The sequence below is a fragment of the Cervus elaphus genome, chromosome 30 (assembly GCF_910594005.1).
Source record: "Cervus elaphus chromosome 30, mCerEla1.1, whole genome shotgun sequence".
Classification (NCBI taxonomy): domain Eukaryota; kingdom Metazoa; phylum Chordata; class Mammalia; order Artiodactyla; family Cervidae; genus Cervus; species Cervus elaphus.
The window spans coordinates 52,738,631-52,882,809 of record NC_057844.1 but is presented as its reverse complement, the minus strand read 5'-3'; the positions used below and the strand labels follow the sequence as shown (position 1 = coordinate 52,882,809).

General features: G+C 40.6%; 2 protein-coding genes and 1 non-coding gene across 5 annotated transcripts; 2 read left to right on the top strand and 1 right to left on the bottom strand.

Annotated features, from left to right (window-relative positions):
• Positions 1–30,158: 30,158 nt before the first annotated feature.
• On the bottom strand, positions 30,159–30,265 carry LOC122687129. The gene has a single exon (XR_006339031.1). It is a non-coding gene; the product is annotated as a U6 spliceosomal RNA (small nuclear RNA).
• Positions 30,266–82,405: 52,140 nt separating this feature from the next.
• OBI1 (ORC ubiquitin ligase 1) lies at positions 82,406–122,455 on the top strand. 3 transcript variants are annotated; one of them, XM_043892095.1, is made up of 7 exons: positions 89,818–90,007; positions 94,051–94,126; positions 94,856–94,991; positions 97,082–97,173; positions 99,656–99,904; positions 103,177–103,265; positions 119,703–122,455. In XM_043892095.1, exons 1-7 carry the CDS (start codon positions 89,991–89,993, stop codon positions 121,216–121,218), a joined length of 2,175 nt encoding a protein of 724 aa, XP_043748030.1. In that variant the 5' UTR covers positions 89,818–89,990; the 3' UTR covers positions 121,219–122,455. The 3 variants fall into 3 exon arrangements, with proteins under 3 accessions (XP_043748031.1, XP_043748030.1, XP_043748032.1); XM_043892096.1 differs by lacking the exons at positions 89,818–90,007; positions 94,051–94,126 and adding an exon at positions 82,406–82,769; XM_043892097.1 differs by lacking the exons at positions 89,818–90,007; positions 94,051–94,126 and adding an exon at positions 94,195–94,213.
• A 9,265-nt stretch (positions 122,456–131,720) lies between these two features.
• Positions 131,721–136,262, top strand: POU4F1 (POU class 4 homeobox 1). Its single transcript, XM_043892469.1, has 2 exons — positions 131,721–132,077; positions 132,765–136,262. Exons 1-2 carry the CDS (start codon positions 131,955–131,957, stop codon positions 133,902–133,904), a joined length of 1,263 nt encoding a protein of 420 aa, XP_043748404.1. The 5' UTR covers positions 131,721–131,954; the 3' UTR covers positions 133,905–136,262.
• The last annotated feature ends 7,917 nt before the right edge of the window (positions 136,263–144,179 follow it).

The following is a 144,179-nucleotide window of genomic DNA, read 5'->3' as shown; positions in this document are numbered from 1 at the left end:
GGAACTTGGGAGGCTACAGTCCATCGGGTCACAAAGAGTCAGACATGACTGAGCGACTAAGCCCAGCACAGTGTATTTTTAGAACCCATTTGATTGGTGTTTCTTCTGGCAAATTTTAGGGATTGGGAAAGCGTTAATTCTTAAATAATATCATCTTGTGCTTGCCAGTGTTTCTTATGTTTATTTCAAAAGAGTCAACCTGTTTCTCTGAGTCCTGCATAAATATATGCTCCCTTAGATATGACATTCCTCATGGGAGAAAGGTTCAAGAGAAGAGTCTTATGTCTATTTTTCCAGTTTCCAACATATGGTCTGACATGTGGCCAAAGAAAAGCTGTGGGTGTCTGGTTGCCCGACTGGGGTCTGCTGCTAAAAGTGGGGGAAATGCTGATCTATGTCCCCAGTGGCCCAAACCTTTAGAACCTTTTAACTCTTATTCCAAGAGGCTCTGACACAAGGGTCCAGGCTTGCCCTAAATGGGGTGGGTTTGAAAAGGGCCACCTCCATGATCTCGCTGGCTTTCCCTGAGGCAGGCATGTGGTCTGTTCACCAAGAGTCAGGGGGCTAAGTGCATCTGCCAGAGTTCCTCCTTCTTCTAGCAAGTGGAAGTGGTGTTATAATATTGATATGATCAAGACTAATGAGCCATTAATTCTAATTCAAAAAAAATGAGGTAACTGAACATGATCTTTTACGGCGCATTGATCTGATGTGCCAGATGAAGACAAGGTTACATTTCCTCTTGGAAGGAAGCCGGCTCTTCACAAGCAATTTTAAAATGGTCCCCCTATGGATAAGCTCTTCTGTGTGCCAAAAATAAATCTCATGGAAGGAGACAAATAGACTGTCTGAGGAGAAAGCACGTCCACCTTTTAGCTTTTCTTTGTCCTTCTCCTCCTCCCTCCAAGGGTCAGACATGGTGCCAAGTCACTCTGCAGGTCACCAAGATGTGCCTGGGAGAAGGCGCTGATTTCTTCATGAATGCCAGTATATGCCAAAGTCAAAAATGTGTCCACCTGTCATCTCTTCCCACATCCACTCAGTAGTGAAGTTCAAGAGAACTGAGTTCCAAGTAGGGGCCATAAGTACTATCCAGGGGGCTACCTTCCCAGGCATGTGACTTAGGGTAGAACTGACAACAAAGACCTTTGATTCTGTCACTTTTCAGAGGTAACTGACTATGCCAACTTGAGGCTGCAAAAAAAAAACTTGGGGTATGTTTTCAGAAAACTTGGGGTATATTTTTTCATAAAACACATTTTCCCTCCTTTGAAGGAACTACGAGTTTTTCAAAGCCAATCCTGGTTTCTTACATAAACAATGAAATATGGGGTCTAAATTTGGAAATGTTGGTTTTGGTGACTAAGACAAGTAGGATGCTGAATGCTAATCTCGTAAACTTTATTTCAAATGACAGTCGCATTCTGGTTTCCCAGGTGCTTTGATCAAACTACCTTTGCACATATTTGAATAGCAACTTGAATGTATACACTGTTTTGAACTGACTTGTGTCTGCCCCAATTCTTAGGTTGAAGTCTCAACCTGCAGTACCTCAGAATATGGCCGTAATTGGAGATAAAGTCTTTAAAGAGGTAATTAGCTTCCCTGGTGGCTCAGATGGTAAAGGGTCTCCCTGCAATGCAGAAGGCCTGAGTTCAACCACTGGGTTGAGGAGGCGCCAAGGAGAAAGACATGGCAACCCATCTACTATTCTTGCCTGGAGAGTTCCATGAACAAAGGAGCCTGGCAGGCTACAGTCCATGGGGTTGAAAAGAGTTGGACACAACTGAGTGACTGAACAACAAACAACAACAAAGAGGTAATAATAAGTTAAAATGAAGTCATTAATGTGGGACCTCATCCAATCTGACGGGTGTCTTTGTAGGAAGAGGATATTAGGACACAGGCACAGAGGGAAGGCCCCAGGAGGACACAGAGGAAACGCAGCCATCTGCAAGCCAAGAGAGGCCTCAGAAGACACCAACTCTGTAGACATCTGTATGTGGACTTCTAGCCTGAAGAACTGTGAGAAAATAAACTTCTGCTTTTTAAACCACTCAGTACTTTTTTATGGCAGCCTTATGGTTGAACTTATACTTATGGTTGAATCACTCAGTTGTGTCTGACTCTTTGCAACCCCATGGATTGCAGCACGCCAGGGCTCCCTGTCCATCACCATCCAATCATCACATCCTCTGTCATCTTCTCCTCCTGCCTTTCCATCTTTCCCAGCATCAGGGTCTTTTCCAGTGAGTCAGCTCTTCTCATCAGGTGGCCAAAGTATTGGAGTTTCAGCTTCAGCGTCAGTCCTTCCAATGAATATTCGGGACTGATTTCCTTTAGGATGGACAGGTTGGATCTCCCTGCAGTCCAAGGGACCCTCAAGAGTCTTCTCCAACACCACAGTTCAAAAGCATCAATTCTTCAGCCCTCAGCTTTCTTTATAGTCCAACTCTCACATCCATACACAACTACCAGAAAAACCATAGCCTTGACTAGACAAACCTTTGTTGGCAAAGTAATGTCTCTGTGTTTTAATATGCTGTCTAGGTTGGTCATAACTTTCCTTCCAAGGAGTAAGCGTCTTTTATTTTCATGGCTGCAGTCACCATCTGATTTTGGAATCCCCCCCAAAAAAAGTCTGAATGAAGGAAGTGATGGGACCAGATGCTATGATCTTAGTTTTCTGAATGTTGAGCTTTAAGCCAACTTTTTCACTCTCCTCTTTCACTTTCATCAAGAGGCTCTTTAGTTCCTCTTCACCTCCTGCCATAAGAGTGGTGTCATCTGCATATCTGAGGTTATAAATATTTCTCCCGGCAATCTTGATTCCAGCTTGTGCTTCTTCCAGCCCAGCATTTCTCATGATGTACTCTGCCTATAAGTTAAATAAGCAGGGTGACAATATACAGCCTTGATGCACTCCTTTCCCTATTTGGAACCAGTCTGCTGTTCCATGTCCAGTTCTAACTGTTGCTTCCTGACCTGCATACAGATTTCTCAAGAGGCAGGTCAGGTGGTCTGGTATTCCCATCTCTTTCAGAATTTTCCACAGTTTATTGTGATCCACACAGTCAAATGCTTTGGCATAGTCAATAAAGCAGAAATAGATGTTTTTCTGGAACTCTCTTGACTTTTTGATGATCCAGCGGATGTTGGCAATTTGATCTCTGGTTCCTGTGCCTTTTCTAAAACCACCCTGAACATCTGGTAGTTCACGGTTCATGTTTTGTTGAAGCCTAGCTTGGAGAATTTTGAGTATTACTTTACTAGCGTGTGAGATGAGTGCAATTGTGTGGTAGTTTGAGCATTCTTTGGCATTCTTTGTATGGCAGCCTTAGCAAACTAATACCTACACCAACAGAATTTTAATAACATCCTAAATCTTTCAGTGATTATCCTTAGTTCATTAGTATAACATTTTAAAATAACAAAATATTATTACAAAAGTGCAGTGTTTAGAATTATCCTTAAGAGTGGGGATAATCTAGTCTTCAACTATTAACTCTATTTTTAAGAGCAAAACGTCATTTAGAATAGTCAACAGAAGTGGATCACTCATGAATGTTTGAAAGGCGATTTTAGAAACCAAAACATGTTATTAATTTGGTTATTTACTAGAAAATTATGTTGGAGGAGTGAAAATAAAAACAAAATATTCTCCTGACTTAGAAATCCTCTCTATGAACATAGTAGAGAAAAAAAAAAAAAGAAAGCAAACACTTTTCTTATTGAGATAGCATTAAACCAGAATGTGCTGTCCATCATAGGATATCTACTAAGATATGAAAAGACAAAAGGAGATTTTACCCTTTTATCTAGCCAGGCAGTTATAACCCATTGCACAAGTGTTCTCAAGTTAAGCCATAACTAGTCCTCAAGTCAGAGGACTTTACCTGGTCCAAACCATCCAGACTTCACCTGGTAATTGGGATGACAATCTGTGTTAACTAAGTAGTTTTATCCAGAGGAAAATAACTTCTCATCTTTTTTGAATGGAAGGTACTGATTTAAGTTCAAGTTCAAGCAAAGTGCCCACTGGAAGCAAGGCTCTACCCTCCTACAGTAACCGGGAGACTGGGGCTCTAAGCTCTCTTGATGTTTACATTTCAAAGAGATGGCTCTCCAGTCCTCAACAAAGACATTCCCAGGTCATAAAGCTGACAAAATGCCAATCTAGTCTTCAAAAGCATTTATATCCATTTCAAAGAGAGGAGAAAGTCCATAAAATTACAAGTTTTCTCAAAGAGAAGAGAAAGTCTATAGAATTACAAGTTTTCTCAAGTAAAGGTTCAAAGAGGGAAATCTTTTCCCTTATTATCAACAGGGAGAACTGAACATCTCATTTTTAATTCATATTTGTCTTTACACTATCATTTGAGAGTTAAAAACAAAAGAACTCCCAGAAAGCACAATTTTTATTGCAAGAAACACTCAAACCCTTATCATCTTCTGAGCCTAAATAAAGCTTGGATTTAAGGATTCCACAATTGAAAGGGCCAAGAGACCAACTTCAAAGCTGAAGAAGACATGCTAAGGCAGAATCATTGTTCCTCCAAGATTCTGATTCAAAATATGACATGAACAACATAGTACAAGAGACACTCTGACTCTGTTAAACACTATGTGTATGTTTTCTTCAGTAAGGTGATTCCTCCAAATTCAATTCTTCCATCACTTAAGATCATATTTTTTTTTTATCCCAATGTTAACTGTTCATGCAGTTTCAGAAATCAGTGAATACTGCCATCTGATAGTAGACCCAGAGATTGCTTCAAGAAAGATAGTTGAAATCCAACTAAATCAGCCTGAAGGAAAGCACAGGATCACAAGACAGAAACCCTAGGAGTCTTCCTCAACACAGTCTGGAAAGCACGCTTCATCAGGACCAGCTCATGACTGAGTAACTAAGTCAGCTTTTGTGTGTGAATGTTCATTCATGTCCATCTCTTTGTGAGTCCATGATCGTGTGCTCCTCCAGGGATCTTCCTGACCCAGGGATCCAGCCTGTGTCTCTTATGTCCACCTGCACTGGCAGGCAGGTTCATTACCATTAGCGCCCCCTAGGAAGCCCTACATTAAGTGCTTAACACATACTGTTTCATGAAAGTTTCTCTCTTTCTCTCTCTCTCTCTCTCTCTCTCTCTCTCACACACACACACACACACACACACACGTTATGAAGTAGTATCCCCACATCACAAATGAGGAAACACTTCTAAGAACAGTGGTTCACCACTCTGGCTGCACATTACAATCACCAGAGCTTCTCACTAACAATTCCCTCTCTGGCTACACCTCAATCCACTGAAATCAGAAGCTCTGGGGGAGAGATCTACCACCTATATTTTTAAAAACTCTGCAGGTGACTCCAAAGCACAAAGTTGATCACCACTGTTTTCATCATTCACTCACTCACTCACCCAGGGTCGTTCATGTTGAAAGTGGCAGAGGAGGTCTTTCCATGATCTATCTGTATGGCTATACTGGAGGCTCTTGAAACCCTGGAAGGAAAGTTAGAATCTGTTGGAGAGATTTGTGAAATTACTAGCGCAGACCTCACCTGCAAAGATTCTGAGTTTCTATTGGTACAGACTGGGGCTCAGCCATGGGTATTTTTAATACACTTTTTCAATACGTAACCAGGTTTGAAAATCATTACTTTTATGTTATTCTTACAGATTTAATTTTTCAAAGCTCTAATATTTATTTTCCTGCATATCTTGAAAGCTTTCACAAACCAATTTATATTTCTACATGCTCTGTCATTGGTCTTTTCTTCCCCTAAGGGAATGTATTTAGAGTTCCTGACCTCCATCTGCTAATTAATATGATCAAATACTTTAATAATGAGTATATATTGAATGCACTCAATATTAACACATATACCCAAACATCAGACAGTGCCTCAAAAAACAGAGGCTTATAATTAAATATTTCCCTGGTGTTTATTTTGTTGATTTTTATGATATACAAATCTAAAAAAAAAAAAGAGGAAGGAAATGTCCTAGGCCAAGTCTAAATAATTTCTAGAAATGAGAGGGGTAATGACAACCATCAGTGAGAACCCCAAAAGCAGAAACCTTAAAAAAAGTAAAATGTCACATATCTGGAGGGTCTCACATTGTCATTAAGTCATCTTACAAATGGAAAACATACCAAAAAGTAATTCTATTTCTAACACCATACACAAAAATAAACTCAAAATGGATTAAAGATCTAAATGTAAGACCAGAAACTATAAAACTCCTAGAGGAGAACATAGGCAAAACACTCTCTGACATAAATCACAGCAGGATCCTCTATGACCCACCTCCCAGAATATTGGAAATAAAAGCAAAAATAAACAAATGGAACCTAATGAAACTTAAAAGCTTTTGCACAACAAAAGAAACTATAAGCAAGGTGAAAAGACAGCCCTCAGATTGGGAGAAAATGATAGCAAACGAAGCAACAGACAAAGGATTGATCTCAAAAATATACAAGCAACTCCTGCAGCTCAATTCCAGAAAAATAAATGACCCAATCAATGGGCCAAAGAACTAAACAGACATTTCCCCAAAGAAGACATACAGATGGCTAACAAACACATGAAAAGATGTTCAACATCACTCATTATCAGAGAAATGAAAATCAAAACCACAACGAGGTACCATTACACGCCAGTCAGGATGGCTGCTATCCAAAAGTCTACAAGCAATAAATGCTGGAGAGGGTGTGGAGAAAAGGGAACCCTCTTACACTGTTGGTGGGAATGCAAACTAGTACAGCCACTATGGAGAACAGTGTGGAGATTTCTTAAAAAGCTGGAAATAGAACTGCCATATGACCCAGCAATCCCACTCCTGGGCATACACACTGAGGAAACCAGATCTGAAAGAGACACATGCACCCCAATGTTCATCGCAGCACTGTTTACAATAGCCAGGACATGGAAGCAACCTAGATGCCCATCAGCAGACGAATGGATAAGGAAGCTATGGTACATATACACCATGGAATATTACTCAGGCATTAAAAAGAATTCATTTGAATCAGTTCTAATGAGATGGATGAAACTGGAGCCCCTTATACAGAGTGAAGTAAGCCAGAAAAATAAAGACCAATACAGTATACTAACACATGTATATGGAATTTAGAAAGATGGTAACGATAACCCTATATGTAAAACAGAAAAAGAGACACAGATGTACAGAACAGACTTTTGGACTCTGTGGGAGAAGGTGAGGGTGGGATGTTTCGAGAGAACAGCATCAAAACATGTATATTATCAAGGGTGAAACAGATCACCAGCCCAGGTTGTATGCATGAGACAAGTGCTCGGGGCTGGTGCACTGGGAAGACCCAGAGGGATCGGGTGGAGAGAGAGGTGGGAGGGGGGATCGGGATGGGAAATACATGTAAATCCATGGCTGATTCATGTCAATGTATGGCAAAAACCACTACAATATTGTAAAGTAATTAGCCTCCAACTAATAAAAATAAATGGAAAAAAAGAAAAAGAAAGTAATTCTAAGAAGGGACAAGATCCTCATGTACAAAGGTGCACATGAGTTTATAAAATGCTAAACAGCTGAAAATAATGATTTTTTAAAAATATTCTTTTATTATTTTTCTTGTTTGTTTATACTTTTTGGTTCTTGGAGTTTTTAAATGGCTTCACTGAGGTATAATTGACATATAGTAAAGTGTACATAATTAAAATTTATAACTGATGTGTTAATATATCTATACACCCATGAAAACATGACCATACTCCAGTTAGAGATCCCCCAAATTTCCTCATGCCTGCTATAATCCTTCCCCACTGCTGTCCTATGTGCTTAGTCACCAAGTCATATCCAACTCTTTGTGACCCCATGGACAATTCTCTGCCCATGGGGATTCTCTAAGCAAGAATACTAGAGTAGGTTGCCAGGCCCTCCTCCATGAGATCTTCCCAACCCAGGAGTCGAACCCAGGTCTCCCACATTGCAGGCAGATTCTTTACCATCTGAACCACCAAGGAAGCCCAAGAATACTGGAGTGGGTAGCCTGTCCCTTCTCCAGAGGAACTTCCTGACCCAGGAATCGAATTGGGATCTCCTGCATTGCAAATGGATTCTTTACCAGCTGAGCTACCTGGGAAGCTCCCCCACTCCTAGGCAACTACTTATCTGATTTCTGTCATTATAGATCAGTTTTCAATTTCTGAGTTTTAAATAAATGAGATCATACAGTATGAGGTACTATATGAAGTCATACAATATGTACCCATTTTTTGGCCTCTTTTACCCTGCACAATTATTTTGAGAGACATCCATTTTTGTTGCATATATCGATAGCTAATTCTTATTCTTTGCTGAGTAGTACTCCATTACATGGACATACCAAAAATTGTTTATCCATTCATCTGTTGATGGGCATTTAGATTTTTCCCAGGGTTTTGCTCTTACAGATTAAGGTACTATTAACATTTGCATATAAATCATTGCATAGACATAAGCTTGTTTTCTCTTGGGTAAATATATGGTAAATATATATGCTAGATTACAAGCAAAGTGTAGGTTTAACATTTTAAGAAACTACCAAGCTCTTCCAAAATGGTTATACCACATTAAATTCTCACCAACAGTGTATGAAACATTTTGTTCCTCTACATATATGACAATAATTGATACAGCTAATTAACTTGACCTTTTAAACATGAAGTGCAGCCATAAAAATTTATTTTACTTTCCTGTCTGTTATTCTAACATTTATGTGAGTTCTGGGTGGGTTTTGAGTCATTGAGTTTTCTCCTCATGAATGGTCATATTTTCCTGATTCTTTGTGTGCCTGGTGATCTCAAGACGCCAGACATTGTGAATTTTCCCTTGTTAGATGCTGGATATTTTGTGTTAATATAAATAGTAAATGTTCTTGAGCTTCGCTCTGGGGCAAAGTTAAGTCACATGAAAATAACCTGATTTTTTCAGGCCTTGCTTTTGGTATTTTTGAGATCAGAGTTCTAATTAGTATAGGGCTAATTTTTCCACACCACTGAGAAAAATCTCATCTGAATAATCTACTGATACCTCATGAATTAGTATGTTTTCTGGTCTGGCTTGTGGGAACAGGCATTTTCCTAGCCCTGTGGGTCTCCAGGCGTTTTTCTCTCCAATTCTTCCAGGTGGTCCTTTGCCCAGTTGTGGGAAGTTTCTTCACAAGCATGGATCCTCCAGGAGGACTCTCTGCAGATCTCTGAAATTCTTTCTCAAATTCTCTCTCCTTTGAATCCCAGCCTCCTTGGTCTCCCCAGACTCACAGATCTGTCTCTTCAATTCAGGGAGTCTGCCAGTTAAAGCTTGGGTTCCTCTCATTTTTTTTTAACCACTTAAATTTTTATTCATTTTTTTTCCCAAATTTTAAACTTTTCATTTTGTATTGGGGCATAGCCAATTAAAAATGTTGTGGTAGTTTCACGTGAATAGCGAAGAGACTAAACCATATGCATGCATGTATCTATTCTCCCCAAACACCCCTCCCATCCAGGCTGGCACATATATAACATTGAGCAGAGTTCATTGAGCAGAGTTCCTTGTTGGTCATCTGTTTTATAGACAGCAGCGTGCACATGACCTGCCCAAACTCCCTAACTATCCCTTCTCCCCAGGCAACTATAAGTTTTTTTTTCTAAGTCTGTGACAGCTCCTCTCATCTGATTCAGAGTCTAGAGACTCTCTGTACAGTTAGCTGAAACAATCATAGAACCCACTTCATTACTTTGCTGTCTCTTAGGGATTATTGTCCTTTGTTATTTTAAGTATTTTGTCTGGTTTAGTTGGTTTGAGGTGGGAAGATATATCTGATCCTTATTATTCTATTTTGGCTGGAAGCAAAAATATTCCCTGATGATTTAAAATTCCCTAATTATAGATATTTAATACACTTATAGAACTAGGATTGCATCAAGGAGATGGAAAATATAAAATGCCCCAATAAGAGCAAGATTCCTCTTGTGGTATACAGCACACAGTGAAGCCACATGGAGATTCAGTCTGCTCTGCTGTATTACAGTGCTGTAATAATAAAGATTTCATCTCTCATTCTCAGTGTACGCTTCCATTGTCCCTCATCTGTACCCCGCAGGAGCAGGATAAATGGTGGTCATTATTAGTTTACATTCTCCTTTCACAGCTGAAGTCTGTTTCCTTTGCTTTAACTGAGGCAATGCACCATCACAAATAATCACTAATATGTCTTACTACATAGATCTGAAAAGAACTTCTTCTTGAGCATTTTTTAATAGACAAAAAGAAACTATAATAAAAGATCCCAAGTCTGGTTCCTTTTTAACCCACATGAAGGGACAGGGGCTAACTCACATGCCTTTAATAATTCTAACTGTGGGTCTGAAGAATGTTGATCTATAATAGCTGATTAGAAGAATTACACATGGATAATACGTGGTGAGGTTTCTCTTGGAAGCCAGTGGAAAGGACACAGAGGCAGTGTGGAGTTTCAATGCAGCCTTAGGTGTGTCTCAGTTCTGATCCAGTATCAGGAAGTGTGCTGTGTTGGGCATGGCTCTTGACCTCACTAATCTTTGATCTGATCATCTTAAAATGAACACAGTGACACCATCTTGGAGAACTGGTGTTGAGACAGGCTGGGACCTGGGACCCTTTGCTGCAGTGCTGCGATGCTTGCACCTGGACACACCTCTAAAGCAACAAAATACAAACTGTGGAGGACTAAAAAATAACTGCATGCTTGTGCAGTTGGGGCAAATTCTGGACCAAAGATACAAAGAGACCAAAAAAAGAAGAAGAAGGAAAAAAAATCGCCAAAGAACCCAACTGCCACATTTGAAGAGTCTGGAGCAAAATCAGGGTATTGTACATGTCCCCTGCACACAGCACCACCTAAGGGTTGGACAAACCACCCAAGACCCAATAAAGCCTGAATTTCCTGTCTGATCTCTAGTCAATTTCTATTGATTGGGGAAGGTCGAGAACCCTGGTTATTAACAGTGTGAGAATTGTATAGAAAATTCATAAAGCACTTAGCATAGGCCCTGCCACCTGGAGTCCTTTGGACTGCAAGGAGATCAAACCAGTCAATACTAAAGGAAATCAACCATGAATATTCATTGGAAGGACTGATGCTGAAGCTGAAGCTCCAATACTTTGGTCACCTGATGCAGAGTCAACTCATTGGAAAAGCCTCTGATGCTGGGAAAGATTGAAGGCAGGAGGAGAGGAGGGTAACAGAGGATGAGATGGTTGGATGGCATCGCCAACTCAATAGACACGAGTTTGAGCAAACTCTGGGAGATGGTGAGGGACAGGGAAGCCTGGTGTGCTGCAGTCCATGGGGTCACAGAGAATCAGATATGACCGAGCGACCGAACAACTGCCGCCTAGTAACAGCATACACGCCAGAATTTGCAGTCAGGTACTGCTATTAATTGACTGTGGGGTTAATGGTTGGTTATTCCAACATAAGGCTTAGTTTCTGCTTCTCAGAGATGGTATGAGGATGATGTTGGATAATGCAGGGGAAAAGCACTTAGGAAATGGTCTGTAATAAATACTTGTTGATTTATCTATAACAAGCACTTTGACAACCCATAAACCCTCCGTGGGATTCTTGTAGGAAATTAAAACACTTGGGGGTGAGAGGTGACAGTTGATATTTTAATCTCCCTCCAACCAAGTCTTCATTTCTTCCAAGTCAACAATGCATTCTCCCCAGAACTGAAACACAGTTATTCAGGAACTGTCAAGATAAACACCCCAGTGTTCATCAGACCTAATTAATTTTTGCATTATTATTTTTTAAATATTTTATGTATTTTCAATACAAATTGATACAATAAAAACCAAGCAAGCATACGACATTCCACATTATTATTTTATCAGGTCTCACATTTTGGCATTAAATAATGATATAAATCAACTAGAAAACAGCATGAAAACACCAATAAGGACAAACATTATCTTAACTTTCTCATATTGTTCTCTCACAATGGTCTTGTGATAGAAGTGGTTAGGAGGAAAAGAAAAAATATCTCTTAAAATGATCCCTACCATAAATATTTAAATTTTGATGCTGTTTCTGCTAGATAAAAAAAAAAAAATCTAGGCTAGGGAAAATGCAATACTGTCTTCAGTAGTGATGTAGAGATAAACAAGAATAATAGCAGTAATGCACCACATAATACATAGAGAAATAAAATTGATAAAGAATCAGAAAATAAAAGTCCCTCAAGAAACCTTTTCATAAAGTACATATAAACAGGAATTCTGGAGCAGTTAGAAATCTTCTTTTATTTAATCCCATGCCGACTATACTCAGAGCTGTCATGAATACAAAAGAACAAACACTTTTTTTCTATTACAATCGCAGTCACAAAATAAAATAGTCCAAAATACTAAATATTGCAGATATGAATTTTGAAATATAACTTTAAGTTATTAAGAGAGTCTGCTACTAGTTCTTGCAAAAAACAAAAACCCTCTGACACAACAAAACCTAGTTACACAAAGCTAAATTCATTCAGAGATTGTAGAGGAAAAAAATCACTTGATCATTTTCCAATAATTTACAGAAAAATCAAAGAGATTTATGTTAAAAATACACAGGGTCACACACACCATCAGTTCTACTTCTTTCTGTTTTTAATTTTGTTATGCTTTTTGTTGTTGTTTTTGTTTATTTGAGTGCACTGAATGGATAGTTGTGGATATGGACCTAGTTCCCTGACCAGGGATTGAACCCCAGGCTCCCTGCAATGGGAGTATGAAGTCTTAACCACTGGACCACCAGGGAAGTCCCCTAGTTCTACTTCTTATTCTTTTTAGTGTTGATGCTCTGCAGGGAGTGGAGGGGAGGGAGTGGCAAGACTGTTGGGGGAACGGGGTAGTCAAGGAACTGGGGTTTTGAACAGACTCCCTGTGTGGATTCTGAGAGTACGCAAACACTCAACAGCTTTGCTTGAGTTTCTACTTTTTCAAAGGGAAACTATAAAACAATTTATTGGAAAGGTCCTAATTTCTACCTATATAATTCTTGGCTGTATCTAAGTTACTGCTAATTTAATTGCTTTAGCCTAATTAGTTATTTACACTTGGGCTTTGAAAGGTTCCAAGGTAAAGTATGATCAGTTCCCTTTCCCAAAAAAAGCAGAAGGCATGAGCTGGAACGAGGTAGGAGAGGGGTGGTTGGATCAGGGTGAGTTGAAGTCCTGGGCAAGCACAACTCAAGAGAAGATGACATACCAAGTGAAGAAAGTTAAAAAAAAAAAAGACAAATATCATATGATCTCACTTATATGTGGAATCTAAAATATGATATCTTTTATGACACTTATCTATGAAACAGAAACAGACTCAGAGATATAGAGAACAGACTTATAATTACCTAAAGGTAAAGGTGGTGGAGGATGGATAAATTAGGAGCTTGGGATTAGCATATACAAACTGCTATTTATCAAATAGATAAACAGTGAGGTATATTGTATAGCACAAGGAGCTATATTCAATGTCCTGTCATAAACCATAATGGAAAAGAATATGAAAAAGAGTATCACTGAATCAATTTGCTGTAAACCAAAAATTAACACAACATTGTAAATCAACTATACTTCAGTTAAAAAAAAAAAAAAAAAGATGACAGACAGTGATCCCCAGCATCCATCTGCCTTAAAGCAGGAAGGGAATAATAGAGTGAGGGCAAAAGCAAAGGGGAAAGTGATGTGGACTAGTTTGTGCTCAGGTATGAGAATTATAACTAAAAGCATTCTCTCCTCTTCCTTTTATCCCCCAACTTACTCTCCCATCTCTAAAGCCCAGTATTTCCTAATAATAGGATAGAACTCATCTAGGTTCTAAAAAAGAATCTCTACTTAGTATAAACAACAAATATCCAGTCAGTCTTTAAACAGACAGAGAGAAAGAAAGGGGAAATATTAAAGGACACTGTGACCCTGATGGTAGGGGAATAAGAATGATGATACAGCCTAGTACTCAGAAAACATCATTAAGGGTCTACTATGTCCAGACACTGAGCTTAATATTTTTTTAACACAACTAACATTTATGGAATATGCTAACATACATCACATACTATCTTAAAAGTTCATCATGAACCATCTCATTTAATCTTTAGAAAATCCTATAAAGATGACTATGTTCCCATTTCACAGGTGGAGAAACTAAGGCTCAAGAAATAGAAGCAATCTCCCTTATGTCACATGGCTATTAGGAACAGAAGACAGATTTATACCCAGATAATCTGACTCCAGATCTCTATCTTCATTCAGTCTGCCATATTGCAAAATAAAGCTTTCCTGTAGAGTTTGATAAGGTTTGGAAGGATTGGCTGGGTAACGCTGACATTATCTATCAGGCATATTCCTTACTGTGTCCCTTACTCTGCCCTTCTGGTTTCTGCGGTCTCATACACTAAATGTAAGTTAAGTTACAATTAGGTTAAGTCAAGTCTTAAGTGTTAAATTTTCTCTTCATGTGTCTGTTGGCTCATACCCACTCAAGCTTCACATAGCTGTGCTAATGAGGGCAGAGGCAGTTCAAAAGAATGGATCTGAGTGTACTGTGTAATGTTAGCATCAGCAAAGATTTCTTCCTAATTAGGTACTCTTGACATTATTGGTAAAAAGAACTTGATTTGCTAAGTCTATAGCAGCTGATTAGCAAGAAAGCTCCATGAGGCTTCCTGTGGGAAACAGAAAGAAACCAGTGCAGGGCACTATGAAGGGGTGGGAGGTGGTGGTTTGAATCCCAAATCTGTCACTTAATTCCTGGGTGATCTCCAGACATGCATGAACCTCTTTGAGCTAATTTAGTCATCTGAACAGTGGACAAATAAGACACCAGCCCCCATAACAGTATTGTGGGAACAGAAAGGGACAACATATATAAAAGATCTAGAACCCCAGCTGACATCAAATAATGCTATGAGCATGTTACCTTGAACTTCATAGATACTAATCTGCTGTTCCTATACTTCACTGCCTATTGGCCAGTCCAGTTTCCTTTTAAATTAATTTTAAATGCTGTATAGATGGAGAAGCTCTATACAGTCAGCAAAAACAAGACTGGGAACTGAATGTGGCTCAGATTATGAACTCCTTATTGCCAAATTCAGACTTAAATTGAAGAAAGTAGGGAAAACCACTAGACCACTCAAGTATGACCTAAATCAAATCCCAAACAATTGTACAGTGGAAGTAAGAAATAGATTTAAGGGACTAGATATGATAGACAGAGTGCCTGATGAACTATGCACGGAGGTTCGTGACATTGTACAGGAGACAGGGAGCAAGACCATCCTCAAGAAAAAGAAATGCAAAAAAGCAAAATGACTGTCTTAGGAGGCCTTACAAATAGCTGTGAAAAGAAGAGAAGCGAAAAGCACAGGAGAAAAGGAAAGATATACCCATTTAAATGCTGAGTTCCAAAGAATAGCAAAGAGAGATAAGAACGCCTTCCTCAGTGTCCAGTGCAAAGAAATAGAGGAAAACAGTAGAATGGGAAAGACTAGAGATCTCTTTAAGAAAACTAGAGATACAAAGGGAATATTTCATGCAAAGATGGGCTCAATAAAGGACAGAAATGGCAGGGACCTAACAGGAGCAGAAGATATTAAGAAGAGGTGGCAAGAATACACAGAAAAACTGTACAAAAAAGATCTTCACGACCTAGATAATCACCATGGTGTGATCACTCACCTAGAGCCAGACATCCTTGAATGTGAAGTCAAATGGGCCTTAGGAAGCATCACTACAAACAAAGCTAGAGTAGATGATGGAATTCCAGTTGAGCTATTTGAAATCCTAAAAGATGATGCTGTGAAAATACTGCACTCAAGATGCCAGCAAATTTGGAAAACTCAGCAGTGGCCACAGGACTAGAAAAGGTTAGTTTTCATTCCAATCCCAAAGAAAGACAATGCCAAAGAACGCTCAAACTACTACACAATTGCACTCATCTCACACACTAGCAAAGTAATGCTCAAAATTATCCAAGCCAGGCTTCAGCAATATGTGAACCATGAACTTCCAGATGTTCAAGCTGGTTTTAGAAAAGGCAGAGGAACTAGAGATCAAATTGCCAGCATCCTCTGGAGCATCGAAAAAGCAATAGAGTTCCAGAAAAACATCTATTTCTGCCTTATTGATTATGCCAAAGCATTTGACTGTGTGGGTCACAACAAACTGTGGAAAATTCTGAAAGAGATGGGAATACAAGACCACCTGGCCTACCTCTTGAGAAATCTGTATGCAGGTCAGGAATCAACAGTTAGAACTGGACATGGAACAATAGACTGGTTCCAAATAGGAAAAGGAGTAGGTCAAGGCTGTATATTGTCACCCTGCTTATTTAACTTATAGGCAGAGTACAGCATGAGAAACGCTGGGCTGGAAGAAGCACAAGCTGGAATCAAAATTGCTGGGAGAAATATCAATAACCTCAGATACGCAGATGATACCACCCTTATGGCAGAAAGTAAGGAATAACTAAAGAGCCTCTTGATGAAAGTGAAAGAGGAGAGTGAAAAAGTTGGCTTAGAACTCAACATTCAGAAAACTAAGATCATGGCATCCAGTCCCATTACTTCATGGCAAATAGATGGGGAAACAGTGGAAACATGGCAGACTTAATTTTTCTTGGGCTCCAAAATCACTGCAGATGGTAACTGCAGCCATGAAATTAAAAGACGCTTACTCCTTGGAAAGAAAGTTATGACCAACCTAGACAACATATTAAAATGCAGAGACATTACTTTGCCAGTGAAGGTCCATCTCATCAAGGCTATGGTTTTTCCAGTGGTCATATATGGATGTGAGAGTTGGACTATAAAGAAGGCTGAGTGCCGAAGAATTGACGCTTTTGAACTGTGGTCTTGGAGAAGACTCTTGAGGGTCCCTTGGACTGCAGGGAGATCCAACCAGTCCATCTTAAAGGAAATCAGTCCTGAATATTCATTGGAAGGACTGATGCTGAAGCCGAAACTCCAATACTTTGGCCACCTGATTTGAAGAACTGACTCATTTGAAAAGACCCTGATGCTGAGAAAGGTTGAAGGCAGGAGGAGAAGGGGACAACAGCAGAAGAGATGGTTGGATGGCATCACCGACTTGATGGACATGAATTTGAGTAGGCTCCGGGAATTGGTGATGGACAGGGAGGCCTGGCATGCTGTGGTCCACGGGGTTGTGAAGAGTCAGACACGACAGAGTGACTGAACTGAACTGAACAGAAGTGCTGTTTGCATTGCAAAAGTTCAGTACTAGTAGATCTCATATTTTATTATAAGTATCAAGGAGGAATATTGTGAAAACTGCAGATCCTTTAAACTACTCATAGAAATTCCTATTCAAAAAGTCTATGATGGGGCCCAGAAATTTGCATTTTTAGCAAGTCTGCTCAGAAAACCACACATTGAACATTTATACAAATATATAAATAAATGAATAAATATTCAAATAGTATATAAATACATATATACAGAATAAATATATATATATGTGTGTATATATACATGTACATATATACATATATATATTTGACCCTTGCACAACTCAGGGTTGGGCCACCAATCATCCATTTATAATCATAATCCATAATCATTAATCCATAATCCATAATCATTATGGGCCATCCATAATCATCAATTATGATTTAGAGTCAATCCTCCATATAGACTCAGTTCCTGCATACCTGGGGTTCCATATCCTTGGATTCAACCAACTCATGAATTGTGTAGTACTGTAGTATTTATTATGGAAAAAATTGGCATGGTGGATCCACACAGTTCAAACCCAAGTGGTGTGAAGGCCAACTGTATAATGTCTTCCATAGAGTATAATTTACTCAGTGCGCACTAGGCCAAATTAACTAATGCTGCCAAAGCCTCCTATGGTTAATGTTAAGACTACTCTGCAGGGCTTCGCTCATGGTCTAGTGGATAAGAATCCGCCTGCCAATGTAAGAGACATGGGTTCAATCCCTGGTCTGGGAAGATCCCCCATGCCTCAGAGTAGCTAAGCCTATGCATCACAACTATTGAGCCTAGTTGTCCTAGAGTCTGGGAGATGCAACTACTGAGCCCATGTACCACAGCTACTGTAGCCCATGCACCCTTGAGTCTGTGCTCCAAACAAGAGAAGCCTCTTCAATGAAAGGCCCATGCATCGCAACTAGAGAGTAGCCCCCTATCACTGCAACTAGACAAAACCCCATGCAGCAATGAAGAGCCAGCACAGCCAAAAATTAATTAGTTAATGACTATTCTTTAATATCTTGATGACAGTTGAGAAGGCAGGTCAGGGGGTCCTTAAAAATGCACACTTATGGGACGACAGAGGATGAGATGGTTGGATGGCATCACCGACACAATGGACATGGGTTTGGGTAGACTCCGGGAGTTGGTGATGGACAGGGAGGCCTGGCATGCTGCAGTTCATGGGGTCACACAGAGTCGAACACGACTGAGCGACTGAACTGAACTGAACTGACAAAGAATGTTTGAAACAATTTTGAAATGGTATGTGATGAAATGAGTACAGTATACTTGAGAGTCTCTCAGTCCTACACACTGAATTACCTACATACTGAAGCTACCCAGATTATCACTATCACCATTTTTTCCCCTTGAGTGTGCTTTGGAAAAAAAGGATATAGGAGAAAATTTAACTCTGAAGGAAGCTTAAAGAAAAGGAAAGTTTTTACTCATAAAAGATATCGAAGAAATTATAAAAGCAATACCAAGGAAACAGTCGCCTGAAAGAAATTTTCAAACCTTATTTATGTTGGCAAGTCTTTAAAAATATGTAAATATAACTCTTTACTTGTGAGAAGTATCAGCAGAATTTTGTTGGCATTGCCTTTCATGTTTTTTCTGGAGTGCTTTAGCATTCTCCAGTTTTCCTTGGACTGTGAAAGGATATATCTATGTAGAAGCCACTGGTATTCATTAGGAAAACAAATTTTACTTTGATCAAAAGATTTTATATTTAATAAATGATGGAGAAAATGTCAAGTGCTACTAACTGAATCTGCCTGTATAAAGCCAGGTTTACGAACAATACTTCCAGAAGAATTTGGCCACAGATAGGAATTGTCCCAAGACTTTGAAATAATTTATAATTTAAATGGAGTCAATATAAGCGAGATGTTAATTTCCAGACCTGGGAAGTCAGCCTTTAATCCATGTATACCTATGTCAGTACTCCTACAGACAGATGTTCTGGTAGAACATCCTCACTGAAATGCATCACTAAGTCATCCCCTAAATGATAGAATGGATAGAGACTCTTCATTTGATACTGAAACACTCTCCACTTTATTCCATCACATCCTCAATTCAGTCCTTTGACTCACTTCCTTTACTCTTCCAGAAGTTGATATTCCTATCCAGCCTGCCATCTGAAATCAATGTTGATATTTTAATCCATGGTGACCATGCTAGTGTCCTATAGCCCTTGAGGTCTGTCATTCAGAATCTGGGCATTTTTCATGCATGTGTGCATGCTCAGGGGCTTTCCAGGTGGCTCAGTGGTGAAGAATCCACCTGCCAATACAGGAAACATAGGAGACTCAGGTTGGATCCCTGGGTTGGGAAGATCCCCTGGAGGAGGAAATGGCAACTCACTCCAGTATTCTTGGCTGGAAAAGCCCATGGACAGAGGAGCCTGGTGGGTTACAGTCCATGGGGTTGCAAAAGAGTTGGACTGTGTTGATATTCTACAATAATCCATGGTGATCACTCTGTCCTGAAGCCCTTAAGATCTGTCATCCAGAACCTGGCCATTTTGACCTTACCCTTTATCTTTGTCTCTCTAGCAAAACAAAAGTTCCTTGAAAGCAGAAACTCTATCTCCACTTTATTATGAATCCCCACAATGCCTAGCCCACACATTTGCACATGGTTCAGTTCAGTTCAGTTCAGTTCAGTCGCTCAGTCGTGTCTGACTCTTTGCAACCCCGTGAATCACAGCACGCCAGGCCTCCCTGTCCATCACCAACTCCCGGAGTTTACTCAAACTCATGTCCATCAAGTCGGTGATGCCATCCAGCCATCTCATCCTCTGTCGTCCCTTTCTCCTCCTGCCCCCAATCCCTCCCAGCATCAGGATCTTTTCCAATGAGTTGACTCTTTGCATATGGTAGACATTCAGAAAAGCTTGATTGATGAGAATTGAACACACTGAATATCATGAAAATCTTCAGTGGTGCCATAACTATTCCTGACGGCTACCTACTCAATTGTTAGGACTGAGAGCCACCGTGATGCCCTCCACTGCTGCCTAGCTCTGTACATTGGCTTGACAGTACAAGAATTTTGTCTTTTATATGACAGAAATCCAAACCTGGGTCTGGAACCCAATCTTCTCTAGACATTTCTCTAGGTATTATTTGAAAGACAGAAAAATATTCCTGCATCCATTATTGCTTTCAAGCTACGGTACTGAAGAAGGCTCTTGAGAATCTCTTGGACTACAAGCAGATCAACCAGTCAATACTAAAGGAAATCAACCATGAATATTCATGAGGACTGATGCTGAAGCTGAAGCTCCAATACTTTGGCCACCTGATGTGAAGAGCTTACTCACTGGAAAAATCCTGACACTGGGAAAGATTGAGGGCAGGAGAAGAAGGGGATGACAGAGGATGAGATGGTTGGATGGCATCACTGACTCAATGGACGTGAGTTTGAGCAAACTCTGGGAGATAGTGAAGGACAGGGAAGCCTGGCGTGCTGCAATCCCTGGGGTCTCAGAGTTGGACACGACTGAGTGACCAAACAGCAGTTGTGGGGTTTTTAATATTTTCTTCAGCTTGGCTCCCAACAGGTAAAGGCTAGTCATGCTGGAAAGCAGACAGACACCTGTATTTTCAATACACAAAAAATATCACCCCCAAAATCATGCTTCCATATAACCAAAACTTCAAAGTAAAAATGAGAATATATCTGATGTGAAATAACATTTCACCCACTCACTGTGAATGAAGCACACAGTATAAAAATTGTCATGACCAAAAAAAAAAAAAAATTGTCATGACCAAAGAAGTGGAGAAACACACCTCTGTTCCTTTTTCAGGGTTTTATGGTGCCCACGTTCTCTCTCCAGCAAGAACACAAGAGAGTCTTTTTACCACCATTCACAACAGCATGATATTATGTGTAGAAAAATAACATGTGTGTGTATACATGTGTCAGGCTGCCATTCATAAGAAATGGTTGCTTAACCCTTAAACAGACAATATAAAATTGTTTTGCCTACAAAGGCTCTCATCTACCAAGACAAAAATCACTGAAAAAAAAAGCCTATTTTATAAAATCAAAAGTTACTTCTGGTTTGGTATCTGGGACTTTCAAAGCAATCAACATGCTTAAGTCCATATGACAAGAAGAATTAAAAGGATGGTAAAACCGCAGTCTCCTGCATGAAGCGGTGAAGGCTTGCCACAGACAAATAAGTTCCCTGGTAGCATCAATCAAGTTTACTATTTGTGTTCTTTTTTGACTAAACCCTGAGACAGTGATTAGAAAAACGAGAAACAGCAGTAAAAAACAATAGAGAATTGCTGGCTTTTCCCTCCCTCAACTACCACTTCCAAATGATAGCTGTAATTCAGTAAAGATCATAGAGGCTGGCATTTATGTTGATCATCACTTCCTACCAGCCTTTGATTTACTCAATTCCTCCTAAATGAATTTCTAGCTGAGAGTAGTAAATTATATCTGAACACCCCTATCAATAGCAAACTAGAATATATTGGCATGATATCAAATAAAGAGGTTGGATAAATATATTAGTGTGGCACAAGATTGCACATAATGAGCTGTTTTACAGGTCTATGGCAAAGAAATAGAATACATATTACAAATAAAAATACTGTGCTTAATATTATTGTCTTCTGTGAGAGGCTCAGTCTTGCTCAACCAAATAGGAGTTTAAGGGAAAGATTTGAGCCATACTCCTAAGTTTTTTAATCAGGGGATTCTTTTCTTTTCAAAGGATGCAGAATTTGATGTCTGGATGAAGGAGTTGGGTGAAGATTTGCTGGAATAATGAAAGCTGGACCCAAAAGAATAAGTTGAGCATTCTCTATCAAGAGAGATGTGAAAATGTTTGCTGATGAATAAATTTAAATTCATTATTGAAAACTGGATCAGCAGAGCATTTGTTAAAATTAGCCTACAACTTTAAATTGAGGGGTAACTTTGTGTTCCAGAACGGAAAAAGTGCTCATTTGTGAATTATTGACATTTTAACTCTTACATGGTATGTCTTCAAAATCCGCCATAGAGAAATGACTCTTGTTTTGTTATTAATGTTTCCAGAAAGAAAGGCCAGACAGAAGGAAAACATTTCTTCCTCAATTAAGAAGGCTTTTAAGCCCTTTTGCCTGAATTTCACTAATGCCTCATTTCCCCAAATCAATCATGTTGCTCTACTATTGTATTAAAATGTACTTTAATAACAAATGCTTAAAATCAGAAGTGACATTTTTTTCTAAGATGCATTACTAATAAAGTAACACGCATTTTCCTCCTGCGTGAAACAGCTGGACCATGACGAGATCACATTAGCACTAATTAAAATGATATTTTCTGTGCAGATTTTGCTAGCCCAGCTTCATTGGACTCAAAAGGATTTCTGAAATCCATAATAAAGGCTATTATGTCATCTTACCATGTTTCTCTTGAATCAGGCTACTGTCTAATTTCTCCTCAACGATATTTTCTTAAAACTCTCACTCAGTAAAATCAATATTAAGTTTCTCCTCTCAGAGCTCTGTTTTTTCCATATATGATCCTCATTTAATTAAAAAAAATTAAAGCTTTCATTTATTTTGCTTGATGAACAAGAAAAAATATAATATTAAAGGCAACATTTTGCAATGTTTCTCTTTTTCCTCACTTTACTGGGTCCCTGTTGTTCCCAACGTATAATTTGCAAAACATATTGCTTCAATACTTACAATGAGAGAGGCGGCCCAGCTGTGGGAAGAGGACAACAGCCTCCAATATTACCATAATAATCTGCCTAGAGTCCCAGGAGCCCCCTGGTATATACAATTCTCTGTACTGCAGGCCCCAGCTGGAGAACATTCTCTTGACATGTATGCCAACCTTTGCCTGCAGGCAAAATAAAAAAAAAAAAAGCAGAGAAGTAATCATGAAAATAAAAAATCTTGTCAACTGCGTTGGGCGGCAGTTCCCATGTTTTTGCTCACGTAGGCAGGCATTGTGCTAACAAAATGATACCAGACTTTAAAAGACTGCAGCTGGTAGGTTTTTGGATTTTTTTTTAAAATGTGCTATGTTAACTCTGTGATCCTAAAATTTGAGGGGGGGAGGGGCAGCAGACAGTGATACTTTAGTTATGACTGTCAATAAATAAGACAACTTTATTTGCCAACTATTTCGCAGAAGACTGCTTCTTACAGGAATTGAACTACAAGAAGTAGCATTAGAGTCTTGAGGTTAATCGTGGATGAAATTTCAAACAAATATAAAGTAAGTTAACTTAAGAGGAACTTGAGCAGTTTCTGATTAACATCCTTCTTAAATAATCCACAAAAACCAGTGTTATTATATCTGCTCTTAAGACTTCTATCTCAAGTCAAAGAAGTGATATTAACCTTTAAAATAACAAGCTAAAACTTCAAAAGGACTTCATGAACAAAACACGCATATTTTGAAACTGAAAGTTCAGATTGGGTTGTATTTTATTTTAACAGTCAATAAAACTCAGTGGGTTAAGAATATTCCACAACTAGAGTTGAAAGATCTGATATCTTGGTTATAGCACTAAAAGTTTCCAAACTTCACTTGCTGAAACAAGAGGTTCTTCTGAAAACGAATTAACCCAGAATACAACTGCAGTCACACATATTTAAAGCACTTTCATTTGAGTGGTATCTCACTGTGTAAATATCCTAAACAGGTAAGAAAATGTCATTATATGTATAAGATATTAATTTCCTTTGTCAAATTAATTTTCCAAATACTAGACGGACTGGAAGAGGGCAGTATAGTGTTATATTAACTCTTAAACATGCCTATTTGCCAGGAAATGTTCCATTTTACTCTCTTTACCAATATGTTTGTGATAAATCTCTCTACTTTGCAGATAAAAATATTTAGAAAATTGAGGATTTATAGTGTAAAATTTGATGTTAGTATTTCTTGATCACATGAGGGAAGGATATATGGATTAGTTTTATAATTGCATATTTATGTGACTATTTAATTAATGTCAATCCTCTCACCAAATGTAAGCTACATGAGGGCAGGATCATGGAAGTTTCATTTATCATTTCCTTCCAAGTGCATGGCACACACTAGGTATTTGTTGAAAGAATAAGTAAATACACTTAATTATTCATTCAATCATTCAACACATATTTGCCAAGGCACTAGGGATTCAGCAATGAATAAAGCTAGTGAAAATCCCTGTCTTCATGGCATAGAAGACTGATAACACATAAGAAAAACAAGTAAAATATAGACAGTTAATGGACTTCCCAGGTGGCTCAATGGTAAAGAATCCAATCCCCCTGCCAGTGCAGGAGACAAGGGAGACACATTCAGTCCCAGGGTCAGGAAGACCCCCTGGAGGAGGAAATGGCAGCCCACTCCAGTATTCCTGCCTGGGCAAGTCCGTGGACAGGGGAGCCTGCTGGGCTCCATGTGCGTCCACGTGGTCGCACAGAGTCGGACAGGACTGAGTAGCTACACACACATACCATGTTAAATAATGATAAACACTAAAAAGAGACGTTTAGCAGGGAAAGGAGACAGGCTGTGTCTGGGTGGGAGGCTGCTATTTTAGAAAGGGTTACCAGGAAAGGTTTCCCCCCCACCCCACCGTGCCCAACAAAACTGTGAAATGAACTAGTTCTCTCCCCTGGTGAAATTGAATAGGTCCTCAGTAAGGACTTCACTGGTGGCTCAGACAGTAAAAGCTCTGCCTACAATGCAGGAGACCTGGGTCTGATCCCTGGGTCGGGAAGATCCCGCTGGAGAAGGAAATGGCAACCCACTCCAGTACTCCTGCCTTGGAGAAGCCTGGTAGGTTTCAGTCCATGGGGTCGCAGAGTTGGACATGACTAAGCGACTTCATTTCACTTCAAGAATCCAACAAAAAGGCAAAGAAAGAAAAGACTAAAAATGCTGACTCTTTCATCATTTATGCAAATATTTATCTTTCATGAAATTATAAGCCCCTCTAAAACAGAGATAGCAACTCTTTCTGGATATTATCTCTGGCACTTAGCACAGTGTCTTATATACAGTAGATGCTCTTCCAATTATGCTGAGTTGACTTGGAGTCCTTTTAGAATAAAAGGACAACATTAAGAAGTGGTAATGTGGCCAAGGATGGAAGAGAGCCGCCCAGCATAATCTGGAGGGCCGAAAACCAGAGGGGTGAGGCTGAGCATATACACTGTCGTCTTGATGTTGCCTGAAGCTCCATGCACTCAGCTTCTCAGCCCTGAGATGACCACCTTTGGTCCAAAGAGAAAACAAGGCACGTTTACAGAGGACTGTACATACACACCATTACAACTAGGAAAACTCATCAAAGCCCTTGCCTTCCTAATGGGGGCTCACATGGGGATCATTTTCATCTAAGAAAGAAAGCAGACGTATGTTGCTCTTGTGAAGGTAGTCTTGAAGGGGAAGTTCATGCCCCTTTGTATCCATATATTCAATTTGTGGGGCTGGGTACAAGTGAAGGGCTTCCCAGGTGGCGCTAGTTAAAGCACCTGCCTCCTAACACAGATAGACATAAGGGATGCTAGTTGGATCCCCGGGTCAGGAAGACCCCCCTGGAGGAGGGCATGACAGCCCACTCCAGTATTCTTGCCTGGAAAATCCTACAGACAGAGGAGCCTGGCAGGCTGCAGTCCATGGGGTTGCACAGAGTTGGACATGACTGAAGCGACCTAAGTCATGCAAGCCTACAAGTGAAATGCTCACGTTTTAATTAGGAGTAGAAAAAAAAAATACACATCAGAGGATGGAAATAAAATGAGAAAAATAATAATAAAAAAAAGGAAATTTTCGAAGTAAGTGTTGGTTAAGAGTGAAGGGAAGCTACCTAGTTAATCCAGTAATATTCGTACTAGATAATATAACCATGTATATTAATATAATAATATAACCAGGAAAGTACAGATCAGCTGGTCACAACATTGCAAAGAATAACACAAAGCAGAGTAAAGGAACATAGGAACGGTAAACAAGAAGAGAGTTAATTTAAATATCAGTTCAAAATTTCTTCATTATTCTCAGGGACTAAAATATTCACACTAGCTACCAGGGCTCCATTCCTAGTCAGTTATTACATATGTTATGCTATGCTTAGTTGCTCAGTTGTATCCGACTCTTTGCGACCCCATGGACTGTAGCCCGCCAGGCTCCTCTGTCCATGGGATTCTCCAGGCAAGAATACTGGAGTGGGTTGCCATGCCCTCCTCCAGGGGAACTTCCCAACCCAGGGATCGAACCCAGGTCTCCCACATTACAGGCAGATTCTTTACTATCTGAGCCACCAGGGCATTATCACATAACAGGTAACATAATGTCCACATCCATTTGTTACTAACCTTGAGTTTCCTCTACTCTTTCTGAGGGTCTCAACCACACTCAGGGCTGTGCATGAGCTCCTCTCCAAGGAGGTTCCCATCTCTATCCGTCTCACGTGACTCTTCTGAGCTCCACATACATTGCCTCCTGGATATCTCCAGTTTTACTCCACAGACATTCAAATTCAACATATTCATCACTGTACCCCCAAATCCTCTTCTTCCATAGGCGAATATTAGTAAAGATCACCACCGGTTACCCAAATCAGAAACCTAGAAATGATGCTTGACTTTAGCATCTCTCAGATTCTCTCCTCACAGTATCATCAGCCTCCAAGCATGAAGGAATCTTTCTCTTGCATAACTCTTACACCTGTCTCTTACATCTAATACAATTGACAATGCATGGTTAATGTCTGGGCTCAAAAACGGTTCCTATCTCTGCTGGCTTACTACACGTCTCCTGGCCAGTCTTCTCAAAGGAAGAGCTTCCTCTAACGCCAACCCAAACACACTCCTCCACCTTACCAGAGTGACTTTCCAAAATGCAAGTACCTCTCTGCACTCACTCACTTTAAAATGCTTCCATGTCCAATAGTTTGGGTTAAAGTCCCTCCAGTTTTTGGATTAAAGTCTTCACTCTTTTTTTTTTTTCATTCAACAAATCAACCAATGTTTATTGCATCTTTTTATTTATTTAAATTAGAGTATAAATACAACATTGTGATGGTTTTTGTCATTCATCCATATGAATTGGCCATAGTTATATATGTGTTCTGTCCATCATGAACCCCCTTCCCACATCCCTCCCCACCCTATCCCTCCAGGTTGTCACAGAGCACTGGCTTTGGTTGCCCTGCTTCATACATCAAACTCCCACTGGCTATCTGTTTTACATATGGTCATGCATATGTTTCAATGCTAGTCTCTCAAGTCATCCCACCCTCTCCTTCTCCCATTGAGTCCAAAAGTCTGTTCTTTACGTCTGTGTCTCCTTTGCTGCCCTACACATAGGATCTTCGGTACCATGTTTCTAGATTCCATATATATGCATTAATATATGGTATTTGTCTCTCTCTTTCTGACTTACTTCACTGTATAATAGGCTCTAGGTTCATCCACCTCCTTAGAACTGACTCAGATGGTCCTTTCTATAGCTGAGTAATAGTCCATTGTGTATATGTACCACAACTTCCTTATCCATTCATCTGTCGATGGCCATCTAAGTTGCTTCCATGTCCTCTCTGTTGCAAGTAGTGCTGCAATGAACATTTGACATGAAAAGCCAAGCTGATGTCTTCTTTCTGATTTTCCCCAATCCCCATGCTCTGCCAATGCTTCAGCCTTAAAAGTGACCCTCCCCCATTGCCACCATTCGTTTGCTGAAGTTCTACTATTGATCTAAAACACCTTGTCCAGTTTTCTCCACCATAACTAAATCTTCCTCATCCTTTAAAAATTCAGCTGAATCATGACCTCCTTCTTTTCTAATCCCCTCCCTCCTTCCGCTAAGTTACAGGGCTCTTTACTATGTTCATAAAGTGCCCTGTACAGGCATAGGCATATATTTACTACACTGAATTAGAATTTCCAATTTCCTGTCCATATCCCTCATTGACTATGAGTTCCACGAGAACAGAGAATTGTTCATGTATGTACCACCTAGCTCTAGAACAATGCTTACTGCATTGTAGATGTTCATTCAATGAGTGTTTAGTATGTAAATGACAGAATGAGTTTCCAGGGATAGGACTAGTTTAGTGGGAAAGAAATACACATTAGAAATGATTTACTAGAAAAGATTTAAATATGAATATTTCTTGTATAACTACTTACACCCAGCATTGGATCTATCATTTAGGAGCTAAGGTGAGAGAGAAAGAAAGATTGAAAAAGAAAAGAGAGACAGAGAAATCTCTTTGTACTTCATCATTTGTTTACACATTCCGAAAGTCTCCTGTTAAAGACAAGATGGTTAGGAACAGAGCTGGAAGACAGGAGCCTCACAGGTCTAGTGCTGCTCAGAACTCTAAAGCCAGCAGGAATTTTTTTTTTTTTTCTAACTTGGAATGGTTCATGGATTTGCATGTCATCTTTGCACAGTTCAGTTTAGCTCAGTTGCTCAGTCATGTCCAACTCTTTGCGACCCCATGAATCGCAGCACGCCAGGCCTCCCTGTCCATCACCAACTCCCGGAGTCTACCCAAACCCATGTCCATCGAGTCGGTGATGCCATCCAACCATCTCATCCTTTGTCGTCCCCTTCTTCTCCTGCCCCCAATCCTTCCCAGCATTAGGGTCTTTTCCAATGAGTCAACTCTTCGCATGAGGTTGCCAAAGTATTGGAGTTTCAGCTTCAACATCAGTCCTTCCAATGAACACCCAGGACTGATCTCCTTTAGGATGGACTGGTTGGATCTCCTCGCAGTGCAAGGGACTCTCAAGAGTCTTCTCCAACACCACAGTTCAAAAGCATCAATTCTTCAGCGTTCAGCTTTCTTTACCATCCAACTCTCACATCCATACATGACTGCTGGACAAAACATAGCCTTAACTAGGTGCACCTTTGTTGGCAAAATAATGTCTCTGCTTTTAAATATGCTATCCAGGTTGATCATAACTTTCCTTCCAAGGAGTAAGCGTCTTTTAATTTCATGGCTGCAATCACCATCTGCAGTGATTTTGGAGCCCCCCAAAATTAAGTCTGACACTGTTTCCACTGTTTCCCCATCTATTTCCCATGAAGTGATGGGACCAGATGCCATGATCTTAGTTTTCTGAATGTTGAGCTTTAAGCCAACTTTTTCACTCTCCTCCTTCATTATCTACTACTGTGGGCAAGAATCCCTTAGAAGAAATGGAGTAGCCATCATAGTCAACAAGAGAGTCAGAAATGCAGTACTTGGATGCAATCTCAAAAATGACTAATCTCTGTTTGTTTCCAAGGCAAACCATTCAATATCACAGTAACCCAAGCCTATGCCCCAACCAGTAATGCTAAAGAAGCTGAAGTTGAATGGCTCTATGAAGACCTACAAGACCTTTTAGAACTAACACCCAAAAAAGATGCCCTTTTCATTATAAGGGACTGGAATGCAAAAGTAGGAAGTCAAGAAACACCTGGAGTTACAGGCAAATTTGGCCTTGGAGTATGGAATGAAGCAGGGCAAAGGCTAATAGAGTTTTGCCAAGAGATCGCACTGGTCATAGCAAACACCTTCTTCCAACAACAAAAGAGAAGACTCTACATATGGACATCACCAGATGGTCATCACCAAAATCTGATTATATTCTTTGCAGCCAAAGATGGAGAAGCTCTATATACAGTCAGCAAAAACAAGACTGGGAACTGACTGTGGCTCAGTTCATGAACTCCTTATTGCCAAATTCAGACTTAAATTGAAGAAAGTAGGGAAAACCACTAGACCATTCAGGTAAGACGTAAATCAAATCCCTTATGATTATACAGTGGAAGTGAGAAATAGATTTGAGGGACTAGATCTGATAAACAGAGTGCCTGATGAACAATGGACGGAGGTTTGTGACATTGTACAGGAGACAAGGATTAAGACCATCCCCATGGAAAAGAAATGCAACATCTTTGCACAGGGGACATGCTAATCTTCTCTGTATCATTCCAATTTTAGTACATGTGCTGCCAAAGCGAGCACAGTCAGCAGGTCTTAAAGTGGAGAAGAAATACGTGATTAAAAAAGAAATCAATCTCGGTACCAAAACAATTTTATAAAGGTCAATATACATTTGCTAAAACCATCTGGTTATATTTTCAAGATGCTATTTAAAAAGAATAAATTGGTTTTAGCCTATGATAAAATATGAAGCCATGACAACCTTTTGTTTTATGTCTTATTTTTAAAATAAATTTAATGTATTTAAGCTAAAAACAAAACTAAAAGTAATTCACCCATATCTCCCACCCACTATCCCCCACCTCAGGCAAACACCAACCTGTTGTCTGTGTCTATGAGCATGGTTTCATATACATACAGTCTTTGCATGTGGAATATAACAATATATATTTATATAGAATATATATTTACATTTTTATCATGTATTTATATATTTAGACTCCACATTCCACATATAAGACATCATACAGATAGTATTTGCCTTTCTCTGACTTATTTCACTTAGCATACTGCCCATTAGATCTATTCATGTTATTGCAAATGGCAAGCAAATTTTTTAAAAGTATTATTGACTTACAATGTTTCAGATGTACAATAAGGTGATTCAGTTATATATATGTATATATGTATGTGTGTGTATATGTGTATACATATACACACACATACATATATGTATTTCAGATTCCTTCCCATTATTGTTTATTACAAGACATTTAATATAGTTCCCTGTCCTAAACAGTAGGTCCTTGTTATTCATCTATTTTATACATAGTAGTGTGCATCTACAATCCCAAATTCCTAGTTTATCCTCTATTCCCTTTCCTCTTTGGTAATCTCAAATTTGTTTTTCATGTCGATGAGTCTGTTTCTGTTTTGTAAATAAACTCATTTGTATTATGTTTTTAGATTCCATATATAACTGCCATCACATGATATTTGTCTGGCAACCAATTTTTTAAAGGAAAATAGAAGACAGACTAAAATGTTGCTGTTTTGTCAAAAGAGTGTATCATATATGTGTTGAACCCAGTATGAGTTCTAAAGCATTTGCAGAGTCTACAAGGCAGAATTAAACTTTCTTGTTCCAGTTAGAACTATTAAAATAAGGCAGTTCCCCCTATTGTCCCCAGAATCTCTTGCAGTGCCCCCTGTTTGTTTGGAAGCCTATCTTGACAGGCCCCTATGCTTATATGCTGCCAATTGTCTTTGGCACAGAAATACTTCGTTCAGGCCCGCCTTGTCCAATGGTACCCTCTAATTCGGATCTCAGACACAACATTAAAACTTACCAGTTCTGTATTCCAATGCCTTAGGCTGTTTCAGTAGTATAATCTGAAAGAAGTTCCAACTAACGGCCTTAAGCAAAAATTCAGTGGACTTCAAATCACAATATATAAGTAGCAGCTCCCTTTACCCCTTAACTTAGATTAAGCAAGCATTATTCTTTCATTTTTTTATACAGTCATTCTCGTCTAACTAAACTTGTTCTCAATTCAGCCACACAGGCATTACTGTATGAACACATTCATTCTTTGTCCACTATGTTCCTAGACATTCTACCTAGCTTGGGCTAACCATGTACTCACAAGACTATTTCTGCTTGATCAGATTTTGGTGAACCCAGCAATGATAGGCAAAGAATGAGACAGTCTTAAAGCTCAGTCAACTGAGTCTGACTAACCGTGTGTTCCCCAAACTTCATGATGGTTATATGCATCTGTACAAAGTTACTACTTTCCAACTTTTCAGTCTTTGGCTCTTTTACCTCTCAAATATATCAAATATGCCACTTGATATTAACAAGCCGTTCTTGTTAATATCAAGAATGGTAATGTCCTTTTACTTTCTCAGAATAGTGAATGTTTGTTATTCTTGTTTTGTTTTTGTCCTTAAAGTGAACAAAAGTATTTCCTATCACTTTTCTTTCTGATCACCTAACTTTCCAAGAAATTGTAAGGAAGCTACTATTCTAATACACTGGGCAAAATTGTTTTTGTTTTGTAAGTTGATTAAAAAAAACTCTGAAGATTTCTTTTTCAAATTTTTCTAGAATCATCAGTGGAAATTGGCAACACAAGAAAAATCATTTACCTAAGGAAATGGAAGATCCAAACTATGTGAAATTTTAACATTCTAGGTACTTTCCAAGTATCTCAGGTCCACAGGGTTTGCAGCTCATGTAATCAGCTGGAAAACTTTGGAAGAAAAATAGAATTACAGGCACTAAATGGGAGAATTTTTTTAAGTAAAAATAAAGGAAGATCCCATAAAAAGCTCTCCGTTTTCTACCTAGAATTTTTAAAAAAACATTGTCTACATTTTTTTGTGTTCATTTTTTCTACATATGGTTTGAACAATTGGTCTCATTTTCAGTTTTACTTAAATGCTTAGTATATTTATATGGAACATGTTTCATTACCCATAAAGAAACCCAACAAATATTTGTCAAATTGAATTAAGTGGGCTTATATTATAATATTCCTATTGAGGAATACACCGGACTTATCTTAGGCTACTGGAAGAGGAAATGGCAACGCACTCCAGTACTCTTGACTGGAAAATCCTGTGGACAGAGGAATTGGCTGCTGTCCATGGGGTTGCAAAGAGTCCAACAGTATTGAGCAACTGAGCACGCAGGCATCTTAGACTAACTCATCTATGTCAATCTTTTACTATAAGTAGATAGATACTTCATATTATTTCAGAGAAAAAATTTTAAAATTAACAAAATTTTCTGTTTTCTGCGGTTTTTTTTCCTTTTCAATCAAAAAAAAAAAAAAGGAGAGAGAGACTTGAAATAAAGGTGGAAATATATGAAAGGAAAGTTAAATAAAAACAGATTAAGATGGATTTCTAAGAATCTACATTGTCTTCAGGATGACTTGTATTTTTCTAATTTAAAAAAGAGTAGTAGGTTTATCCTTTATATTGGTTGGCCCCTTCTCTTAAACTTGTGTCTTTCTGAAGTTGTGAGCAGCATCTAGAGTCCAATGTAAAATCTGTATAAATTCTAGCTGTACTGCAGCCAAAGTCAGCACTGCCCCTCAGTCTTCCATGGGCAACAGCTTCTCAGCAAACTTAGTGACTGCACAATTTTGGATACTTCCAGGGTCCCCATGGACAAGCAGCTGCAGGGGGTAGTCCAAGCAGAAGAATCAATCTCCCTGAAACCATAGAGGGAAAAGGGTGCTGATAACTGCATTCATGAGAACACCTTTCCTGTCCAATTTCTTAGCTTATCTTAGTCTTTTTATATATTCTTCACAAAATGTATTTACGTATCAAATTCTTGTATTGCAAGAAAAAGACACCACTATTCAAAATAATCTGGTTGAATACTGAGGGGAAAGTATTAGTGATCGAGTTAAAAAAAAAAAAAAGAAAATCAATCACTCAATTAACACAACGATAAAGAATCTGCCTGCAATGCAGGAGACTCAGGTTCAATCCCTGGGTCAGGAAGATCCCCTGGAGAAGGAAACTGCAACCCACTCGAGTATTCTTGCCTGGAGAATTCTATGGACAGCAGAGACTAGCGGGTTATCCTCCATGCAGTGGCAAAAGAGTTGGACATGACTGAGCAACTAACACTTTAACTTTCAGCTGATAGATGTTGATGTGTGGCAGAAATCAATACAACATTGTAAAGCAATTATCCTCCAATTAAAAATAATTTTAAAAAATGCACTTATTCTACAAATAGTTCATGAGTGTCAAGTGCTTGACTGTGCTAAGCATGCAGTTTTCAACAAGACAGAGAGAGCTTATGATCTAAGGGGGCATGGGTGATCAAATAAGCAATTTAACAATCACGTGTGGCAAGATATCACAAAATAAGCTTTAAAAAAGTGGAAAGGAAAGGAAAGAGACAAACAATATTATCATGAAAGATGATGCAAAGGAAAGAACTTTTCTTGATATTTTCAAAATTGGTTTACTTGAGAGAGGGGACAAGAATTTTAGAAGCAAGTCTTCTAACTTTGATCTAGTTTTCTGTCTACTATAAATAGCTCCTGTCATCGGGCAACCATAAACTTCCTCCTGTACTTTAATATCTGTTCTCTGCAACACTCACAGGTGAAACAGCAACAATATGTAAATTAGCCAAGAGAAATGGAGTACAAAGGCTACATTTGAAATTCTACGTGCAGAGCTAGTCTCCCAGTGACCTTACTGTAGAAAAGCAAACATTTCTGCCTCAGAGAAGGAGCAATGCACGTACCAAAATCATCCATGCTATGCCAGCTTATCGTTTTTGATCTGAAAGAAAACCCTCAAAGGGAGACAGACTCTACAGTAAATGTTGCATCAGAAAGTCAAAATGGCACAGTGAACAGGAACATCAAAGGCTGTAATGTTGTGTAAAGATAACCTCCCTCACATATTTTGGATTACGCAAAACGATGACTGTGAAATGTGTTTATTCTTTAATAAACTCACTTCATGGGCTGTTGTATGCAGCAGGCCAGTGCTGTCTCTTTTCATTAATTTGCTTTTCAGGGGCCCAAACCTAGATTATTTTTGTGTTTTATGTTTCATATCACTTCTATATTTGGAGGGACTTCCCTAGTAGTCCAGTGGTTAATACTCTGGGCTCAACACAGGGGGCGCGGGTTCCAGTGCTGGTTGGAGAACTAAGATCCCACATACCTCCAGGCATAGCCAAAAAGTAAAAAAAAAAACAAACAAAAAAGGCCACCATAATGGTCAAAGAATCAAGTAGGCATAGAAGAATAAAACAGGCTTTGTGATTAGAAAGACATGACTTTAAAGCCGAGTTCTACTACTTATTTATCCTGAGCTACGAAGCTTTGGTTTCCTAATTCATAACATGGAGTCGAAAAAAAATGGCATTTGCCATCTGCCTCCACGTGTATGCTGCTGCAGCTACTGACTTTCAACACTGCCTGGGGGGAATTCAGGTTGGACAGTGAGGCACTCTGTGCTCCAGGGAAGCTGGTGGGACAGGTCTTTAGACAGTTAAATATGTTCAGGAACTGATGTCATGATCCCAATCTTTGCATCTCTTCAAATTTTAGAAAAGCATTAAATCCCTTCAGGGTGACATCAGCTCCTTGTGACGAGTAGAAAATCTTTTGCAAAGTAAGCACTTGACTGCACTGAACTCCCCCTTCACCAAAATCTTACGTATTGACCTTCCCCAACTGTCTCTTTGGAGCAGTCTCTCAGAGCCATCTGAGGTGCTGTCTCCAAGGGTGCAAATAAAATTTGCCCCAAATAAAACTTAAAAACTCGCAACTCTCACGTTGTGTATCTTTTTAGTCCACAGTTATCACTGGATAACTGGATTTCATAATCTAAGTGCCCAGATTGCTTTTTGCTTTCAGCTGAGCTGAGTAAACCCTTTAATGTTTTCTTCAAGTCACTTTAAAAGGTCTCTCTGAGACAAGTGCTCGGGCCTGCTGCACTGGGAAGACCCAGAGGAATCGGGTGGAGAGGGAGGTGGGAGGGGGGATCGGGATGGGGAATACGTGTAAATCTATGGCAGATTCATATCAATGTATGACCAAAAAAATAAATAAATAAATACATAAATAAAAAGGTCTCTCTAAGTTCTTTATAGAAATCACCTAAGATAGTAAATGTAAATTTGGGTTTTATCAAACTATGACAAAGCAAGAAATAAAATGGCTACAATTTTCCAGAAAAAGAAAACCACTAAAATGGCCAAAGTGAAAGTTGCTCAGTCATGTCCAGCTCTTTGTGACCCCATGGACTATATAGTTCACAGAATTCTCCAGGCCAGAATACTGGAGTGGGTAGTCTTTCCCTTCTCCAGGGGATCTTCCCAACCCAGGGATCGAACCCAGGTCTCCTACATTGGCATTGCAGGCAGATTGTTTGCCAGCTGAGCCACCAGGAGAGCCCAAAAATGGCCGAGGGGGCTCAACAAGTAAGCAATCAATCATTCTAATACTCAGAAATTGTCTCTTTCATCAGGGACTGAGTTAGACCATGATATGAATGGGTTTTATCAGGCCCCTGGACAGGAAACAAACTAAATGAGAAGCAGTCTGAATTTGGCAGCAGAAGGAGGCTCTGGTTAATCCCACAATTTCCTAACAAGACATGAAAGAGGTATACAGATAATATGGCTGGCATTTAACTAGGCAACCTATAATGTATTCCTACAGATGAGTTTTCACCTTAAAAAAGAAAGCAACTTAAGGAATGATAACCTATAAATATTTGTAAACCAATGAAGCTGCCATTATGGTTAACTCCATGGTCATTAAGACCAGTTCAAAATTAAAATAAAAAAAATGTTTTGTCCCATCAGGGTCACATTTCAATCATCATCAAAAATCCAGGTTATTTATTCTGTTTATTCAAGGAGATCCAACCAGTCGATGCTAAAGGAAATCAGCCCTGAATATTCATTGGAAGGACTGATGCTGAAGCTGAAACTCCAATACTTTGGCCACCTGATGCGAAGAGTTGACTCACTGGAAAAGACCCTGATGCTGGAAAAGATTGAAGTCAGGAGGAGAAGGGGATGACAGAGGATGAGATGGTTAGATGGCATCATTGACTCAATGGACAAGAGTTTGAGTAAGCTCTGGGAGTTGGTGACGGGCAGGGTAGCCTGGCGTGCTGTAGTCCATGGGGTCACAAAGAGTCAGATGTGACTGAGCAATTGAACTGTATTCTATTTACCGATTTTGCCCAGTAGGTTTAATTTCCAGTGAATTTTGGCTATTTCGAGAAATCAAAGTCACCATAAAAAGGAATAAGATGAGATTTCACTGGAAATATGTGAGATACAGTGTTCTGAAAGAAATCTCTTAAGAAAAGTTAGAAACTCATTCAATACTAATGAGATGATTGAATATCTTTGAGAGAACAACTCTTGTTTATATAAGCTCTAGGGTATTTGCATTTTTTTTTTTTTAGTTCTACATCTATTTATTGCTACTAACCCATCTCTACTAACCCTTCATGAGTGCATGCTCAGTCGTGTGACCCCCATGGACTACATCCCGCCAGGCTCTTCTGTCCATATAATTTTCCAGGCAGGAGTATTGGAGTGTTGTATTTTTTTCAAATAACAAAGCTGTCAGATGAACTTTGCTCCTGATGTTAACCCCCACCTCCTTCCTATACCTATAGATGAAAAGACATTTTAATCTGTCATAAATGATTCCCTGTCCACCCTCTTCCAGGCTGACTCTTCAGCAGCATCCTGGTTATCCTGGAGTTTTCCATGGCTGTCGAGCCAAGGCAGCTTTCTGAGGGAGCAGCAGGCAGCTGAGGAGCAGAGGTAGCCATCTGCGAAAGCTTTTCTGTCTGGGGGAATGTCTGTTTACTGTCAGTCGAGTTGGGAGTGAGGCACAACATGCATCAGAGCAGTGACAATGTTATTCATATAATATTCAATAAGTTTATGTAATTGGACCACGTTTCACTAGGACTTGTTGCAATAAAACCACAGACATTTCTCCAAAAGCAATGCAACCAGCTGGAGGATACAGACAGTTCATTTAACATTGGTGAATACACAGCCACAGGCGTTAGAAGCCAGAACAAAAATAAGCACAAGCAGTGAAAAGCGCAGCAACCAAAATTGGGGCTGAGTGGGCAACAACAAAACAGGAAATCTAGTAAAAGCTCACGTTGCTTTTCAGGCATTCAATTCACAGAGGTCCACTGAGCCATCACTATTGCAAAACAAATGCACTGCTCCCTTTCATTGCTTTTAAATTAATTGCATGTATCTTCCAGTACGTTTTTGTTTTTCAAAAAATGTGTCTTGAATGAAAAGGCCAGTTCTCACAATCTTTTTCTCCACCACAGTACTCGACTCAATGTTTTATACTCTAGCTCTTCTCAGTATTTTTTAGGTCTTTGCCAAATGTCAGAATATGATAGAATGGAAAGAGAACTGTACCTTAAATAAAAAGACGTGGGTACTAATCTTGCTCTCCCACCCCACTGTATAATTTGGGTATGGTAACTAACAATTCCAAACTAAGTTCCTCAAATCCAGTGTGAGGATATATAGGCAAAAGTACACCAGAAATAACCAATCTGAAGATACGATAGGGGAAAAAAGATATCAAAACTTTAAATAATCATTAATTACCAGAAATAATCCAGTTCAAAATATGTGAAATTCAAAGAGTCTATTGAGAAATATGAAAGATGATATAAAAAAATAAGAGAATATGCTTTTCTTCAGGTTGAAAATGAAAAAGTGAAAGTGTTAGTGGCTCAGTTGTGTCCAGCTCTTTGTGATCCCATGAACCATATCCCATCAGGCTCCTCCATCCATGGAATTCTCCAGGCAAGAACACTGGAGTGGGTTGCCACTTCCTTCTCCAGTACGTCTCCCCAACTCAGGGATCCAACCTGGGTCTCCCACGTTGCAGGCAGGCTCTTTACCATCTGAGCCACCAGGGAAGCCCTCTTTCTTCTGTTTGGGAATATCAATTCTTTGTAAATCATTTTATGATTCAGCAAAATTCTAGAAAAAACTCTCAATGAATTTTTAAGAGAATAAAATGATTTTAAAGTTCATCTAAAGAATAAATAAGAAAAATAGGTAAGAAACTTTTGGGGAAAAAGAGTTGATGTGAAATTTACCCTACCAGTTCTGATAAAATATTAAAAAGTCAAAAATGTTTTTTAAAAAGCTAAAATCACTAAAATAATACTGTATCAATGCAAACATGAAAAATGTTAAGCAATAATGCTGGGTAGTGAGAATCTGAATGACTTTCATATTATTCTTTTGCTCTTATACATTAAAATTTTTTTTTCAAATATAACTTAAAAGAGCCAATTGATGAGGTGGCTGAGTGGTTAAGACAACTGACTGCCAAAGGAGCTAATAAAAATAATGTTACAACTTAAAGAAGAAATGGATGAATTAACATAAATAATTCATATAAACCTTTGTATGTGTAAAAATTTAATACGTGATGGAGCAAGCAAGAATAATGGAAAGCTAACGAAATATTCAAATTACGTCACTGAGAAAGCTATGTATATAGAAACAACTATTTAGATTCCTCACACCATACACTGAAATACATTTTCAGTTGCTTTCAGAAATCTACAAACCATAAAGTGACTTAAAAATACAAGAAAATGTGAAAGAATATCTTATTTCTGAAGGAAGAAGTGCTTCCCATGAAACTAATGGGACTTAGAAATGAATGAGAACTTAGAAAATGTCAACAAATTTTAAATACAGGCAAACCTTGTTTTATTGCCCTTCATTTTTATTGCATTTCACAGATATTGCATCTTTTATAAACTGAAGGTTTGAGGCAACCCTGCATCAGGCAAGTCTATCAGTGTCATTTTTCAAACAGCACTTGTTCACTTCAAGTTCCTGTATCATAGTTTGGTAATTTTCCCAATATTTCAAACTTTTTCATCATTATTATATTTGTTATGATGATTTTTGATGATCTGGGATGCCATACCCACATAAGACAGCAAACTTAATCTATAAATGTACATATTCTGACTGTTCCACCAACCAGCCATTCCCCAATCTCCCTCCTTCTCCCAGGGCTTCCCTATTCCCTAAGACACAACAATATTGAAACTAGGATAATTATAACCCTACAATGACTTCCTAGTGTTCAAGTGAAAGGAAGACTCACTTATCTCTCACCTCAAATCAAAAGCTAGAAAATACTTAAAGTTAATGAGGAAGGCATATCAAAAGCTGAAATAGGCCAAAGCTGGGTCTCATGTGCCAAACAGTTAGCCAAGTTGAAAATGCAAAGGAAAAGTTCTCAAAAGAAATTAAAAGTGCTACTCCAGTGAACACATGAATGAAACAGTCTTATTGCTGATATGGAGAAAATATTAGTGGTCTTGATAGAAGATCACACCAACCACAGGAGATTGGAAGAAACTGACTCCAAACCTCATGGGTAACTTTAATGGATTCAGGACTTCATTGGAGGAGGTAATTGCAGATGTCGTAGAAATAGCAAGAGAACTAGAATTAGAAGTAGAGCCTGAAGACGTGACTGAACTGCTGCAATTCCCATGATGATAATTCCCATGATAAAACTTTCACAGATGAGAAGTTGCTTCTTAGGAAGGGGCAAATAAAGTGGCTTCTTGAGATGAAAAGTACTGGTAAAGATGCTGTCAAGACTGTTAAAATGACAGCAGAAAATTTAGAGTATTACAGAAAATTAATCGATAAAGCAACAGCCCTGACTGCAATTTTGAATGAAGTCCTATTGTGGGTAAATACCCTCAAACAGCATTGCGTGCTCGAGAAATCATTCATGAAAGGAAGAGTCAATCAACATGGCAAATGTCATTGTCATCTTATTTTAAGAAATTGCCACAGCCATCCCAACCTTCAGCAACCATCACCTTGATCAGTCAGCAGCTGTCAACATCAAGGCAGACCCTCCACTAGCAAAAAAGTTACAACTTGCTGAAGTTTCAGATGATAGTTTGCATTTTTAGTAATAACGTACTTTTTATTTAAGGTTCAGTTCAGTTCAGTTGCTCAGTCATGTCCGACTCTTTGCGACCCCATGGACCTTGTGGACTTTATTTAAGGTATATACATTGCATTTTGAGACATAATGTTACTGAACATTTAATAAACTACAGTATAGTGTAAACATAACTTTTACTTGTACTGGGAAGCCAAAAAATTCATGTGACTCACTTCATTGTGGTATTTGCTTCATTGCCATGGTCTGAAAATAAACCCACAATATCTCTGAGGTATGTCTTTACTTTTTTGTTTGAAATTTTAATTTCTCGAAAGTAAGGTTAAAAGACATAGAACAAATTAGGAAAACATATGCCATAAAGTTATACAGGAGAATTCTCAATGTGTGAAGTCTTCATGGAAACTGAATAATGAAAACATTATCTCAGAATCAACAGTAATATGAGAAATATTGTTGAAGTAATTAAACAAGGAAGCCATTAACTGAGGTAGCTCTAACACCTTGGCAGTCTAGTAAAACAAAGTGAAACTAATCTAAGCCAGGGCTGATTCCTGTAAATGCCTCAAGGTTAAGAAATTGAAAATCAAGCACAACCAATCACAAACAGCCAAGGAGGTTTTCCCAGAAAAGTAACTGCTTAAGCTATGGCCAATCAAACGGTCCCTTCGCTTGTCTTCACATCCTTAGCTGCTGCTGGTGAGGCACTTCAAACCATATCCGGTTTGACACTGCCCTATTCAAGTTGATGTTTGCTCAAATAAACTCTTTACAGGCACAATGTGCCTCAGTTTATCTTTTAATAATACAAATGGCCAATTTATGGAAAAGAAATGAGAAAAATGATTCCACATCATTAGTCATTTTAAAAGTCCAAGTTGAAATAAAAATAAGATTTATTTTCACATATCTGAATACCAAAACCATTTTTTAATGTGAATTATCTTGGCAAGGCGACAGGAAAACATACATTCTCCTACAAGTTTACAGGCAAATAAATTAGTACAACTTTCTGGAAACAACTTATCAATTTTAAGAGGCTTATTCTCTTGCTCAAGTAAGAGCTAGTTCTAATGATCCTTTCAAGAGAAATAGGCAGAAATGTGGTCAAATACTTACATAAAATGTTGCTTATTGTAGTACTAGCTATCATAGCAAAAGTTGTCCAAAATTGAGAAAATGACTAATTAAATGATAGTAGACGCGTACTGGAATACTAGTCATTATTTAAAACTATAATCATAGATGTGCATCTTTTGACAAATAATGATAGTCACAACATATTATTTAGAAAAAGTAAGCAAATACGAATAAAAATAGAGTATATAATCTCAGCCATATAATGATACTGACACAGAGAATTGACTGCTCAGTGCCACCCTAAAATATTAACCGTGCTTATCTCTTGGTCGACAGAGTATAGGTTAGAAGGCAAATTTCTTTCCTGTATGAAGACCCCAAACTGATGATAAACAGTTTCGTCTGATACAGTAGCTTCACAGTTCAGGGATGTGAGCTCCTTCTATTTTCTTTGTTTAATATCCCTACAATCATTTACATCTTAATGTGAATAAAGAATGTTGCCTTCATTCACATCAAAAAAATGCTCAGCCATACACTATTTTCTTTGTTTAATATCCCTACAATCGTTTACATCTTCTTAATGTGAATAAAGAGTATTGTCTTCATTCACATCAAAAAAATGCTCAGCCATACATTCACAATCCAGATAGCAGGAAGGAAGGAAGACAAATCATAATAGCTACACTTCTTCTCTTTAAGGGTACAGCTCAAAATAACTCCATAATAACATCCACTCATATCCCCTTGTCCAGAGCCTAAACACATGACCACATGCGGGTATAAGTGAGGCTGAAAAATGAAGTCATAAATTGGATGGTTTTATGATTAACCAAACGGAGAAGGCAATGGCACCCCACTCCACTACTCTTGCCTGGAAAATCCCATGGACGGAGGAGCCTGGTAGGCTACAGTCTGTGGGGTCGCACAGAGTCGGACACGACTGAAGCGACTTAGCAGCAGCCCCAGCATGATTAACCAAAAAGTCTATTACTGTGTAAAGAGGAATAACAGAATATTAGGAGACAATTTCTACCACAGTCCACTTTTTGGCCACCTCAAGACCATGTGCTCTTTTCTTCACATACATAGAACACATTCATCCACTTCTCAAAAATAACAACCCCAAAATTTTATCTAGTTGTGAAATGCAGCATAAAATCTAGGAATTCTGGGAGACTCAGTATTCTCCATCAGGTTGGGATTCCACAAAATAAAAGACAAGCTATCTTCCTCCTCCACTTAACACACATTTATATACAATGGTTGGATAGAAACAAGGCAACTTCATTAAAAATTCCCATTCATACAGTTGCTCCAAGTAAAATAAAACTTAATAAAACAATCTGTATGCTGAAAATTAAAATGCTCATGACAAATATCAAAGGAGACATTTAAATGGACCGATGGACTATATTCATTGATTGAAAGATTCAACATAATAGATGTCCATTCACTCCAAACTGATTTGTGAGCTTGCCACGCCTATCAAAATCTCAGCATGAGAATTTTGTCTTTGTTTTTGTAGACAACAAGTAAGCAAACTTACTTGTTCTAAAATTTGTGTTAGACATGGAAAGCACAGATGCTAGAATAGCTAATAAGTCTTGAAAAATAAGAATAAAATAAGAGGACTCACTCTATCCACATAGCTTACAGTATAAGCTTATAATATAGCTATACAGTCAAGGCAGTTTGGTATTGGCAGAGAGAGAGACACATAGACCAAAATAAAATAATAGAGAAATTATAAATAGACCCATGGAGATATTCTCAACTTACTTTTGTCAAAGATGCATAAGCAATGCAATGGAAGAAGGGTAGCCTTTTAACAAATGGTGCTAGCACAGTTGGACATCCATAGGTGAAGGAAAAGAAAGAACTCCACCTAAATCTTACACATTATGCAGAAATTAACTCAAAAGGGCCCCCAGATTAAATGTATAATATAAAATAATAAAACTTTAGGGAAAAAAAAAACATAGGCTAAACTCTTCAGGATCTAGGTCTAAGGCAAAGTATTCTTAAACTTAACACCAAGGCATGATCCCTGAAAGGAAAAATTTATGTTAGACTTCATCAATATTGAAACCTTTTCTCTGGGGAAGTCCCTGTTAACAGGATAAAAAGACAAGCTGAAAACTGCAAAAAAAAAAAAAAAAAGATTTGCAAAACACAAATCCTATGAATAACTGGTATCTAGAATATACAAGGAACCCTCAAAACTCAACATTAAAAAAGAAAAAAACAAATAATCCAATCAAAAAATGAGCAAAAGACAAGAACAAACTGTTCACAGAAGAGAAAATATTTTGGGGAAAGAAACACATGAAAAGAAGTTCAACATCATTAGCCATTAAGGAAGTGCAAGTTAAAACCCCAATGAGGTTTCATTACTATGATATTGTGATTTATAGGAAAAATACATATTTAATCTTCACTCACAGTTCCTGGCTCACAACTTAGAAAACCTTTGAAATCTCCCCAGTGATCAGAACAGAACAATGGGATAATAGCTGGTCTCTTGTCCTTAGTTCCCCATCCAAAGGTGGAGGTCTGGTTGCAGGGGAATGAATCAACCTTGTGAAAAATCACAAGATGGCACTTTCAGTCCCACCCATGATTCCCTGAAGGGCTGGAGGATGAATGAATTGCATTGATTTACGATTTGTTCACTCATGACTACATAACAAAGCCTCCATAAAAACCCAAAAGGACAGTTTTTTGGCCCTTTTTTGGAGAATTTCCATACTGGGGAACAGAACTCTTTTGAATACCACCTGCTCCATGAGGACAGATTCTCCTTAGTTTGAGACCTCACCCTGTGAATCTCTTCATCTGGTTACTGGTTCCTATCCTTTAATATCTTTTAATAAAAACTCAGTAATCTAGAGAGTAAATAGGTTTTCCAGAGTTCTATGAGCCATTCTAGCAAATTAACTGAACCTGAAAAGAAGGTTGTGGGAACCTCTGATTTATATCAAGAAACAGGTGATAACCTGGACCTGCGGCTGATGTCTGAAGAGGAGGATGACCTTGTGGGGAGGGGGGCTGTGTATGTGTGTGTGTGTGGGTGTGTGTGTGTACTCAGTCTTGTCTGACTCTTTGCAATCCCATGGACTGTGGCTTTCCAGGCTCCTCTGTCCAGAGAATTTTCCAGGCAAGAATACTAGAGTGGGTAGCCATTCCCTTCTCCAGTGGATCATCCTGACCCAGAGATCAAACCTATGTCTCCTGCATTGGCAGGCAGATTCTTTATCACTGAGCCACTCAGAAGGAGGCCTTTTTCTGTGGAATCTGATTCTATCTCTGGTAGACAGCTTCAGAATTGAGCTGAATTCTTGGACACCAGCAGGGTTATGGAGTGGAGAAGCCTCCACATACTTTTAGATTGGGTTTGGGAACACTTTTCCAGTTTTACATGCCTAAAATAAAAAATAATGACAACACCACATGCTGGAGAAGAGGTGGAGAAACTGGACTATTCACGTATTGCTAGCGGGAACATAAAATGACATGGCTGTTCTGAAAAATGGTCTGGCAGGTTTTTACAAAACAACACTTGCAACACAACTATCGTATGACCCAGCAATTGCACTCCTGGGTATCTATTCCAGAGAAATGAAAACCGAAGCTCATGCATATTTATAGAAACTTTACTAACAAGACCAGAAACTGGAATCAGCCCAGGTCCTTCAGCTGGTGAATGGCTAAACAAAGTGTGGCACTTCCAAACCATGGAATACTACTCAGCAATAAAAGGGAACATCACTGATACATTCATCCACCTGACTGAATCTTCAGAGCATCATGCTGAGTGAATAAAGCCGATCCCAAAGGGTCACATACTGTATGATTTTACTCATGCTGCTGCTTAGTTGCTCAGTCATGTCTGCCTCTTTGTGACCCCATGGACTGTAGCCCACCAGGCTCCTCTGTACGTGGAATTTTCCAGGCAAGAATACTGGAGTGGGTTGCCATTTCCTACTCCAGGGGATCTTCCTGATCCAGGGATGGAACCTGCATCTCCTGTGCATCTCCTGTATTGCAGATGAATTTATCACCACTAGCACCACCTGGGAAGCCTGGTTTTACTCATACAATATTCTTAATATGACAAAAGGATCAAAATGAAGAACTGATTGGTGGTTGTCAGGGTTTAGGGATGGTGTTTTCAGTGTTTATGGCAACTCTAATCACAATAGCCCAAATCTGAAAACAACCCAAATGTCTATCAACAGGAGAATGAATGAAAAAAACTGAGGTATATCCATGCAATAGACTACTACTTCACAATTTAAAAAAGACTACTAGTCACAAAACAACATAGGTGGACTTCAAAAACATTGTTAAGTTCCTGAAGTCACACATCTCTTTCTATGAAATGGAAACCAGATTCCATTTACACAAAATCCAGATAGAGAGAAAATTAATCTACAGAAGTGGATGCAGAGTTGGGAGCAGAAAGGGACATGTGGGAATTTTCTGGAATGATTACAATTATATATTTTTTTCAGTAGTGCTTACCAAATTCTATGCAATTGTTAGAACTTATTGAACCAGACATTTACAATCTATATATGTGCTATTTATACCACATTAATCATAAATCCATTGGCTTAAGTGTAACTGATGGTGAGGTTAGATTGAGAGCCAATCTCTGTATGACTTCACTCTGGCATCTCCATGGTCTAGCACTGTGCCTTTCTCAGCCTCCAGCTAGATTCAGACAACTCCTTATTCATCTCACAGTCCTTGAGTTATTCATTCACTCAGTGGACATTTCTTAAATCCCTACCATGTGCCAGGCACATTCTGTAGGCACGCTCTTCTCTCTTCCAACATCTCAAAATTGGTGGAATCTGGAAAGAGGTTGTTCCCTTTCATTGTAACCAGTAACTAACTAGATACATGCCATTAAATATACTACCATCTTCTGTAGCATATGCAATGGCCAAACATACTCATGAGCCCAATGGGCTGCTTAAAAAAATGGAAATTCCCCCACAGGACTCCAGAGCAGAAGAGTGTCACAGATACCAGGTCTTGCCCTAGAAAGACAGAGGAAGTTTCCAAAGCTTCTTTGTGTCTTCTCACTCTCTCCTCCTTCTGTTTTCCTTTGTTTTCTCTTGCTTTTTCATCCTTTCCAAAACAACTCTGCTTGGGCCTCTCATTTCCTGCCTTGTATTTAAAATAATTTGAACATCATAAAATAAAGTCATATTTAAAGTTGTAAATGTCCTTTACAGGGTCTTACTCCTCTAAAATGAGGCACTGATAGATGAAAACATTTTCATAATAAATAGAACCACATAGGGAGGACCCCAACATGAACAGAAAGCAAGTGTGTTAGTCACTCAGTCATGTCCAACTCTTTGTGATCCCATGGACTGTATGTAGCCTGCCAGGCTCCTGTGTCCATGGGATTCTCCAGGCAAGAATATTGGAGTGGGTTGCCATTCCCTTCTCCAGGGGATCTTCTCGACCCAGGGATCAAATCCTCATCAACTGCATTGCCGGCAGATTCTTTACCATCTGAGCCACAGGGAAGCCCATAAAGAAAGCATAAAATACAATTTTTTTTTCAAAAGAAGACCAAAAATGTTTTTTTAAAGAAGAAAAATCAGGGTAAGTATCGATGAGGAGAAATGTTGAGCTTCTATCAAAGCTTAAAATCGTGAAGCAGAAAAGAGTAAAACTTTTAATATCATCATAAACAATAAGCCATAGGTTGGAACTGTAGCAAGAATAATCCATTCCCCATGTATAGAATAATTACGCATTTTAAAAGCAGAGGTAATATTTAACAACAAAAAACTGCTAATGAAAAATATGAGCATATTACTATCAGTAATTTCAAAGGGCAGATTTGAAATCACATATAATTAAAGTTTCAGGAAACACAACTTGCCAAGAGATGATTATAAGCAGTAGGTTCTTAATACTTGGCTTATTCACATAGTCAGGAGGTAAGCATTCCTACAGGACAGGGCACAGGGTCTTAATGACTTGCTCTGATAATTAGACAGTAATGAATCATGAACAGAACCTAGATTTTCGAGCTCTTGGTGTCATGGCCTGGCTTCAAACCATAGAAATAGAGCTTGTCCTTTTAAGAGTTAACTTTGCATCTAAAAGTTCTCTAAGTGATTTCATGATCACCTCTAGCCAACAGCAGCTTCAATAGCACTTCCAGCAGTATCAAACTAGTGGCTTTTCTAAGCAATATCTTTGCTACTCATTTCTCACTGGACTCAAAGAAGATCATTTAATATTAAATTTTAAAAATAATTTTATGCTATTAGGATCCACACCATGATTCAAAAAAGATAGATCAGCATATTATTTTTTAAAGAAAAAATCAGGAGCTTATGTTTTAATATGTAAAATACAATAAAGTTATTTTTAGATCATAATATCAGTATTGATTTATGGATTAGTTGTGGATAGTCATGCAAAGAGCTCTGAGACCCCCAAATCATTCTATAGGAGGCAAACAATCAGTTTCTTTAGAATCCTCTAGTTCATGCTCAGCTGGAGACCATCCCCTAAATAGGGACAGAAAGCTTGCCTTAATAAACTCAATATTTCATAGCAGCCAAAGATGGGGTTATTTAATTTAATAGGAAACAAACATTACAACAATATAGGGAACTAACACAACCTGCGATATTGATTGTGTTACCACTCATTTTACTAAATAGAATTCTGGTCCAATCCTGCCAGCCTGAAACAACAGTGGCATAATTTGAAACTGATTCCTTGGAAGACACCACTGCATAGGAAATCTCACTCAGGAGTAATTTAACCTCTCCCTAAATTTTCTTATTTTTCTCTCTTATCTGTAAACACAGTAAGCAGTAAGAATTATCATCCAGAAGTTGGTTTACTAGCATTTGTAAGAAATCACATAAGGTACACAACTTATATAAATCTATCGAAGTTGTTGATGTGGCTAATTTTGTAAGAAAGGAAGGAGCTCTAATAATACCAAGGAATGACTAGTATAGATGCAAGTCAATTCAGCACTTTTCCAGTCTGCTTTAAGAGTGAATAATCTATTTCCTACTGACTATCGGGAGATAATTTGCTTTAAAGTCCACACTTTATAAAGTTGTAATATAAATTGAAAAATATGGTTACACAGAAATGGCCAGAAATAGGAGAGCTATTTCAAATCAATAATTTCAGGAAGATGGGCATACTTCTTAATGCTAGTAAATTATCACCAAGATTCTATAAGGCAGAAGATAGCAACAGATTAATAACATTACCAGGTAGAGGAGGACCATGGTAATACTTATATACAAGATGCTCTCTGAAAAGAACAATACCCTCTCCAGGAAGTCTTCCGGGATTAACTCTAGGTCTTGATTTTTCTAGCATCCCATTAACATTGATATATTGGTCTAGAAAAGCTGTTATCATGGCAAAATGCCTCCATGTATGCTTTATTTATTTCTAATAGAAAAGGCAAAGTTTTGATATAATAGAGACCAGACTTTGAACCCTGGTTTAACACTAATAATCTGTATGATATTGAATGACTGACTTTTTCCATCTGTTGACAGGGATAATAACTGTTTCAGGAGCTTGTTGTGTGCTTTTCTTTTTTTTTTTAATAACATGAAAATAAGCCTGTGGTTGGTGAAGAATGGGTGCATGTGTGTGCTCAGTTGCTCAGCCATGTCCTACTCTTTGCAATCCCATGGACTGTAGCCCACCAGGCTCCTCTGTCCAAGCAAGAATACTGGAGTGGGTTGCCATGCCCTTCTCCAGGGGATCTTTCTGACCCCGGGATCAAAACCATCATCCCCTGTGTCTCCTGCCTTGGCAGACAGATTCTTTACCACTGAGCCACCTGGAAAGCCCAAAGAGTGGATACCTAAATATAGACAGTAGTTCCCTCTCATGCTAGGAATCAAGGTTTCTATAGCTTTTATGATTCCTCCAACTTAAAGAATTCTGCATACCATGGATGCTCAATAATCGCTGAGTGGTGACATCAAAATTTCTCAGCAAGACTGTGAATGTCCAGGTTTTAACCATGGCTACCACCCTGTAAATCAGAATTCTACAATGTGATTACAACTATAGATACCCAAAAAGGACTAATGATCAAATGAAGAAGCAGTAGATATCTATGGCTTATATTGAAATACATTTTAATGGCTCTATGAAAAAAACTCTTTGAATTGGCTATATAAGACCAAGAACTCTCCCTCCTCACCTTATATCTAAGTTAAGTAGTGCCAAGTATACAAACATAGAGTAGGCTAACAGTAGAATTCAATATTGATTTGTTTAAAACACATAAAGTAAACATTACTGAGAACTTTGTTGTTCAGTTGCTAAGTCGTGTCTGACTCTTTGCAATCCCATGAACATGCCAGGCTTCCCTGTCCTTCACTATCTCCCTGAGTTTGCTCAAACTCAGGTCCGTTGAGTCAGTGATGCCATTCAACCATCTCGTCCTCTGTCGTCCCCTTCTTTTGCCATCAATCTTGCCCAGCACCAGGGTCTTTTCCAATGAGTTGGTTCTTCACATCAGGTGGTTTAAAAGGAGAGCTTTATAATGTTAATAGTTTGCCTAATCACATCATTTGACATACAACACTTTATTTTAAAGTGAGTGTAAAAAAATCAATATTCTCTCCCAGCCCTATCTGTATGCTGCCCCTACAATGCACTCATAATATTCTAACAGTAATTTCAAATCGAAATTGCATCAAAGATCCACCTACGTTGACTTCATTTGGACTTGCCATGAGATTATTGTCATAATACAAACTACATTTGCATACATTAAAATACAGTAGAAAAGGTAGCCACTCTGCAGGCTAAATAGCTGTTTTTCCTAAACTTAAATATCTCAGGTGGTTTGTTTTTATTCCCCAAGCCCCTAAGGGCATTTTTCTACATTAAAAATTGCCTGCATCCCAGGCAATTATTTGCAACAACTCGAATCAACAATACCTTAGCTGATTCATGATATTGTCTCTATTTTTCTATGTCTGTTTTCCAGCTATAAGACTACCAAGGAAGTTGAATCTTTTCTCATATTCTCCTGCTGTTTTCCTCTCACCTTAAGTCAGCCTCCTCTGTTGGGAAGGGCATGTGCTAATGATCCAAGTCATGAGTGAATATATAAAAGAAAAAAATGAAAAGGCTATAATCACATTAATGAAATGAACAAGAGAGGTTTTAGGTCGAAAGTCTCCGAGGTTTTGAGTGGTGCCCTATTATCACTCATACAACCTCTTCTATGAATACTTGGTCCTACCCGAAGGCAGTCTCCTCCCTACTGCCTGGTTGAGCCAGGGCCACAAGCTTGTAGACACTGCTCGCATGATATAGCACCAAGAGCCTCCATGGAAATTGCTATTCATTAAATACACAGTTCTATTTTAAGCCACACCTCTGACTGCAGGCAGGTGCTTGCCTGAAGGTAGGTCGTTGAGAGTCAATGCAAATGAAGGCAGTTCCCCAGCAGGAAAAAAAATTAACTTAGGGAACTTTGTGGGCATAGGTCTTTCTCAAAGCAGCACCAGTGGTGCTCTTTAGGATGTAGCCCCATCACCCAAGTATTGAGCCAAAGCCTCCAGATTGTTTACTGAGAGTGAAGTTCCCCCTGGTAGATGGCATGGCGCCTTTCACTGACTCTGGGCTGCCGTCACTATAAATGAAAATAACAAGAGTTACAGTGAGAGACACAGGTTACCCTGTACACTATGGTAATTACCTTGCTAGTCACTCTTCTACCCCAAGTAACACTCACTAGAGACTGTCAAACACAAATCACATTAGAGAAGACACTACCCCTAACTAACAGTATCTACGAGCTCTTGAAAGTCGTGGAGAATATAGAGTTGAAGGCTTGAGTCTCTGGGGAACCCATAGAGAATGCAAACTCCTTTCTCTAGTCTCAGAGGCTTCTAGCTCAGATGAAGACATTACTCTTGTTCCCAAACTCCAATTTGAAATTGGAGGCTTATATAAAGCCACAGAGGTGGGGAGGGGGTTCTCTCTGAAGATTTCTCTGTTGGCTCTGGACCACTGGATCTCAAACTTGGCTGCACGTTTGGAACCACATGGGGAGTTTTCAAAATTGCTGAGACCTTGGGTGTGACCTTCACAGATTCTGGTTTACTTGGTATGGATCCCCGGGCAGACTTGCTAGACAACTCAGTTCCATAGAAAAGTTCAAGAGCTACTGTGCTAGACCAGTGGTTCTTAAAGGGAAATGTGCATGTGAGTCATCTAGGGGGTCTTGTTAATCCGATTTGATTCAGAAAGTCTTGGTTGGGGTCTGAGATAATCACTTTTCTGGCCAGTCCCTAATAACTGCCAAGACTTCTGACCTGCAAACCAAGCTTTAAGTAGCAAGGCTTTAGACTAAATTGGTAATGCAGACAATGAGATAATAAATCCCCTCTATCAACAACCTGAATCCTTACCTTTAATCATACTAGTAACCCATTCTGGCGAATGTACCATGACATGTGCAAGTGATACGTATTTACACTTGCATGTAGTTGAAAAGATCCTGGATCAAAATGGCCAACCATTAAATCTATCATTGGGGTATTATCTGACCTTCAATATCATTCTATTCTACATCCAATTTAACATAAAATTATTTATCTTGGTATCAGGCAGGTGTTTTGGTCTACTATGCCACAAATTTAGTCTGAACCCTAAAAAAAAAAAAAGAAGTGCTATTAAGAGTAGTCATACATGCAAAGGTATTAACTAGATGGTGATAGATCCATTATAGTATCTTTTAAATTCCTAATGTTGTGTTTATATGAATGACAAATTAATAGAATTACCAAGTCCATCTTATCTTTTATCCTCATTACTTTATCCCCACATCCCAAGATTGGAAGCAGGTTTTTAAATGACATCTGCCTACCAGATTCTAATAGTCTCTCCTATTTTAATACTAAAGTACATCTAGAGTATTTTATATCCATTAAAAACAATAAAGTACTTTTAAAAACATAAAAACTCACACCACTACTGAGATCTAAAAGTGACAGTTTATGCTAATAATTGGGGCTATTTTTCTCCTAAAAGGTCAAAGGAGTTGGATTAAGAATGATAAGAGGACTGGGAAATCCCATGGATGGAGGAGCCTGGTGGGCTACAGTCCACGGGGTCATGAAGAGTCGGGCACGACTGAGCGACTTCACTTTCACCACGATTCACCTCAATAATGATAGCTTACTATGTGCCATATGCTTGTTCTAAACACTGTATATCTATATATCTACCTATCTAGATAGAGACAGAGAGATAGATACAGGAGTGGGTGTGTGTATGTATTTATATTCATTTAACCCTCAAAAGAATCCTGCTGCTGCTGCTAAGTCGCTTCAGTCGTGTCCGACTCTGTGCGACCCCATAGATGGCAGCCTACCAGGCTCCTCCGTCCCTGGGATTCTCCAGGCAAGAACACTGGAGTGGGTTGCCATTTCCTTCTCCAATGCATGAAAGTGAAAAGTGAAAGTGAAGTCACTCAGTCGTGTCTGACTCTTCACAACCCCATGGACTGCAGCCTACCAGGCTCCTCCGTCCATGGGATTTTCCAGGCAAGAGTACTGGAATGGGGTGCCATTGCCTTCTCCACAAAGGAATCCTACAAAAATTTTTTAATCCCCATTTTATACCTAGAAAAATGAGATCTAGAGAAGTTAAGTAACTTAGACAAGACCGAAGGGCTTTTCTCGTAGCTCAGTTGGTAAAAGAATCTGCCGGCAATTCAGGAGACCCTGGTTCAAATCCTGGGTGGGGAAGATCCGCTAGAGAAGAGATAAGCTACCCACTCCAGTATTCTTGGGCTTCCCTGGTGGCTCAGCTGGTAAAGAATCTGCCTGCAATACGGGAGACCTGGGTTTGATCCCTGGGTTGGGAAGATCCCCTGGAGAAGGGAAAGGCTATCCACTCTAGTATTCTGGCCTAGAGAATTCCATCGACTGTATAGTCCATGGGGTCACAAGGAGTCAGACAGACTGAGCGACTTTCACCACCACCACCACAAAACCAGAGTTAAAAGTGGGAGCCGGGATTCAGATACATATTTTCAGGATCCAGATCTCTACTTTTACCCCCTCTGTTATAATACCTTTCAAGAAAGAGAGCAAACCTCTTCAGCGGAAAGGTTGAAAGCTATGCTGATCACTACTCCATGGCCACCCCTTGCTCAGCAAAGCAATTTCTGTAATTTCCATAATTCTAAGAGGCTGTTCCCCCAGGCACAAGACATGCTTATTGAGATATCAAAAGGCTTACCTGATTCCCCACCTTCAGTTTTTGCCAATTCCTGTATAAAACTTCAATTACAAGTGAATAAAAATCAGAGATTGGGGTAGAATGAATACATGTGTGGTTAAGTCCCTTCTCTGTTCACCTGAATCTGGCACAGCATTGTTCATTGGCTATACCCCAATACAAAATAAAAAGTTTACAGTTTTAAAAAAAAAAAGAACCAGAAGTTAGTTGGCCAAGGGACTTCTAAAACAATTCATGTCAGCACTTCCCAGGTAGACCAGCGAAGAGGAGAAGGGTAGTACATAGGTCCTGAAAAGTAGAAAGGCTGGACTGGGAGATTCCTAATCCTAGGATGGAGATAAAAACAAGAGTACTTGGTTCTTCCAACTGGTGGAAACCATAGGAGCCTGTGATAACTGAAGGACTTGGTTTTCTCTGGAGCCTCTGGTCACCATAGAACTTTTAACAGTTAAAGTCTAGATTGATTTTTTTGGTTTGGATGCACTGCTGAGTACAAAATTATCAGAGAGACACCAAAGCAACAGCTGCTGTCAGGAAGAATTCTAAGACATGCTTAGAAAATTAAGCTTTACAGTTTGAGGTCTCATTTTAGTGTCTAGGTACCGAAAGTTATCAGAATTGAAGATCAGTGCTATTCCCACTGAAATCAGGTATCAGTTATTGCTAATAATAACTCACTGTAACTAAGAAATAGAAAAAAAACATTCTTGTGTTAAACGTTTATTTTAGGAGCTAATGATAAAGATCATTCTAAATGGCAAACACTAGACCCTTGATAATTAAAGACAGAAATAGGAGATGCTCACTGTCATTGCTATTTTTAACAGTGTTCTGGAAATTTTGGCCAGTGCAAGAAGACTAGATTAAGAAATAAGATGTATACACATATTGCAAAGGAAAGGAATAGGAAAGAGAAAACTGTCCTTGTTTGAAGATGACAGGATGACCACATGGAATCTTTACAAATCAACAGAACGACTATTGAAACTATTAAGAGATTTCAGTAAATTAATATATTTAACGAAATAAAATTGTATTTATTTATAAGCCTTAATATACAAAAATCTTTTATAAATAAATAACATAAGAAGCATGTTAATATCATGGGCAAAGTAAATAATCATAAACAAACACAATAGAGTGCATAAGAATCACCTACATAAAAACTGAAATGTAAAATTAAAAATATGAGATAGCAATACCAATTTGATAAACATATTTTTAAAGATGTTTTTAATAAACATAAAGACATAAGATAACATTTTAAAAGATAATCTGTCCAAATTTATAGAATGTACAGAGCTAACAGTGAGCCCTAGTAGAAACCATGGACTTTGAGTAATAATGATGTGCTAATATATTGTCATAAATTTTAGCATATGTACCACTGTGGTGCAAGATGTTTATAGGAGAAGATGTATGGGGACAACTGGTATATGGGAAAACTCTGCTTTTGGTGACTTTTTAAAACTGAAATATAGTAGATGTTCAATATTATGTTAGTTATTACAGTATTATTGAGCATACTTTTATACTGTAATTATATCCTTATGGTTTATTGATTTTGTAATTGGAGTTTTGCACCTCTTGTTCCCTTTCCTTATTTATCCCCTGTCCCTCTCCTGGCATCCATCTATTTGTTCTGTATATCTAGGAGTTTGTTTTCATTTTGTTTTATTTATTTATTGTTTATATCAATTCATGCATAAAAAAGTATTTGACAAAATTCAACATCTCTTCATGTTAAAAACTCTCAGGCAACAATGAGTAGAAAAGAACTTCCTTAACTTGAAAAAGACATTTACAGAAACCTATAGCCAACATGGTACTTCATGGTGCAGGACAAAATGAATACTTTCCCCTGAATTCAAGAAGAACACAACTTAAGCCTTCCGTCTATTTGTCAACAATGGGTCTGTAATACCTTGCTACTCAAAGTGTGATCCAGGGACCAAGAGCAATTGCAAAACCTGGGAGCATGTTAGAAGAGTAGAATTTCAGGCCAGGTCTAGGCCTACTGAACCAGAATCTGCAGTTTAACAAGGTCTCCAGGTAGCCTATATACACATCACAATTAGAGAAGCTCTTGTATAGCGTACCAGAACAAGGCCTTGGTTTTCAGTCTCAACTCCACTATGGTGTGGCTTTGGGTAAGTCAGCTAAGCTTTCTGGGTCTCTTATTCTTCATTTATGAAATATATAAAATGATATCTCCCTTACCAGGTTGTCATAAAGATAAAGTGACTTCATAAAATCATGCTTCAAATTGTGCAAGAAGCCTGAGACATACCTGCCATTTCTTTACTAGTAACTATAGCTTGCTGGGATAACAAGATAAGTGCAAAGGTGTAAATAGAGAGAAAACCAACATTTCCAAAGCTGATAGGAAAAAAGCAAAAATAAGAACTGAAGTCTCCTGAGTGCCAGACTATCTTCCACACACTGTGTTTGATTTTGATGGACCCTTATCACAAAGCTCATCCTCCCCTTCCCCCACAAGTTGTGTCCTGAATCACTGAGTTATAAACTCCCGGGCACAATCATAGGTAACACCAGTCTGTGTATACAAAGACGTAGTATTGTTGTCATTTCTAAAGGCCAACTTGAGACCTAAGTAGGACATCTCCCAATTCAATCCACCTTGTTTTTCCCAGCTTTGAAAAAGAAAGTCCCTTATTTTAATCTGGAGAGCTGTTGGTTTGCAAATTGGCCCTTGTACACAAAAGGTAAAGAGAGATTGGAGAAAAGGGGAACCCACTCCAGATGGGTGGGTGGCCATTAAAATAGGGAAGGAAACTTACTTACAAGGCTCATCTTGGGGGCTACAAGATGACTAGCTCACCACACCCACCTGCCAGTATCTTAAAAGTTCATAGAGAGGCCTTAACAGGGTTCAGTCATGGGCACAGCCCAGGGGATCTCAACACCACCTTACTCTCTCAAGGCTGTGTCTCCACTATGGGAATGGCAGGCAGCATGTACATTCCAAGGACACAGGAGGGGTGAGGAGTGTCTGACTGCCTGGGTTCAGCTCAAGCGTCAGCTAGCAACTGTGCCATCTCAGTAGCCTTCTACAACAATAGCTCTAAAAGAGAAATGCAAAAATATTTTCTCAGAATGAAAAAAGCACAATGGCAAATGGAAAAGACCCATCTTAGAATTCACTTCAGCTCTAAATAGAAATGAAAGGAACAGAAAAAGGAACCCCATCGTTCATATTGGTCAACAGCAAAGAATTAATGAGGCTAAGGGTTGGAACCGAGCTTTGTACACGTAATTCCAGTATTTTAGGAAACTTCCAGCCATCATGTGCTTTTTCCATCTGATTTATTACCTTCCTGCTGCTGCTATTTTAGCCAATGTCCCCTTTTTGTCCTTAATTAGGATGTAGGACATTTGGTCCCCTGGCATCTTTGCAAAAAGTTCCCGTGTTCTTAGTCAATCATCCACACCTTTGTCCCTATCAGCCTGGCTAAATTTTGTCTTGAACACAATTTTTCCTGTTGTCTTTCTCTTAAACAAGATCCATCCCTTTCTCTTTGTAGTTGCCTTAAGTCTCTTGCATGCCTTGTCTGAGCTTCTGAAAGTGGTGTTTCTAGAAAGAGCTATACATCTACCTCTCCAGCCTCATGTCCCCTTCACCACACTGGGGGATGCCCTCCTGCAGGGCTTGACAGCAAATCCTGAGCAGTGCCAAGGGCTACCACAGCCCCTCATCACTACTTAGTACAGCTGTGTTGCCCCACACCAATCCCAGACCCGGCCCATCAGATCCCATCCTTGGTAGCAGGAGAAAAATGAAGACACTACAGTGAATTTTCATAAAATTACACTTATTTCCATGGAAACATGTTCCTTGTATTCTGAGATTACATGTCTCTTCTATTTTTTTCTTTTGTTGGAATAGTCTAATAACAATGCTTCGGTTTTTTTTTAATGTGTATCTATCTCTTTATTTATTTCTGTTGTTTTAAATTAATTTATTTTGAATTGGAGTATAATTGCTTTACAATACTGTGTTGGTTTCTGCCATACATCAGTATGGGCTTCCCTGTGGCTCAGATGGTAAAGAATCTGCTGGCAATGTAGGAGACCTGGGTTCCATCCCTGGGTCGGGAAGATCCCCTGGAGAAGGGAATAGCAATCCACTCCAGTATTCCTGCCTGGAGAGTCCCAGGGACACAGGAACATAGCAGGCTACAGTCCATGGGATGGCAAAGAGTCAGCTATGACTGAACGACTAACTCTTTCTTTCTTTTCTTTCATACATCAACATGAATCAGCCATAGGTATATATATGCCCCCTTCCTCTTGAGCTTCCCTCCTACCTCTCACCCCATGCCACCCCTCCAGGTTGTCACAGAGCACTGGATTTGAGCTCCCTGCACCATTCAGCAAATTCCCACTGGCCATTTCCCCCATTTTTAAATGGTCTGCTCCGCAAAACTAAATGCTGCCAAACCTCTGTCAGGCTCTTCATCTTTGTTGTCATTTCTTGTTTACTGTCCTATCAAATCTCAGAGTCTGAGTGTACAGGTTAAGGATCCAAACCTTAACCTCTGTGGTCTGAGTTGGCTAAGAAGCCCTGTTCTGCTTTATATTGATGAAGTAACTGTAGACAAGTTGCTAAGCCTCTCCAAACTTTTGGTTTATTCATATTACAACGGAGGAAACAGTACCTACATTGTTAAAAAAGAAATAAACAATAAATGCCAAGTGCATAACATAGGACCTGGCACAGAGTAACAGATCAATAGGTAGTAATTATGATTATTATTATGCTTTCTTGAGGGTTATTTAGCCAAACATTTAAAATAAGCTCCCATCTGTTGTCATGGCTCTACTTCCCCTCTGGAGAGGAAGACCAACATCCTGTCAACCTCAAGATCTCACCTTTGATTGCAGGTTAGTCCTACGGGATGGGGGCTTTAGGACTGATGTAGAGTCAATGAAGTAGAATTAATAAATCATGCTTTTTTGTACAGTTTGTGATGCTTTGGCATCTTGGGGACCCTGTAGACTAGAGGAGGGCCTGCTCCTCTCAAGGTTAGCTAATTCCTAGAGATAGCAAGCAGTTTGCCTGGGAGTGAGCCTCTGATATGCAAGCCGACAGATCCAAAACCCATAACCTCAAACACTTCTTTTAACTAACTCTCAAACACCAAGTCAGTATTTCCTCTGTCCTAAATATATCATGCCAGAAAACTTGGCATCATCCCTATAGCCCAGGGATAGCCCCCTGACATTATTCAAACTAGCCAGTCCTAAGGCGTTTATGCTGCCCTGGCTCAGCTTTCCCACAGTAACCAAAATACAGGCTTGTGGTCATGCTTTCCCCTCCCCTCTCTGCCTCTTGACTGACCCCGGCGCTTCCCCCTGTGGCCCCGTGTGCCATGCCTCCTGTTTCTAGGGAACTGGAAGTAAGAGCTTCTTCCTTCATGGCAGTTGTCTCCTGATCTGCTGGCCTCATCACATCTGATTAAATCAAATCCAAGGGACATTTCACTGTAGTCAGCAAATCTCACCTGCCTCAGATGATTTTTTTGGCTGAATATCCCCTTAAACTTAAATATGCCAAAATGTCACCATCAGTGTAAATATATTCCTTAATGATAAACACCTCCCCCCTCCCCATTCCAAATCCACGTGGTACTAAATGTGAATATCCAGGATGATTAGAGAATACTTGGTTTCCTAAAGGTAACTTCCAAGATGTAGTATCATCCAAGTGGAAAACTGGGGCAGGTGCAGACCCACCTCTGAACTGCCGTGACAATTGCAATGACTGGGTAGCTATCCACTTCAGAGAATCTTTTGTTTGTTTTTTGGCTTCACCGTGTGGCTTGTGGAATCTTAGTTCCCCGACCAGGGATCAAACCCGTGTCCCCTACAATGGAAGCACAGAGTCCTAACCACTAGACCACCAGGGAATTCCCCACTTCAGAGAATTTTTGAAGCCTGGGTTTCAATTATCTAACAACTGTTCTTTATTTTCCTGGTGTCAATAGCAATGCAGAACAAACCTACAAAGAATTAAGAAGCAGCATAGCCACTGTTTTAAATAGAAGCTAGAATGGAGCAAAAACTGTATTTTGCTTGTTTCCTGGGAAGAAACTTGTTTCTAATTGCCTTTTGTACTTTGATGACGTTAAAGGTCCCTTTCAGTTCTTCAGTTATATGATTTTATGACTGTCACCGTCATTTTATTTTCTCACCATTTTGGATCCAGTTCACTGAGAGATCACCAAGAGGTATCAACTGTTTTTGTTAACAGATAAAACTGAATACAATATGTATATTTGTCCCATACTAGAAATAACTTAGTGAAAAGTTCAAAAACTTAGGGCTTCGTTTATTCCTGTAGCATAGACTCTCCTAGAAAAAGTCTTAGCCAAAAGAAACATTCTTCCTGATCACCCAATAAATTGCTCACTTCCTGAGTTTCTAATCCCCCATCCTCCACAGTCATTGAGGGTGGTAAATGGAGCTCAGGATTTTAGTGGCTCTGAATACCTGCATTCTTGATCCATTCTGGACATTGACCAGAATCACGTGCTGGGAGACCCCAGTTAAAAAAAAAAAAAACTGCCTTCACAAACACTCTGCCTTTCCCTTCATTTACAACTGAGGTTGAACTTGTCAATAAAGCTTTTCCAAAGCCATTCACCCCAACATTCTCAGACAAGGATTTGCATTCTTTCCTCCTCCCCTATCGAAAGCAAGATCATTTTTGTTACCTGAAAGAAATGAATAGGAGTAGAAGGCCATTGAAAGCAGACCTTAGCTTTTCTCTCCTGGTATGAGTTTTAAAGATGCCCGCTCTCATAGAAATACATCATGGACAATGCAGACATGCCCCACGTTTCCCTCCTGCTGTGGCTCTTGTGATGTAGGCTAAAGGAATTTCTAAAATGGGTCCTGAAATCCTTTTGCTCTTTCCTTCTGCTGTGGCTATTCTGCTGGGCTTTCCATACCTTTTTTCTTTCTTTCTTTCGTTTTTTTGGTAACAAATGAAATGAGAAACTATTGTACTTGGGCCCAATTTTTTTCCCCAAACATCCATTGTTATTATTGCGTTCCTATGCTTATGCTGATGGAGAAGGCAATGGCACCCCACTCCAGTACTCTTGCCTGAAAAATCCCACGGACAGAGGAGCCTGGTAGGCTGCAGTCCATGGGGTCACTAAGAGTCGGACACGACTGAGCGACTTCTCTTTCACTTTTCACTTTCATGCATTGGAGAAGGAAATGGCAACCCACTCCAGTGTTCTTGCCTGGAGAATCCCAGGGACAGGGGAGCCTGGTGGGCTTCCATCTATGGGGTCGCATAGAGTTGGACACGACTGAAGTGACTTAACAGCAGCAGCAGCAGCAGGCTTATGCTGACATTTATGAGGATGAGCCTTTGTAGACTCCATTCTAAAAAGTTAAGTAAAATAACTGTACTAAGCAGTGCTTCTCTTGTCTCTATCCCATCAATGGCACTCACCGTTTCCCACTGCACAATCACCAAATACTCTAGTAGCTCTCTTTTTCTCCTTGTAATATTTACTTTATTTTACCTCAAAACATATGCAAATAAAGATTAATTGTACCCAGACTACGTAGATCATTTTTTAATTAGCAGAGTTCACTGTACTTAGAGAATATGGTGATTAAATAGGACAGCGAAATGACTAATCCATCATAAAATTTATGAGTTCCTCACCCTCCCAAAATTTCAACTTAAGATGCTTTCATTCATCTGAACAATTCAGCCTGACAGTAAGAGACAAGAAGGCAAGTAATGTGAGCTAAATCCCCATATTTGCATTAGCATCCATCAATAGGAGAAAACATAACCTATTTTTAATTACATTCAAGGTGTTCATCCTATTAATCTGAAAATTAAACATGCAACAATGAATTCCACTGGTGAAATACTACTTTCTGGCACATTAGGAAAAGAAATAAAATCACCATAGATATAAAGCAATGTGTGGTGAACCCTTCTTACAAAGTCGTGCGTGGTGGTTTCCTAGGAAACCAAAACTCTGTAGATGTACAAACTAAAATACAGACGTGTGCCTTTCAAAGAACTAATTCCAGTTTGTATACCTAAAGAAGCCAATTCGTTTTCTGAGTTTTCCACAAAATACCATGTCCCTCAAAATTGGAATAAAAATCTGATCTCTTATGCATGCACAATAATGTTGGAAAATTAACATGTATTCCATCAAATTTGATTTTTAAACCCATATAATATATGATCTCCATAGACTGGCAGCTAGTAAACCACTAGGTAACCTTGTTCTTTGGTTTCTCACCAGGGGCTCTGCTGAATCATCGCCTTCCAGGTTGTGTGCCAACTCTGGAACAAACACAAATGTATATTTCCTTTCCAAATGCCCCACTTCTGCCAGGAACCTAGCAGATGCACCAACAAATGGTGCAAGTCTGCCTATTAAACGGGGAGCTCATTGAATTTCTATTGCATTTCTCCAGCACAAGTGCATTTGGGGCAAAGAAAGAAATTAAAATGAAGTCAGGTGTCATTCAAGAAAATTACAGTCCCACGGAGGATAGTTCTGAGTTGCAGCTTTGAGTTGCCATGCTGTGCCTTTCACAGCTGCCTACGGTTCTTGTCATTAATAATCAGTAAATAAGGTCTGCAGGTGGGCCTGGAAGGCACCCTGAGCCAAGAAGATGGTAGTTAGGGCTTCTGTCTCGAAGATGGGTGGCCAGGCTCATTTGCACAACCCAGCTTATGTTTCTACACAAAAGTGCAACCCTACTTAGCATAGCTTCGGGGAAGCTGCCACAATATAGGGAATGCTAATTACTGTAACCAACTGGCAACGATGCATCCAAAATTAAATGGCCTGTGACTGAGCAGATGAACAATTTTTATGGCCCAAAGATCAGGGAACAGGGATAGTTTGTTAAATTAACTGACAGCCTCTTTGGTCTAAGTAGGTGAGTGGAAGTCATTTGAAAGCCGTGTGTGCATGCAGCTACATACCACAGTCTCTCCTGCGTAAGTACAGTTCCCCCTGCAGTTTTATGTGGGAGTATGGCTACAGTTAGTACATAAAATTCAAAAAGTTCCCCAGTTCAGTTCATAAATGACCAGGAGAAGCTATTCTGAATCCCTATGGGATTGATTTTTCATGCATGAAGCTTTGATCATCTTTAAATTCACCTGAAACTAATTCAAATATTTGCATAGAGAGGTTTTCAGGAAACCTCTAGAACCCTGCATGAACAAAAGCTTTTAACTTCTAATTTCCAGCATGGATCATACTTAGAAACCAAGCCGTTCCACTCTCATATCACTAGTTGCTGTGATTATAAGTTCATTCCCAACTGTTCACGAAAATCTGAAAGTCTCCCAGAAAAAAGAAATAATACAAAGATGAGGGCATAGTGTCTAGCATTGCTTTTAGCAAACACTGTTCACATCACAATTGAAGCCATTATTTCTGCCTCTTCTGCTACAGGATTTCTCAGCTTCATCACCCCTGACGTTTTGAACTAGGTAATCATTTGGACAAACTCTGAGAGATGGTGAGGGACAAGGAGGCCTGGCATGCCGGAGCCCATGGGGTTGCAAAGAGCTGGACGAAACTCAGCAACTGAACAACAATAATCACTTGGGAGAGTAGAGGGTGGCATTAGAAGGACTGGTCCATGCGTTGTAAGTTGTTATCAGCGTCCCCAACCTCTGCCACTAGATACCAGTTAGCAACACCTCCCCCCCGAAAGATGTGACAATCAAAAATACCTTCAGGCACTGCTATTAAATTCTGGAGAATAAAATCCTCCCCCCAGTTGAGCATCACTGGCCATCAGTTCACCAAATATTTATTGAATTATTGTACTAGACTCTGTGTGAGGTGAAGGATGGGGTTCCGGTTAGGCTGAGAAAGAACCTGTGTCAAATCATTACACAGTGGTGACCTGGAGGAGGGTGTAGTTCAACAAAGAGATGGGCATGTGAACAGGCCATTTCAAAAATATATTATGAGGCTTGACATAGAGTGTGGATAGGGTGTTCCGGAAATAGAGAAGTGAAGCCCTTCTGCAGGTTCCAATGAGATTTCCTACAGAAGAGTCTGTCCTGGAGCTTGAAGAATGCATTAAGGTTGACCAAGTGAAGAAAGATGGAAGGAGCATTCCAGAGGGCACTGCAGGGGCAAAGACACAGAGGTGTGAGCCAGCACGGTATGTGTGAGGCACTTCATCCATTTCTAAGCAATTCTATTCATGGATACTGCAGTTTTTAAAAGCACATTTTTAAAAAAGGAAAGAACAGTGGGACATAGGAGTGGGGTATGGTCTGTTTTTTTGACATCACAAGGAAGTTCTTTCTAATTATTAATTCAATAAATATTCATTTACTATCAACTGGGAATTCAAAAATACACATGAGACTCTTTGCCATTTAGATAACCACCATTTGGTGAGTTAGGAGAAGTACAGGTACAATTCAGATATGCTTTCAATTGCAGATTAAGTTACAATTCTGTGTTACTCCAGCCTCTAGAATCTCTTCTTCGTATATTGAATTTCTCCAGGAAGTACTAAAATTGCCAGATTTCTGAGAATGGGAGAATGTGAAGAAGGTGAGGGCAGACATACAGTCTAAAGGAAACTTGCAATTTGGTTAAGAAGATAAAACTCATGAAAAGATAGTGGTTCATATAAATTGTGAAAAATGCCAAAGAGGTACAGATTTTTAGAGTAGCAGAAGAGGCAGAAATAATGGTAGACTTCTACAGCAGGTAAGAACTTGAGAAAGACATGGAATTTATTCTGATCTTAAATTTCCAGTGGTATTAAAATTGTAGAAAGGGGAAAACATTTTAGGCAAAGGGAAAACATTGCAAGTACAGTGAAACAGATGTTGATACATGTCTGGCACTGTGATGATAGTGAGGAAACATACCTAGATGAGCAAAGCAACGAGTTCCTACCGAGAAGAAAAACTGAAAGGAGACAGTAGCCAGAAGTGGAGAACCTTCAAGCTAAAGAATAGGGGTAAAGGGTAGGCATGAGTTTAACAGTGCTTGGTATTTATGCCTATCATTAAAAGATGGATGGAATGATGATAATACTTAGGGGGAAATACACAGACAGGAGGAAGGAGGAGGTGGGGGTGGGGAACAGTGTATACCCAATATGGGCAAAGTTCCATTGGCTTTGGATGGTCTCATGTGGTGAATGAAGGGATGTCTTATTTGCCCACAGTTTTTTTTGGTTTTGTTTTGTTTTGTTTGTATTTCATGAATACCATTTCTGTTTCAGCATTGTGTTAACATACCGATTACCATAAATAATTACAAGAAAGTTTGAGTTTTGTTGGAAAAAAAAATTTTTAAATCATGCTTTTTAATATGTATCATACCTCTGCAAACAAATGCCAAACCTCTAGGAAATGACTTCTGCCATTTTTCTCCACTCCTGACTTCAATAAAATGACATCCACTTTTCTCAGCCCCACAGAACAGGCAGCAAATAATGCCTCCCAACCACAGAAGCCTCTGCCCCACACCCCTTAGGGACTCTGTTGCCTGCAGCCAGTAGACTTAGGTACATTCCTGCCTAGAGCAGGTAATAATCAGTTAGCATCCTGCAAGTTAACTCCTTTTCTCCCAGAAGCAGGTATGGGAATCTCTTCCTATTTTCCTTACACTTTCTTTGGAAGCACGTAATTTTGATCATAAAAGACATGGATTGGATAAAAATTCTGCCTTCCTAGGGTCATTTTGCCCCAACACAAAGCCTGGTATTCATATAACTGACTGATCAAATATAAAAGAAAAGACATTTCTGCCCATGTTCTCAAATTGGGGTGTAAATGAAAATCACATGAAGACAAGCAGCCTAGAAACTTTGATTCAGTAAGCACAGGGATGGAAACGAATATCTGCTATGACTTAGCTGGTTCTGATATTTAGTAAGTTTTTAGAGGAACACGAAATACTCTTTTTACGGGATATTCCAGATGTCTTTCAGGAAGTAAGGTCATTATTCTTAGTCTTGACTTTCTATCCTCTTCAAAGAAAACAAATGTATTAGACAAAAAAGCAATCTTGTCACCCCTGAAGTGTCTGGGTGATGATAAAAGTATACAGGAATAGTCAATACTGTAGTCACTCAAGGTGTCCTTCAAGGATATCTACCAGCACAAGTCACAGGCTCAGAATCAAACCTTTCCTTCTCACAGAAGTCATATTTATCAAGGGATGCAAGGAGCTCTGAGAAGCCACGTGTCAAGGAATCTGCTTTCACTGAATAGAAGAGAATCTCCCTTGAAATCCTTGAGTATATTGAATGCCAGTCTTGGATGGACTTAAGACCTGTTGATAGTTCCCAGAAAACCTCCACCTCACCTGATCCTCTACTCTCTCTCTCTACTATTTGCCACAAAAACCATGGGATCAGAATCAAATAGAAAGAGGAATTTCTGTACTAAAGTTGGGAACCATTTGCTACAGCCTGTATCAAACAGCAGCTAAGGTCTGCCTCTTTCCTAGACTTGAAAGAATCAAAGAGATGGGGGAAAGAGAAAGCAAGCCTTTATCAAAATTAGCAACTTTTGCTATTAAAAGATACAATTAAGGAAATAAAAAGACAAGCCACCAACTGGGAAAAAATTATTTGCAAAGCATATATCTGACCACAAACTTGTATCTAGAATATGTAAGGGACTCTTTCAACCAGAAAAGAAAAAAAGCATCCAGATTTAAGCAGATCTTTTTACCAAAGAAGACACGGGATGGCAAATAAGCACATGAAAAGATCCTTTAGGGAAATGCAAATTAATACCATAACAGACAACACTGCACACCTATTAGAATGGCTAAACTTATAAAACCCGTTGGAGAGGTTGTGGAGCAACTGGACTTCCCATGCACTGCTGGAAGGAGTGTACAATGATGAATGGCCTTGGACTACACTGCCAATTTCTGAAACACACACAATCTGAAGTCTAACAATTGCAGGAAGGTTGTAATGTAGATAGTAATGGCGTATAAGACCTAAGACTCTCAAAATGGAGCCTCCTGATCTCCATCTGAAGCAAAGATAATGGGCTGGCATTTTTCCTGGGCAAGAGAAATAGGGTAAGTCAACCAGCAGAAAGAGGCCTGCCTTCGAATATTGTTTCAGGCCTGGCCTATGAGTCCTCTTGCCACAGCGCTTAGCCTTGCAGATTTCATGTCACTTCTGGCGCTGAGCATGCCTGTCGCTAGCAGCAGCATGTCAGCAGGGGCTGTCAGTGGCAGCTGTTTCCCAGCTGTTTACAGCAGAGCTACATCGCTTCAGGCTGAGCCTCTGTGCTTTGTCCAGCCACCTGGTCTGATTTCTTCTGTCTCACCTCTATAAATCTAATGATGATTGCTTAAGTTCTGATGCTATTGGAAATATCATAAAGGTTGAAATTCTCTCTAAGAGTCAAACTTACAGTTTTGTGACCCCAGAGAGGTGCTAGGGATTCCTCTTGGCCTAAGCTTGTCATAAGATCAGGTCACGCAGCCCAGGAGGCATTTCTGGCCCCTAACTCTGCATTTCTGAATCGATTTCAGAGCTTCCTGAACCCGTGGATTCACTCTGGAGGGCGCTCTCCTGTTTATTCACTTTGTTGCTCAAAGAGCATGTCTTTTATTCCCCGAAGGACTAGCAAGTGTCCTGATGACGGTGAACGCTATAATCTTACACCAAGTTATCTACCAAGACTTCCCTTAGCAAATTCGGCCATTCCTCTTAAATCCAGACCAAGTCGTTCCTGCTCCAGAAACTCTTTCAATATTCTAGCCTGTGGAGCTTCATCTCTCTCATTCCGGGCTGTATTCAGCACATATAACATTCTGCTTTTTTATTCCACAATCCAATCCATTCTGTACATTGGTTGATAGGTTGGATTCTCTGAAGAATAACTCTGATCACATACTCCCTTGCTCAGAAATTTCCATTGGCTCCCAGGAGCTTACAAAGCAAAGTCCTAAATCCTGGGACCTTCCACCACTGGTCTCAGCCCATCCAACCAGTCTATAGCTGCCCTTCGTGACTTACCTATGCTTCAGCTGAATTGAACTGTGGATTTCTCCTTAGTGCTTTTCTGTGGGGCTTCCCTGGTGGCTCAGTGGTAAAGAATCTGTCTGCAATGCAGGAGACACAGGTTTGATCCCTGGGTCAGGAAGGGAGGAAGAAATGAGAATCCACTCCAGTATTTTTGCCTGGAAAATCCCATGGACAGAGGAGCCTGGCAGAAGCCTATAGTTCCATGGAGTAGCAAAAGAGTTGGACACAACTTCGTGACTAAACAACAACAATAACAACATTCCCATAATTTAGTTTATGCTGTCACTCCCATCTTTCCCTTACTCCATATATCTGGATACAACAAACTCAAATGGCATCTTTCTAGGAAGTCTTCTCTTTAGCCAACTTAAACTAATCTTTCCCACCAATCAATTCCTATTGCTGCGTATTTGAATCTCTCTTAAGACTCTTGCCATTTTATTCCTTTTTAGGAGTTATTTATGTACAAGCATTCTTCCCAACTGCTGAACTACAGGTGCTTTAAGAATATATAGGGACCATATTCCATTTACTGTTGTTCATAGTGTCTTCAGTATAGTAAGAGGTTAAAGAAAAATTCTTTCCAAGACAAGCTCAATTTTGTCCTCCAAATGAAGACAGCTGGGCCAGAGTCTGTGCAAAGAGAGGAATTTGAGTGTTGGTCCCCATATTTTCTAGTTCTGTGCCCAAGGGTAAGCCACTTAGCCTCAGTTCCCACAAACGTAAAACTAAAGTGATAGCATCTTTCCAATCTGTTCACTGGGCCATTATGCTGAGCTAATCAGATGAAGTATTTGAAAACTGCAAAACCCTTCAAGAGGCTTACAGCCTCCAAAGTCCACATGGGGCATATGCTTTTGGAAAGTGTACATTTTTAAACATTGTATTTAAAGTTTTAGATATATAGAACCATTAAAAATTAAGTTAACTCGGTGGTATCTCATTGACTACCTATAAGGTAAGAGAAGTTTGGAACTTTGTCCCTAAATAGCGCCAGAGACACAACTCTTAGTCTTGTGCTATTTCTTTTAAGGGCTTCCCTGGTGGTTCAGCTGATAAAGAATCTGCCTGCAATGTGGGAGACCTGGGTTCAGTCCCTGGGTTGGGAAGATCCCCTGGAGAAAGGAACGGCTATCCACTCCAACATTCTGTCCTGGAGAATTCCATGGACAGAGGAGCCCATGACTGGCAGGCAGTCAGCAATATTTGCTGAACCAAATAGATTCTGCAACAATTTTGTTTTCTGTTTTAAAACATTTCTTTACCGATTTGGCTGTGTCGAGTCTTAGTTGTGACACTCTGGGTCTTAGTTGCATCACACAGGATCTTGTGGCTTGCAGACTCTAGTTGTGGTTAGTAGTTGCAATACGTGGCTTAGTTGCCCCATGGCAAGTGGGATCCTAGTTTCCTGGCCAGGAATCAAACCCACATCTCCTGCGTTGCCAGGTGGGTTCTTAACCACCAGACTCCCAGGGAAGTCTCGATTCTGTAACATGTTGACTTAAAGTCCAAAGTCACCATAGATTGAGGTTCCCTGTGAAACTTACAAAGCTGACAAAACAATGTTGAAGCAGGGGTTAGAGTACACGCCCAATGTCCTGTAGTAACTGTCCTACCTTAAACAGGGTTTCCAAATCTCTCTGAACCTCTGCCAGACTGTAATCTCTGAGAAGGTAGAGATTTTGTGTCTATTGTATTCATTGCTGTGGACCCAAACCTGGATGAGCTCCTGGTCCATGGTATGACTTCAATGTGCATTTTTTAAACAAATGAATGCACTTCAGTTTTTTCAAAAGTGAAATAGTAACAATCTTATAGGGCTGTCCCCAGAATTAAATGAATAGAAGCACTTAAAGCTCTTAACAGTGACTGGAATCCAGTAAGTGGAATCCTGTAAGCTGAGCATTACTATCATCCTAAAAATCATCCCTATCGATTGGGGCTGGGCGTGAGGAGATGGCTGCAAAAGGACCGGTGCTCTAACCTAAATACCCAATCTCGCTTACTCTGAATACAAATCTAGAGAGAATTAGGGAGCACATTCTGGTAAGTGTTGATTGCCCAGAGATGGCTCTTTCAAACCAAGCATTATCACTGAAGATCAGAACTTGGAACAAATACAGACAGACACAGTGAGAGGACAAAAACTTGGGAACTAAGCCCTAAAGGAGGGGACAAAAAGAACTCATTGTCAATTTTTTTCATAAACCAATGAAACCCTTTTTTCCAACCAAATGTCCCAAAAATTTAATGTAGAAGCAATTGTATAAATAAGGCAGTAGAAGGGCATCTAGGTTATAGTCTTTTTATATCAAAGGTATGTTTTATTGAGTACCACATTTGCAGCTACCATTGAAGACCAGTTATGAAATTAAATGTGCATGTTAGCACCTTTTTTTCACAAATATTCACACACAGCAAATTAAAACATAGTTAATTAACTATTTAGCTCAAATAAGAGCAACAATGTATAACATGGAAGGATAACCAATATTTAAATAATATAATAAAATATAATTAACAAGAATATTGACCTTGACATAATTTAATATACCCTTGAGGATCCCAGAGGCATCTCAGGATTCTTCAGAGTCATGGATTCATCATAAAGAATTTCAATTATAATTGTGTAGTATTGATACTGATTATCTGAGCTTTCTGGTTGTTTGAACTCACTATGAGAGATGTCAGTTATACAGGTATGTGAAGGGAGGTGTGTATGAGGTAGGGTGTGTATATAGCACACACACAGTATGAATTTGTATACATTTCCTTCCTGCCTTGCTTTCTTCTTCTAGAACACTGCCTCCACATTCCCCTAAAAAGCATGGAATATTCTAATAAAACATTTTCACCAGCTTAAAAAAAGGCTTTAGGCAATAATTTAAAAATTTTCCACTTAGCACGTGCTTTGACTCCCAAAGACTTGTGCTTTTGTACTTTAAAGAGTACGATGGTATTTCACCTCTTGCACCTCTATCCAAATAATGGTAGAACTGCCAAAATAGTGACATATCCCTTGAAACTTGGATAAATTTAAATTTTATTTTTAACAGTATCCTGTTATCGTTCAAAAAGACTGGATCTTCTGGTAAAGACTTGTCTACTCTCCACTCTCCACTGAATGCATTGGTCTCCCATATCTATATAAACTTTCTAAAACTGAACTGTCCTAGTTCACTAATCTGTTTTTTAATCCTTGTATAGATTTGAAACAAAGAGATAAGAGTCCTTCACGGAGAGGTTTGCATATAGAAGTGTCCCAAGTTATACTCTGCTTTTCTAAAATAAATTCCTGCAACAATTTTTTTAAAAACCTGATTTTCATTACATCAACTTTGCCCACAACTTATTTATTTATGACAACATTAGTGGTAAAGAACTTGCCTGCTAAAGCAGGAGGTGTAAGAGATGTAGGTTGGATCCCTGGATTGGGAAGATCTTCTGGAGGAGGAAATAGCAACCCACTCCAGTATTCTTGCCTGGAGAATCTCATGGACAGAAGAGCTTGGCAGGCTACAGTCCATGGGGTCACAAAGAGTCGGACATGACTGAAGTGACTTACTTAGCATGCACACAAACCTAGTAGTTTGGAAAGTGTTCATTCTTCCAGGCAGAGAGTACCGAGGACCACAATGCTGAAAATTGAGTAAATTATAAAATTCAGTCATAGTGCATATTCCACTCCTTACCTTTGTCGTGCAAGCTAGAAATTCTGGTACAATCCTTGTTACTAAAGACAAGTTCCTGAGCCTGATGAACAGTGAAGCCAAACAAATCGAGATGGTGGAGTTTGGAACAGAGAAAAGTTTATCACAGGGCCATCTGAGAAGAACGCAGGATTTATGCTCAAAAAACCCCTGAGACTCCTCCAAGGGTTTCAGGAAAGCATCTTCAAAGGCCAAATAAGGAGGGGGTGGTGTGGGGTATGTGATCAGCTCCTGGTCAATTCTCTGATTGGTTGATGGTGAGGTCACAGGCTTCCCAGGTGGCTCAGGGGTAAAGAATCAGCCAGCCAATGCAGGAGATACCAGTTGGATCCCTGGGTTGGGAAGATCCCCTGAAGGAGAAAATGGCAACCCATTCCAGTCTTCTTGCCTGGGAAATCCCATGCACAGAGAAGCCTGGCAGACTACAGTCCTTGGAGTTGCAAAGAATGAGACACGACTGACCATGCAAGCATGCATGAGGTCACAGGGCACTGTCACAGAGGTCAATAGTAATGGTAACAATGGGAAGTGCCAGAAGGTCTGAGGGCTATGTGCTCCCGATTGTCATGTAGTCGACTTCCTCCACTTGGCAGTTGTTTTTTAGCATCTGAAAAACTCATGAAATATGCATGTGATACTTTTATCTGGGTACTTCAGAGAGGAGCTACAGCAGAGGATGTGGACAGGGAAGGCCCCCTTGGGTTCTGATGGGTTGCACCCTGCTGCCCTTTTCCGCACATCCTGTTAACAAGAAGGTTCTCTCTTACCGAGAATTCCTCTGCACCCATAGTTCCCATTGTTCTGAGGGGCCTTGCTGTTCCCTACGACTGCTAGATATTCTAACTGTCCTTTCCTGGGGATGGAAAAACTTCCCTAATCCCTACGCTGAAAAGACTTTCTCCTCAAGGTCCCCACAAGGGTGTGACCTCCTACTGGGCTCAGAATAAGTGCGCCATTATTCTGGTTATTACGGCTGTCTTAACCAACTACATTTGATCAAGTTTTAAATGTATCTTTAACCCCAGGGTGATTCAAGCTCCTAGAGGGCAGATCCCATGTCTCATTCAATTTAATATCCTCCAAGCATAAGACATGTTTTCTGGAACACTGGACATCCTCGACAAATGATTGTTAAATGAACAGCCACTGAAATATGAGACAAAAACTATTTATAGCATTTAACAGCTGTGTAGTTTTGCTACCTCTCTGAACCTTGATTTTCCAGCTATAAAACAGGAAGAATGAAGGGCTGTCTATCACGGTTGTAAGGAACACATCTGACACTTTCCAGAAATGTCTGTTGGGCTAGACCACCATTCTCATTGGGTTACTCTTTGCAGCTCTGTCAGAGTTACATGTCTGTGAAGGAAATGATGGTGAAAGTCAAACCTTTTCCTTTTGCTTCTCCTCAGTTTCTGCAAAGTTAAAGCAATGCAATTGAGATGATTTCTTATTTATTTAGAGATTACTAAATTTGGAGGAGGGGTCAGAGGAGGAGGGGATGGGAACAGGAAAAGAAAGTTTCCATCAAAGCCCCTTTGGGTTGCAAATGACCTTCTTGCTTAGCAGGGCAAGGATGAGAAGCTTCATTTATCAGATGACTCAAATATTGACTTGCAGTGTTATCTCAGAATCTAAAGACTTCATCTTATACACACTGATGATATTAAAAAGAAACATCCATCATTCAGCCTAAATTTGTATATCAAGATAATAGTTCATTCTCTTAACATTTTTAGTATAAACCACAGTTAGAACTATCTACTTTGCATCACAACCCAGCACAAAATAACACCATTACCACAGGCAAAGCTTTGTGTATTTATATTCTGTTCTCCTCTGTTGAAAGTTTCTCAATGTGTTGGCTGCAACTAAGACAGATGGAGCTGAAGGTGACAGAATGGGAAAAGGGGAAAAAATCAGTATAAATTACCAAGGGCTTGTGGTCTAGAAATGGGACAAACACAAATCCCAGGTAAAAAATTTCAGCCAATTCATCCTGGTTTGGGGGGTAAGAGGGTAAAGGAGATCTTTATACTTTGGTTTCCCTGCTTTTCACTTACTGATTGATTTCATGGCCCGCTAATGGGGATGCGACCCATGGATTGAAGACAGAAACAAACCAAACTTTTACCAGTTAACACTGCCTTTAATGCCAAGAATTAAGATTATAGGATGAAACTTCTAGTTATTTTGGTCAATGAGAAAGTACTTACACTGTATTTTATTTTGCCATGAAGGATTTGGTATATTTCATTCTAAAGGATGAACAACTGATGCCATAGGATGAACAAACGATGCTTTCAAACTGTGGTGCTGGAGAAGACTTTTGAGAGCCCTTTGGACTGCAAGGAGATCAAACCAGTCAATCCTAAAGGAAATAAACCCTGAATATTCATTGGAAGGAGTGGTGCTAAAGCTGAAGCTCCAATATTTTGGCTACCTGATATGAAGAGCTGACTCATTGGAAAAGACCCTGATGTTGGGAAAGACTGAGGGCAAGAGGAGAATGGTTGACAGAGGACGTGATGTTTGGATGGCATCACTGACTCAATGGACATGAGTTAGGAGATGGCGAAGGACAGGGAAGCCTGGAATGCTGCAGTCCATGGTGTTGCAAAGAGTTGGACACAACTTAGCAATTGAACAACAACAATGCTAAAGGAAGTAATTTGTTAAATGTCAATATTCAAAATACATGACAGCATTTGTGATAACAATTTTGGAGGTTTTTTTTTTCATTTTTTAATATACTGAGGAATCTTAAATAAAAGACAAAAAGTTCAGTGGTCCAGCCTCTTGACCCCCAAAAGGTACTTCTTACACCTGTGGGTGATAAGTTATCTGTCCCAAAGACCAGGCCACCCTCTGAAAGTTCAATGTGCACCTCTGGCATATCCACTTTCAGAAGGCAGAGGGCCTCAGAGGTGACTGGAAGCAGAGATCCGCTGCAGCTAATCAGTAGTAATGGCACATCAACAGGACAAATAAGTCACTAAAGAGGGACAGCAGTGCCAAGACTCCAAGGCACAGAGACTCATCAGCAGTGTCTGTGTATCCTACCTGGTCCAGTAAGGACAGCCTCTGATTCCAAAGATCAGAGAAACTTTTTCAGGAGGAGATATATAAATGTATACTTATGGCTGATTCAAGTTGTTATAGAGCAGAAACCAATACAACATTGTAAAGCAATTCTCCTCCAATTAGATTTTTTTTTTTTTTTTAAGATAGCTTTCTGGTGACTATCTCGCCAGGATTCCATAGCTGGGAACAAGGTCCCTCCAAACTCTTCATCCTCCTGAAGCAATGATCACTACATGCAAGCTACAAGTCATCGGAAAGAGCTTTGTCTCTTTGTAGTTCCATGACTGCATTCTTCTTGTTTCAGTGTCCATGAATTTGATTAAGGTGAGTCTGGTAAGTACCGACTGAACAGATACGCGAAAAATGACAATTTCAAAATTGTTTTGTGTATGTGATAGCTCTAAAGGGATCATAAAATTTCATGCTTTCTTTGAATGGTCATCAAACTAACTACTAGGAAGGAGCCTACTGTCCCTCTGGAGGCCATGTCAAGGTTCTGGAAGTAGAGGACAGCACTCTCTAAGGGAGGGTAACAACCATGGAAGCAGTTGGTGGGGTAAGAGTGAAAGAAAGGCACTTTTATGCCATGATCCCCCAGCTGTTTGTGAGAAAATATCATCTATGACCTATTCTATGATGTGCATGCGTGCTCAGTCACTTCAATCATGTCCGACTCTTTGCGACACTGTGGACCGTAGCCCTCCAGACTCTTCTGTCCATGGGATTCTCCAGGCAAGAACACTGAAGTGGGTTGCCATTTCCTCCTCCAGGGGATCGGACTTACAGCTGTTTGCGTCTCCCGCATTGTCAGCAAATTCTTCACCCACTGAACCACCTGGGAAGCCCATTCTGTGATGTGGCTGCACCTTTTCCTCTAAATTGAATTTACATGCTGGGTAGCAGAAGAGGCCATTGCACTAGTTTACTGCACAGCTATCCTGCCCAGAGACTTGCCCTTCCAGACAGATCCCGCTGTTTCATTTGTATGACGATTTGAAAACACTCTTCTTGGGTAAGAATACATACACATACAAACACACATACAATTGTCCTTTCTAATCCTTAGAACAACAGCTCAAATAAATTAATACACATTTAAAAAATGGTGCTATATAAATATATAGAGAGACACAGAGCATAAAGGGGGATAGACAGCCAATCAGTAAACCATCATCTGCTAGACCCACTGTGTGCTGTGTCACATATGGACAATGCAGGATTCCTCATGCTCAGGGGCCTCCAGTTTAGTTATGAAGAGATTTTTCCAAACATGTAGAGCCCCACAGAGGTTTGTATGCCTCTGCATGTGGCTCAGCTGGGTGCTCTCCCTCTCACCTCCTGTAGGAATTAACTCAGTGTATAATTGACAACTTCCTGCATTAGAAAGTAACTTTCACCAGGATGGGGCTGCTCTTGTCTTTCAGCTTCTTAACTTTAGCATCTGTCACAGTGCTTGATTCACTGTGCTGTGTGCTTAGTCGCTCAGTCATGTCCAATGCTTTGCAACCCCATGGGCAGTAGCCCAGCAGGCTCTTCTGTTCATGGGGATTCTCCTGGCAAGAATACTGGAGTGGGTTGCCATGCCCCCCTCCAAGTCATCCACTATAGGTGTGAAATAATAGTTGGCAGACTAAATGCATGAGGTACAAAAACTGGTGGATATAGATCATAAGTGATCAAGCATCTGAAAGGCAAGAGGATTATAAGGAGGCTGAAACAGACAGAAGCAGTATCATGAGATACTTATGAGGTGAGACTTAAGATTTGGTCATAGAGTTGGTCAGCTACATGAATGGAGTGAGGGGGAAAAGAAAAAGAAGTTATAGATCAAAGAGTTGAGGCTGGTGATGTGGGGAAATGAAGCTATATTTTAAATAACATTTGTAATAAATGATTCAACTGCTAAAACAATGACTGGGAATGTTGAGTGTGTAAAGAGGATGTTGATGCTTTACCTAAAAGAGGTAAAGCCACTCTGCAAGACACCAGCCAGCTACTGAGGACTCTACGGCCAAGTGCAGGATGTCTTTGCTAAGAGGTACTCAGAGGTGGAATGCAGTTAATTGTAAGGCTTCAGTAAATAGGATGAACGGCATCCTAGCTTTGAGTTCCATAGGAACTTTGAGTTCCTATGAGTTCTAAGAATCTCACTTTGGAAAGACTGCTCACACCTAAACTAAGGGCAAGAAGAAAAGATTGTTATCTGTCAGGCATCTTTAACAGTTTTTTAAAAGTTTTTTTTTTTTTTAATTTCTTTTTAAAAAGTATTTATTTTTCGGCTATGCCATATGGCATGTGGGATCTTAGTTCCCTGACCAGGGATGGAATCCGCGCCCCTTGCAGTGCAAGTAAAACAGAGCAGGACCCTATAGTCCTTTCCCCACCCCCAGCTCCACCCCACCATATCCTTTGCCTGCCTTTTATCTGTGGGAAACTTTATTCAAAGAATAAATTTAATCAGAGGAATGAAAAATGCAGAAACAAAAGAAAACAGTCAAAGGAGACCAAATAATGATAATGTGGTCATTAAGCATAGTCAAGGACCTTTACGTTCCTTCTCAAGGGCTATAGGTAATATTCTGAGCCATATACTATGAGCTATCTTATAGCTACTGAAACACCAGGTAGAAGAAGTTAACTACATGATGACCAAACTATACCCATGACATAAGCTGCCACAATTCTGAGAACTAGCCTCAAAGAAATGGAAATAAACTCACCCTGGAACTGAAAATTAACTGTACATAAAACAATCAAGATGATGCTAGTCAGACCAGTGATGATCAGTCTGAAGCTGTCAGAGGTGACTACACTGTTTCTGCATTGTAGCCTCCTCCTTCCATCTATAAAAGCTGTTCCCCTCTGTCAGTGGGGGCAGTCAGCCTTTGGACAGGCGTTCATCATCCCCCAACACCAGTTGCCAGCATCTGAAATAAAGTAAACTTTCCTTTCCACCAACCTGGACTGTTTATTGGCTTTTGAGTGGCAAGCAGTTGGACTCCACATTCTTTTGGTAACAGAAGCATGGAATCTTAACCATTGGACTGCCAGGGGAGTCCCTGTGGCGCACCCTAAAGTCAAACCAGCCAGGATCTTGGAGCTGGGGTCCCTATTCTGCTACTCTGGCAAGTTCTACAACCTCTCTGTCCTGTGATTCCTGTTTTGCCTGGAGGTAATATTTCTTACATTTATTCTTCAGTATTCAACAAACATTTGTGAAGTACCTCTTAGCCTTAGGTGGAACTAAAATATTCTTTAAAAAAATTACCTGATTTAAAACAACCACCCAATTTGCAACATTTAAAAATATTAAAAATTATAACTTGTTACATCATAATGCCAGGAGCTAACCAACCATGAGAACACCCAGAAGAGAAATCACTGTCGAAACAGACATTTTTACATTAGAATAGAAGACTTGGACTCGGTACTCCCATTTATAAAGTGACTCATTAATAGTACAGGGGCTGGCATATCACTGATAATCAATAATTTGTTGAATGAATAAATACAGGCAGGGACACTGTCTGATTTACAGCTGTCTACCCAGCTCTTACTTCAGTGCCTGGCACATAAAAAGTATTTAAATGTTGGTGGAATAACAACTAATTACATTTGTTTACTTATTCTGTGATCATTTATATTGTGATTACATACAAATTTGATGAGCAAATTCAGTATTAAAACCTCAAATGCTACTCAAGAGGCCAGGATTTGGTTCTAAGCCAATGCAGTGTAACTGCAACTTTTCTACTAGAATGTAAGCTCCATGAGATGAACTTTGAGTTAGTCTTCTGTAATGTTTTAAATAAAAATACATTAGATGACTGAATGCTAACTTCCAACATCTATTCTAAAAAGAAAAATGGCAAGAAGACAGCAACAAAAAACCACTGTGGAAGAAAACCTAAGTTCCTCTGTCTGCTGTAGTAACAAGCATCTTTCATGACACCATCTTGAGACATTTTAGCTCAGAATTTCCAGTCCATGAGAAGATGGCACCATGCTTGACATCCACACAATTGGGCCAGCACCTCTGATTAATTTTTAATCCAACTTTTATGAGTTTTCTCAGTGTTAACCACAATCCAAGTGGGGGTGTATAAATTTAAAACCAAGGGGGAAAAAAAGATCTTCTTCAGGAATGAAAAATAAACGTAATCTGAAATCAATATTTATGAAGTTGTGATTAATTGACTGATGACCAAATGATTACAAAACGTCTGAAACATCTACTCAAATTTATTAGCTTTGACCAAAAAAATTAAAAAACAATCTGAACTGGGTCAATGAAAGAATAATGCATTCCTAATCAATTTTTAATAGCACTTAAGATTTTATATTTTTTTTAACTTGCTTTTAAATAATTTATCATAAAAATGAATCTGATTTAAACAAGGGGTAAAAGGTGTTCCATGGCTATTTGATGGTTTTCTTAGCAAAGAAATTCTATTATGACTGACTTTTTATTACTGAACTACTTTATTAATAATAATACATTTTGCACTTACACTAAGGCATTTAGCCAACAATCTCAAAGAGTCTAAGTGCAATCTAGGACTTAGTTTTTCTTCCACTGTTACCTGGTAATTTATTTTATCTGGGTCTTGATTTCCCCATTTGTAAAAGGAAAGGCCTGCATATAAACCCCTAAAGATCCTTCCAAGTTCTAAAAATTTATAATTCTAAGGATCTGGGGGGCTTTAGCTCATTCCAGGTATTGTATCTGATCAAACTTCTCAGGTCACAGGATGCTTCATGGGGCCATAAAGAAGTTGAGAAAGAAATTGAGCAGAAAGTTAATGAGCCATGTACTCTTGCCTATTAACATAATAGCAACACTATTTAATGATTTGGGCCATACAATGTCTGTTTAGAATATGATTTGTCAAAAAAGAGAAATGCCTTTCATGGGGCAGAGGGAAGAATGAGTTCCTGGCCTTAAAGCATTTGCATTATTTAAAGCAAAGCCTGGGGATTGACCTGGAATCAATCTGGACCTAGAGAAAGTCCTAATCAGCCTATATTGCCAACAGTATTACTCAGATATGTGTGTGTGTGTGTGTGTGTGTGTGTGTTACTTATCTACAAAGCATTAGTGAGCAGAGCAGGTATGTTATGGTATGATCCTATCTGTGCTTATACACACAGTAATATATGAAAGAAAATGTAAAGATATATTACAGAATGTTAATAGTGATTACCACACAGGATCGAGAAGTGAAGCATAAGGCTAGGGGAACTTTTGCTCATTATTTTATATATTTACAAATGGCATCATTTTCAAGATGATTCTTATTATGCTTATAATTAGCACAATGTAAAACAGTTTAGAATACTTAAGGTAGCTGGGTCTCTCATAAAGTTAGTTTGTGGCTAATGAAAATATTATGGTTTGTGGACTAGTCACTCAGTACTAGATATGAGATAAATTGAATACAATCCCAGACTTCAAGAAACTGTTGTGGGGGCAAGCACATAAACAACTATAATAAAATGCAATAAAGTTAGCACGGAAACAGCTACATGGTCAGAGCACTAGAAGGGCATTCAGAAGCTATGATGATGATGGTTAACGTGGGAAGGGCTGTTGGGAAAGGTCTAGGTTTAAACCTTCTGGGCTTCCCTGGTGGCTCACATGTAAAGAATCTGCCTGCAATGTGGGAGACCCAAGTTCAGTCCCTGGATCAGGAAGATCCCCTGGAGAAGGGAATGGCTATCCACTCCAGTGTTCTTGCCTGGAGAATTCCATGGACAGAGAAGCCTGTTGGGCTACAGTCCACGTGGTTGCAAAGAGTCAGACATGACTGAGTGACGAACATTTTCACTTTATCATTCTACTTAAAAGGCAGGTTTTTATTTTCTAAATATATTTTTGTGACAGTATTAACACCAATCATCAGGATGATTAATAAGAAGTGAACTTTCCCTAGTAGCTTTGGAAAAAAATTTTTTTTTTTAGATTATCTTCAACATATCTTCCTACTGCATAGTCTCCAGGGATCGGTGGGAAAGACAGAATAATCTCAGCCCTTCATCCCACTCAAGATTGTGGGAATGATAGGTACTAAAACACCATGATAGGTTTAAGCAAGGTGACAACAGGACAAGGAAGAATACAGTAAGATGGGGAAAAGGCAAACCTTGAATGACAATAGGTAATGACCTAGATCTTTCTCTTTCTTAAGCCTTAACCTACAGCCAGGAATATGAAAGATGCATTAGCAAAACATGTGAAGCCTAGACCCCATTGAATATGACTTCAAACAGCCAGAAAATAGCCAAACCAGATGACTTTTAGCCCAGGCTTTCTGGAAAAGTGGCCAGTTTAAACAAACAATGTGACTATTTTGCCCAGATCGCCAATTCCAAGCACACTGGGATGGTCTCCAATTCTCAGGAAATTAAGTTACTGAGCTGTTTGGAAGAATTCTGTCACTTGTGAGTCGATTTTTAACTGGAACTGCCTCCTCCAATCTCATTATGATCTGTTCTTTTTATAGAGGTGATAGTAAACATATTGACCTCATTCATCACACACACACACACACACACACACACACACACGCTACACCAATGAGGAAGCTAAGAAGCAGAGGGGTTAAACAATAGTTAAACAAATAAAAGCCCGTAGAGCCAGGAATTTGTTCAGGCTGGGATTTCTACCTTGCAGTCCAGCTGCAGAATCCCTTTCTTTTGTCCATGAGATTGCTTCTTGTAATTATACCGCTCTCCCCTGCAAAAAGAGTACTAAAAATAGTTACAGTTTTGTTTCTAAATCTCCTTGTTCACAGGTTGCACTTGTTTACATAAATTGATCACATTGGCTCTTCCTTACTTATATTGCAGTTAAACTCCAAATCTGTTATTTATACTCAAGATTTACTTAGGAACTTTTAGAGTTTTGTTTTCATTGGTAGGAAGTGCTAACTTATAGCCTCACATTCTTCTTCAGAGCTTAACAGCCTAGTGGTACATTTCATTCCCAGCCAGGCGCCTGAAATGAAGAATTAAACGCTTGTGGGACTGCTGTAGGGAGTGTGGATGGTTCACACTATTAGCAGCTTTCTCACATGTGGGTGTAAATCACAGTCCACGGCTCTGATCGTTAAGTCTCTTTCAGATAGAAACTATAGGAGAACCAACAGTGAAAGCATGTCTTCACGGAAAGCAGCGATTAATGTACCCAAAACGTTTCTGAAACAAATGAGATAATCACCCCGTGTCGTTTTTAAGATGACATTACATCATTAAAGAATGTAAAGAGAGCTGAGCGCACGAAGTTGTTTGGAAAAATTTAAACGTAGAGACAATATCTTTCCTCTTCCGTTTTTGACTGCGCCGCGTTTCCAGACTGTCAGGTTTAATCTTTAGGCGGAAAACTCTCCCCCAACTCCCCATCTTCCGGGAAAGATTCTGGGATTTCAAATCGCCTTTCCGCATCCTTCCTCTCCTCTCGCTACCATTCAAACTTTCATTTAAACTTTCAAGATCCTCGGCGCCCGTAGTAACCAGCCTTCCTTCCCGTTCTCAGGAATCCTTGCAGCTTCCCAACCGAGGAAAGTTTGTTTTCGAACTAAAAAGGAAGGAAAGGAGGAAGGGACCAGACGCCGGCGGCCGCCCGTTGGGAAAGCGCGTTTTCGTTTCCGCGGCCGGCGCGTCGTGGCCCTGCCCGGCCGCCGTAGCCGGCCTCGCGCGGCCTCAGTCGCTGAGAGAAGCCGCGGTCGGCGGGACTTCCGTGTTGGCGGGATTCTGAACGCTGCCATGGCTCAGACCGTGCAGAACGTTACATTGTCGCTCACTCTGCCCATCACATGTCACATCTGCTTGGGGAAGGTAATGGGTGATGCCTGACACGGCTCCTAATCGGGGTTGGGTGTGCAGGGGCCCTCCGGAGCCCAGGGCTGGCTGGGTGTGCGGCGGCAACGCGGCTCGAGGCGCCGGGCTGGGTGAGGACGCCGACCCCGCGTTCTCCTCTGGCCAGGGAGGCCGCGTCCCCGGGGGACAGAGGGGACGCGTCGGGACTCACGGGGTCATCTGTGCGCCTTTCGGAGGAAGATGACAGCGGCCTGGGTTGGGGAAGAAGGATGGCCTCAGCCGGGTGACTCGGCGTCGAAGGAGGCCTGGTCAGAAATGAATCCCCGCAATTGACGCCCCCCCGGTGCCACCCCATCGCGCCTGAAATCACTTTTTCTGGGAACCTCGCGACGGTTCCTTCGTCCTTTGCACGAACTAAAGTGTTTTGTTCTTGGGCCTTCGGTGCTGGCTGGGGAGGCTTTTCCATTTTCAAGATAATTTTCTTTACTTCACTCGGCCTTGAGAGTGGCCTTTGCTCTGGGTTCAAAATTTGAAAAAGTAAATAGTGAGTACCCCCGAATGACGTTTAGAATGGGAGATGTGGTCTTTAATTCCAAGAACGGATCAGCCACGAGGTAGAATACCCTCTCTCTTGTGATGCAAGAGGTGTTTGTGAAACCAGGTGGAGAAAGTTATGAGTTCTGAATTAGAAACGGAGTTTTGAAGGTTCTCATGCGTTTGTCTCCTCTCATTTCCATTTGTGCCTCCCGTTCGGTTTTTAAAAGAATATATTGTTTTACTATGTAGGTCCAAAAGAAACTTACCCCCCCCCCCCCCCGCGCCACGGTGAATTGATTATACATTTGTGGGATATGTGTGAATGTGATGTGTTTACGCCCCACCCTGAAACTGCAGCCACAGGCATAGCGTTAAGAAATACAGACTTCATGGAGCAAGCATTTGAGTGCCAGTCAGTATGATCATCTAATCGTCTGCTTTAAGTCTATGTGAATTTTCTGAGTTCAGGAAGTAGTAGGAAGTCAGGCTTGGGAGAAGCTGATAGCTCTTGATAATCCATCAGAATGAAATGCCAAGGAAATAGCAAAGATGCTGTGAGAGGATATAGAGATCGTTAGATCAGCTCTGACTGGAGAGCTTAAGAATGGCCTTTGGAGGGTTATTTGAGCTTGGCACTTTCCACTACTGCCTACCTTGGTAGCTGGGAGGAGAAGATGTTTCTGTTTGTTGCAGTCTACGTTTGGCTCCTGACCTGAAGTTCCACAAGTTAACTTCTGAGTGAATTTACTCGCAACAGTAGCCTGTTAAAAGGCTGATAAAATATCCTTGGGAAATAATTTTCACTTGGTTGTAGTTGTGTACTTTATATCTAGTTTCTATTAGTTAATAGGCAGTGTTAAAGATGTCTTCTGCCTGGTTGATTTTCCACGCCTATGCTTTCTGTGTTTTAACAAAAATGATAACTAATAGAATGTAGTGATTTGCAGATTACAGAATGCTTTTGTATGCGTTTTATTGTTTCATTTACCACTGTCACCAGTGCTATGAGAAAGGTAGGGCTGGTTTCCCCATTTTTCAGGTAAGGAAACTAAGGCATAGCGTCTCCAGCATTTGAACCTCTCTTAGCATTTGTGTCTTCAGTAAGTTACATCCAAAAACTCAGCTGATAACAGCAGACACTTTTGGTGAATTTTTCCCTCCTATACTGGTTAGCTGTATTTATCCCTAATTAGAATTAAATCTAATAACAAAAGGTTAATGATTTGTAAATAGACATTTTCTTACGTCTACTATGGAGACAAAAAGGCGCAGTTGGTTGACGCCCTGAGTACTGTATTCAGACTAAGTTCTAATCCAGGTCTTCCACTTAACTGATTCTATACAAGTTACTTAACTTATACAAGTTACTTAACGTCCCTAAGGGCAGTTTCCTTATCTGTACAGTGGGAATAATAATAGTATTAGGGCTTCCTTGGTGGCTCAGACAGTAAAGAATCCACCTACAATGCGGGAGACCTGGGTTCAGTCCCTGGGTTGAAAAGATCCGCTGGAGGATGGCATAACAACCAGTACTCTTGCCTGTAGAATCTCCGTGGACAGAGGAGCCTGGCAGGCTGCAGTCCATGGGGTCGCAAAGAGTCGGACATGGCTGAGTGACTAAACACATACATTACATAGCGTGAATCTTGACACTTATCATTTAAGAAATGTGAACCTTTGTTATGGGCACTGAGGCAGACAGACCCTCAAAAATGAGGAAACCAACCTTTTCAGTCCCTGCTCTTCCCAGTTGCTTCCTGAGGCCAGTACACTCACTTGATGAAGATTTACATTTCCAGACGAGTAGGACCTGTTTGGTCTGGAAATTGCCACAGTACATCCATTGATTTTTGTTGTCCATATTCCTGTTGCCTTTTGTGTAGTTAAAGCAAATCTGATCTCAGCCTCCCCTCCTCCACACCTGTATTTATGGGGTGCTGGAGACAGCCTTCCATCTCCCTGATACCGACATTTCTGGCTACCTCTGGAGTCTGCCTTCAAGTCCTTCCTGGCTAGGCCTCATCTTTTGCTGCTCTCGCCATTTGTTCCTTACAGAGTTAACAAGTCTTCATTTTTTATTTTTCAACAGAATTAGGGACCATTATCCCTGAAGAGTTACTGTTAAAAAAAAGAAAAAGATGCATATTACTTAAGGAAAACAGGGGTGGGAAAGACTTTGAATTTGAAGAGTTAAGATAGTTGCTGCTTGGAATGAGGGTGAAGGTGAGGAAGAATGGCAGGGAGCAGTAGTCGAGATAGCCCAAATATGTATGTGGTTAATGCTTTGCCTTTTCAATACACATGTACTTAAAATTGAAAAGTTTGAACATTTTCCATTTGCCACCCCCAGCTCTACCTTAGTCTTAAAGCTGGATTATCTCTGTTCAGTGTTTAGCAACCTTGCCAATATTGTAAGTAAGAGCTCCGTGTGACCTGGAATGGTGAAGTACACCATGTGGGACAATTCATATCTAACACTTTCTGGCCTATTCTGCTTTAATTTTTTCCCGTACCTTGGGCTAGTAGGCCAGCAAGCTGAAATGATCCAGCCCAGGATATGTTAAGTGACATTTTGGTACTGCTGCCAGAATTCTACAGACCAGTTTATCTCTAGATAATTCCAGGCTTTTATCTCTTCAATTAGGATTCAAGCTGTGAAAAGAAATTGTTGCACGTGATAGTTTTATTGACTGACTCTGCGTTTTGCCACGAGTGACAGCCAGATGTGGACTGCAGTTAGTTTTAATCAAAGGACAAAGGAGTTTCTCAAGAGAAGTGGCAAGCGACTAGACTTCTGATACCCTTTAACAGTGACATAGCATATCCAGTTATTTCTCACTTGAGTATGAATCCAGATTCGGGCACCACCCTTTAAGATAAATATACATAAACTGAAGTATTTGAAATCGGCTAGAAAGGATATGAAATTGAGGTTGGAATATAGATGGAACAGAATAGTGTTGGAGTGAACAGACATGAGAGCAAATCATTAAATAATTTCAAATATTTTTGTTTGGAAGTAAATCAAACTTTTTGTAGCTCTACTATATTAAGATTTATACTTAATATAAATGGAAACTTTCTGGCTAAAATAATCAGAAATGAAATTAGCTTTCTTAGGATGTGTCCAGTAGTAGGCTAGATTGTTTTCTACTGGGAATACTATGGGAAAGAACCCTTCTTTCAGGGAGGACTTCTTGCTTTGCTTTCTATGCATATCATTGATTTAAAAGGTTGCCAACATAGGGCTAGAGGTAACACCTTAGCAACCTAGCATTCTAACTCTTGGTGACTAAATTCATTAATCAGTGCTCATCAGGGGCGCTTGATTGGCCAGCGAGCCATTCTCCTTAGTACATTAAGTCCATGGTTGAGTCCTGATTGTCCCTCAGTTCCCAAGAGTGGATTTAAGAACCAGCCTTGTACATAATCATCCCAAGTAGTTTGCATTGAAAAAAAGCCATGTGGAGTATAAGTTCTGCTTTTTCTTCCTTATCTAGATTAAAATAAGCTTCAAGAATGCAGACACTTCCAGAAAAGTATAGCAATATTGTGTTTTCACATAGAGTATAATAAAAATTAATTCAAAAAAGTGTTGATATATTCTCGTAATTTTCAAGTTTGGCATATAATAGGTGGCATATAATTTACTTCACAAATATGATTCCAGTTTATCCTTTAAGCCTTCTGGGTAGGGATAAAGGTGGGAGAGAGGAGGTGTATTATCTTTCTTTCTAACCCAGAGCGAAGTGGAGACCCAGACCAATAGGCATTAAGTAGCTTAGTTCTCAGGATCACACAGTTTTAAAGTTCTAGTCCTAAATTCTGGCCCAGAGCCAAAGATTTCTTGCAACATAGCAAGAGCAATCCAGGAATTTTGTTTTTTAAAATTGCCAAATTTGTAAGGTTGAGAAGGTAGGCTCTTCCTACAGTCATTTATCCCTCAGCTTTGTTCTTCAGTCTTTCTGTAATAGGTCTCCTCTAGTGAAACCCATCGGAGAAGGCAATGGCACCCCACTCCAGTACTCTTGCCTGAGAAATCCCGTGGACGGAGGAGCCTGGTAGGCTACAGTCCATGGGGTCGCTAAGAGTAGGACACGACTGAGCGACTTCACTTTCACTTTTCACTTTCATGCACTGGAGAAGGAAATGGCAGCCCACTCCAGTATTCTTGCCTGGGGAATCCCAGGGACGGGAGCCTGGTAGGCTGCCATCTATGGTGTCGCAGAGAGTCGGACACGACTGACATGACTTAGCAGCAGCAGTGAAACCCATGAAGTTTTGATATTGGTGCAAGAGAAGGGAAAAGAAAGGTTAGCTCTAGTCTCTGGTAAAGGTGACTGAAGAGCAGAGAAATTGATTTTAAATGTATTTGCCAGACCAGTTGGTAAAGTTTATTTACAGCCTTTTCCCTTGCATCACCTCCATCAATACGGTATCTTTTCTGCAATCCCTGCTGATCCCAGTGTCTCGATTCTTTCAGGTGTGTTTAGTCTATTTCTTACTCCCTGATTATTATTTACTAAACTTGCTCTCAGGAAGAAAGAACTATTTCTTAATTGAAAGAGCACTCAATTTGCATGTTTAATGGTAGTCGAATGCTGGCTCTGCCACTTAGAACACGTATCATTATTTCCTTGAGTCTCAGTTTCCACTGGCTGCAAATTAATTTGATACTATCAACCCCATTAGATTGTTAGGGAAATTCATGTACATTTCCCAGACCAGCAGTTCTCAACAGGATGGGAGTGCATTTCATTCCACAGAGACCTTTAGCATTGTCCAGAGACATTTCTGATTGTCTTCAGAGCGGTGCTACTCACATCTAGTAGACAGAGCCTCAGGGTGCTGCTAGCTAAACATTCTATAATACATAGGACAGCCTTCTACAACACAAAACTTTTTGTTCCAAAATGTCAGTAGTGCCAAAATTGACAAACCCTGCCCTAGACCAATGTGTAACTCCTGTTAGGAAAGTCTAGGATAGATTTTGGCTTCCCCAGTGGCTCAGACAGTGAAGAATCTGCCTGCAGTGCCGAAGACCTGGGTTCAGTCTGTGGGTTGGGAATATCACCTGGAGGAGGGAATGGCAACCCACTTCAGTATTCTTACCTGGAGAATTACAGGGACAGGGAGCCTTGTGGACCACAGTCCATGGAGTCACAAAGAGTCAGACACAACTGAGTGACTAAGCACAGGATGGATATTAATGGACAGCACCTTTAGGCATGACTCCTTCCAGATGTTTGCTTTTTAAGAAAGGGATTTTGGTGGTAAAGTCTCTCAAAACTGAAACGTCTTCAGATAAAAGACACTACATAGTAGGATTATGTATTATTGGGCTAATATTTCTTGTACCTAGGACTGCCTCCTCAGGTCCATTCCAGTGAGAGAAGAGCCTTCTTTTCACACCTTCCTTCATCTTCTCTTTCTCCTTTTCCTCCTCCTCACCAGCTTCACCGGGCATCACCCTGGGATATCACTTCAGCATGCTTACTCCAGATGAGTTTGGAATTGTACATGCCACTTATCTTTGCCGTTGTTGTCTAGCATGTTTTTTTCAGAAGAGTGCTTACTATGTTAATGCTACAGATCTCATTTGAGAGTAAATAGGATAAAAAGTCTAATAACATAGGCAGATTGTGACTATTTTGTATCTTGAGAAGATCTTATTAAAGAAAATTATTTGTGTGTGTTTTGCTATTATATATATAATATATATATATATATATATATAATATATGCTATTATATATACTCCTCTGAGTAGAGGAGATGGGTGGACAGGAGTTGAGGGAGGGCTACATTCTTTGTATTTTGTTTTTATAGTTTATGGTCAAATAAATAACAAGTAATTTGTTCTAGTAGTTCTTTCTCATTTATTGGTTCCTGTTCTCCTAATTTAAAAATTTGTCTAGAAATCTTCATCTGATAAGTACATGATCCAAAGAAATGAACTAGTCAGCTGTTTCAAAATCCAACACAGTGGTGGCGATAATACCAGGTATTGACAGTGGAAACGACTCTCCTTTGGGTGACATTGCCAGCGGCTTTCAGCTGACAGAGCCAAGTAGTCTGCCTGTGGTTGTTCTTCTGTATCATTTTGGCAAATTAAATGGAAAGGTTAAACTTTCACTTTTTCAAAACTTGGCAGTGGCTGTTGACCTTTTGCTTCTTGAGATGCTTTTAGGAGTATTATCTCAGCCTTTCATTTTAATACATCGAAATTCACTTAAATTAATATTAGAGTGTACATTGTATAAGTTGTTGGTGGTGGACACAAAGATGAGCAGGACAGTGCCCCTGCCCCCAGAGAGCCTAAAATCTAATATGGAAAGCAGGATATAAACAATTTTTCAAGTCCAGTGAACATTAAATCAGTGCATAAGAAATGCCCTTATGAGAATTCGATAAGGATCCAATTAATTATAAAAAAAGATTAGTGAAGGCCTCACAGAGGAGATAAACTTTGATTTTCATCTCAAAAGACGGGAAGGATTTTATTTTGATTGGGTAAGTTGCAGGCCAGCAGAACATATCAAGCTAAAAAATGAGAGCCCAGTAAATAATAAATCTCTGTTCTTCATATTCTTTTTGATGAATATCAGGTGTATATCTATGTGGTTGAAGTATTGGTTTTGTCCAGTATTGAAATGGATCAAAAGAAATGGCCATTTAAGAAGCAGATTGCATTATTCTTTGGATGCTGTACTCAAAACTGTGAGTAGGGGAAAAAGTTGTTTTTCAGGAGAGCAGTGCTCTGTATTGTAGCTGGGTGGGCTCTGGCATCAGTATGAAAGGTGGACAGGAGTGAACATGTGGCAGCAAGGATGCTTGGAGGAGGTCATTGCAGTAATTGGGGTAAGAGAAGGGAAACCTGAACTCATTGAGTTGAAGATGGAAAAAGAAGGGATAGATGGTAAGTAAAAGAACATTTAGTGGTAGGTTTGCCACATTTTGACTATTTGGGGATATACTTTATTTCCCCACATTATACCGTCTCTGGAGTCTGGTTGTATTTTATAAGCCGTGGCATCTTACAGAGCTTCCTTTGTGGCTCAGCTGGTAAAGAATTCGTCTGCGATGCAGGAGACCTGGGTTTGATCCCTGTGTTGGGAAGATCTCCTGGAGAAGGGACAGGCTACCCACTCCAGTATCTTACATTTTTCATCCTTTTTTCCTGGTGATGCATAAGATATGGATATATCTTAAAATCCCTGGCTTTTTAGACTGATACATGATACCAGAATTTGGTGCCAGATTGGATGGTGAAGGTGAGTAAAAAGGGTGAGTCAGAGACAGCTCTGAGGATTCTAGACCAAGGGGTGAGGTGGAGATGCCATTAACTTAGACAAGAGGGAGTACAGGAGCGGGGTGAATGTGTGGAGGCTGGGCTTGTCTTTGGGCATACTGTGGTCGGGGAAGCTTTAAGATCCCTACATGGAGTTGGCTTCTGGGTATGTGACTATAGTCCTTGTCTCCCTCCCCCCACCCTTCTCTCTTTTCTTTTCCTTTTCTTTCTTTTCTCGAGGAATTGCTAAGTGGAAGTCTCTGTGCTTACATGTTTATATTATTAAATCTTAAACAACAGCTGAATGAAAAGTGCACTAGGTTAAACCATATATTTCAGAACAGGAAACTGATGCCATTGTTTAACGGGCTAATCCAAAGTCAAACAGCTCAATAAGTAGTAGAGCTGGAGTCGGCCCCAGGTTTCTTTTGAAGCCTAAGCTCTGCCACTTACTGAGTTCCAGCTACAGAGGCTTCTCAGGAACTATTACTGTGGAAAAGATGGTGACACTGTGTAATACATGAGATTGAGAGCAGATAGAACCTTGTCAGGTAAGATGTCCCAGGACAAGACTTTAGGGAAAGCAGCTGGACCACTTCCTGTGATTTGATTGTGAGCATCTCACTTTCCGCTCCTCTTCTCATCACACCGACTCCTCCAGTGTTACTTCAGCCTTTTCATGTCATCGTTGACACCCACAGACTCAGCAGCGTTTGACCATCCTGCTCCATGCATGACCCTAGTGAATGTACTTTCTTACCTTTCAAAATAATTGCTTTAGTCTATTTTCTCCAGTTGATATTCCTCCCTGCTTCCCACTTGCAGCTGGTAACCTCACCTCCTATTTGATGACAAAGTAAAAGTAGTTGAGTTCTCTCATCTTTCCATCAACAGATCTTCCATCCTCTTTGTGTCTGTTCTTATAGCCTTGGTCTTTCTTCCCTTTTGTTAAATTGAAAGGTAGCTTCTCACTCCATATGAGCCACAATCTCCCTGCTTGTGCTTTGGATCTCATTCCCCTCTTGACTGCTTAACAACGTTGCTGTTAACAACAACAACAACATTGATCCCTCCCTGTCTTCCTGCATCATTAACTAATACCTGCTTTTTTACTGTACCATCCGCATTATCATTCCTTTCTGCGGTCACATTTCGTCCTTTCTCCTTTACAGCAAAACATGAAAGATGACCTGCCTGTAGTCTCTGTCTTCATTTCTTCACTTTTCCTTGTCTTGCACTCTCGAATCAAGTTTTCATCCCCACTATTCACTGGAAACAGTGCTTGTCAATTACAGACCACAGTGACTTCCATGCAGTTAAATCCTGTAGTCACTTCTCTGTCCTCATCAAATTCAGTCTCTCTTCAACATTTGACATGCGTGACCACTCTTGACAAACTTCCTTGTGTGACACCAAGGAAGGACACACCTGTCCTCCCACACAGGCCCGCCCTCATTTCCCCTTTCCAGTTGCTCCTCCCCTTCCTCTGTGTGCTGGAATGTATACTGTTCTGCCCATGCAGGGGATCTTCTCCAGTGCTATGCCTTTAAATGCCGTCTTTTATGCCACTGATCCTCAGACCTTGCCTTGTCCATTTAAAAGCCAGGTTGATATCACAAACTTAACAGACCAAAGCAGAATTCTTGATTTCCACTATGGTGTGAGGCCTTTTTTGCAGTGAAAGTTGCTCAGTTGTGTCTTGACTCTTTGCGACCCATGGTATATAGCCTGCTAGGCTCCTCTGTCCATGGAATTCTCCAGGCCAGAATACTGGGTAGCTGTTCTCTTCTCCAGGGCTTCTTCCCAATCCAGGGATTGAACCCAAGTCTCCCACACTGCAGGTGGATTCTTTACCAGCTGAGCCACCAGGGAAGCCCAAGAATACTGGAGTGGGTAGCCTGTCTCTTCTCCGACAGATCTTCCCGACCCAGGAATCAAACCAGGGTCTCCTGCATTACAGATGGATTCTTTACCAGCTGAGCTACCAGGGAAGTTTTTAGTTTGGGGAGATATTTAATCTTTGTTATGAGAGCATTTACTTAGAAAATACCGATTAGAAAATGCCATCTAATATGGAGTGGAAGAGTGTTTTGAATCCCCTTAATATGCACAGTTTATGTTTTCACCTTTGACTTTCATCCATTTTCAGATGAGTTAATGACTAAAAACAGAAATAAACTCACTGCCCTAAAAGTTCAAGGAGATAACTGTTAACTAGCCATCTTAATTTGGGGGTACATATCCAGCCAGGACCCTTATAGGAATGTGGAGTATGTGTGTGTGTCTGTGTGCCTGTGTTTGGGGAAGCTACCGGATAGGCATAGTAGTATCTTCTTGGTACTTCCTTTGAGAATTTTTTGTTCTGAAAACAGTTCCTGACTTAGGGATAAGATTAAAACACCCTTGAATGTGTTACGGTCTGGACTTCAGAAACAGATGAATTTTTAGAAAAAACTAACCTTCAGAGAGAGTTCAGGTTTGTCTGCCTTTTGAGACTCTGACCAGGAGTACCTCCCAGACGAGGACTCACTCCTTGTTGTTGGTAGGAGCGCTTTGGAAGGAGTGCTGTGCTTCATGGTCTTACTTTGTTTGAAAGTCTGTCTGTCTGTGTTTTAATCAGCCCTATCAAATCAGTTGAACTCAATGAATTAGAATTGGTATTTCTCCAAGAGGAAGTCTAAATCTGTGCAGAGTTATCTGCTCTGTTTAGTTTTCTTCTGTTAGTGTTCAGAATCATGGGAGCATCTGAATGTTTGGAAAGCCAAACTAGACCCAGAGAGCTCTTTGCAGGGAGACTTAAAATGACTACCTGCCTGGCATGGATCGTTGTGCATTTGTGATTTCTTTGAGGGTTGGGACCCCTTTCAAATTAGTGGGCAAGATACTCAGTATCCTTCTGAGGCAAATAGAGCAGCATCAGTGTTTGTGAAAAGTGGTTTGCGGTGGTTCTGCCTTTCCTTCTCCTTCTCCTCATTCCACTTTCCCTTGATCTTCTAGTCCCTAATGCAGATGGACTCTACAGTGGTAGTGTTTTTATTATTAGAACAAAATATTGAAAATGGCTATAAAGTATTTTGAGTCCCACGGTAAAAATACCACATAAATAAAGTGAAACCCTAAGCGTTTCTGTGTCCTTTTCTAATTTTGTTTTATCTTGTTACATTTGTGCTGTTTGAAGAATATTCAGTCATTATTCCCTCTGGCAAGTTCCCCAATATGTGGAATTTTAAATACTGTCTTAATAGCAATTACTTTATTCAACAAACCTTTAGAGTACCTACTGTGTACTAGGCTGTCCCTAGGTACTAGAGATTCAGAAGTGAATGAGATGAAGGAAGTTATTGCTCTTCCAGAGTTTCCATTCTAAAAGGGGAGATAAGTACAGATTTATAAGAAATATGTAAACAAATGTATAAAGTCAGGTAGAAAACTAAATCAGCTTCTTTCTTCTATTTTCTCTCTGATACAACAGCTACACACAGCCAAAACGAAACACATCGTTAACCCCGAGCAAGCCACCTGATCTCTTCACCTTGGTTTCCTTATTTGTAAAGTATATTTACTGTTTATCTTTCAGGATTAGAGAGAGAGGATATGCATGGAAAACTCATTGTGAAATATGAGACACTATAAATGTAAAGTATTTGTACTTGATTACATTGAGTCAAAGATTTATTTATTTGATGTCCGTCAGTATTTCTGTCAGCATTGTTTGCTATTTAGATTGTAAACCACTTGAGTGTATGTCATGTCTTTTAGGGTTGTTTTAACTTTTGTGCCTCTGGTTTTGAGGGCATTCTTGGAAGACGTCAGTGCTAAATTGTTGATTGCTATTGTTCTGTAATATAGTGGAATGAATTGAGGGCAGGATTTCAAGCATCATATGGATGACTGGACTAAATAATCTTCAAAGAACCTTCTAGATCTGACATTTTATAATCCTTGACTAGAATAGTTGAAGAAAAATTATTGCCCCAGCCTTAATGGAACAAAATGCATTTTTTCTTTGGCAGTAAGTGTGATTTGGAACAAAATAAAACCATTTCTTAATGTATCAAAAGTTTCCATCTCTATGACCAGATATCTAAGCTAGTAACTGTTACACGTGTGTAAGAAACTGTGGTAGCAGAAGCAGTGTTTTTATGAATACTAGATATGTCCTCTTAAAGCACCTACCGCTGTACTCTAGAGAAGCGATGTTTGCCCTAAGCTAAACCTGTTGAGATTCTGATTATGACTGTTGCCCTGTACTAAAAGTAGTGTTTCTTTTTTCAAAGGTACGCCAACCTGTCATATGCATCAACAACCATGTATTTTGTTCAGTTTGTATCGACTTGTGGTTGAAGAATAATAGCCAATGTCCAGCCTGCAGAGTCCCCATCACTCCTGAAAATCCTTGCAAAGAAATTATTGGTAAGGGTCTATTGTAAAAACACATAGAAACTAATTTAAAACAGTGTTTAAATAGTGTCTGTCTGGAGGAAGACTGAAATAGACAACTTTTGGTGGTGTTATTTTGCCAGTATCATACTGGGTGGATTGATCATTTGGCATAATCTATATAAGTGGAGCAACTGAGGAGCATGAAGCACTGTGAGAAATTGCAAAGCCTTCTGGAACTTTGATTCTGGTAGAGGCTGTCCATGTGGATGAAGATTTAAAAAAAAAAAATTTTATTTATTTATTTGGGTGCACCAGTTCCTAACTTCAGCCAACAGCTTAAAAAGCAGACAAACAAAAAGGCCCACAGAGTTCAAACAAGCTAGTTCAGCTGGGAACATGGAGAAGGGATTCATGAATCAGTAGCCTCTAAGATTTAAGGATAGATAAATTTTCAGTTGGTGGAGGTGAGAGAGGCCATTTCTTGTAGAGGGAGCAGCATTCACTGCAGTTGGGAAACAGGAAAGTCTAGTTGGGTCTGACTGTTGAAATAAGACTGAAAAGGTAAATTAAGACTTTAGCACAGAGCATCTTGAGTGACAGACTAAATCAGGGAGTTGCTGTATGGGTGAGAAGGGTAAGGTGGGCATAATCCAAAGTGTGCTAGGAATGTTACTCAGGTGATGATACATAGCTTGGGCTCCAGGGGAGAAACAGGACATGAGTAGGTCAGACTCTTGCCCAGGTGAGGGAGAATGTGAATCTGGATTAAGGGTATGAAAAAGAGCATTCAGTGCTATAGTCACATAGGTAAAGTGGGGTGGGGGGAAGGTGGCAGTGATAAAACTTGAGCTGGAAGATTCTTGGAAAATGAACCATTTAAAGAGATTTTATAGTGTTATTTCTTTTAGATTGTTAAAATGATTTTTGTTTCTGTTTTAGGAAAAATTGAAAGTGAATTGATGATAGCATGAATCATAGGGGAAAAACCTTTCATCTTCGTAATAGTCCCAAGTTAGGGAAAATGGACTTAGATAAAATTTTTACAATAGAAAGGAAGATATATATGCTAGAACGAAAGAACCACCATTGGAACTTTGAAACTAAATGATCTGAAAGTGAATCAGAGGTGGCTCCAAGATTTCTCTCTTGGGTACCTGGCTGAAGTCTTATAAAGGAATATTTCTCTGCTGTGCTGCAAACTGGAGTGTTAATCTCTCGGCCTCTAATTTTTTATCTGCACTGATCTTTACCAGGAGTCAGGTCTTTCCTTGCAGACTATGAGCTTTGTTGATTAAAATAATTTAAATGTTTTTTCCCAGCTTCTTTTCACATCCCTTCTTTCTTCATTCATTTGTATCTAAGTGATATTTCATAATTTCTCTGAAGTAAAATGGCTCATCCTTCCTTGCATTTGGATGGAGTCCCCTGAAAAAGAACATTTGTAAATGCCTTTGTTATCATGATGCTAAGAAGTACAAAGAAGGTAACCACAGGATAAGTGAAGAGCTCTCAGGAAGAATACATTTTGAGTGTGTATATGTGAGTTATTGTGGGCATACAATTAATGCTGTGATTTATAATCCATCATAACTGGGTGGTTAGTCAATGAAAAGACACATTCATCTTTTCAGTTGTGTTACTAGTAACTTTATATATTTGAATACATTAGTTACAATAATATATATTATAATATATAAAGATAATATATTTGATAATTATATATAGATAATATTGATTTATACAACACATAATATTTTAATTATACAGCTTATTGGTTAGATGTAATCACTGATTTTATCATTAACAGTTGTCTGGTATTCAAAATTTGCGATAGTCCAAATGAGTTAATAAAATATAGCCTTTGCCTTCATTGAGTTTAGTAAGATACACAGGTAAGTAAACATAACATGATATTTTACTGAAGGTATTTCTGATGGTGTTACTTATTTTTTCTCAGAATTGAAGTATAGAAAAGGATGGCAGCACAAGTGGATGTAAGAAAAAGGAGAGGAATTAGGCTAGAGAACTACATAGAACAATAAGGAAAGGGTTCATTTTAATTTTCATTCTACCCAAATCAGAATGAAAGGTTAGATTTTTTTTTTTTTTGGTCCCTATAGGAGGAACAAGTGAAAGTGAGCCTATGCTAAGCCATACAGTCAGGAAGCATCTTCGGAAAACTAGACTTGAATTACTCCACAAAGAATATGAGGTAAATACTAAGTAAAATGTTAAATGATGACAGCATTGAATTCTAGGTAAAACTGAGCTATCAATCTGGACTTCTTAGAGTAAGTATCCAATGAAATCTTAAATGCCAGTTTAAAAATATCTTATTTGATGAATTCTTTTTTTCTTTCCTGTTTCAAATATGGAAACTTTTTCTTGCTTTTAATTTTAAATTTGTCCTCAACAGAAACATCATTTTTTTTCTTTTCTGTATATTTTATTTTATTTTTCTATTTATTTTTATTAGTTGGAGGCTAATTACTTTACAATATTGTAGTGGTTTTTGTCATGCATTGACATGAATCAGCCATGGATTTACATGTATTCCCCATCCCGATCCCCCCTCCCACCTCCCTCTCCACCCGATTCCTCTGGGTCTTCCCAGTGCACCAGGCCTGAGCACTTGTCTCATGCATCCAGCCTGGGCTGGTGATCTGTTTCACCCTAGATAATATACATGTTTTGATGCTGTTCTCTCGAAACATCCCACCCTCGCCTTCTCCCACAGAGTCCAAAAGTCTGTTCTGTACATCTGTGTCTCTTTTTCTGTTTTGCATATAGGGTTATCGTTACCATCTTTCTAAATTCCGTATATATGTGAGAAACATCATTTTTTAAGTTGCTCCATCAAGAAGTTGGGAGATAAAGGAAATTCTCATGTAGAAGTCAGTCTTCCAACCCCATGAGGTGTTATGAATGCAAACAAGTACTATAACCTTCATTCTGTGTTTGTTTCTACTTGTAAATTCACTGCTAATTATAAGTCTGATAAGTACTGGTAAAGAAAATATACTTATGTCAGCTTCTGACAAAGAGATTTTGGTTTGAGATATGCTATTGCTTAATTGTTTTTTTTTTTTTTGGCATGTTTTAAAAAACATTTTTTAAAAGTTTGTTGAATTTTTAAAACATGTTTTAAAAAAATTAAGGTGTATATTTAAGGTGTACAACATGTTTTGATAGACATATACATGGTGAAGTGATGACTTTGGTCAAGCTAATTAGCATAGCCATCTCACATAGTTACTGTGTATGTGTGGAGGGGGGGTCAGTGAGGGCACCTGAAATCTACTCAGCAGTGTCCAGTAGACGTACAATATTATTACGTATAGTCATCATTGCTATATAGTAGGTCTCTAGACTATCTCTAGCTGCAACTCTGTACCCCTTGAACCATCTCCCCATTTTCCCCACCTTCCATGCTTGGTAACCACTGTTTAACTCTGCTTTTATGTGTTTGACTCTCTTAGATTCCACATGTATGTGAGATCATGCAGTTGTTTTCTGTATGTGATTTGACATGCAGGTGATTTGACATGGTGATAGAATTTTTTATAAATTAGCTTCATGCTAATGGATATACATACTTTTGAATAAACATTAAGTCCAGTTGTCATTTTATATTGACTAAATGGGGGATAATATTGCTCTCTTCCTTTGACACAAAATATCTTTAAATTACACTACATAATTGGAAACCAGTTCAGCTGCTTCAAAAATTTTTTGAAATAAAACAGGGCATAGATAAATGACTGAATAAATGTTCATTCATGTGTGTTTTCTTATTTATACTTATTTATTCACTAATTTATTCAAACAAGTAAAGCCCTTTTCTCATTTTATGATGCCATTTAACTCAAAACATATTGTAATTTAAAATAATAAATAATTCTGTGTTAACTCTAAAATGTATCCTTATTTATGTAATGAATATTTATCACACTAGTTGCTAATCAAATTAATGCTTTAGGAGATTGCTGGAATGTTGAAGTTTATTTTCTGAGAACAGAATTCCTAACAATTTTAGTTTAAGGTGAAATATCCATTATAGATGAATAAATGGTATCACAGAAGAGAGTTATAGCCCCAAATGTTTTGTTGCTGGATTCAAGGTGGTTCTACATGGGAAAACTAATATTTGAAATAGTCACAGTAGTAGTTAAAGAGCTAGAATGTAGAAGAGTTCAAAATTACAGGTATTATTCTGACATGGAAAGTGAAAGGACATGGTATATAGTTTTACTTCTATATGAAGCAAAAGAGAGACATCAGCCAAAACTGCAGATTTCCTTGATCAAAATGGTATTTTTAAATGCCCCTTAGTAAAGGAATTAAACATGCCTCAGAATTTTTTTCTGAGGAATCTACTTCTTTGTTGAATTCATGTGACTTTTCATATTTTCTGAATATTTAAAATGGAATTAAAGATTTGATATTTTCATTTTTTTAATCATGAACGATCATTGAATTAAAAGCAATAGAGATGCCAATTTTTATCAGTCAAAATACATTTTGAGAATTTCAGCTGTATGTGACTTTCTGTCTACAGAGTTATTCTGATGCATAAAGAATCTATGTATCTACAGGATTCTGGATGTACATTTTACAGACACGTTGACTTCAGTCTAGCATGGGTATGTGTTCAGTGTCTGTGTCTACCTGATGGCTATGCAATGCTTTTTCAGGATGAAATAGACTGTCTGCAGAAAGAGGTAGATGAGCTTAAGAGTAAAAATCTCAGCTTGGAATCACAGATCAAGACTATCCTGGATCCTTTAACCTTGATGCAGGGCAACCAAAATGAAGATAAACTTCCAGTTGCAGATACTCCAAGTAAAATTGACCCAGAAACTGTAGCAGAGTGGAAGAAAAAGCTTAGAACAGCTAATGAAATCTATGAAAAAGTAAAAGATGATGTCGATAAGCTAAAAGAGGTAAGTTGTGGTTGTGTTTAAAATTCTGTAGTATTTTAAGTACCCTCAAAAGAATAAATAGCCATACTATTTTGAGTCATCCTTTAGATGATTTGGGGAGAAAGGACAAATCCCTGGATGAGCATTTATAAACAATAAGAAAACTTTTTCTCCTTAAATCTTAATAGCTGCCAAGAAATATCAGGTGGTCCCATTTGTAATTGGAGACTGTAATTGGAGACTTTGTAGTGCCTCTGTATGAATTTACATCTTCTTGTGGAATAACGACATCAGTTTAAAGGTTATGTTTTTGTTTCCCCTCTTTGTGATTTGGCTTCCTTTTTTTTAAAAGCTTATGTCAGTAACTGCCATGTATGCATAAAGACAGAACTGTCTGTTTCCCTACCTATAAAATGAAAGGTTTGGACCATCTTTTTTCTAGCACTCCCTTTCTCTGATGTTTTAATATTGTAAATAGTTAAAGACTTACTAATACCAAGAGAACTGTGAGTGATGGCTTTAGACTACTCCATGCGAAAGAATATTGTGGCTGAGAGGCAGTTTAATTTTTTCAGTTATTCTTCATCCAGGCAAGAAGATAGAGAAAGCATAGAGGAAAAGGGCAAACCTCTAGGATTTTCCAATCTAGGAAAGGAGATGAATTCCATGGCATCAGCGTTAGAGGTAATGAAGTGATGAAGAGCTGTGCTGGCTAGAGGGACTAGCCTTTTTGTCTTGGCTTCAGGTTTATCCACAGTGGAGGCCTGTTGTGCTGAACAGAGATGGGTTTGTGGTATCCAGGTTCACAGCCCCCTATTCAACCTATCTGCATTCTCTTAAAATACTGTTACTGTGCTGAACTACTGAATTGCACCTCCCGAAATCATTAATGCTCGACATGATATTTTAGAGATATGCTGCCACATACCGGCTCTCTGATACTCAGTGAGATTAAGTAGCAGAGAATTATCTACAACTTAGTGTGAATACTAAGTCAAATTGCATACCCACGTATAAAATAAATGCCATTTGGGCTCAGAGAAGGCCAAGATGAGAGAAAGTTGGGAACATAGTGCTTTCAGAGAAAAAAGAAACTATGGATGTAATTGCACTGAGTTTGCTACAAGTCTAGGGGAAGCATATTGTTCTCTGGTTTATAGTGGCCTCCATTTCCGTGTGTGTTTGTGAAGGGAAGAGGACATGAAAAGGAAAGCTAGCTGAGAAGTCACAGTGTTATCAATCAGCCGTGTCCTCATCAACTTTCCTTCTTGATCTATCAGTAATTTCTGTATGGTCTCTTTTATATTATTGAATTTCATTAAAATATTTGGCAATAAATGCTTCTTAGAGCATGAAGATATGTATGAAAACTCTACTCTGAGCTTATAAAAGTGGTATAAGGAAAAAAAAAGAGTGGTATAAGGGATGTATGTAAAAGAAAAGTACATAAAGTACAGTTTTTCTTTGTTCTTTTAAAGATCATGTGTTAAATTCGATACCCAAAGCCATCTTGAGACTTCACAATTATTTGGGATACTTGAAAAGCCCATTTTGGATACCTAGTGAAGGAATTAGGTAGAACTAGGCAATAAACTGGAACATAAACTAAAAAAACATGGACTACAGAGGCAAAACTTTACAAAATAACAGCATACTATAAAACAAATATAGGAATATAGGAATTCTGAAGATTCAGAATAAAGGACTACCTAGATTGAGTGAAATGGACTTTTTTCCTCATGTTTCCAAGACAGTGAGTTTTGAACCATTATGAAGCCAGTGTTGAGATTGCAAAGTATAATAGTTAGCTGAAGTCTTTATTACTCTTTTAGGTGCAACAAATAGGCAGAACTCTCCCCTTTGTAATTTTACCCATCCAGTTCTCCTGAACTTGAAAATATCTCTGATAATTGAGGGTTAGCCAGCCTATAAAGAGCATCTTAGAAAGCCTCAGGACTGGTGAGAGACCTTGTCAAGGGGGATAGGGAAAAGAAATCAAATGAGGTTCTAATTTAAGCTTGTCATTCATCATCAAAAAGCATTCACTAAGTGCCTCCTCTTACAGTGCTATGCTTGAGGGCTTAATTCATTGTGTGTGTGTGTGTGTGTGTGTGTGTGTGTGTGTATGAGGAAGTATATTACCTTTCCTATGTCTTCAGAGGGGCAGTAATGGTGTTTATCAGTCACTTAAAGAATTAACTCTCCATAGTCCTGGTTGGTTTGCATCCATGAAGATAAGCAGGTACTCAGAATCCAAATGGAACCTGTTTACATCTGAGAGAGTTAAGCTTGGTGTTCAAAAGAGTGTTGTCTGTCCTGCTTCTCTTGTCACCCTCTTGGGGCATTTGTGTGTGGATGGGCAAGTAATATAGTCAAAAATTCTAGAAATTATTGGTCAGATTTTTAAAATCTGTTTTCAGATTTTCTTAGTTTAAACCTTTTTGTTGACAGTTGTTCTGACACATTGAATGTTAATAGTGAGAGAATTAATTTCTCTTGCTAGGTTAGTGAGATTGGTTCCTAGCCTGTGGAGTCTTATTTTTTGTTGGAATTCAGAAACACAGTGACTAGCGGATTTAAAAGAAGTCACTTTTAAGAAGATTCTACAACAGACACTCTACTTTTGGGGCTGCCCTGGATCAATACTGAGCCTCTAGATTTTCTAGCAATAAATATTTTGTCAGGCAGTTTTTAGGTATCATGCAACTCAAAAAAGGAAATTATACTTGGGATTAAAAAAAAAAATCAAAAGAGAATCCATACAATTTATTAGAAAATATTGATCCAAGAAGTTGTGAGCCAGAGCATTTGGGAAAGCCATTTTGAAGAAAGTAGGCAAGTAGTTTAACAATATTAGATATGCTATCACTAAAAACTTTTTAAATAGCAACCAAAAATCAATCTCATAGTGCAAGATACTTAACCATTAGTTTTGTGAATAATTGCATGTGGTATATTGTTACCATGCTTAGAGTATTCAGTTACGTGAAAAAGGAAAAAAAAAAATGTCGTTAGTTTAGTCCCTTAACGACTCTAAGCTAACTAACATAGCTCTGTTTGTTTCCCTGGATAGAAGATTTGCAAAGTGCTTGGGGAATTTGGATTAAAAATGCGTGATCGTGTTCAGTTTCCCAAGTCATTCCCAATGGTGATTTTAAGTTTCTGAAGACATGCTCTAGTATTCAGTTTTCTCATACTGTTGCTCTAAAAAATACAGATGGCTCATGTCATAATTTTTACACATTTGTTTTTAACTTGTGCTTAATTATTTTCAACACTTTTTTTTTTTTAAGGCAAATAAAAAATTGAAATTGGAAAATAGTGGCCTGGTGAGGGAGAATTTACGACTGAAAGCTGAAGTTGATAACAGATCACCTCAGAAGTATGTATTTTGCTCATAGAGCAATGTTTCAGGTTATGTCAATGTTTTAGAATAAGCTGCTGTTACATTATGTTTTTCACTGGATTCTTTGTTGAAATATGTAAGTTTAAATAGAATGTCTTACCTGTAAATGTCAAGTGTATATTTAGGTTATTGGTAAAATCTTAGTCTCAGTTAACGCTAGTGTCGGAAGAAAGGATTTCCTTCTTATCCTTTTCCTTTACCTAATTATCAAGAGGTTTGTTTTATGTGACCTAAGACTGGTGAGCCTCCACTTGGTTTTACATATAACTGTTTAATGATCCTAACAATGAGTAGGGAGACTAACATGATGCCTTTTGGATATTTTTTGAAATAATCTTAATGATAGTTAAAATTCATCCATTGCTTTGTCTTTACCAGGTACAACAATCTGTGATATAGAACTACTACTATTCTCCATTTACAGATGATTAAATGGAGATTTAGAGGTCAAATTAATTTTTCTAAATCTTCACAGCTAGTAAGTGGTGGAAATAGGATTCAAACCCAGGTAGTCTAGCCCCAGAGCTGTGATCTGTTACATTACACTGAAAGCTGTTACACTACCCATTACCCTAAAAAACCTATCTGAAATAGAATTTAAGGCTTCATTTGTTGAATTTTGTACTGATTTGAACTGTACAATTAAATGAATTCTTTTATAATGGGGATATTTTCACTCCATTCCAAAAGATACAAGATTGCAACATTTTGAACAGTTAGTTTAAAATGCTAAGAAACAGTTGAGAAGACTTGAAGATTAAGAAAACATGAGAGAGAGCACTTGAGGTTGTTACTCTTCTAGGGGGAAAAAAAAAGACAAGTGAAAAGAAAATGTGGCCCCCATCCCTCTGAGGAGTGGCATATCAGAATTCCACACTTTCTTCCTGTCTAGCCATTTTCTCCTAGTGGAAAAAGACAAGAAAGGCATAAACAAACAATGGAAATTTATCCTACCAGAGGTAGTTCTCTGCTTGTCATTTGAAAAGGAGAAAATATTGCCCTCAGTAAAACCAACTGTGGTATCAGGAAATGGTAGAAGTAAACCATAATTACTCAAAGCAGAGATAACTAACCAATAGAGAAAGAAGCATAGCTTTTACTTTTAAATAGTTCCTTCCCCTGTGCTCTCCAACCTCATTTTTCTTTTCACTTCAGATAATGTCCTACTTTGATGAATTAGTGAAATAAGTTTAGGAAGTGTTGCCATTAATATATGGTGGTTTGAATCTCTGCTCTTCTTATTTATTGGCAGCTCGCCTTGCCAGTCATAATAATGTTTGTCCATTAGCCATTTCCCACAGCAGGCTGAATGGAACTAAAGCCATTTTGTTCGTAGCTTTTATTTCTTGAAAAGTTGCCCACCAGATTTCAGATTGAGCACTAGCCACCAGGATGTTTTGTTTTTAAATATCCTTGATTCCTACCTGATAAACAACTGAAGAATCTCACCTAAAGAAACCTCACCTCTGTCTGTTCTCACAAGCAGTCACACTTCTGAATCTCATATCAGTTTGCAATGCACTGAGGTATTAGAAGCGTGGCATTTGTTTACCTCTGCATCACCAAACCCCAGTGGGCGTCAGAGAGACACTGACCGCAGCTGAAAATATCCAGATCTGGTTCACTTGAGGAACACTCTTACTTGTATTGAAAACAATATGAAATTTTGAGAGTTTAAAAGTAAATGCAAGCAAACAGAAGCTATCCATTCCATTTCATTTCCTTGATTAGGAAGTGCCTTGACCAATTACTTTTCTCCTCTACTTGGTTAGTTGTCAAGGTGTACTTTTTACACATGTGGCCTTAGTGTCTAATGTATCTTTCAGGTTGTTCAGACATACTCTACGAATCAGGCAGAAGAGAGAGCTTTAAAATTTAGATACTAGAGAGGGAAAAAAATTAGGAAGGTGCATTTGTTAGCTGGGCTGCCATAACAAATACTATAGACAGGGTGGCTTAAACATTGGATATTTATTTGCTTATAGTTCTGGAAGCTAGAAATCCCAGGTCAAGGTTCAGCAGTTTGGGTTTCTGACAAGGGCTCTCTTTTTGACTTGCAGTCAGCCACCTTCTCACTATGTCTTTGCATGTCAGAGAGAGAGTGTGTACTCTGGTCTCTCTTCTTATGCGGACACCAGTCCTGTTGGATTAAGGCCTCCTCTTTATGGTCTCATTTAACTTTAATTACCTCCTAAAGACCCTGTCTCTAAATATAGTCATACTGAGGGTTAGGGCTGCAACAGATGAATTTGGTGGGGGAGTGGGGGAAGAATGGGAACACAATTCAGTCCATGGCAGAAGGTATTTCTTTTAAGGACTTGTGTGTGTGCTCTGTTGCTTAGTTGTGTCCAATTCTCTGCGACCCCATGAACTGTAGCCCACCAGGCTCCTCTGTCTATGGGGATTCTCAGGCAAGAATACTGGAGCAGGTTGCCATTTCCTCCTACAGGGGATCTTCCTGACCCAGGGATCGAACCTGCATCTCCATGTCTCCTGCATTGGCAGGCAAGTTCTTTATCACTATGCCACCTGAGAAGCCCCCCTTTTAGCACAGTCGAGCAAATATCATGCTGTTGCCCCAAAACTAGACTACAGTCCAGTGTGAACAAAGGGAACTTAGACATTTACATTGATTTCAAGTAAATAGTATTGTATAAAAGTAATGTATTTTATGATTTTTAAAAACAGTGGTATAATCTTTAAAATGAAATCTGGATTTAGTCTCTCTCTTCTAATTTGTTTTACCTGAAGAAAACCATCTGCCTGCCCTTTCGGTTTTCTCTAACATGGGCTTCTAAGACTTATTTGATATTCGGAACTCAAGAGGTGGTGATAGTGTCCTTTAGTTTGCAAGACTGGTATATGAAGAAAAGCCATTCTTCCAGCCAGCCCAGAAATACTGAACATGTATTTACTTGACAGTATCCTCGATACTTTGAACTGTACAGAATACTGTTTCTGACCCCTAAAGTTGGTTAGGTTCCCCTTACTATCTTGTACTTTCCCTTTTTAACACATAATCACAATTACTAATAATTAGTGTTTCGTGTATTTATTTCAATGAATATTAAAGTTTTGTGAAATTATTCCAGTGAATTCAATCCTGAATATTCATTTGAAGGACTGAAGCTGAAGCTGTAATACTTTGGCCATCTGATATTAAGAGCCGACTCATTAGAAAAGACCCTGATGCTAGGAAAGATCTGAGGGCAGGAGGAGAAGGGGGTGACAGAGGATGAGATGGTTAGATAGCATCACCAACTCAATGGACAGGAATCTGAGCAAACTCAAGGAGATAGTAAAGGATGGGGAAGCCTGGAATACTGCAGTCCATGGGGTCACAAAGAGTCAGACATGACTTAGTGACTGAACAACAACAACTATTACTTATTTCATATTTTTCTGAGTGAGGGCTATAAAACTATAGTTTTATTCACTATTATAGCCATGCATTTTATAGAGTTCTGCTCCTAGTATATATATCTGTTGAGTAAATGAATAAAAATGTAGCTCCTGAGAGAATTCCCCTTCCATTTTGCCAAAGATTTAATGAAGAAATTGAGTAATTTTTCCTGTTCCTCTTCTCCATCTCCCATTTAATGGGGGATCCCAAGAGTGTCACACCTCCACATAGTAAGAAACAAAAATAAGAAGCTGAAGGAAGGTAGAACTGCGTTTCTCCTATTCCTAAACTGTGCCTAGAAGTGTGGATATATTTGTCCTTGATAGAGTTAGGAGTTCCTTAGTGATTTTTTAGCTTCAAATATTATGAAGCTTATTAATGACTTGTAAAGCATTTGAAAGTATGATGCCCTGTCTCCAAGGCCACTCTGTTCACTTGTGCCATTCTTTTTGCTCTAGTCTCACTGGGCAGAGTTTGTGCCATGTTGCCACCTATTTTGAGGCTTAAACAGAGCAGCTGGCCTATGCCCTTAGCTTCTAACTTATGTTAATAGTGTAGGGTATGAAATATATATGTACATATACTAAATTTTGTATACATAGAATTCCATAGGTCATTTAAATCAAACTTGGTTATAATTGGATTAATAATGGCTTTCCTTTCTATAAGTATGTATTCGGTAATGTTATTGTATCTTTAGTGAGATCTGTGGGTTTGATAGTGTTTCCCTGCAAGCATCATTTTCACTGCCCAGCAACACTAAGACTTATCATTATGGATCCGTTTATACCCATGCCTCAGCAACTTCTGGAGGAAGATGAATGCTCCAGATACTCCTGGGTGGTGATCAGTATTCTATTAGGACATGAAAAGAAGTGTTCTGAGTAGGACAGAATAGACTTCATAAATCATAAGCTGTACGTTCTTCCCCTCTTGCTGTGTTTGTGTTCCTTGAGCCATCTCATCAGCTCCCATGGCTTTAATAATCATTTTCTTAATATGTCAGCGATTACAAAATAAAATCTAAATCATTGGCCTTGCCTTTTCTCCTAAACTGTAGATTCATGTTTCCTTCTGTTTATTTTATACTTTCACTCAAGATCCTATACCTTAAATTCACTGCACAGCACAAGAGTTAAATAAATGCCTAATTCTGGAGACAGACTACCTGGTTTCAAGTTTCCCTTCTTCCACTCTCTCCTTCCCCTACCCAATTCAATTTTCACTATACTCAAAATGTTTTTTTATGAAGTGTAAATCACACTATTAAATCTCTTATCTGAAACTGTCCAGTGTTTTCCTAAAATACAATCCGGACACTTTACCATCTAGTCACGATGCTTGCCTGTTCCATCTCATTCCTGTAGCTTATCCTGCTCTAGCCATACCGGCTGCCTTCTGTTTCTAAAACATGCTAGAATTTTTCCCTCTGCTAGAATGTCCACATCTTTATATGGCTGTCTCCTATTACCAGATTCAGAGAGGCTTTTCCTGATCATTCCATCTAAAGCAGTCCTCTGAAGTTGTCCCTATGACCTTTCTCTTGTGGAGTTTAGAACGGAGAAGACAGAACAAGAGGTCAAGCAACTAAACAAACACGGTAATTTCAGACAGTAATAAGGGCTAAGAAGACAGGTAATACTGTAACATTGGTTGTGCATTAACTATGGGCTCTGTTATAAGTACATCTCAAGTTTTAACTCATTTAACCTCACCCACCTATTAGATAGGTACTACTACTAGCTCCATTTCACAAGATAAACACTGAAGTACAGAAAGTTTAAATATCTTCCCCCAAGTCACAGTGCTAGAAGGTAGACAAAGACAGAGTTCAGCTCTAGAGAGTCTGACTCCAGAGTCTGTGCTAATAATCATATGCTGTATTACTTCACCATGCCATGATTTTATCACTGCAGTTAAGACTGAGGCAGGAAGTGGAAGGTGCAGAAGCAGAGGGCCGCTTCCTTCCTAGCTTCCCTCCCTCCTTCTCTCCCTTCGTTCCTTCCCTTTCTTTAACATTTAACGGTGGCTTTATGAGGTGAATGCTTGAAAATATTCAACATGAAATTTAATTTACTCCACACTAATGTTTGCAAATACATTGTTAGCAATTCTTAAATATTTCAAATCAACTAACTTGAAGTACAGAAGGCTTGTTCTCAAATAACTCTTCTGAGGTGACATGAAATCTGAATGAAGCCTATATGACTTGATTCTAGCCTTGCTGCCCATCTCCTTCACTTGCAAAACCCCAGCACCTGAAAGGCACGTGATACATACTTGTTGAATAATTAAATAAATAGATAAATAACATTCGATAAATTACTTGACCTGTTGGGGCCATTACTTTCTTTATGTAAAATGCGTATAATGTACCACTTTGAAGATGAAATAATTGTATGTCCTTGGCACACCAGGTAGCACAGAGAACTGGTAGAGGTTTGTGTCTAAATAACTGGATCTGTTATCCATCCCACACTAGAGATTGTTTATCCTCTGGCTTTGTTTCTGTCCTCGTTAATGGCTCTACAACTTACCTGGTTGCCCGAGATAAAAACCTCAGTCTTCCTTTCCTGTGTTTTCCACCACTTCTTCTCATCCCATTCCTTATTGTCCAGTATATTCTATCCTATCCATTAAATTCCTATGTAATGACTCTTCTTCTTGTTCCCACTAGTTTTGATCCACATGGTTTCGTGCTTAGCCAATTTTAATAGCCCTCTGACTCATTGCTCTTGTCCTGTCACAGCTCTGGAGCATGTGCTGAATGTTGCCTGAATTCTAGAATATAAATTTGCTCATCTCACTCTTGTTAATAACCTTGGGCGATTTCCCATTGTTCATAAGTTGAAGGCAGGATTTCTTAGGATAGTACATGAGCCTCTTTACTAATAGGACTTTAGCTTAGCCTTCTTAGCCTCTCTTTAGCCTTCTTCTTCATGTACGCTGCTGTGGCCATGATGAATTTCTCACTGGGCCTAGATTTGCATGTGGTGACATGTACCTTTGCTCATGTCTTTTCCTTTGCCCCTGGTCCTCTCCATTAGCCTTTCATTTTTTATTCAGCTTGATTAATCCCTACCCATCCTTTGAGACTGAGCCCAGTTGTCATTTTGTCTATAAGGCTCTCTTAAGATTTCCTATTGTTCTTTGTATTGTTTTAAGGATTATGCTGTATACTGATCAGTTCCTTGACTGTCATGCTCAGTTAATCTTCCAACTCCTTGGAATTAAGACTTTTTTTTTGGCCATGTCACATGGCTTGCAGGAAGTTAGTTCCCTGGCCAGGGATGGAATCCATGCCCCTGCGATGAAAGTGCAGAGGTCTAACCACTGGACTGCCAGGGAATTCCCATGACTTTTTTTGTGTGTATGATGAACTGAGTGTGTATCTATATAAAGTGTGTATGTGTATTTTCCTCTGGGACATAGCAAAAGGACAGAGCATTCTCACACTCTAATGCTTTACACTGCTGCGTGGAGGGAACGGCCCAGGGAATTAAGACTGGAGCTTTCTTGAAGCTTAAGGTATATAGGGTTTAAGAAGGCAGAGAGGGATTCCCGGCATTCTCCAAATGAGGAGAGCAGAGGGATTTCCTGAAGTCTTCCAAAATTGTCCTAGAGACTGAGAGTTTGAGAGAGGAAGAGAGGAGACAGTGTCAGGGCTTGTGTTTTGAGTCTGAGTCTCCTCAGTTGGACAGGTTTTCCTGCCCTTACCTGTCTCCATGCTGACTGTGAGCTGTGCCTCTTCCTAGTTCACAGGTCTAAACTCTTCCTCAGCCGTGTCTCGAGACATACCACCAGTACCGTGCCTGGCTTCAGCTTCCTCAGCAACATCTCTGCTCTTGCTGGCCTCGGCTGTTCTCTCTTCCTGACCTTTTCTGGCCTTTTTTGTTTCTCATGATTCTGCTCTGACAAACACAATGATTCCTGGTATTTGACCCCAGCCTGATCCGCTGACTGATTCTGCTATGCCCTTTGGTTTTCCCGGAAGGGGAACTTGTAGACTGTCAGGGGAGCCTGATGATACCCTGGGGCCAGGCTGTGACAGCTGGGTGTGCTCAGGCCCCTCAGCCGCCCGAGGGGCCCTTCTCTGGATATTCAGCTAATTGGGGGTGGACAGTTACTGCAGTTTTCTGTCACCTCGTCTTTATTGTATTGATAAGATATTTTAGGAGCCTGCAGTGCATGCTAATGACTAAGCGGTAAGGTTGTCAGAAAGATTAGGAGCTGCTTGAGAACAAGGATAATGTCCTTTTGTTTTCTTCCTCATCGCCCCTCAGCATATATTAGTCTTCAGTAACTGTCATCTGAGTAATAATTACAGAGTGGCTGGATCACAGTTTTTTGTTTTATTTTGTTTCATATTGTTCCTCATGCTGAGAGAGAGAGATTGATTTAACTGTAGTGACAAATGTATAGATCGTATTAGTCCAGAGATTTTTAAGTATGCTTTTTTCCCCCAACCACAGTTGTATTCTTTTATACTATTGAGATTTTATTGTTGTTAAGGTTAGTATACTTTGGGGAAAGGTATGAAATCCTTTATTCCTCTGAGGACTGTAAAAAGATATGAAATAGCATGTCTCAAGGTTCTCTCCTTCCATGAAAGATTAGGATTGCCATTTATGTCATGTCAGCTTCAAGGCTGCTCTTAGAGAATAGAAAATTAGGGTATTCCTGTATGGAACCGAAATATATTTATCAAATAGAATGGAATTTATTTCACAGTAACTTATTCCTTTTCAATTTACATATAGTGCCCAACACTTGAGTGTCCTCTATTAAGAATTTCTAGGTAGAATTGAAATGGCAGATGCATGATTAGTTTAATAAAATAAACATACACAAAAAAGCTTTCTTTAAAGTCGTGTTAGTAATATGAGCTATTATTTTTAAATTTGGTTCTGTGTTTGAAAACTTGCAAATCCAGACACTGCCTTTATTTTTTTGAGAGGTGGAGGAAAAAGGAATGGCTGCAACAGCTGACCTTTGTCTTTAGGGAGAAACTGTGGCTTTTTTTTTTGTTGTTGTTAAATTGCAAATATTGGAGCACATTCTGTTTTGGGATAAAACTAAGAGGCAGTATAGCATAGCTTATGTTTTTTATTATGTTAGACCTCTATGTAAGTAAGTATTATGTGATGTTTAGGTCCTAAAATTTTTGCATTTAAAAATTTCCTCATTTCATCGGTAGCTTTGTTTCTTTGTAGTTGAAAATGCCTACTGATTGTGCATGAGGTAGACAAGATCATGTATGTTTTTTATACACAGAACAATTAAAGATGGAGCTTCCAATTTATGATTCTAGTTCAGATTTAGTTTACATATGTCTGGTTAAAATAGTCACCCTTTTTGGGTTGGCATTTGCCAGGTTGATCTGTGCTACCGTTTCCAGGAAGGCCATTTTAATAAATGATCTTTGGCAGCTTGAAAATTTCTCTTGAACTTATGTCTAGAACATGACAGATGTTTGATAAATGTTTATTGGCTTTGTGCAGACATATCTGAATGTCTTCCTACATCTTATTATTTCCTCTCCATATTCCTATTAGCAAATGTATGTGTTAATAAATATTACAACGGTGCTAGACTTGGCACTCAGTAGACATGCTAGCGTTTTTCCTGCATCAGAGTATGAATAGGTGCTGATGTTACCTAAGCAGGGATCTCACGTCCAGGCACCTCATGGTTTCATACATGATATTTGGACTTGGACAGGCTTGGCTTCCTACTGCTTCCTTTCTGTATAACCTGGGACAAGAGACAAGTGCTTTAAGTGTCTTGTTTTTTTCATCCTTAGAATAAGAAACATAGGTCATGCTTCGTAAAGGTGACATGACAATATATATCAAGTATACAGCAATGTACTTGACACAAGGAAACTTCAGTAAATTGTGACTGCTGCTGTTCCTGTCACCATCATCGTCACTAGTCGTCACGTACACTACTGTAGATTTACCTGTTATACTTTTGGTAATTTCCATCCCCAGAGTTCACTTTTATTTATTTATTAGGATGTTGGGCCAGGGAATAGAAACATTGTTTTGGGTCCTCAGGAGGGAAGGTTTTTTCCAGTTCTCTCTCAGTAGGCTTCATATGGCTTAATAAATTTTTGTGGACTCAACTATTGTGACAGGACTGGCCATAGATAGTAACTTTTATGATTACCACAGTCTCAAGGAATGTAGCATTTTCATAACTGAGTGTTCCATTTTAAACTGAGAAAACTCTCTTGAAGAAACCCTGGCAAGTCATTGGGTTCAGCAGCGGCTGAAAATGTCTAGGGCACTTCCCAAAGCTTCTCTTGTAGTTAAAGACAGAACGCTTTCCCCAGTCCTGCTGTTACACACAGAGAGATGAGAATAGATACGGGTCACACACAGGCAGGTCATTGGGAGCGGGTAAGAGAAAGGCCCCCACCAGCAGATACAGTCTTGAGCTGCCTCAGTGCTGGTCCTCCCTGTATGCTCTCCCTGGAGTACGCCCCTCCCCATCCTCTGCACACATGCGCAGTGCAAAGCACACACTGGGACCTCTCCTCTCCTTCCCACTTATACCCTAACCCAGGTCCCAAGGAGCTCCTATTACACACTACTCACTTAAGTTACGTCTAATCAAAGAGAAACTCCAACACTTTGGCCACCTGATGTGAAGAACTGACTCATTGTAAAAGACCCCAATGCTGGGAACGATTGAAGGCAGGAGGAGAAGGGGACGACAGAGGATGAGATGGTTGGATGCCATCACCAACTCTATGGACATGAGTCTAAGTAAGCTCCAGGAGTTGGTGATGGACAGGGAAGCCTGGTGTGCTGCAGTTCTTGGGGTCACAAAGAGTCAGACACAGTTGAGCGACTGAACTGAACTGAACTGAATCAAAGAGAGGCATTTGCAGACTTAAGGAATCTCCAGCTCACATATCATGCATGCTTTATGAGAAAATACTGAGGGAAGGGAACAATAGAAAGTGTTTTCCCCTGAAGCTCTACCTTTCCTCCATGTTTAAAGTGAAGAAGATACTTGCTTGGTATCTCTGCAAGTCAGGGAATGAGAAGGTATGCAACTGCAGCTATGTAGCCAGGCAGTGCTTCAATAAAATTTGCTCTATGACTGGGTCATTTTTTCTTAGGTATGTGTAATAGTTCTTTAAAAAACAATTATTAAGACTCACTTAAGTTTACTTGGTTTTCCCACATACCAAGCATTACTTTAGTACAGGTAATCCTCACTTTCCATGTTGTGCAGAACCATAAAAATGACCATTCAACCTAAAACCATGCAAAGCAATCTTAATAATATCAGTGAGAAAAATCAGATTGATCTATAAACTTTAATAATTTTATCAAAACATTGAATATCTATAAATGTATATAAAGATGAAAAATAGTAAAATTGATTATCTATTTAGTACTTAATATTTATATAGTACAATGAATTATATATAGTACATTAGAAGCACTGAGAATTGGAATGTCATTTCTTTATTGAAAACTTATGGATAATTGAATTGTGCTTGCCTTCTTATCATATAGCTTGTGATAATAAAGGCAGCAGTTTTTCTTACACTTCAACAAATTGTCATATTCCTAAGTTTGCGTAAATTCGCCTTTTCCAGTTCCTCTGGCTTCCCTAGGTTTTCTTAAATAGCAACAGTTTCAGCATTCCTACGGTCAGCTATTCTCTATATTTCCGTTTGATTCTAACTTTACTACTAGCATCACCAACTCAATGGACATGAGTTTGAGCAAGTTCCAGGAGTTGGTGATGGACAGGGAAGCCTGGTGTGCTGCAGTCCTGTCGCAAAGGGGTCGCAAAGAGTCGGACACAACTGAGCAACTCAACTGACTGACTAGTAACATTAATCACTTTATGATTTCTTTGCTACATCTCATCTTTGTTGGCCAGTTTTGAGTTTCCATTTCTGTAAAAATGTCATGTCACAGCACAACTCTGTGTTTTATTGTCTGTGTGTGAAGTGGGTAATGCGTGCACAGTCACTTTCAAACTTGGAGAGAAATGACCTGATTGGTCACAGATAGGCTGGATCACAAACGCTGGCCCAGATCCAAAGATTACTTTTACTTTGTTTCACTCTTAGCTCAGGTGCCAAGTTAGGCAAAGATATAAAATCAAAGGTACATGAAGTAGAGGGGCTCACTTCCCCAGAGCCCTCTTGTTCCTCAAGAAGATGTCTCTGAAATTTAGTGGTCTTGGCAACCTACTGGGCTTGCTGCATTAATCCGTTTTGTTCGGGCTGCCATTGAGAACTAGAGAGGCAAAGTCAGTCACTCAAGTTTCACAGCTCATTAATGGCTGCAGAGCTCTAGAGGTTCATTCTTTTCACACCTGGTTCTGGCATTTATTCTTTTACCACATTTACTTCTTCTCACCCCGTCAAACACATTCTTTTCCTCTTGTGTGATAAGCTATGAGAAAATGTGGTCTTGGGACTTTTTCATTATTAGAGATGCCCTTATTCTAGTTATAATACCTCAGAGGTCAAACCAGTAGGACTTTTCATTTCTCTTACTTCCAGTAGGGACAGGAACGCTCTTGTACCTATGTCGTTTTTTGAACAGGAGAGCCCTCAGCCAGAATGTGTACATCAGTTAACACTGCAAGAGAAAAAACCCCTTAAACTTCTTAGATTCTAGCAAAACATACTTCTGATATCAGATGCAGCTCTCAAACTGCTTTCTGTTTTCTCTGACATAATGAAGCCTTTGGCCGTCACTGCCGCTTTGAAAATCAAAGCCTTTGGTCTCTAATGGAATGTTTATAAAAATACTCCATTTTGAAATTTGCTCAGGAAAAGGAAGTATGATATATGATTTTAGAAATCCCTCTAGCTTGCCTTGGTATTGATTCATTTAATGCTGTATACTCTGGAAATATCTGGAATTAGAGAATAAGGAAGTATTAAAACCCAAGGTAAATAAGCTCTTATCCTCATTGTTTTCTTCCATGGAAGTATGGCATCAGTTATGCATCTCTAATTGCTATTTCTGTATGGGCAAGTAAAGTGTCTTTTGCCAAATTTAATATCAGTATCTAGGGTAAGCCAAAAATATGTCAGAAGTCTCATGCGTTTTCATTCTCTTCCTAAGGTGAAAGTGGAAAGTTACTTTCAGTGGAGTGTAGAGCAGCACGCCTGTATAAGAAGAGGAGCTCCACTGTGTGTCTCATTCTCTGTTGCTTTCCTTGGTGTCAGTGACAAAAAGGAAATAAACAGTCAGACATATGGAACGTTTAGTTTACTAATATAGTGACTCACAATACATGTAAAAGAGGCCCAAGGACCTTTGGATTATCCTATGGTGTTGGCTCTGTCTTAATGTAAAGCATTGATGTATCTTAAAGTAAGAAAATAACATTTATTCAAGAAATATTTAATGAGAAACTACTGTGTACTAAGGATTGTTGTAGGGAGCTAACCATGATTCCTGCTTTCCTGGAGCTTATGTTCTAATGAGAAAGAGACAGAAAACAGATAAACTACATGATTCAATTAATTTAGTTGATCAATTCATTGACTTTCACTATATATATCTTTTGGTTTGCCCACCAGACCAGGGTCCTTAGTAGCATGGTAAAAAGGTGCTATTCAAAGTATTATGAAGTACTGAAGTAGAACTTCGGAGAATTGAGGGCAGTGACCTTTTAGAAAACAGCAGCTCCATCAGTGACTCCCCCTTGCTTGTCCCTCTCAGATGTGCTTTGTTGTTGGCCTCTGTTGTTAGTTCTCATGCCACTTTGGCCTTCTCTCCAAAGTAATACAAAAATTACACTTAGGCAATCATTTTGACTTCAACTCAGAACATTTGTTAACTAACTTTAAAAAAAAACATAATAATAAAAAATGAGGGGCATCATCAAATATAGCATCATAAAATGACATTATATCTGAATTTCAGGCTAAAACCTAGAATAAGAAGCTGCTAATATTTTGGGAAACATTCCTTGTTTGTCACTACTGAGTCCCCAGGGACATCCTATGGGAATAGCTGACTTAATATCTAGTAACATTATTTGATTTTAAATCAAATAATGATTTAAAATCAAATAATTTTGATTTGATTTGATTTTTTTTCCTCATCTGAGGATCAGTTCAGTTCAGTTGCTCAGATGTGTCCAATGTGACCCCATGGCCCACAGCATGTCAGGCTTCCCTGTCCATCACCAACTCCCGGAGCTTCCTCAAACTCACGTCCATTGAGTCAGTGATGCCATCCAACCATCTCATCCTCTGTCATCCCCTTCTTCTCCCACTTTCAATTTTTCCCAGCATCAAAGTCTTTTCAAATGAGTCAGTTCTTTGCATCAGGTGGCCAAAGTATTGGAGCTTCAGCTTCAGTCCTTCCAATGAATATTCAGGACTAATTTCCTTTAGGATGGACTGGTTGGATCTCCTTGCTGTCCAAGGGACTTTGAAGAGTCTTCTCCATCACCACAGGCCAAAAGCATTAATTCTTCGGCACTCAGCTTTCTTTATAGTCCAACTCTCACATCCATACATGACTACTGGAAAAACCATAGCTTTGACTAGATGGACCTTTGTTAGCAAAGTTATGTCTCTGCTTTTTAATATGCTGTCTAGGTTGGGCATAACTTTGCTTCCAAGGAGTAAGCGTCTTTTAATTTCATGACTGCAGTGATTTGGGAGCCCCCCAAAATAAAGTCTGTCACTGCTTCCATTGTTTCCCTGTCTGTTTGCCATGAAGTGATGGGACTGGATGCCATGATCTTAGTTTTCTGAATGTTGAGTTTTAAGCCAACTTTTTTACTCTCCTATTTCACTCTCATCAAGAGGTTCTTTAGTTCTTCACTTTCTGCTGTAAGTGTGGTGTCTTCTGCATATCTGAGGTTATTGATATTTCATCTGAGGATAGTTTTATTATAAAAATTGCAGAAATAAAAAAGTTTTATCTTGGTAAGCAAATTTAAAGCTGTCACTTTTGCAGTTTGCATTAACTAAACATGCTACACATTTTATCTGTTAAAAAATATGTGGGTTTGATTATGCCAGAGTAGTTAAAGTCAGGAACTCACAGTTTTGTTTTGTGTTTAACTCTTTGATTTGACTAAGCTGTGCAGGGTCTTTGGACCCTGACCAGGGATTGAACCCACACCTCCTGCATTGAAAGTACAGTCTTAACCACTGGACAACCAGGGAAGTCCCCAAACCCCACATATATTTTTGCTGAATGAACTTAAAGATCTTTATCTACCTTTTAAAATTCTCTTGCAGAAACTGCTGCTCTGTCAAATACCACCTTTACAAACCAAAATTATTTTTCTTTGGCGAAAAAGGAAAACCAGCCATCATTGATTTAACCAAGTACTCGTAATTGTAAACTTTATCTTTAAAACAAGGAGGCTAGTTATTGTAGTTGCTTTTATTTTTGTTATACTCATGGTGCCTGCTTGATTTTTAGAACTTGAAGGGAATATGCTCTTTTTTGGAGTTCAGTTAATTGCAGGGAATAGATGAATATTCAGCAACCTGTCTTTTAAGGTCCTTTCTAATCCTGAGATTTTATGAGTCTATATTTACCTTTGCCCTTATTCTTATCCCTTAGTGACAAGAGCAGGAATCATGTTAGGGGAGAGTTGGGGAGTGAATTGGGCTTTAGTTTAGGAGGAGGTGATGGGTGTTGAGTGGGAGTCATAGAACTTACAGTGGTTGACTCAAAGAGGTACAGTTACTGTTGACTCCCTCTCCTTTTTTTTTTTTTTTTAATACTTAGTACATTTTATTAATTTTAATTATTTTTGTAATTAGGGAAAAAAAGAGAAATATAAACCCATAGATTAAAACAATTTTTAAAAATCACCTTTTCTTAAGTACCTTGCTCCAAACAGACAATCCCTGAATTCTTCAAGATGGATCTCTATTTAAGTCATTGAAAAGATGACTAATAAAAAGCCTTTTAAAATACTTTTGTGGAGAGAAGTTATTTTTCATGGGATTAGAATATAAAACCCATGCTTATTGACTCCTATGAAGCAGTTTCCTGAAAGATGGAATTTTCCTTGGTGGTCAGATCAGATAGAATTTCAGGTAGATATTTTACATCCCTTGGAGCTGGACAGTCCTACCAATCATTTTATCATCAGCTCCAAATATACCAGCAGCCATACTAGGTGCTCAAAAACTGCTTTCTGAGCCAAACCCAGTACCCATTCTTAAGGGAATAGTGAACACAAGATAATCCCAAGTGAGGGGAGTGAATTATTGTTGTGTTCTTTTTCTCATACTTTTCAGAAAATCTGAAAATGTTTTTATGTGTATTACATTGGAACCTCAAGCACTGGCTTTGTATCTCAAAGTTGGAAGAAATGAGATTGATGTCCCACACGGTTGTAAAATGCCAAAAATAAGTAGACCTGAAATGAGTTAAAGCCCAGTACTCAGAAAGGCCAAGTAAAAACTTCAGATCAAGGGTAGCTGTAATTGAAAGGGTCCACATAAGTATTTAAAGCCACTCCCTGCTGGAACTGCTAAGATTTCTGAATTTCAAATTGGCATTTTATGTTTGACAAGGTGACATTGTATAAGAAATGTATTGTAAAACACTGCTGTACAATAGGAAAATGATTGAATGTAAATATTTCAAGATGTGGACCACTGTTCAAATGTTATCATAAATCTTTGCCATTGTTTTAGGGTATAACTCTTCATGCATATATGAGCTGAATTGATAGCGCCAGCTCTTGGGGAGGGAAATCATCAGCAAGTTTCTGCCTCACTGTCAGAACTAGCGTGATTTGACCACAGAAGTATCCTGTTAGGTGTTTCCTGTTATTATCATATGCTTGTAATTACATAAATGGGGAAACCCTCTTTTGAAGATACTACATCTGTCCTTGCTCTTATCCTGTTCATTGAGCAGTCTGAAATGTCACTGTTACATGAAGTTAGGACAGGTGGACACAGTTTGCACTCTTAAACTTTAGAAAGAAGAAAGCTTAAACTGTGAGGTTAACTATCCTCCCATTCCTTGCAGGTTTGGAAGGTTTACAGTGGCTGCTCTGCAGTCCAAAGTAGAGCAGTATGAACGTGAAACCAATCGTCTCAAGAAAGCACTGGAACGAAGTGATAAATATATAGAGGAACTGGAGTCTCAAATTACACAGCTGAAGAATTCAAGTGACGAGAAGGAAGCAATGAATGCCATTTGTCAGAGAGCACTTTCTACAGACGGCAAGGGGAACAAAGGCACTGAGGAGGATGTGGCATCCAAGAACCAAGGTGATAGTGCCAGGAAGCAGCTTGGCTCAGCCCCCTCCAGTTCTCATCTGGCAAAACCTTCCAGCAGTTCTGCCAGGCAGGAAGGCAGCAGCAAAACAGAAGCAAACTGTTCTAAGAACCAAGACCTGTATCAGAAGCGAGTGGAAACAATGCTCACTGTGACAGACACAAGTATGGATACCTATCTGGAAAGAGAATGGGGAAATAAGTCAAGTGATTGTGTGCCCTACAAAGATGAAGAACTCTATGATCTTCCAGCCTCCTGTACTCCTTTATCCCTTAGTTGTCTTCAGCTTAATACGCCAGATAATAGAGAGAGCTCTGTGGTCAAAGCAGGAGGGTCTAAAAAGCAGTCAAACCATCTCAGAAAATTGATGTTTGATGATTTCTGTGATTCTCCGAATGTGTGTAATAAAGATTCTTCAGAAGATGATAGAAGTGAGAGTGAAAAGAAATCAGAGTGTTTCACTTCCCCAAAGACAGGGTTTTGGGATTGTTGTTCCACAAGCTATGCCCCCAGCTTGGACTTTGAAAGCTCAGAGGAGAACACAATAGCAAATTGTGTTGGAGAAATTTCTTCAAAATTGAGTGAGAAACCAGGTTCATGTTTATCCAAGAGGTTGAATTCTCTCCGCTCTTTTGAAATGAATCGGACAAGAACATCCAGTGAAGCATCAATGGATGCAGCTTACCTTGACAAAATCTCGGAGCTGGATTCAATGATGTCAGAGTCAGACAATAGCAAGAGCCCCTGTAGTAACGGTTTTAAGTCGCTGGACTTGGATGGGTTATCAAAGTCATCTCAGTGCACTGAATTCCTTGAGGAAACAGATAAGTTGGAAGAAAGAACTAAACCAAACCTTTCTAAAGGTTCTCTAACTACTGATCAGTTAGAAAATGGAAATGAATGGAAACCCAATTCTTTTTTTCTCCTCTCTCCATCTGACCAAGAAATGAATGAAGATTTTTCACTCCATTCCAGTTCAAACCCAGGAACCAATGAAATCAAACCACCAAGTTGTTTGTTTCAGACTGAGTTTTCCCAGGGTGTTTTGTTAAGCAGTACAAACCGGCTATTTGAGGATCAAAGGTTTGGTTCATCTTTGTTTAAGATGTCCTCAGAGATGCCTGGTCTTCATAACCACCTTCAGTCTCCTTGGTCTACTTCCTTTGTGCCTGAAAAGAGGAATAAAAATGTGAATCAATCAGCAAAAAGAAAAATCCAGAGCAGCCTTTCCAATGCCAGCCCATCAAAAGCAACTAAAAGTTGACAAATTAGAAAGATGTCATTTATGTTTTTGTCCTGAGAGGAATATAAGGTTTTAAAGTTACTTTTTTTTCCCCTCATGAAAGCTCTGTACAATTTTGAATTGATAATCTTTAGTCAGGTGTCAAGTCAGAATGGTGAATTAGCCTGTACCCTGGATACTTTTGTTCATTTTGAAGAGTTTAGTCTTTTCATTTTCATTTAGGGACCTTTTTTGACCAGAGAAGTTAGGGAGAGGGTTCCTTTTGTGTCTGGTTTGGGTATATTTTGTTTTCTTGAATCTTGATTTATCTATTCGGATACAATGACCTATTAGTAAGCCTCAGTTATCTTCAGAATTTGGATTTCTTAAATAAAAGCTTTGGTGCAGTCTATATACTGTTCCTAAGACACTTTTCTTTAAAGCTTCCTAGGGTGGAAATTACTTTTCCTGCCCCTTTTTATTTATGTTTAGTGATAGTCTTAACTTTTATTCAAGGCCACGATGGAGAAACAGCACTCAAACCTTAGTCCAATATTCATTGGCTCTTTTTTTAGATTTTACATATATGTTTGCATTTTTAACAGTGTGTTTTGTCCAGTTTTTGTGAAAATGTGTTGCTGGTAAGAGAGAATACATCTTCTGTATGAAAATATTTGTTTTTTGTCCGGTAGCTTTCATTCTTTTATCTTTTTGTGTGTGTTAAAAGTCAGAAATTTGCCTACTTTAGCAAGAAGGCAGGGAACAGTTGGGTTTGGAGAAGATTAAACATGGTAGCTTTTCATTATTTCAGATAGACAGGTGCAAAAGCATTCATTGCCAAGTTCTTGATCCACTTATGTCCCAGGGGAGCTTTCTTTGGAGTGGTAAAGTCCTTGTTTGCATGTTACTGTTCTTTATGGAAACTCAGTATGCATGGTAGTGGTCTTGCTTGCACTGTTTTACTTACTTAAGAAAAAGAAGTTTCAGTTGGCTAAAAGATTATCTTTTATGTAGGACAAAAAAAAAGATTGTTTTTCATGAAGAGTGTTGAGAGGAGGGTGAAAATAGGTGAGCTAAGCACAATTTTTAATTTAGGTTCTTAAAAAGTATATTCTAAACATGTTTGGTATGCCCGTATAGGCCTTTAAAAATGGTTTGTATGTTAATGACTTGTTTATCTAATGTGCACTGAACATTTTACATTGATACTGTACTGTTTTACATTAATACTGCATGCTTTTCTATGTGAACTGAATAAAGGATGTCATAAACACTGTAATCCTTGATGTTGTCCCATGTTGAATTAGCCTACAAAGACCAGTACAACTTAGCATTTTTTATTGTATTTCTCTTATTATACAGGGGTTGGCAAACTGTGGCCAGTGGTCCCAATTCTGGCCTATGCCTGTTTTTGTGAAAGGCCTGTAAACCAAAAATGTTTTATACATTTTTAATGGTTTTTAAAAATCCAAAGAATATTTCATAACACAGGAAAATGATATGAGGTTTAAATCTCAATATTTCTAGACAAAGTCTTGTTAGAACACAGCTACACGTTTTCCATTTTATCTGATAGGACTGCTTTAGCACTGGTAGAGCAGAGCTGAATAGTTGCAGCAGAGACCATATGGCCCACAAAGCCTAAAATATTTACTATTTGGCCTTTTACAGAGAAATTGGCTGACCTTTCTTATAATTGACTCAAGATTCAGTGAAACCATAGAAGTATAAAAAATCACTTTTATGAGTTGAAAAATCATGACCTCTGCTTTTAGAAGTAATAAGAATCTCCCCCACCCCCCGCCGCCCCAACAAAAAGCTTAATGTAAAGTAGTTTTTGTTCTATCATATTTTTTCCAATAAGTATTTGTGCATGACTTTGTCTTTCTGATAATCTTTGAGTTAGTGGATAAACTTTCATAGATACTGCCATTTAAATATCTTTGACAATTGGATATGCATTTGAAGTTCTATTAAATGTAGAAATCTAAAATCTTTCTGAATAGAGTAAACTTGGGGGTAAACCTCACTCTAATTCTGTCTGTAATTTTTTTTTCACCATGAGTGTGTTAGTTTTCAATACAAACTGACACTGTGTCATGGAAATGCAGAGTGTGTAGCCTGATTGACTAATGCCTAATGGGGGTGAGGGTGTCTCTCTTGGGCTGGAGTATTTCCCAGCTGCTTCAGAAACACTGCTTCATCCTCTCCAAAACACTATCTCATGTATCATATTAAAATAACCTGACATTACTCAATTAAAGGAAATAATCTGTGCAGGATTTGATTTTAATGATCCTTCACATCTGTACTCCTAACCTCTTTACCATAATCTCAAATATCATGACAGATATGGTAGTCTCATTTTATTGTTTAGTTGCTTAGGCATGTCCAACTCTTTTACGACCCCATGGACTGTAGCCCACCAGGTTCCTCTGTCCATGGGATTTTTCAGGCAAGAATATGGGAGTGGGTAGCCATTTCTTCTCCAGGGGAACTTCCTGACCCACAGATTGAACCCGAGTCTCCCGCATTGACAAGCGGATTCTGTACCACTGAGGCACAAGGGAGGCCCAGTCCCTTTTAAAGTATCTATTGTATATACACACTCAAAACAAAAGCTACCTTTTATTGATACCAGGTACTCTGCTAGCCTCTGTATTGTGTAATCTTTTCAAACTCTGTGAGCCAAGAATTTTCTCCAGTTTACCAATCAGTGAATTGAGAATTAGTGATCACACAGCTAGAATGGGCTTAGAACCCTGTCCTGGAGCTGGGCCTCAGACTCCAGAGATTGTAGCATTCATCCCTCAAGCATCAGATGCATGGGAGCTCACATTTGCAGGCCAAAGGGTGAATGGATTTGAAATTTCCAAGGATTTTTTTTTTAAGTAGTATTTTGGAAGTATTAGCATGTTTCTTTTCAAGTAGCATTTAACTCCTGCCCGTGCCCTGGATCTAAGGCTGCTCCTAAATGGAAGCTCAGGGATGGGAATTGTGTGTGTGCCACTTTTAAGTTTATAAAGATTCACATTAACTCTGACATTTAGATGAATTTCAAAATAGCACTAAGGCTATATTTGAAAAAGATGTGCAAGTGATAAAGGGAAAAGACATCACTTCATGTCTTTATAAAAACAGTACCTTTTGACTGCTCATCTCTTTAAAATGCTATAGCTAAGCGAATGTGGCAAGATGCTAGTTATTTTTTTGACATGACCTTTAGTGTTTTAATGTTTAAAATCTCCATCTCATTCAAAATTGCATGTCTTTTTCCTGTTTTAATGGATCAACTGAAACTTAAAACGGCAGACAGTAAGATATATAGTCCCTTAATATCAAATCTGCTGTGTTTTCTTATAAACTCATATTTACACTGGTTTGAAACCTCTAAAGGTACCACTGAACAAGGGAAGAACTTTGGTCTTGATTCTTACGATGTTTCAGGAACTTGTTTCTATATACTTGAATGGTATTCAGTTATTCAAAGTGTAATTCATGCATTAGAATTTCCCTTCCTCATTTTTGTACCTGTGGATGATATTTGTAGAGAACAGTTTCATTTCATGGAGTTTGGCCTATTAGATTAGAAGGGTTTCCTGAAGCCTCATAAGAAGGTCTCTGTTCCTATTCTAGGGAGTCCTACCACAGTCTTTGCCTATCATGATGTAACTCGATCCTTTTAATAATACTTGGCAGAGAGAAAACCTTTTAAGCAATGATCTCAGAGTGCATAGTGAACATTTATTGCCTAATTCTCGGAACCCCACTCAGAGAGGAAGCATCTATTAAGTTGCAGTTTTCTTTTAAGAACCCATCTGAAGCTTAGGCTTGGTTGATGTTCAGTCTGCTGTGACAGGCAGTCTAGAATACCTTTGATTGAAGCTCCACTTCTTGAAACTAGGTACATTCCTAGGTCTGATTTGTCTTAACAGGGAGTCGATCCTCTCTAATGTTAGTTGGATTAACCAAGTGTGTAGAAGTGTGCGCCTAGTGTGACACATAATTTGAGGATGTAAAGATCCCATACCCTAGGGCAAGGATTTCACATAGACATATACCAAGGAGGACCTAGGTCTGGCCCACTTTAATTCTTCTATAAAATTGGTGAGTACAAAAGTGTCTGCACCGGGGATAGCCTGGAGCAGAGAGGAAAGCTGATGGCTTCCGAAGTGCTACTTGTATTGGGTCTTTAAGGATGGATAAGAGCTTGATGCAGAAGAGAACATCTACTTCTGCGTGTGTATCCGCTATCCTGCAAGTGGGCGCCTATTTCTCAGACGTCTCAGAAGAGGTGCTGAAGGAACCCTAATAGGGCTCCTGATGGACAAAGGCTTCCCGATTGCTTCAGCCTGCACTGTCAAGTTTGGCTTTGGTCCGCCTCCTCTCTCTGAGCGTCCCCTGAGACTCCAGGCTCGCCCTCGCCGCCAGAACCGGCGGCCTGCCGGCGAGACTGTGACTCCCTGGGCGCTGGAAGCCTCAGGAGGTGGCAGGACTGGGCCATCATCTGTCCATTAAGCCGAGGCTTGGCGCTCCGAGGGCCAGAAGGCGCGACCTCGCTTCACTCACCGGGTCATCTTTGTGCTGGGGGCGGGGAGGTGAGGTCTGGCCCGTTAGTCTGGGCTGCGATCCCGCTTGCTTTCCTCTGGTTCCGGCGAACCCCTCCTTCCCGGATTCTCGAAGCCAGTGACGCTCCCCCACCTCCCCAACGCTCCCGGGACAACAGACCTGCCCGCGCCCCTCCAGCTCGAGTTTCCCGCGCTCTTGAGGGCGCTCTCAGAGGCTCCCGTTCAGGCTCCACCCAAAGAAGGGACCCGGGCTGAGGATTCCTTTCATTTTATTACTACTCGCGAAACCTGGCGATTAAGACGCGAAACCAACAAAGAGTTTTCTTTCCACCTTAACCTTGCACACAATCCTTTAACAAATTAATTAATCCTAATGAATTAACACTTCATTTATTTAAACGCGCTACAGTCCATGAATTAAATTTTCATGCAGTGATTAAAGGCTGTTAAAATATGCATGATTTCGTTAAAATTTTATAATAAATCAGGGCAATGTGTTACATGACAAGGCAACTATTTCCCAGTCCCTCGCAAGGGGCTTTGATTTGTGCAGGCGGCGGGGAGGAGGGGCGGCTGACGACGGCGCGGGCGAGCGTTGGAGCCGGGCGGCAGGACCCAGCTCCGCACCTCGGCGAGAGCACTCGGCTTAGCGCTCTGCTCCGCGGCGTTGGGACCCTCCTGGGGATCCCGCTCCCGCAGGCAGAGCCTAGCCTGCGGAGTGCGATGGGCGCTCGTCTCTCCGTCCCCGGAACCGCACTCGCTGGGGGCTGGGGGGTCCTCTGGTATCTTTTAGCTCGCGCGAGCGCGCGTTCGGGTAGGAGCGCTGCGCCGGCGGCTCTCCGGGGACAGGAAGGCGACACAACTTCCATCTCGTCGCGTGGGGTCAGGGAAGCGGGTGTCTGCTGTAGAGTTGATGGGTTTGTTGCTGTTCTTAATTAACCAGGAGATCTCGAAGCCCCTTCTCTGACCAGCGCGATCTCCCTTTTCGGAATGGGCCGGGGCGGGGGAGCTCTGCTTCCTTTGGGACCTAAACCCCAGGGGCCCCGTGACCAAGCTTAGCGGTCCCACCCTTGTCACTCGGACAGCGAAACTGGTTCTGGCAACTAGCGGGCGGGGGAGGCCGGCCCCTGTCAGGACGGAGCCGTGGTCATGCATCATCCTTAGGGCTTTCACAAGGTAGGTGGGTTTAAGTCCACAGAGGGGTTAGGGTGGAGGTATATATCTACGAATGTAGATATCTACAAATGTAACGGCCAAGAGTAATGTGAACTTTACTGCCTCATCACCCAGGTCGCAAGTGTATCAGGGAGTGGGGTGGTCGCAAAGTTCCCAACGGACGTTGCCTTTGAATTAAAGGGCCAGATGAATGAAAGCAGTGGGTTATCCATCGGCTTCCTTGAGAACCTCCGCCGCGGGTCCTAGCTCGGAGCTTTACAGGAGCTGATCACCACTGGCCTCAATAACTCACCCACGGCCTTTTGGGACCGAGCGGGACAAGCGGCCAGGGTGCGGGTGGGAGAGGAGGTGGAAAAGGAAGGAAGAGGCCTTCGGGAAACGTACGAGAGCCTGGCGGTGGACTCGCGCCTTGAGCTGGGCTGGGCCTCGGGGATGGCACAGGACTGGGCACCCGCCCAGGACGGCCTGGCGGGCAGAACGGGCCGGGCGGGCCGGGAGCCCAGCCCTACCCCGCGGGAGGGCTGGGCCGGAATGCGCGAGGGGTGGAGAGGCCCAAGGTCAGAGCAGCCCAGCCTTGGCGCTCACACCGCCGCCCGGAGGGGAAGCGAAAGTCCGGCCGGAGTCCCTCCTCCTCCCCACCCTTCGGACAGACGGTGTCGGAGGGGAAGGGGGTCTGACGCCCAAGTGCATTCCCTCCTCCAACGACCGATCCCCACCCCCCAATTCTAGGCCTGCTACTTCCCTGCTGACCAGTTCAGCCTCATCGCTGAAGACAACCCAGGAGGCCTCGGAAGCCGGCCAACTCCCGGCTCTGGCGACTTTCCCCCGCGCAGGGCGCCGGCTGCACAGTGAATGGGCCGAGTTTCTGGGCAGGAGCCCAGAGGAAACGGGGCGCCCCGGATCTGCGAGGAGCAGAGCTCCCTCTGGGGCCGCCCAGGCTTGCAGGTTGGCCCAGCTCCCCGGGTTCGGGCAAGAACGTGGGGTCCGACCTCCTCCACTTATACACACAGAATCTCCACTCACTTCAGTGGACATCCCTCAGGACCGCCCCCACCCCCATCCCTGTCTCTGAATGTGGATTAATAAATCGGGTTCAACCCCAGCGGGGGTGGGGCGGTGGGGGTGGGTAGGGGCAGGTTGTCCCCGCGCTCCTCCGGAGAGAGAAAGGCTGCCCCGCGAGTGGCAGCTGTGGAGCGGGCGGGGTGGTCAAAGGCGGGGGCATTCACCCCCGGCTGGTCCCTCCCTCGCGCCGCTTCTCTCCCCCCGGTGTTCACTCCCACCGACCAACGTCTGCTCCCTGAGTTGGAGAAAGAGGCGCTGCCAAAGGAAACGTGAAGTGGGGCCTGCCAAAGAAGGAGGAGAAAATTAATTAATGAGGGAAAGAAATGTGTCTCTGATCCAGATGATAGACTCCCTGTCCCTGGGGGCAGAAATTCCTCGGAAATCAATAGCTGTGCATTCATTACCTCCCTCTTGATAAAATGCAAAGCTATGAGATGGGGAAGGAGGGAATCTGTGCTGGTCATTAAACAGGGGGGGGGGGGGGGAGGAAACAACCCTGCCCAGAATTCTATGCCAGGGCTCTGGTCCCATGAGGGTATCACTAGTTCAGGCATGGGCCATCCAGTCACTGCACTCGCCAAACCTGGAAAACAAAGCAGTGACATGGGTGGACTCAGCCCCAGTTGGCCACCCTTTCTTTTCACTGCTCTGGGGCACTAGGGAAAGGCTTGATAAGAGCCAAGGAACTGCCTGCAGATCCACCACCATCTCCCACTCTCTAGCCTGGAACTGAGGCCCGGCAGGGAGCTGGCAGGTTAATTTTCCCAAGCATCATCCCCCACCAACTCCCTCTTTTTGCACCTTGGTCTTGCCCTGGACCACAAAAAAACACCCCTTCACCTGTAGCTACCCCACTATCATAGACTGCCCAGAGGGCAGATACCTGACTTTTATACTTCATTTAATCTCCAGTGTCTTGCCCTGGCCAAGATGGGTGCTCAGCAAGTATTTGAGGAAGGAAGGTAGGGTAGAAAGTAAATGAGGGAGGGATGAAATAAATGATTTCGGAGAAAGAGCTGTCTGGAATCAAGATACGCAGCTCTACCTGGGGACAGCAGGCCCTTCTGTTCGAATCTGCATCCCTTTTTAGGTAGAGAGGAGACCACTTCAGTGATCTTCCCTCTGGCCCCCCTCCTCACCGCCCCCCACCCCAATGACCCTGGCTTGCTGAACTTCCTTTTGCTCCTGCCCCTCCCCATCTGCCTTCTCTTCCTTCTTACACACATGTATTGTTCTATGGGGCATTTTCCTAAGTGCCAGGGTACACACAGATGTGCTCTAAATGGGCTTCCAATCCATTACTGGGAGGGGTGGGTAGGGACTTGGTAATTGTACCCAACCCTGGAGAAAAGTGAGATACTCTGGGCAAAGATCTGCCCCCCCCTCCCCACCCCCAACTGGGCCAGTTCACTCAAGTGAACTAGGAGGAGTCTCAACAAGATGGTGAACTCTTGCCCTCAGGCCAGGGACTTACCAGTGGGTTAGTTGGTACCCTCTCAGAATTGGAAGGTAAACTGAGATGGGCTTCGGGGACTCAGGTGCCCCCCCCCCGCCCCCCGCCTAACGCAAGGTCCATGGAGCCCCAAACCGTATAGTCCACGTAGTGTAGCTATTTAAATTTCTGTTTCCCCCCTGCATTCTTTGGGGTCCCTGAAAGCCACTGTTTCCCTGGGGGGAGGGGGAGACAGGATCTAGGCGCTCCTCCTCTGCGGGGCCTTTCCTCCACCCCACCCTCCGCCACCCACCCCCTCCCTCGCGAACCGCCGCCCTAGGTGTCAGGAAGGATTAAGTTAAGCCTGGACGCCCGGTGCGACGAGTACCATAGACTCACTCGCTCCCTCCAGCGATGTCCTGCTCGCCGTCCTTTCCCCGTAGAGATAAAGTTGCATTTAGCAGTCCCAGGGGACAGCGTAATGGATGAAAACAAGGTTCCTTCTCACACTAGCAAGTGAGCATCCTTCTTACTCCCCTCTCGAGCTGCAAGGGGGTGGGGGAGAGAGAAAGGTAGCGAGAAAAGAAAAGAAAGAGAGGAAAAAAGCCCTGGTGACGCCTGTGGGCTGTTTTTGGAATGTGAGTACTGAATGGGTCCTCTAAACACGCTCGCGTTTATCCAGAGATCCACGCGAACGCAAATTAGGCTTATAGAAATGAATCTAATCTTTGGTGGAAATACAGATCTCCTTGGTGTGAGACAGACCAGAAAGATTATCTATCTGATCTCTGCCTCCCACAAGCAGCCCCTTGCCACTCTCCAGCTCTCTCGCCGCAGATGCGATAACATCTGGGCTGTTATTGTCACCCTGGGCAAGCGCTGAGCCCCTGGGGACTCGGGCACCTGAACTGGGTTCCCCCGGGAGCCCCTTGATCTGTCTGCCACATAAGAGCCATATAGCAGGTTGGCTAATTGATTTATCCCTCTTACGTTTTGATTTCATAATAATAAAAAAATAAAAATAATTAAAGGCTGGAACAGAGCTTGAGTCCGGTTCTTTTAAATTGATTTGAATTAATTTTTTAATCATGCTTTTCTATAAACTGGCTTGATTCTGTCTCCTATTGAAGAAAAAAAAAGTGTGTGTATATACATCTATCTATAGATAGATGCATAGAGAAAGAGGCAAACAGTCCAACACGATGTAAAGGAAAATAAAGTTCTCTTCAATATCTTATTCCCTTTTCTCTGAAGCGATTTCCTTTTCCTGGAGTTTCCAACATGAAGTGTGTGTGAGTGTGTGTGTGCGTGTGTGTGTGTGTGTGTGTGTGTGTGTGTACGCTGAAGCGAGGTAAGGATCCCAACTACACCCTGTAAACTATTTTTCCTTTTGATTACAAGAAGCCTCAGATCACCCGGAGCTCGTTTGAAATGTGGGTTTGTACACGGTTAAAGCAGACAAACAATAAGAGAAATTCACAATTTCATTTCAACAGCCGTTCCCTGGTAGAACGCACACGCTCCTTGTGGCTCCTAAGTGGCTGTCACTGTCGGTGCCTGATACAGTTATAGTCGCAGCAACAACAACGAAGTGTGCGGAGGAAATTAAATTATATGGAAATCAATACCAGCTGACTGCTTCAAACAAATGTCTGTCACCGCGATTATTCTCCAGGAACCTATTTATAAACCATGAAAAGAAACAGGTTCTTGCAGCAAAAGACAGCACCTTCTGCATTTCTGTGTTATTTATACTGTATACAGAGGAACGCGCGGGCATAATTTAACATACAAATGCTCAGTTGTATACATTATATAACAGCTTGTTAGACGTCCCCGAGAGAAGGTGTGCCCGAGTGATGCGCATATATTCAGGGCTAGCAGTCTGGGTCTGGGCTCGGAGGAGGGAGGGAAACCATCTAGGGGCCAGCGAGCATCTTGTCTTTCTCCCCCCTAAAAGGTGCCTACCCTCAGACAATAGCTGGCCCTTTTGATCTTCTCCAGACCCGCGATGGGAAAGGTGAGGCGTGCAGTGCGCATGTCCGGGTAGCTACAGGTGCATCACCTGCGCTGTCCTAGCTGGTGGTCACTATAAGAGCGGCTCCCACGCGCCGGTCGCGGCCCGGCGAGCGCGCGCGCGCGCGCAGACGCACGGCGCCGCCGAGAGGGAGAGCGCGCATCAGACAGACGGAGACAGCTGATGCCTGTCAGCACCGCTGGCCCGCGAGCTCTCGCGAGAGCTCCCCGGACCGGCCGCGAGAACTGGGGCTCAGGTGTAAGAGGAGTGCATCCCGTCGGCGCACGGGGCTAGAGCTCGCGGAGAAGTGGGATCGCGAGGCCGGTGCGCGGCGATCTGCGCGGTCAAAGGGAGCGCGAGGCGAGAGCGGCGGCGGCAGAAGCAGCAGCGGCCCCCGGCGCTTGCGCCGCCTCCGCGCCGCCAGACGCCGCGGCTGCAGCCTCCGAAGCGAGGCCGGGGGAGCCGGCGTGCGCACTTTCCCGCGGACTTTCGGAGTTGTGGATTTACATGCTAAACCGTCAAGATGATGTCCATGAACAGCAAGCAGCCTCACTTTGCCATGCACCCCACGCTCCCTGAGCACAAGTACCCGTCGCTGCACTCCAGCTCCGAGGCCATCCGGCGGGCCTGCCTGCCCACGCCGCCGGTAAGCGCCCCAAGCCCGCGGACCCGGCCCGCGCGCCCGCCCCCTCCCCGTCTCCGAGACGCTGCATGTCGGGTACTGATATGTGCACAGATCCCGGTGCGGGGATTCGCGGGCGGGGATTTTTAGAAGAATCCCGCTGCGAGGCAGGCTTTGTACCGTGGCGCTTAATGTCGGGTTCCCGTCGCCTCCGCCTCCGTGTCGGGCGCCGGCGATCGGAGTGGGGAGCGCTGGGGCCAGGTCTCTCGACTTCCCTCCACTTTCTCTGTTGATTTCATGCCTTGGAAAGGCGGTCTCTGTGCGTGTTCGGGTGCGTGACACGGTCCCCGGCTGCGAGTTACATCTTCATTTCTTCTTCTTTCCCCCTCCTTTTTCGTCTTTCACGCCCGTCCCCGGAATGTGTCCCCATGTCCCTCTCTCCTCTGCATCTGCCCCCCTCTCCGCACACGCCCGTCCCTTCTCGTCTGACCCCCTATCTCGTCCCCAATGTGTCCCTATTCTGTCTTTCCCGGTCTCCACTATCCCCACTCCCGTTGTTATTATTTTGGTTGCTTTGTGTGTTGCCTTTGGCTCGCTGTGCTTTCCGGCTTGTGTGGTTTTGTTCCGTGTTTTTGCTTTTTTTTTTTTTTTGGTTTTGTGTTGTTGTTGTTTTTTTGTTTTGTTTTTTGGTTTGGTTTGTGTCGCCTGCAGCTGCAGAGCAACCTCTTCGCCAGCCTAGACGAAACGCTGTTGGCGCGGGCCGAGGCGCTGGCGGCCGTGGACATCGCCGTGTCCCAGGGCAAGAGCCACCCGTTCAAGCCGGACGCCACGTACCACACGATGAACAGCGTGCCCTGCACGTCCACGTCCACCGTGCCGCTCGCGCACCACCATCACCACCACCACCACCACCAGGCGCTCGAGCCCGGCGACCTGCTGGATCACATCTCGTCGCCCTCGCTCGCGCTCATGGCCGGCGCGGGCGGCGCAAGCGCGGCGGGCGGCGGCGCCCACGACGGCCCGGGGGGCGGCGGCCCGGGGGGCGGCGGCGGCGGCCCCGGAGGCGGCGGCGGCGGCCCCGGGGGCGGCGGCGGCGGCGGCCCGGGGGGCGGCGGCGGGGGCCCGGGCGGCGGGCTGCTGGGCGGCTCGGCGCACCCGCACCCGCACATGCACGGCCTGGGCCACCTGTCGCACCCGGCAGCGGCGGCCGCCATGAACATGCCGTCGGGGCTGCCGCACCCGGGGCTGGTGGCGGCGGCGGCCCACCACGGCGCGGCGGCGGCGGCGGCGGCGGCAGCGGCCGGGCAGGTGGCGGCGGCGTCGGCGGCGGCGGCCGTGGTGGGCGCGGCGGGCCTGGCGTCCATCTGCGACTCGGACACGGACCCGCGCGAGCTCGAGGCGTTCGCCGAGCGCTTCAAGCAGCGGCGCATCAAGCTGGGCGTGACGCAGGCCGACGTGGGCTCGGCGCTGGCCAACCTCAAGATCCCGGGCGTGGGCTCACTCAGCCAGAGCACCATCTGCAGGTTCGAGTCGCTCACGCTCTCGCACAACAACATGATCGCGCTCAAGCCCATCTTGCAGGCGTGGTTGGAGGAGGCCGAGGGCGCGCAGCGCGAGAAAATGAACAAGCCCGAGCTCTTCAACGGCGGCGAGAAGAAGCGCAAGCGGACTTCCATCGCCGCGCCCGAGAAGCGCTCCCTCGAGGCCTACTTCGCCGTGCAGCCCCGGCCCTCATCCGAGAAGATCGCCGCCATCGCTGAGAAACTGGACCTCAAAAAGAACGTGGTGCGGGTGTGGTTTTGCAACCAGAGACAGAAGCAGAAGCGGATGAAATTCTCCGCCACTTACTGAGGGGGAGATGGGAGGGACCGGGCGGGGCAGAGCTGGGAGCCGAAGGGGCATTTCGCCGGGAGGGGGGGCCTTCCCCTAGCCTGCTTACCACCATCACCCCCACTCCCCCGGATTTAGAGCGGCCGTTATCCTGCTTGCATTTGAGGAGTGCCTCCTCGAGCGCTCCTTCTCCACCTCCCCTCTGCTCTCCCCGTCCTTACCCTCCCCAGCCTAAAAGACTGGGTGCCCGGTGTGTAAGCGGGAGAGTAGGGTGGAGGTGAAGGGGGAGCATTTGGGGGAGGGGGAGTGGGGGGAAGGAAAGAGGAGACTGGAGAAGGGGGTTTGAGGAGCAGGATGGTTCTGGGGGTGAGGGGCGGGGGGGAGACGGGAAGGGTAGGGAAATGGACTGTTTTTGACCAGAGACACTTATCAGAATCTCCTGGGGACCAAGGAACAATGTACAAAAAACCTACCAACCACCAAAAACTAGACAAATAAAGACAAACTAAAACAAAACAGAACAAAAGCAAAGAAAAAAATACTTTAGAAATGTAACTCCAGAGAGCCGTATTCTGCAGCTTCATTCCACCCTCCTCCCCCCACAACTCTTAAGGAAGAGGAAAAAAGAGCACCACGCACGATTATTACCACCGCCCCAACCTTAAGCACATGAACTGAGTCAAAGACCAAAAAAACCAGACGAACCCGAAGGTGAAATTCTGGGTAGCAAAGCTAGTTGTTCTGTCACTGTGTTTAATTTTCTCTCTTAGTCTTACACCCCATCCAAACCCTCTTTGATTTATTTTTTCTTTTTCGATAAGACTCCTCCGATGACTCCTCTCCATTGCCAGAAAGGCAGTGGGAGCCCAGCTGAAAGGAAGGAGGCGGGAGTGGCTGCTTGTTTAGGTGAAGTCCAAGTTTTCCAGTGACCCAGCCTATATACTCCTGTGGCCTGATTGGTCGGTGAGGGTCTTTAGGGAGAGAGCTGACTAAAAAGCAGAATTTTAGAGGCTCTGAAATAAATATTTATTTAGGAAAATAAAACAGTTTAAGCCAGGTTTTTCTCTTTCTATATGCGCTCTTATTGCTAAGATCTAGAAAACAGACCATTTCAAAATAAGCTTTTCCCTCCACTCATAGAACTTGCTTGCCCTTTCATTTATTTTCCTAAGTGGCTTATTTTAAACTACTGTTTGTTTTTTTTCCTCTCTATTGATTCAAATAGATTGATGGGGTGGCAGACAGTAGGAGAGATACTCTGACCCGTTTTCTCCACAGATCAAGACCCATCTTACTCTTCTAGGTCCCCTTTCCTTCTCTTTTGGAGAACAGGAAATCATTGAAATAGTGAGAAGTTTCTGCTTTCACTTGGAGCAGGACTTGGCTGTGAGAAAATCAGCTAAAATCCCAGATGAGAGAAAGACAGGTTTAAAGCCCTCCATTTATTTCAAAAGGGTCTGCATGTTGGGAGGGGGGGGAAGCAGAACAACTGTTTCATTATTATTACTATCCAAAAGTAATTTATTGCTGGGGATAAATGTTGGGTAGCAAGAACTTTAATTTGCACTATCAGTCTCCCAAATAGAAAATCATGTATAGTATTTCATAGTAATAATCAAGGTACTTTATGAACTGCTTATGGATTAAAAAGAGAGAAAACAATTGAAGGTGGTTAGGTTAAATGCCTGCTTGGTGCACAAGACACCCTTGATCTTGATTGGGTGGAGATGGTTTATTACCATCCTTTAGTAAGAACTAAAAAAGTGAGAACAGATAAAAAAAGAAACAAGACTGAAACCATGCATGATCTGAAAGGTGCAGGAAGAAACACAACTAGATCTCACTCTGGTTAGGCATTATTTATTTAATTATGTTGTATATCATTGTTTGCAGCGCAAACATTCTATGCATTTGAAACTGAGCACTAAACTGGGCTAGCTTTCTGATAGACCGTTTTGTGGATAGTGTGATTTCACAGTCGACTGCCTGTTTTCACCGAAAACACAACATTCTTGTCATATTCTTGTATTTAGAGGAAAAGGAAAAAAGGAAGATTACTGTAAATATTTTCTTGAACGCACACACTCACACAGTGGTTACAAACTGCCAGTGTTAATCCTGAAATGCCTCACGGATTGATCTACCTGTCCATCAATGTCTGCTGAGCCTTTTCCTTGGTTATGTCTTTGCTCTATTATCTTTCCCTCCTCCCTTATCAGAACCACTTTTGTGCACCAAAATACAACAGAGAGATATGTCCCAGTACACTTACAAATAAAACATAACTGAAAGAAGAACAGTTTTATGATTTGGGTGCGTTTTTGTGTTTCTACTGGGCCAAGTCCCAGTAGAGCCAGTCAACAAATGAGACTCAATTCAACCAAAAATACAGGGAAGGGGAGGATGTTTAAGTTGGGGGGGGGGGGGTGGGCACAAAAAGAGGGGAAAGGATGAGAATGATGTATTTTTCTGCTGAATCAGAATTCACTTTCAGATAACTCATGTGAAAGCGGTGCTCTTGAATAAAATGAATTCTATATTAGTTGTCTGTGTTTATCAAAGTTTTTTTTTTTTTTTTTTTCTCTCTCTCTTCTAACTGCAGAATCTCTTCAAGCACAGCCCTCACTTCAGAGTGGTGGAAGGTAATAGCCAGGCACCTTCAAAATATTTGAATCAGGATTCAGGGGCAGAGGCATTTGGAGGTTTACATGTATTGTTCTAGCCTAAAAAAAAAAAAAAAAACGTTTCTAAGAAGATGTTGTAACTAAATAACTTTTCTCCGGAGGTTAACATAAATAAAAACCATCCACTGATCTGTCCAGCCATGGTGTCAAATGCCTCTGTTCATTTGGAACTGTAGTGTGCCACCTACTGCTCTGGAGGGATTAGAGATTCCCTATTGGTGACCTGGGACTAGATCAGATGCCAAATGTATCAAGTTTCTTAATAGCTAGGCTTATATCTTCTGAAGTCATCCCACTTTAGCCAAATCTTTTTAATTTCACCGGCAAATCTGTGAAACAAAATGCTTGATGTTAAAAAAAAAAGAAGAGTACATTTTAAAAGCTGTGATTTTAAAGTTAATTTAAAAAAAAAAAAAGCATTAGAGGTATTTTTAAAAATAGATCTCTTCCATCAAAATTGATTTGTTATTAATTTGAAATGTCATCAAAGTTTTAAATAAAATGCATTTTTAAAAAATGTTATTTTATAGAAAAATGTGACCAGATCTCATTGTTGGAAAACCAGGAATGAACAAATAAACAGATTTACAAAGGCTGTTTTTTTTAAAAGTCAGCCCCAAACGGAAATGTTGCAAATATATTTGTATTATATAATGATGATCAATGTATGTAATAAGAACCTAAGCATTTGTTCTGTATTAAGTAAAATCTTTACCAAATAAAGAGAAGACAATATTATGTTAATAAAACAGATCATGAAAATACAGGCTTTGCAGAGTTTCCTATTTTATGTAGTAGGAAACTGTGCAAAACAAGAAATGTCTTGCTATCTGGTAAGTGAATCTGTGTACTGTCCCAAGGAATAATAAGACTATTCTAAGATACCTTTAACTGTCAAATAACTCTAAGGATACCTTTAACATGAAGAAACAAACAAGCAAACAAATGTCCTCCTGGAGAGGGTGCTAAGGCTTGCTACTCAGTGGTAGTTAACCTTTCAAAGTTTTCTGGTTCTGAAGAGCAGAACTTCAAGCGAATTCCTGCACCAGTCGTTGAGTGGAATCTTTTAAATAATGTCAAAATAAGTTGGAGAGAGTGGGGAAATCGTGCTGTGTTTGCATTTCAGCCTCTCAGGAAATCCAGGCGGAGGTGGAGTAGGAAAGGTAAAAGAAAAGCAAACATAAAATGCATCTGCTACGTTTAAGTCATCCATTCGTTTTAAATTTCCTCTTTTACCCAGTCCTAGTTCTGGGGCCCGCTCCTTCTGTCGGTCTAGGTAATGATGTCCTTAAGACGCTTCAACTAACTTTTGATTAGATTTTTGTTTAATGCGTGTTCTGAAATTGCTCTCAACTTCGATTACACTCTCATAAATAAACCGTAGGCACTCACTGCCGTGACTGTATCTATGTTTAATTTCTTGTGATACTAAGATGACTTCGGCCCCGTTCCTACACAAGGCTGCGCCAAAGGAGGACAGGGTACCCTGGGTCCAGGACTCACCTGGCCATCTAGCGCCCTCAACTCCCTGCCCCGTCGTCCTGGTCTTTCCTGCCAATCTTGTCCGCAGCATCCCACCCCGTCTTTCACTTGGATTGGCTTTCATTCTCTAATCTATGAAGTTGGAATTGTGACTTTTGACCTGGCTAGAAGCAGCGTTCCCCACCCCATTCGAATGGTCTTGGCGGCCGGCGAGGTGACAAAGGTGATGATCACAATTACTCTCTGGTGTGGGTAAGCTGATGGGTGTTCCTGCCGCTGCAGTCTTAGCCCCAGTCCTCTCGAGTTGGGTTTCAAAGGAGAACGCAAGCTTAATTGATTTTTTAAAAATAGCAGCCGAATTCTAAATCTCACGGGGGACCTCTTTCCCACCTGCGAGATAAGTCTTGTCGTAATAATTACGTTATTTAATATTTGATCAAACCTCTGTGCCACCGCTGTTGGCGGGGCTGGGCCGCCTCCCGCCCTCGCGGGGCAGCGGGCAAGCGGCGAGGCCCGAGCCGGGCCGGGAACGTGCGGCTGGGGCGCCCAGCAGTCCCGCTCGGGTCGGCTTGTCCTTTGAATAATTAATGGCCTGAGAGTTCTGGAAATTAATAAAATGAATGATAACAAGAAGCTAATTAAAAACTTTCTAGCTGTCTAGTCAGCTTGGTGGGAGACTGGCAGCCCTCCCTCCCCCAACTCCCCGAAATCCCGTGGCTCCGCAGGGCCGGGGGGCGCGGGCCCGGATGGGCCTCGAAACGCGAGCGGACAAACGCTCCTCCCGCTCTGGGAGTGATTTCAGAGGCGGCCCCGTGATGCTGCTCCCTCCCCTCTAGCCCCCCACGGCATCTCGCCCGCCTCCCCGCTGGACTTTGGAGTGGGTGGAGTGGCGGGGACCTTTTCAAACCTCGGGCAGAGCTGATTGTGTCAGAATTTGCAGCCCGGAGGGGACCCACTCTCCCCGGAACCAGGCAAGGTCCCCGTTCTCCCTAGAAACACCCATTCCACCCGGACATTCCGCGCGGGGCACCCCAGCGCCCGAGGCGTGCGAGCCGCGGCCGAGCGCCCTGGGTACGCTGGGTCTGCGCCCCTCCGCCGCCGGCCGCCACTCGGGTCCCGAGGCTTCCAGATGCCCGAGGCCGCAGCTCCTCTCGGACGGCGGGAGAGCCACCGCCCACTGGCCCCGGCCGCGACTCAGCCAGGCCGTGTGGATGACCCGAGCAGGTCAAACGAACGAGTCCCCGGCGTCCGGCGCGCGTGCGCAGGCGTGACCCGCAGGGTGCGGACCGCTGGGAGCGCCAGGCGGACCCTGCGCGCTCCGGACGTACAGCGGGCGCGCCGAGCTCGCGCATGCGCCGTGCGTGGGCAAAAATCACCTCCGAGAATAGTGCCGGAGTTCAGCAGCTGGTAATTAAGCGCTCCTGGAATATTCTTTCCCACCCTGTAAGTGCTTCTGAGGGCGTCCTGCGAGAATAGGGGAATGGACTAGTCTCTCACAAAGATTAAAAAAGACTCCCCCTCCCCACCGTTTGCTTAAAGTCAACAGACGTCTTAAACACCGCAAAACTTTCAAAACTGGTCATTTTTGTAAAAGAACGGGGAGCAATAAGGTCTCGGTCTCTGTTTTGCTGTTAGGATGCACCCGGCAACGTCCTGCTACTAATTTGACCTTATTGGGGAAGAATTTATACCGGGCGCGGAAGGAAGGCTGGCCGCTGGGCATTCGTCCCGGAGGATTCTGTGGAGTTCTGGATTGAAACACGGAGGATGAAAATTTCGGGCCCGAGAGGTGCTGGCAAAGCTCAAGTAGAGGGACCAGTGTTCAGTTCCTGAGCCCCAGGGTTGGGGCGAGGAGCGTCTGCTTCCCACCCCCTGCCCCCAACCCGAGTGCCCAGGAGGTCGCTGCTCTCCGATTTAGAAAAATAAAAGGATAGGAAAAAGAGAAGGGAAAGTAGGGAAGCCTGGAGAGAAGTGGCGAAGGAGGGATGCAGGAGAAAGAGAGGCAGATTCCTTGCATTGATTAGGTAAATCGAATTGCAAACCAAAGTTTGGTAGCTATGATACCTGGCTTCAGGGCAGCATAACGCATGCAAACTTTTGTAGGCATGATCAGAATAAAACAAAGTGTTGACAGTTTCCCACCTTGGAAATTCTCTTGCTAGAGTCTTTCCCGCGCCCCACACTCCCCGCCCCCGCCAAGTGTTGACAATAAACATTTAATGAAGGCAGGGATCTGGCTGTCTCCAGTCAGTGTCTGAATCCTTTAAGCAGACCATTAGCACGGCTTCTACTTCAAACACCGCGCGCTACACTGTAACATTACATATATGTAAAAATACAAAGTGTGAGACAAATAATGTGTTTATACGGATATCTTAAGTGATCTGCAGTAGTTCTGATACCCCCTGTACTTATTAACGGAAACTAACTCATTGTAGAGTACTCGCGCTTAAAAAAAATGTTAAATACAGTTAATGCAATATTAATCGCCCTTTGGTGATATAAAATGCAATATTTTCAGGCAGCTATCGAGCTTTTCTAGAAGAAGAGCTGATGAAAAGAGTCACAGCTGAATAGTGGAGAGAAAAAGCCCGGTATTTATTGCTTTTGTTTGGCTTTTGGCTACAGAGACAGGAACCTTCTAATGGGGTAAGGACATTTATTTTATCTGCAATCTATTGCTGTGAGAGCAGGGGCGGCAGATGGGGCTGGTGCGATAGTCACAGTGTAATTTAGAGCAAATCCTAATAACTAATAATGATTTATGTTAATTTTGATCACTTACGCGACTTTACCAAGGCGTTGTGATGAAAGAAAGGGAAAGAAAGAGAAGCAGAATGTGACAAGGAGCTCTGAGGCTGAGACTGGAGCTCAGCTACCCTGCTTAAAATGTATTTTATGAGTTAGCAATGGAAAAAACAGGCATTTTAAAAAGCAGGTAGGATCCGTTTGACTCTGGGCAGAGGTATCTCCCGGGGGCTTTCATTTCTTCTGAGAAGATATCTAAATAAGAGGAACCATGACGCTTTTGAGGGGGTGTCTCTTTCATCCCAGTTTTAAAGAAAACAGATATGGTTTCAATTGTTTCATTTGCTTATATTCAACTAAGAGGTAGTGTGTGTGTGTGTGTGTGTGTGTGTGTGTGTGTGTGTGTGTGTGCGCGCGCGCGTGCCTGGGTTTGTAGGGGAATCAAATGTGTGAAAGGCATTAGTGCGCGCCGGGGTCTTCCTTCCAAAGTGTAATCAGAGCCCGAGATTTGAAAGCAGATTTAGCGCCTAAGAACAAGCTCTTGTGCTCCGTCTCCACGCCTTATGCAAAAGTTTGATTACTGAGTGATTAAACAGGTTGCCTTTTCTTAATCTTCACTTCCCGTCTGATATTTTTTTGTCTAGAATCAACTTTGGGGAAGCTTTGCCTTTTCTGCCTCCTGTTTTCATCCTCCCTCAAGGGATCCCAGGGCTTTTAAACTTAAAAGTGCGTCCCCCTCTCCTCATCCTCCAGGTTACGTGGCACGGGTTCAGAACCCCGGGGGCTGCCAACAGGACGCAGTTCTGCCCGGGAACAGGCGATTTTCGGCTGCCACGCAGTGCGGTGCAGAGGGTCGGAGCGATTTTGAAAGGGAGGGTGCGTCTTGCTCGTGGCAATTTACTTTTTCGGTTACCTTTTGCGCGTTTCAACGCCTCGAGGCTATAGTTTGAAAGTAAAACAGCATCAAAGCACCTCCTTATTAGCTCCGTATTTGAGAAATCCGAAGATGAAACTACCTAAAAGGTTTAATAGGGCGGAACAGCATTTATTTGCCAAGCAAACATCCAGAGTACAGTTCAAAAGGGGTACAGCGGTTTATCAGCAGGAGGCTGGAAGGAGAAGAACGTTGAGTAAAGGGAATTTCAAGCTTCAGTTACGATGTTAAAGTGAATTAAATAAGCTTCAAGTGGGATGCCTGCTTTGATTTTAAGTATCATCTCCCTCGCCAAGATTGTATATATACACACGTGTATACATTATGTGTATATATGTATATATATATATGTTTTCACATATATGTACATCCTAGAGGCTTCCTCCACCTTTCAGAGTTATTGTCAATATTTTGTAACTTTAGGTTTTGTAGAGCAATAATAGTAATCTTTCCAGGAATTTGATCTGCAAATGTATTTAAAATATAATCACACCTTTTAAAACCCAAGGTTTCATCACTATCTTCCCCTTTCTTATTTCAAGGCTACAGATGTAAAAATGCACTTAATTTCATCTACTAGGGGAAAACACCAAGCTACATGATTAAGAGTTTTTCCTTTCCTTAACATTATGCTGTATTTTGTTTTCACTTTTGAATCATCTCTATTAGTAACTGTAGTGTTATTGTATTGTTCGTATTCCCAGTATAAAGAGAACTTTAAACAAAATAATTCTTTAAACAAAATAAATCCAAGCAGCTGATGTTGCCTGTTTACTGATAATACTCAGGAGCTGGTGCGTGTTTGTGAGCTTGAAGCTGCGCCTCCACGTGCATATCTCTACACAAACATTTTTTTTTTTTTTTACTGTATTGTACTAAGCACAATTTTTTACTGTTGTTGAGTGTGGCGGAGTCATATCTCTCAACTGTCTTCTGGTTTTGCCCCAGTGTTTCAGCACCAGAAGCATCTCCCTTAAAATTGAAGAGTGGTGCATTATTGAGACCCTCTATCAAACAGCTCTGGGGTGCAGCCTTTCTGAACACGCCGGCTCTAGATGAGGTCTGACTGTCTGACTGCACATAAGCCCCTAATATGTTAATGGCCGTAGGGGATGCCTAAGGTACTATCTCAAGCTGCTTCGAACACCATATGTCAGGCCGTTAGCCACATGGATCTATTAATCAAAAAGAGCTGGAGAGGGAGAAGAGGGTCTTGGAAAGGGAGCGAATGAAAGTAATGGGGGAGGGGGGAGAGGGAAAGAGAAAGCATTTAAAACCCCCCATCATTTGTGTTTCTTGTTGAAAAATGAACAAAAATAACTAAAGACTCATCCACTGCAGATTTCCTTTCTGTCAAGTTAAAGATGGTTCATAAATCCCTACCACAAGATCTTGAATAGTATCTGGTTCTATTAATATAGAAGTTAATTTTACTTGGAGAGTCCTATTTAGAGTTCCTCTATTGCAAAACTTTTATAAGCAAGACTCTTGATACAAAAAGTTGTTTTTGCCACGTAAGTTTGTTTTGTAGACGAACTTTATTAAAAGTAGTAGGAAAGGTGGAATGAGGCAAATGAGTGTTTAGGGGATAGAAGGGGGGCCAGAGAGGGAGGTGTCTGGAGAATTTGTAATGAATATATAATTCATCAGTGTGTATCTACACTGACAGTAGTTTGCACCACCTTTAGTTCTTCTGATAGTACATGTACACTGTTTACATTTTTATCCCTTCTTTTAAGCTGGCTTTATGATAAATGACATTGCAGAGTCCACAGGGTGCAAAAAGTAATTCTTTTAGGAGGAGAGGAAATAGGAAAACATTTAAAACTCCCTTATTTCTCACTTCTGGTTTATTTACAATTATCTCTGCCACTTGAATACTTTAAAATAATTTTGGTTAGATAAATACTTTAGAAAGTTTGCACAATCTTAGGTACTCAACATGGAGATGACATACATAAAAAAGGACAGTAAGTCTATTAGAAAAATTTACATTTTTTTTTCTTGAAGCAGTGAATATGTTTGTCATGTGCCACAAACTTAGAATTTTTAGGGAAATCAAATGAAAGTACTGATTTTAAAATGTCAAAACTCTCAGAAACAGCAGTAAGAGGAAAACATAAAGGCACTTAGATTTAAAAGTTCCATTCTTTTCATGTGTTACCTAGGGATAGAGAAAATATAGAATCAGATGTTCATTTAGGTATCATTATTTTCTAACTTGATAATCAATAATTATGACCCATGTGAAGACTCAATTTCTGGATTATCCATTTTAAATTTACAACCTGTAATTGATATGATTTAAGAAAGAATACCCTTGAATATGATTTTTAATGTTGCCATGATAATAGGCTTATACTAAAGTATTTATAGGATAGTGAAATGACTGAAAAATTTACGCAGCTTAGGTTTAAATGTCTATATGCAAGTGATTGACTATTTATA

What these genes read in the sequence shown, in the direction of transcription:
- OBI1 (XM_043892095.1), top strand. An exon ending in TCACCTTGGTTTCCTTATTT is followed by an intron (nt 94,127 to 94,855) that starts GTAAAGTATATT and finishes CTTTTTTCAAAG; the next exon opens with GTACGCCAACCTGTCATATG. An exon ending in TACTCCACAAAGAATATGAG is followed by an intron (nt 97,174 to 99,655) that starts GTAAATACTAAG and finishes ATGCTTTTTCAG; the next exon opens with GATGAAATAGACTGTCTGCA.
- POU4F1 (XM_043892469.1), top strand. Translation starts at nt 131,955, where the DNA reads ATGATGTCCATGAACAGCAAGCAGCCTCACTTTGCCATGCACCCCACG. An exon ending in CCTGCCTGCCCACGCCGCCG is followed by an intron (nt 132,078 to 132,764) that starts GTAAGCGCCCCA and finishes TGTCGCCTGCAG; the next exon opens with CTGCAGAGCAACCTCTTCGC.